Below are 142,163 nucleotides of genomic sequence, written 5' to 3'. Positions count from 1 at the left end.
GGTGCTGCGGGACGAGCGGTTCCGGAGCCTGCTGAAGGAAGCCGAGAGGCAGGTAAGAGGCCCCGGGCCCCGCCTGGCGAGGCCCGCTACGGAGTCCCACCGGCATCCGGGGCCTGCCTGGTCATGATGATGAAGCTGTACTTTGAACACTCCCTGGGCTCCTCTGAAGGGACTGGGTTTCTCCCTCCGTGGGCCAGGCAGCTGGTGCTCCCTCAGGTGGGGGCTGCTGGAGGGCAGGATCCCCAGACCCTCCTGCTGGCATCGCCACCCTCTGCTTTGTAGTGGAGTGTTCTGGGTCCGGTGTCTGCCAGGCACGACCCCAAGGCCCCCCGGGAGCGCCTGTGAAGATCCGCCGTTGCCGGGGTGTGTGTGGATGGGGCACCCTTTCTCCCTTCTGGGAGCCCAGCGCCCCAGTGGCTTTATTCCTTCTTCCTCAAAACTAGAAGTAATAATATCTCGTTCATCCAATGTTGCCGTTCCAGACAAGACAGACCAAACTTGACTTCCATCAAGAACAGGCAGCTGAGAAGATGCTGAAGAAGGCCTCCAGGGGGGTGTGCCAGCTGCGCGGCCAGAACCACCAGGAGCCCGTCCAGGTGCAGACCTTCAGGTAGGGAGGGCCGCGACCCACCTCCTGGCTTGCTTCTTACTGCCTTGCCGTTGTCATTATACAAAGTGAAAAACATGAACAAATAAACCCCACAGGCACTTAAGAATAAAAGCGAAGTCCCCACTGCTATTAGCTTTTTGCCTTTTGATCCTTTTGTCTAGATACTAGTTTTGTACATGCTGCCCACCATCATCATGGGTTCAAGTGTGCATTTAGCTTTTTTTTTCCCTAAATGAAAATATCCTGCATTGCCACATAATCTGTCCTCTTTTTTGGCTGTAATGTTTCACCTAAGATGTAATTTGCCTAACTACTCTATTTTCGTTTTTGGTTTTTTTTTTAAGATTTTATTTATTTATTTGACAGAGAGAGATCGCAAGTAGGCAGAGAGGCAGGCAGAGAGAGAGGAGGGAGCAGGCTCCCTGCTGAGCAGAGAGCCCGATGCGGGGCTCGATCCCAGGACCCCAAGATCATGATCTGAGCCGAAGGCAGAGGCTTTAACCCACTGAGCCACCCAGGCGCCCCATAACTACTTTATTTTGTAACCTTCTTTCCCAGTATTTGTTATTGTGAACAGCACAGTGGTTTTACACACATATATTTATACACACACGTATCAGCTTTGCCTTTTTACTTTAACAGAAGCATAACAGACATTTAGGAAAGCGTGCATTTTGTGTGTATAAAACTGGTAAGGTGTCACAACCCCACGTGGCAAGAATCGAACATTATTCTCCACCCCAGCCCCCCGATTTCCACACCAGAATAATCACTGTCTTAAATTTGAATAGTGTATGGTAGTTTTCCCTGTTTTTGTTTCTCGTATGAGGAGAGTTACGGTGACATCTATATTCTTTTGTGTCTGACTTTTTAAAAAATCGAGGCAAAAGTCACATAGCGTACAAGTCAGCATTTTAAAGTGAGCGGCTCCATGCCATTTAGTGCAGTCACAGCGATGCGCACCTGTCCCCTCTGTCCAGTTCCAGAACATTTCCTTCGCCCCAGAAGGAAACACTGTCCCCATGAAGCAGCCCCTCCCCGTCTCCTCCCCCGCCCCACAACCCCTGCCCTCCCCCAGGCTTTGCTGGTTCTGGACACTCAGTATAAGTGGGGTCCTACGCTGTGTGATCCTTTGTGCTTGGCCGCTCTGACTTAGGATAATGTGGGGCTTCATAACTCGTATTAAAATTTAGAGAATTGGGTGCCTGGGTGGCTCAGCGGGTTAAAGCCTCTGCCTTCAGCTCAGGTCATGATCTCAGGGTCCTGGGATCGAGCCCTGCATCGGGCTCCTCTGCTCGGCGGGGAGCCTGCTTCCTCCTCTCTCTCTGCCTGCCTCTGCCTGCTTGTGATCTCTGTCTGTCAAATAAATAAAATCTTTAAAAAAATAAAATAAAATTTAGAGAATCTGTATAGAGACAGATGTGTTGTGAGGAACAGAAGTTCAGTTTTCTTGTATGAGTGAGAAAAGCTGTCATCGATCTGAGAGCTTTCGTTGCATTTGCATCCACTCCTAACCTGTAATCCTTTCCAATCCCAGGGAGAAGATAGCATTTTTTACAAGACCAAGGATTAATGTGCCTCCTCTGCCTGCCGACGACGTTTGACATAGTGCTTTGTACACATGAAGTATTTATCCGCCTGTTTTATTTTCATGAAGTTCTTAGACTAGCTAAATTTGTCCTTAAAATATTTGTGCAAAGCTATTAATATACACACTTTGTAAAAAAAACACACACATATATCTATACGTATATATTTTATAATAGTGACGGCAACAGGGCTTGGTTTTTCCTTGTTGTGAAACTGACATCTCTGAAAACAGGTTATTTTGTAAAAGAACAGCTGTCATGTTAAGAATGTACAGTTTTTACGCTGTTTTATTTGACTTAAAGGCTGGAAGACAGAAACAAAGTGAGTTCAGGCAAATTCACTGTATTGTAATTTATTTATAATACTTTTTTTCCTTGAAGGAAAATACGGACTTTAAGATGTATTTTAAAGACTAAACTTTTGTGCTTCAGTATTTGTCATGCGGTTACAATGGAGCTTTGGGGCCGGTTCTGTTTCTGCCACCCAGACCGCAAACACTCTGTGCTGAGCGCGTCACTTGTATCCGTTTCCCGCGCGTACCTACCGTGTATCTCGCACGCTCCGCACTCTGCCTTCGCTCATGGTCGCATGCGCTGTGCGAGCCGAGCTGTCCCCCATGTGGACGGCGCACCGGCCGCCTCTCCTGTCGCCTGCGTCTTTGTGCGCTCGCCGTGAGTCTGGGGCAGCCTCCCGGCCCCCGCAGCCCGGCCTCAGGCCTGCCCGTCCAGGGTGGCCGTCTGCACAGCCCGCCCTCAGCAGACCGCCGGCAGCCCCCCTGGGAGCCTGCCCCATCCGATGATCATGACCGACGAGGCCGCGTGGAGCCCCCGCACTACGGCTCTGTCACGAAGGGAAGCCACGAGAGCTAGGAGCGCGCGTTTTCGGAGAATCCTTGAGTCCGCGGGTGGACAGAGTGCTGTGACACAGACGTGATGGCCTCTGAAGGCGCTTGTCTGGGGAAGGAAGCGAGCACATGTGGGGAGCGACACTTGCCCAGGGAGTCACTTACAGGAGAGGATTTGATTTAAATCAAAATCCGCCCCCCACCCCCCCAATACTGGAGTCTGCCCAGTATTTCTTAAGAAATCTTAGAAAGCAGTTCATGAGCAAAAAAATTTTATGTAATAAAAATATACTGATATTCTTTTAAAATGTCAAATGATCTGAATGTTTTGCCGAATGCCTATTTATTATATAAGAACTGTACTCTCCTTTCCGAGGCCTCGGACACGTAAGCAAGGCAGGTCACATGAACCGCAAAGAAGACAGAACTCTCTTTCTCGATCTTTCTCCCCGTCCCTGGGAAACTTGCACCTTGAATTGGTGTCTCTCTCTCTCTCTCCTCGTTAGTCTGTAACTGGCCCCTTGCATAACCTGCCCGCCTCTTTCCATTGCTAAAATGCGTTTTGTAGAAGCATTTCATGGACGTGAGACCGCGGACAGACGGTGGGGCCTGTCACTGGCGCGGGGACTGGAGACACTGTGCTTTCACAGCACGGCCCTTGCTCCCCTTGCCGCCGCCAGTACCGCCGCGTCTGTCGGCTGGTTGCCCTGCGGCCGGAGCCCACGGCCGGGGGGAGAGACACCCAGGCCTGACCCCCCGCAGACCGCATGGCCAGGCAGTGATGACCACGGCAGGCCTTCCCCGTGCCCCAGCTCATGACACTTTGAACTCCAACGAAGAACTGTCTGCCACCAACTTGGGTGTCTCGGGGGCCCTGCTCCCAGGCTGCAGAGGAGTCCCCGGGCTGCGTTGCCTGGCGGCTGTTTCTCAGCACCTGCCACGCGGAGCGCTCGGGATGGGAGCTCGAGGCAACTTTTCCGCCTGCCCCTACCGGTAGCGGTCACTCCAGAAGGCCCTCAGCGTGGGGGTTTCAGTTAACCTCACCGCCCAGTGGGTCCAGCCTTCTGTTTGGGGCGCTTCCCCCCACACCCCAGAGTTTAGTTGGGTGTGCGTGTGTGTGCGCGCGCGCGTGTGCGTGTGTGTTTAAGAAGCTCTTCACCCCCCTAGAGACGAATACAGTCGCTACTCCAGTGTCAGTCCAAGGAGCACTTGGATTTGCCACCCAACTTCTCCCGCCTCCCTGCCAGGGTCTCCCTTTGCACCTGAATGGGACCAGAGTGAGCGGGAGGGAAAGGCCAGACAGATGGGGGAGGTGCAGGGTAGGGGGCTCTGTGCTGCTCCAGCCGGGCTCTGGGAGCGACAGGCCAGCCGAGCTGGCAGGCGGACAGGAGGCCCCATGATGGGCTTCTCTCTCCTGACCTGGTTTTGCAGCTTCTTCCTAGTGAAGACTGTCCCCCCCCGCCCCCGCACACACATCGGCAAAGTGAAGTCCTGTTGTCGGAAGGGCTGTTTCCGTCTTCTGCTTGAACTTGCCCGTAACTGTGCCTTGGGATAAGAAAGCTGCCGTGTCTGACCAGCGCTTCTGGCCCGCAGACAATCCCAAGTCCGCCACCAGGATTCTTTAGAAATCGTGCAGCGAGTAGGAGGGAATTTGGTCTTCACGTCATGCCATCCCTAAATTGTCACTGCTGAAATAACGTGTCCTGGGAATACGTTAGGATCAGTATTCATCTCTATTTTTGTCACTCTTCCCTCATTGTGTCATTTGTATCGTTTGAAAGTATTTCTTCTATAAAATTAAACTAACCTGCCTTAAGAACAGAATGGAAATGTGTGATTTTTTAAAAGAAAAATGTAATGACATGGGCTTAAATATATAAAAATATACTCATTTTTTTCGGGGCTCAGTCAGTTAAGCGTCCGACTCAGTTTTAGCTCGGGTCATGGTCTCGGGGCCCTGAGTTTGAGCCCCGTGTCGGGCTCTGTGCTCAGAATGAAGTCTGCTTGGGATTCTCTCTCTCCCTCTGCCTCCACCGTCCCCAACCCCTCCATCCCCCACGCATTCGATTTCTCTCTCTAAATAAATCTTTTTCAGAAAGTATTTTTTCCAACATAAAAACAAAGGTATATAAGTAGAATAAGAAAATGAACACACACGCGGCCCTCCCCCGCCCCAGCGCGCCCGGCTGTTTGGTCTACACCTCTACTCGTCTCCCCGCCGTGTGTCAGAGCAAATCCCACACGCCTTCTCAGTTGAGCTGTAAATACTTTCAGTATGCACCGCTAAAAGAGAAAGGCATGCACAGTATCCTTATCACATTTTAACATCTAATAACGTCTAACGTCATTAAATATGCAGGATTCACTTTTCCAAATGTCTCATACGTCATTTTTTAACCGAATAGAATCCAAATACATATTTATTAGGATTTTTTTGTGCCTGTGGGGGTTTATCTGGTAACAGTTCTCTTCAGGTACAATTCGCATCCCATATAGTTCACCTGTTTAAAGTGTGTAATCTGTCAGTTTGGGGCTACTCATAATTATGCAGGTGTCCCTACAATCAATTGTGGAACTTTTTCATCACCCCAGAAATAACCCCTGGACCCATTAATAGTCACCCCCAATTCTCCCTCCAAAGTCCTTGGCAACCTCTAACCTGTTCTCTGGCTGCGGATTTGTCTGTTTTGGATATTACAGATGAACGGAATCGCACTCTAGGTAGTCTTTTGGGTCTGGCTTCCTCCACCCTTCACCCAGCATTAGGTTTTCCCGATTCGTCCATGTCGTCGCGGGTGTCAAGACTTCATTCCTTGTCGTTGCTGAAGAATATCCCATTGCGTGGGTAGAGCACATCTTGTGTCTGCCTTCTATCAGTCGAAGGACATTTGGGCTGTCGCCACTACTTGGCTGATGTGAAGAATGCTGCCACCATCATTCACGTTCAAGTGTTTGTGTGGATGTGTGTTTTCATCTCTCTTCGACCTAAAGCTAAGGGTGGAAATGTCGGGTCAGGCGGTCACTCCGTGTTTCACCTTCTCCAGTCCCCACCAACAGTGCACGAGGGCTCTAATTCCTCCACATCCTGGCCAACAATTATGTCATTTTGATCGTGGCCGTCCTACTAGGTGCGAAGTGGTGGCTCGTAGTTGTGTCTGTCTTTAATCTACAGGATCTATTCCCCGCCCCAGTAACAGAGCAGGGTAATTTGTTGAAGAAACGACATTTCATGTTCTCGGAGCTTCCCCTGTTCTGGGTTTTGCTGATTGTATCCCTGTGGTGTAGCTTAAGGCGTTCCTGTTAATTCTATTGTCAAGGAATAAATACTGGTGAAAAAGCTGTTGTTGAATCTAGAAGCTTGACCAGGTTCCAGTTCATTTCCTTCTCCTTTTGGCGGGAGGTGGGGCAGGGAACAGACGGTGAGAATCATACGTTTATCTGTCAGGTGGCTTACAATGTCTTTTTTTTTTTTTTTAATGTTTGAAACTGTTGGTAAGCAATGCCTAGATCCATTTAACTCACTAAGGTGGCACAGGGTTGTTATTCTAATTTTATTAATTTTTTAAAACTTACTTTGAAATACCTTTATAAAAAGCCCATCCTTTTGGTTACCTAGTGGTACAGTTCCCATGAGTAAAGCAAGATAGATGCTTCATTTTTTTCTTTACTAACCAGTTTTAAAAATAATTATAGGGACGCCTGGGTGGCTCAGTTGTTAAGCGTCTGCCTTCGGCTCAGGTCATGATCCCAGGGTCCTGGAATAGAGCCCCATATCAGGCTCCCTGCTCAGCGGGAAGCCTGCTTCTCCCCCCGCCCCCGCCTGCCACTCCCCCTACTTGTGCGTGCACTCTCTCTCTCTCTCTCAAATAAATAAAATCTTTTTTAAAAAAATATTTTAAAAAAGAAAAAATAATGAATTACTTTCCTAGCACTGCACAGTGGTAAAAAATTTGGTTTGGGTTTTTGAAAAAAATAATTTTTTGCTATCGTCATTATGAACACACAATTTAAATACGTTTGGTGTGCTTTGACCCATTGGCCTTGTCCTTATTGATGCTTGAATTCTCCCGCCTTTGGCTGTGGGGAACCTCTTCTAGTTGGCTCCTGGGTCCTTATTTGTGTGTCCCCGGCATCTTAGCTGGCTTCCTTGCTAGCCCGTGTGACCTCATGTATCTGACCTAAAAGTGGGCGTTTCTCCAGGGAGGGTTGGTACTCATTGCGACTGGGCTTGTCATTGTTTTTAGGCCTTTTAGATAGATAGTATTTCCTTTTTTTTCTTCCCCCAGGATAAAGGGATGACAGACTGTCATATAATTACTCATTCGCTTTATCCCATATCACACACACACACCACAGTTCCAGAATAACAGAACCAACGTGAGCGCCAATAATCGAAGGACTGGAGACCGCCATTTTTTTCTCCGTTCTTTTAGTTTCTGAGGTGTGTCTCGCTAGGAATACATACTCAAATGTAGGGTTTTTTAAAAAAAGATTGTATTTATTTGAGAGAGAATGAGAGCGAGCATGAGAGAGGGATGGTCAGAGGGAGAAGCAGACCCCCTGCTGAGCAGGGAGCCTGATGTGGGACTCGATCCTGGGACTCCAGGATCATGACCTGAGCGGAAGGCAGTTGCTCAACCAACTGAGCCACTCAGGGGCCCAAATGCAGGGTGTTTTAAAGTAACTTGGAATCTTTCCATTCTCTGTGGCTATCATATTGCAATACATGCAAATACTGTTTAATACGTGTTTGTATTCGCTCCCCTCTCGGAAGAACAGCACACCAAACGCACTTCTCCACCTGGCTTTTGGCACTTAAAGATCTATCTTTAATTACCTTTGCAAAGACTCATTTTTTCCAAATAAGATCATGTTCACGAGTTAAAGAGGGACCTCTCTTTTAGAGGGTGACCATTCAACCCACTACCATCTGCCCTCTGGCTCCCCCAAATTCACATCCATTCCACATGCGAGATCCATCCACCGACCCTAACACCCCCCAGAGCGGCGGGGATAGGCCTCTCCATTCCCATTGACCTAATTTATCCAATACCCCCTTGTGTTTCTGGTCTTCTGTTATTAAAAATAATTCAGCCATGAAAACCTTCTGCAGACTTTTTTTCCCCGAGTTTTTCCAAGGGTTGCTGTGGGCTAGATCCCTAGAAGTGGGAGCTCTGGGTCAGAGGGTCAAGGCGTATGGGATTTTGCTGGGTATGCCCACATTTCTCTCGCTTGGGCTGCGCCATATTGTGTTCCCACTAGCGCTGTGGGCACAGTTCCACCGCAAGGTCAGCAGCGAAACCTTGTCCCCTTGTGAACGTTTGCCACTTCCAGAGATGAGAAATGATACCTCCGCAGAGTCTAAATGTGTGCGAGGTGCTTTTCATCATAGAAGTTTTTGATATGCTCTAGTATCTATTAGGGCTGACCCTCTTCCTTTTTTCCAGCATTTTCTTGGCTATTCTTGATTATTTTTCTTCCAAATGGACTTTATCCTCAACTTGTCTAGCCCAGGAGTGGAGGGAAATGATGGCATTGTTACCAGAATGCATTAAATTTACAAAGTAGAGAGAGCTGACATCTTTATGATGTTGAAGCCTCTCATCTGAGAATGTATCATATAGTTACATTTGTTCAAGACTAATTTCGTGTCTTTCAGGAATGCTTTGCAGTTTTACTCATTTATATTTTAGACATTTCTTGAGAGGTTTTGGCCTATTTTGTTTTCTGTCTTTATCCACATAAAGACTGAAAGCAAAGATAAGTTCTATGCAGACAAGGCTAGATACCTTTTTTACAGACTTCAGTGAAAAAGCTAGTGTTTCCCAATAAATAAAGTGTTGGCTTCAGGAGGTGAGTTTCACACACATATTTATGATGTTAAGGACGAACCTGGCAATCAATATTTTCTTGAGTGTTTTTTTTTTTAAGATTTTATTTATTTGTTAGAGTGCTCGAGAGAGAGACAGAGAGAGACAGAGAAGAAGAGAGCAGGGGCAGAGGGAAAAGGAGAATCAGACTCCACCCTGAGCAGGGAGTCCAACGTTGGACTTGATCCCAGGACCCTGGGAACACGACCTGAGCTGAAGGCAGATGCTTAACCGACTGAGCCACCCATGCACCCTCCTTGAGTGTTTTCAACATGAATGGGTATTGGGCTTTTCAAATCCCTTTTCTCCATCTGCTAAAATGATCGTATGATTTTCCTTAACTTTAAAAATATGATTGATTGTATTAATGGATTTCCTAATAGAGAACTTTTGTAAAAAAAAAAAAAAAACTCCATTTGGTCACGATACATACACATTCGTGGGCTTTGGAGTTGGTCTGCTGGTGTTGCATTTATAAGTTTTGCATTGCTTCACCAGATTTTTTTTTTTTTTTTTTTTTTGGTAGTGCAGGCTTTGCCAGGTTGAGGGTCAATGCCATCCTCTATAAAGTAAATACGAAAATTCTTATTCTTTTTCTTGGCTCCAAGAGGGGAGGTTTGGAAGCATTTGGCTGAGGAGGCTTTTGGGTGGGCTCCGGGCTTTTTATCACAGGCGCACTCTTGAAATCACTTACTCTATTTCTTCCGTGGAAATTGAGCTTGTTAGACCTGTCCCTTCAGGTCAATTGCAGTTGAGTTGTATTTTTCTTAAAAATGACCAATTTCACCTGTTTTCCCGTCTGTCAAGAGTGCACAAGAATGTTTGGGAGGGCACTGCCTTCCCTTCCAGAAGGTTCTTCCCCCTGGCATTTACTACATTCTTTCTTTTTTTTTTTTAAGATTTTATTTATTTATTTGACAGAGAGAGATCACAAGTAGGCAGAGAGGCAGGCAGAGAGAGAGAGGGAAGCAGGCTCCCCGCTGAGCAGAAAGCCCCATGCGGGACTCGATCCCAGGACCCTGGGATCATGACCTGAGCCGAAGGCATCAGCTTAACCCACTGAGCCACCCAGGTGCCCCCATTTCCTACTTTCTATATGTGTTTTCACCCTTGTTTTTCTTTGATCAGGTCATTGAATTATTTTTGAACTTTTTTTTTTTTTTAAGAGAACCAGCTTGGATTCTGGCTGACTCAGTCGGTGGAGTATGCAACCCTTGATCTCCTGGGTCATGTGTTCAAGTCCCACGTTGGACGCAGAGCTGATTTAAAAATAAACAAACAAATAGAACCAGCTTTTGATTTTATTTGTTCCATTGTTTTTCTGTCTTATGAAATACTGGTTTTGTTTTTATGAATCCTTACTTAGTTGCCTTATTTGGATAGTTGTTTGAGCTGGGTGTGTTTATATGGAGTTTTGTCACGCTAAACCAATTTAGTGCTATATATTTTCTCTGTCAACTAATCTGTTGAGTTTTCATTATCATTTTTCCTAAGAAATTCTATAATTTCACTTTGACCCTTTGACCCAAAAGGTGTTATTAACACGTCTTTTGCATTTTTTCCAGATACAAGGGTCTTGATGGATTTTTATTCATGTCTACTTTCATACCAAAATAGTCAGAAAATCCTCTTTGTGTTATTTTTATTCTTTGGAATTTATTGAGGTTTTCTTTGTGGCTTATGATCATCGAGTTTTTAAATTAAAAAAAAAAGATTTTATTTATGTATTTAACAGAGACCACAAGTAAGCAGAGTGGTAGGCAGAGGGAGAGGGAGAAGCAGGCTCCCCCTTGAGCAGAGACCACCCCCCCTTCCCCTGCCCCAACGCAGGACTCCATCCCAGAACACCGGGATCATGACCTAAGCCAAAGGCAGACGCTCAACTGACTGAGCCACCCAGGTGTTCCTGGTCCTTCCACTTTATGTATTGGTCTCCTCAGGCTGCCGTAACAGAATGCCATGGACCAAGGGCCTTAAATAACAGAAATTAATTTCCTCACGGTTCTGGAGACTAGAAGTCCAAGATCAAGGTGCCAACAGGGTTGGGTTCTTCGGAAGCCTCTCTCCTTGGCTTACAGATGGCCTCCTGTTCTTTTTCTGCCTCCTCCCATGGCCATCCCTTGGTGCCCTAAGCCCTGGTATTTCTGCCTCATCTTGTAAGGACACCAGCCATGGGGTTAGGGCTCAACCTAATGAGCTCATTTTAATGTACATCACCTCTTTAAAGACCCTATCTCCAAATGCACTCACATTCTAAGACACTAAGGGTGGGCGTCAGCATATCAGTTTGGGAGGGGACACAGTTCGGCCCCTAACACACTGTTTCCCCATCACCTGGGCCTTCTCTCGTTAGAGTGCTGCCTACTGTCGATTGGAAAGGCTCGTTTCATGGCTTTCTCCCCAGAGACCGGAAACTCTGAGCTCAGAGGCACCTGGTCAGTCCAAAGCATTGCTTCCGGGGTGCTGCGCACCCTGGGTGTGTTCGATCAGGATGAACTGGGTGACTCAGCAAGTCAAGGCTCTATTAGGTACCTATCGCCGCTGTAACAAATGTCCATAAACTTAGTGGCTAAAACAACACAGATTTACTCTCATACATTTCTAGCTGGAGGTCAGAAGTCTAAAGGCTGCGATCCTTCTCGAGGCTCGAGGGTAGAATCTGTTTCCTTGTCTCTCCCAGCGTCTCCGGGTCCCTTGTATTTCTTGGCTCCCGGCCTCTCCCTCCATGTTCAAGGCCTACAGCTCTGCGTCTCTGACTTCGACCCTTCAGGCCTCCCTCTTGGGTTGACCTTGGGCCCCTCCCCCCATCAACCACAGCCACCTCCCATCTCAGGAGCCTAATCACAGCTGCCAAGTCCCTTGTGCCGCGCGAGGTGACCCGTGGAATCAGGGAGTGAACATCTTCGGGAGGGTCAGTATTCAACTGACTACAGAAGCGCTCATCTCTGAAGGCCCTGTTCCTCTGTTCTCAGGTGCATGCCCATGTCAGGCACCGAAATTTCTGCTTCGAAACAAGTGACCAGGCACTGTCCTCTCACTTTGGAACAAGATTTGCAGGCCCCGAGTGAAGTCCGACGGCAGAGGCTGCACATCCTCGCATTTGGGACCCACTTGCCCGGGGCCTGCGGCTGGAGGCACCGAGCCTTCTGGAATCCATGCTTTTCTGTCCTTCCCACAAACAGACACTCTGGCCAGGTTGCTTTTCCTATCCTGAAATTACAGGCTGAATGCCCTGGGTAATAAATGTAAATTGCCTTGTTCAAAAAGAATTAGTTTAAAAGAAACGCTTTACAGCACTATCTAATAGAACGATCCGCGATGGTGAAATTGTTCTCTATCTGCGCTAAAATGGTGTGTCCATTAGCACTTGTGGCTATTGGGCAGTTGACAAGGGGCTAGTGTGACTGAGGAACTGACCCTGACATTTTGGGGGGAAGGCTTTATTTACATATTTATTTTTAAGATTTTATTTATTTATTTGACAGAGAGAGAGTGCACACGCGAGCAGGGGAGAGGCAGAGGGAGAAGCAGGCACCCCGCCGAGCAGGGAGCCCGATGCGGGACTCGATCCAGGACCCTGAGATCATGACCCGAGCCGAAGGCAGACGCTTAACCCACTGAGCCACCCAGACGCCCCGACTTTTAAATTTTATGACTTTAATATAAAAGTAAACAGCACCTCGTGGATCTGGGCTCCCATACTGAAGCGGTCCAACTGACGAAAATCACCTATCCGATCTAAAGCCCTCGGAAGAGGAACAGCTTTTCTCAAAGACCAGGTCCTGGGTAAGAAAAGCTGTCCCTTGCCCAGGCGCAATAAAACAGCTTGCTCGTTTCACCCACGTAGGAACAGTGTAGACGCTGACTCACACTCCGGGCGCACCCTCGGTGGCCGCAAGCTGGCTGTGGCGGGAGGACTTTGGCCGTGGAATTTGCAGGCGCCGCAAATCAGGGCGCCGCACCCCCCATCTCCACCCGCATGGGGCTGCCTTCCTGAACCCTGGCCAGCACGACGCTGTGTATACGCCAATTTGAGGGGACAGTCCTACCAAATTGTCCGAGCACCATCTAAGGTTCCTGGCACCCAAAAAGAAAAAAGCGCACCCTGCCAGCTACACGGTCTCCACTGGAGTGACTTCTCAGGGACCGAAGCAAGGATTCTCTTAGCTGCACGGGATCTACTCTCAGGCTTCCCGGAATGACAACTGCCTGGACAACTGCCTTGACAGCAGCTCTACGGCAAAAGCGCAGAGAGCTTCACAGCCGTGGTGTGTCACATCTGCGAGGTTATCCCTTTCGACAGATGTCAGGGGAGTAGGGTCCACGTTTGCAGCTTTCGGATGCCCACCGGGAGCTATGACCGCAGCTCGGAATGCCAGGGAGAGGCTGCAGGGCATCTACTTAGAGTCTACACGGGTCACTTTTCCCTCTCATCTGTTTTTTTTTTTTAATTTTTAAAAAGATTTTATTTATTTATTTGACAAAAAGGGATCACAAACAGGCGGGGGGTGGGGTGGGGAAGCAGGCTCCCCGCTGAGCACAGAGCCTGATGCGGGGCTCGATCCCAGGACCCTGAGATCATGACCTGAGCCAAAGGCAGACGTTTTAACCCACTGAGCCACCCAGGCACTCCTCATCTGTGTTTTTTTTTAAAGACTTTATTTACTGGGGCGCCTGGGTGGCTCAGTGGGTTAAAGCCTCTGCCTTCGGCTCAGGTCATGATCTCAGGGTCCTGGGATCGAGCCCCGCATATGGCTCTCTGCTCAGCGGGGAGACTGCTTCCCTTCCTCTCTCTCTGCCTGTCTCTCTGCCTACTGATCTCCGTCAAATAAATAAATAAAATCATAAAATCTTAAAAAAAAAAGATTTTATTTACTTGTGTGTGTGAGAGAGAGAGGCAGACAGAGGGAGAAGTAGGCTCCCCACTAAGCAGAGAGCCCGATGCGGAGCTAGATCCCAGGACCCCGAGGTCAAGACCTGAGTGGAGGGGCGCCTGGATGGCTCAGTGGGTTGGAGCCTCCGCCTTCGGCTCGGGTCATGGTCCCGAGGTCCTGGGATCTAAGCCCCGGGTCAGGCTTTCGGCTCCGTGGAGAGCCTGCTTACTCCTCTCTCTCTGCCGGCCTCTCTGCCAACTTGTGATCTCTGTGTGTCAAATGAACAAATAAAATCTTTAAAAAAAAAAAAAAAGACCTGAGTGGAAGGCAGATGCTTAACCGACTGAGCCACCCAGGCGCCCCAGATGCTCCAGGTTTTATCAGACCCACCATTTACAGAATAATTTGCCAGTCACTCAGGGCTGGAATTCGGAGGAGAGGAAGGGACTTGACTCGGGTACACAATTTAAGTGGGCACCAAGAAAAAAAATCGATGATCAAGATAATATGTATAAAAATCAAAAGTAATGCAAAAAACACAAGGAGCAAAATCTCATAATTAAAAAGTGAAAACAGGCTGTCGTTCAATGCCCCCACATTACCGTGGCAGGGGAAGCGAGAGGTCATGTGCCCTGCTTGGCCCCACCGGGTGGGTTTATCCGGATTAACAAAGGTGTGAGAAGAAATTGGGCCATGTGGGCTTTAGAGATAGCTGTGGGTGTGTGTGTTTGTACACTTTCTGTGCAGCCTTTCCCCTGGGCTCAAAATACTGAAGGCTCGTTCGATGAGCATTTATAGGCAAATAGTTTTCTCTGTGTCTCGGGTTCCAACGAGGCTTTGCAAGGCACCGCTTACACATTCCAGATCCCTGACTAAAGTGTCACAACGCCCTCAGACGGTGGATGCTATTATTACTGTCTGCTCCTGCCGCCCACTTTACAGAATGGAAAATCAAGGCTTGCAGACACTTGGCAAAATAGCACAGGTGATTGTAATACGGTCATGTAATCCCTCCAGATGGTGCTTGACAAAAGGTGCTAGTCTTTGGCTGAGGATATTCAGAGACATTTTTGGTTCTGGGATAACACTGTATCCCAGAGACAGTCCTCAACACCGGCCCTGCAAAGCCCGGTAGATAAATCCAGCTCTCTTCTCTTCCTTCAGGAACTCGGGGCGAATGGGGGCCCATGATTTGGGTATAACCTGCTCTGTAGAAAGACTCAGGGAGCCAGCCTTATTGCCCTGCCAGCAGGCTGCTGCGGCCATCAGGTGACATCCTCAGAACAGCGTGCCAGCCACTGAACACTCATGTCATTAATATAAGGAGGCTTGAAAACTGCTTTTTTAAAAAATTTTTTATTTTTATTTTTTTGCCTTTTTTTTTTTTTTTTTTAAAAACCATGTAACTAATTTATTTCCGTGTCTATGAAAACTTCCCTTCACCGTGCCTGGGTGGCTCAGTCTGTTGGGCATCTGCCTTCGGCTGGGGTCGTGATGGCGGGGTCCTGGGCTCCTAGGATCAAGCCCCATGTCAGGCTCCCTGCTCAACAGGGAGCCTGCTTCTCCCTCTCCCTCTGCCCCTCCCCCCGCATGTGTTCTCTCACAAGCTCTAGCTCTATGTCAAATGAATGGATAAAATCTTTAAAAAAAAAGAAAAAAAACACTTCCCTTCTATCTGTGTGTCCCAGCCTCCAGGGTCTCCTCCTCAGACAGAACTACCTCCTGCAGTTTCCTTCACATCTGTTCCAAAATAATACGTGAGTATATGCAGGCAATAATACTTCCCACCTGCCAGAATGACCACGTTGAAGGGACTCAAAATGAAGCAGAGTTTCCAGCACGTTACACAATGGTGGACTTTTTTTTTTTTAAAGGTTTCATTCATTCATTTGACAGAGATCACAAGCAGGCAGAGAGGCAGGCAGAGAGAGAGAGAGAGAGGGAAGCAATCTCCCCGCTGAGCAGAGAGCCCGATGCGGGGCTCGATCCCAGGACCCTGAGATCACGACCCGAGCCAAAGGCAGAGGCTCAACCCACTGAGCCACCCAGGCGCCCCACAATGGTGAACTCTTAAAAGTGGCTGGGAAACGGAACATTTTTGCTATCAGATTATAAATAATTTCAAGCCAGGGTTTCCCGTGGTGCTGTTGAGCCGCACCTCCAGCCTTTCGCCACCAGATGGCAGCAGCGCTCCTCTCCCAGAGCCCAGGCAGCCAAAACTGTCCCTGTCGCAGATAGGAAGGAAAATGTCAGGGATTCAAAGGAATACAAAGTAGAAATCTGTGAAGACAGAAACTCAGAGTTTGCTACACAAGTATGTGGAGGATGTTCTCCAGAAGGCTGGTAACGGCTAGCTTTCTATCTCTACAGGAAGCCGGATAAGAAGGGAATTTATATGGAAGAGAAATTGGGACTGACCTGCAGGAGATTAACAGTAGCGCTGGCTTTGGGTTAGCATCTTCTTTCCTTAAGATTTTTATGAGCAGAATCATCTAGGGTGACTAGGAACTGTTCTCTCGGGGCTTTGCAGTTAAGATGTGAGAACCTGGGGCTCCTGGGTGGCTCAGTGGGTTGGGGCCTCTGCCTTCAGCTCGGTTCTCGGGCCCAGGATCCTGGGATCGAGTCCTGCCTTGGGCTCTCTGCTTGGCGGGGGGCCTGCTTCCCCGCCCCCACCTGCCTCTCTGCCTACTTGTGATCTCTGTCTGTCAAATAAATAAATAAAATCTTTAAAAAAAAAAAGATGTGAGAACCTTCGAGTAATGAAGTCTGCATTCGAAAGCAGCCAAAAATGTTTACTCCCGGACCATCCTGTCTACTACCGTGCTTTTAAGAGAACAAGCAGTAGCTGTTTCTTGTTATAAAAGTAATATGTGGTAATCGCAGAAAACTTGGGAAATGTAACTAAGCTAAAAGGAAGACAAATGTAAAATGCCCCTAATCCCACTAGCCAGGGAAATCCCACGGTTGGTTGAGAATTTAGTGGTTTTGCCTAATTGTTTTCCACGTTCATTTATGAAGGAATTCATGTAGATACAAATATAGTACATTGTAGGGGCCGAAAACTCTGCCCGTCTTCCCTCCCCGGTTCTTCGGCTGGTCTAATCATGACACCGACAGGAGACAGATTAACAGGAGAAAAACAGATTTAGTTCTGTACCTATGGGAGCCCATAGAAATATGAGACTCTGAGAAGTGACCAAGGCAAGCAACTTTTATACCTTTTAGACAAAGAAACCATAAATCCATGAAGAATTGACAAAAGTTGGGGCTTGGAGTAACAAATTAGTGAAGTAGCCGGTTTGCTTACACGACCTTCTAGGCCTTGACTTCCCCATCTCTGGCAAGAAGGACGTCTCCCTTCCTCCCGGGACAGGGCGGGGACCTTCACGGGGGACACTTATGTCCCGCTTCCAGGGCACAAGGGAGGTCAGAGCGTCCTCACGCTCGCTCTCCCTCACGTAACTTAAATTCCAAACAATCGATCTGTCAAAGTGGCGAGGGCGTGAGTGATGATGTGGGTCAGCGGTGCCCGCCGGACACAAGCACGGACGCGTGCGGAGAGGGAGGGCCGTCCTGGGCCAGCACAGGGGACACGCGGGCTCTCGTCTCTCCCTGGGATGCCCGGGGGACACCGTCCCGCTCAGCCACCATTTCCCGCGGGCACCGACCCGTCCTTAAGCCCGAAAGAGGGACGGACTGGCCCCCTCTTGCCTCCGCATCACCCCGTCTGGTCTCGGAGGGCCCCTGCCCTACGCCGAGCTGCGCCCCGGCTCATTCCAGCATCTCACGCAGACTGGGCTAACTGGGCCCCCTTTCCAGCCTTGATAGATGCAACGTGTAGTTTCACGTGGACCTTGAAGTGCAGGAGAAGTGGGAGAGAGGACACTCCGGCGGATGCAACGTCCTTAGCTGTTGGGATCGTAGAGGCTGGCCGGGGAGGGGACCCCGGGATTCCGGGGCTGAAAGGCTCATGTCACGAGCTGGGAGACCCGCCCGAGGGAGAGGAGGGCAAGCCTCTAAAAGACAAAGTGACCTCAAAAAACAGTTCTGAGGGCCGCCTGGGTGGCTCAGTGGGTTAAAGCCTCTGCCTTCGGCTCGGGTCATGATCCCAGAGTCCTGGGATCGAGCCCCGCATCGGGTTCTTCGCTCAGCGGGGAGCCTGCTTCCTCCTCTCTCTCTGCCTGCCTCTCTGCCTACTTGTGATCTCTGTCTGTCAAATAAATAAATAAAATCTTAAAAAAAAAAACAGTTCTGAAAGGATCTTGACAACATGCAGATAAAAATCTTTAGTAAAAACTTCGGTCATCTGGGGCACCTGGGTGGCTCAGTCATTAAGCGTCTGCCTTCGGCGCAGTTCATGATCCCAGCGTCCTGGGATCGATCAGGCTCCTGCTCAGCGGGAAGCCTGCTTCTCCCTCTCCCACTCCCCCTGCCGTGTTCCCTCTCTTTGCTGTGTCCCTCTCGGTCAAATAAATAAATAAATAAATAATCTTAAAAACACACGCACACACACACACAAAACTGGTCATCTGAGCATGTAACCTTAACTTAGTGTATCTGCCAGAAACACAGTTTGGATCTAACAATGTTTTTGAGTTTTTATAACTGAGACATGGCTAAACTTTTTAAAACAAAAGCTGTAAGAGCTCTGTGTTTTTTTTGTATGTCTGTGTCGTCTGTAGATCTCTGTGTGTACGTTATAGACGTGTGATGTTTTTCTACCTCTGGATGGTATTAACGAATTTTTAAAGAGCTCTATTTTAATTGGCTTAAGGAAATTTGTTTATATAGATCTCAGAAAGGAACCCAAATACTTTTTTCAAGTTCACATGATCTGCGATAATCTTTGATAAATAAAAATTAATTTAAATTCGTTGGTTTAATAAAAGCAAGCATGTCTTCAAATTCGTCAACAAAAAATAACTAAGAAAATAGTTAACTATTTGATGTCGAATCCAACATCAGTGTTATTAGAAAGAAGTAATTTAGGGGGCCCTGGCTGGCTCAGGTGGTTGAAGGTACAACTCTATCTCGCGGTTGTGAGTTTGAGCCCTGTATTGGGTGAGGATTATTCAAAAATAAAATCTTGGGGCGCCTGGGTGGCTCAGTTGGTTAAGCGTCTGTCTTTAGCTCAGGTCATGCTCCTGGGGTCCTGGGATAGGGCTCCCTGCCCAGCAGGAGTCTGCTTCTCCCTCCCCTCCCCCTCCTGCTCTCTGTCTCTAGCTATGTCTCTCTCTCTCAAATAAATAAAATTTTAAAATAAGTACAAATAAAATCTTTTTAAAAAGAGCGATTTAAACAAGCATAAATAAGGCCAAAGTTCATACTAAGTTCAATGAAATGATGGCTATTCAGTGAACCTCTGACTCATTTCCAAGTAAGGTGAACATTAAATGTGAAACCTAAGTTTATCTACTTTTGTTCTTTTACTTCTTACAGAGAGAAACAAATACGCGGGCCTATTGATAACCATGTCTTAGGCCACACTGAGAAGAAATTATTACGGGAAAGAATACACTTCCGATCATTTTGAAATGCATTTATTGGTTTGCTCACGTACCACAGGACTCTGACATATGCTGGACAGCTCACGGCGGCCTGCTTCTCAGTTTTCCGTGGAAAGCCAAGATTATAAACAGTTTAAAAAGTTAGGAGAAGGGCTGCGACTGCAAAATGAACCAAAAAGAGAGTAAGAGCACTGGGAACAGGAAGGAACTGCGCCCAAGCCCCGGCTTGGAAGCCGGGCGCGTTCCTTCCTGCTGTGCGAGGATTTGCTGTAACTTCCTGGTTCCCAAACAGGGCTCCCAGACCTGGTGGGGAGTGAGCATTAGCATTCATTTAAATAGAAAAGACACCTGTAATTTGCATCTCTCTAGATACATGGATAATATATCTCTTCAATTTTATCTACAATTTATTGAGATTTATTGTAGATGCATTTATTAGCTGCATATAGATAAAAGTATCATTTCACAAAGTACAAAAGAGAGAGCTTGCGTGGCATATAATCAAAATGGGAGATACGTGTCTGCTCCCGAAACTTTTCTTCCGGTTACTCACATGGTGCAACTTTGTGCTGTGCCCTAAGGCACCCTCTTTCTGGCTGTGGAATGATCCAGAGTGTTTGAAGGCCGCCGTTCTTCTACCACAGAAAACTGAGCAACAGACGGGTCTGTGTGGCCCTGCTGAAAAGGCCAGTACAAGAATCCCCACCCTTGGAAGAAAAAAAAAGAAAGGAAAAGAAAAGTAAAAGAAGAACAAAAGGTGGGGCGGGGTGGGGAAGAAGGGAAAAATTTATTTAAAAGCATTTCCCCCATTTCCTGTTAACTACTTGCAACGCTGGGAATTCTGATGGCGGCTTCCCAGCAATTTACAGCCCCGCCCTCAGTTTGGACCTTGCTGTTCTACCTTTCGAATTTTTTTTTCTTAAAGATTTTATTTATTTATTTGACAGAGATCACAAGTAGGCAGAGAGGCAGGCAGAGAGAGAGGAAGGGAAGCAGGCTCCCTGCTGAGCAGAGAGCCCCATGCGGGGCTCGATCCCAGGACCCTGGGATCATGACCCGAGCTGAAGGCAGAGGCTTTAACCCACTGAGCCACCCAGGCGCCCCTACCTTTCGAATTTTTATTCTGTCTGCTCAGCTTAGAGCAAACGCCTTCAGCAACAATGGGGGTTCCCGTCGCCCCTGCCCGCCGTATCACCCGCAGCCTCCCAGAGCAATGTCAGGATGAGCCTGGACACACGAGTAAATCTCGTGCTGCAAGTTTTAAAAAGCATATGGTTTGTTTTAAGTGCATTATCCAGAAGGGAGGTATAATCATTTAACTTAGTGCAGAGGTGACTTTGGTGCCCTCTCTGAGTATGTCTGTGATGATTCCCTAGCGCCGGCCTTGGGCCATTTATTTCCAAGATAAGCTTGTAATTTTTTTTGAAATTGAGAAAACAACATTTGAACCGATAAAGTGGAAGTTGTCAGAAAAAAAGAGGGTTTCGTTTGCTTGGTTTTGGGGTTTTTCTTTTGGTGTTTGGTTTTACAAAACTACTAGAAATAAGAAGGATGAAAGAAAGTGACTGTATACAGAAAGGAGGAGATGTATTTTGGGTAAAAGAAGGTTTGAGGGACGGAGATACATTTTTGGTAAGGGGGAAGAAGGCAAGTAATTTCATCCTAAAGGAAAATCATTATTCCAGAATAGGAAGGGAAAAAGATAGGACAAAACCCAAATGGATACAGAAAGCTGTAGAAGGCTTACAGAAAAGGGATCTTGAGAAAGGAATCTTATGTGTGGCCACGCAGACCAAGATTAAAATGGATTTATTTAAATTAAAAAGAAAAAAGGGAAGAGTTTTAATATCAAAAGTGCAGTGGCGCACAGTTAGAATTTGCTTCTCTCTTAGTTAAAAGGACGAAGTGTTCTTAGATTATTGCTCTGCTCTTAATAAGAAATCACAAACGAAGGTTTTTCTTTACCTTTTATGTAATCTGCCTCAAAAACAAAGATTCTGTGTTTTGGCTTTATCAGATTATTAAAGGAAACTGTTTTCTTTATGTAAAAAGCTAATAGACAAACCATGAGAGACTGTGGACTCTGAGAAACAAACTGAGGGTTTTGGTGTGGCGGGGGTTGGGGGGTTGGTGAGCCTGGTGGTGGGTATTAAGGAGGGCACGGATTGCATGGAGCACTGGGTGTGGTGCATAAACAATGAATTTTGGAACATGAAAAAAAATAATTTTTTTTTTAAAAAGCTAAGATTTTTTTTTTTTAAGATTTTATTTATTTTATTTGACAGAGATCACAAGCAGGCAGAGAGGCAGGCAGAGAGAGAGAGAGGAGGAAGCAGGCTCCCTGCCGAGCAGAGAGCCCGATGTGGGGCTCGATCCCAGGACCCTGGGATCATGACCTGAGCCGAAGGCAGAGGCTTTAACCCACTGAGCCACCCAGGTGCCCCGCTAAGATTTTTTTCTTAACAAACTTTTTTTTTTTTTAAAGGGAGGTTTCTTTCTTTTTTCTTTTTTTTTTTTTTTAAGATTTTATTTGACAGAGGGAGAGAGACAGCGAGGGAAAGAACACAAGCAGGGGAATGGGAGAGGGAGAAGCAGGCTTCCTGCCAATCAGGGACCCCGATGTGGGGCTCCATTCCCAGGACCATGGGATCATGACCTGAGCCAAAGGTAGCAGAGGCTGAACGACTGAGCCACCCAGGCGCTCTCAACTAACTTTTTAATGTTATGTTAAATTTCATGGGAAGCATTGTCAAATAAGTGATGCTAAACTTTAAGTTATTAATATAAATATTCCAGAAATTATAGGAAGTTCATGGGGATCTGATGTACTGACACAGCGTTATCTGTCATGATCCCAGCTATGGTCTTAAAATATGGTATATCGGAGAAAGAATCGAATTTTCTTGTCAATTGCATTATAACGACTTCTCATCCGAGCTTTGACAATTGCCAATTTTTAGGCCTTTAGTCATTTACAGAAGTTACTGTTTTATTCTGATGCTTTTGCAAAAAATGTTCCCGCAAAAATGCTTTATTTTTGAGAAGATTCATGAAAAAGACCCCTTCTCCCCACAAGTACTCTGTAGAATACAGGTTTCTGATGACTTCAAGATCATAACACAGAACTGTGTAAGAATTTCTAAAACTTTCATGGAAAAGTGATGAATTCCTCAAACTAACAAAAGATCGAGATCAACAAGGATTACAGGAGACCAAATAAATTAATGAAGATGGTTAGAATTTTTCTGACTTCATTTCAAATGTTGCTGGTTCTTTAATGTTTTGTTTGCAGATTTATTTATTTATTTATTTTTAAAGATCTTATTTATTTATTTGACAGAGATCACAAGTAGGTAGAAAGGCAGGCAGAGAGAGGAAGGGAAGCAGGCTCCCTGCTGAGCAGAGAGCCCCATGCGGGGCTCGATCCCAGGACCCTGGGACCACGACCCAAGCAGAAGGCAGAGGCTTTAACCCACTGAGCCACCCAGGCGTCCCTGTTTGCAGATTTATTTTTTATTTTATTTTTTAAGATTTTATTTATTTATTTGAGAGAGAGACAGTGAGAAAGAACATGAGTGAGGAGAAGGTCAGAGAGAGAAGCAGACTCCACGCGGAGCCGGGAGCCCGATGCGGGACTCGATCCTGGAACTCCAGGATCATGGCCTGAGCTGAAGGCAGCCGTCCAACCAACTGAGCCACCCAGGCGTCCCCCTGTTTGCAGATTTAAAAGGAACCGAAAGAACATGCTCAATCACTTTTCCTGCTTACTTACATAAATAATCAGGCCAAGTTTATTAAAAGTCAACTTAATTTGCAAAACAAATTAGTCTTGCCATGGTTGTCTTTGATGGAAATGGAAATGATTATGGAGAGAAATTTATGTTTCAGTAACACACCCCTGTGGATATTAGATTCTAAGGCTGTTGATCATCTCTGAGTTTATTTTCTACTTGTAAACTGGCCTGGATCTTGAGCTCTACCTTCCTCCAATATCTGGCTAAAACTCTCCAGCCCAGCATTATCAATTTTCTCCCACTATTTTCACTTGGAATCACTACAAAACTAAACCTGCTCCCCCCGCCCACAAGCCATGCAAGCTGAAACTGGACAGCTTGAAATAAACATCAAAGAAATCACAGCAGCGCACTGCGGAGGATGTTTGTGCCTGCTTGTACGCGGCCACTTGGAAAGATACCGGGGACCTTCACGCTGCAAACAGGAAAAATCTGTCTGATTGTCCGACTGTCCTGCTTGCACTCTATGTAAAGATACTTCGAAACCGACTTTTTGAAATCTTCTCAACTGACGGCTCTCCAAACTCAGAAAACGGAATTTCTAATGTGCTTGAGCTATTAGTCTTTGGTTTTCTTTTGTTTCCGTAGGTACACTGCTCATTAAATTACTTGATGGCTCACACCATATAGATGTTCTAATTCAGAGGGAAGCCCACGTGCATTGGCATCTCCTGAAATACATTTTTTCAATTCATCCCGCCCCGGGTCATCATGAGGATATGTGCTTGCTGATAAATCATGTTATGCTTATGAACATAACTTAAAAATATTTCTTTTGTAGATTGACTTAGTAAAGGAAAACCTGAATCTCATTACAACGCATTGGATTTAGTGGGTTGGTTAAACGATGGCTCCTGGGTGTCTCTGCTCCAGGAAGTCTTCAATGTTTGGCTGTTGTCTTTCCTACAATCATCCTATTGACCTTTCTAGGGCATTGTATATTCTGGAAGCTTTAAATGCTTGTTGGCTGCTAATCACACGCAGACAACTGGATGAAATCAACAATAACCACATGAATGATGAAGTGGATGCGTACTTGGCTCTCTAGCCTGATGACTCAGCTAATGGAAACCGCAAACCTGGGATCTTCCTGCCTGACCCCACCAATGGTGGTAACCGGGAATCAGGCTCCAATGGCTGGTCCTACTCTGAGTACGACCCAAAGGGGGGGGGGGGGTCATTGTTAAATTTAGAAACAAAGGAAGACCAATCTTGAAGGGTTCCTGAGCACACAGAACCAGTTTGGTCATGCAGGTGAAGCTTAATTTGGCTTATCCTGCAAGCCTAATTGAACCTGGTCGTTTCTTCCTTGTGTCTCTGAAAATGATAAAACTTGAGCTGCTTCCGAAAGTTGATATGACTGGTAACTACTGAAAATTACAATATTGTAACGAATCACTGGGAAGAATAAATAGTCACAGCTTTGTTGCGGGAGAAGCTGCGTTGTTACAAGGCACCCGCGAGCTTTTCCTGAACCACTGGGCCTTTCCTGAACCACTTGTTTGCTGTAATGTTCTTTACACTTGAGCAATCAATCCCCTGCAAAAGAGAAGGCGAAAGTAACCTACTGGCAACAAAATCGCCCCACGGTGAGGAAGGTGCCTGTACTTGAATCATTTCTGCCCAGCCGGAACCCCGAGCAAGTCATTTTGGGCCGCAGGAGGCCACCTTACAGCCCACTCCCCCCTACCCTCTCACCCTCCCCCTCCCCCTCTCCCCCGTCTGGTGAGTCCAGATTCTGCCGCAGCCGCCGGTGCAGCCCCGCCTCTCCGGGCAGGGCGTCCCGAGTCGCGGCCGCTGGGTTCCCTCTGGCCGGGAACGCACCGCGTGTAGGAGGCGAACGTGATCGGAAGGGCAGGCCTCCAGAGCCGAGAGGTGACCCAGCTGGCTGTGCGGGACTGAGTGGCTGGGCCCAGCACGTGACCGCGTAGCCTGGCTCCGCGGGGGGTGGGGGTGCCCGGGCGCCGGAGGCTGAAATCGACATTTGCCTGGGGCAGGAAAGTGAGCGGGTCAGATTCCGTCCCCCTCAGACCCTCCACCCACGGGAGCGGGGGATTGCCGTAGCGTTTTAACTTTGCATGTCAGGAACCAGAAAGTAAAAGGTAAGTTACTTATCACCTAGAAAAACAAGCTGGAGAGGAGTGACCTAGAAAACCACACGGCCGGCCACATTGTTGGGTTTTAAAACCCGGTGCAGAAAATAATAGATCGATGTGAAGGGCAAGGGCCCTTATTTATGTCCCAAATTAGAGGCTGACCTTCTGCACGGAGATTTGGTTAATCTGGAAGGAGTGGTGGCAAAAGGGCCCAGGTTAAATATAGAAGGACACCAAAGCGGCTGGAATAAATAGCAAGGAGGTAACTCCTGCCTGCTTTTAAAACAATCTATTTGACATCTCTTTTGGGGCCAGGAGGCGAGGCAATGTTAAAATTGTGACTTAAACTCTATGAAACTGGAATACAAGTAAGACCAGTTTCTGCTTTTGTCCTTTCACGTTTCAAAACGGTTTATATGGTTTGGCAGAAGAAACCTTGATGGGTTCATCGCTTAGGTTTGAAATATGCCATTTCAGGTTTCCCTGACCACTGCTGGAATTTTCCTAAGGCTTTCTAGGCAAGGCTGTTTCAGTTGTGAATGAGAAATGTTGACGTCGTGTATATTTTCTGTAACAGTAAGATGACTCACTTCTGCAGAATGTGATAAAAATTAAAAAAGCATGAAATAATGAGTTATTGTGAATTAACTCTTTCATGTCTGAGATATCAAATTCCTTGCCAGAAGATTTAAGAAAACACAGAAATAAGTACAACCATGCTCGTGCAATAGTGCTTTATTTTCCATAAGCAAATATTCCAGTATGTGGTATGAGTATGTGGTAACCCTTTTTTCCCCCCTTTGGCAAATGCAAGTTAATACTACAATGTAGCTATTGAGAGTAAATAAAAACATTATTCATCAGTGCAATTAGCATAATATTCCATAATGAATATGCTTCAAATCAAAGTATTTCAGATCATAGTTGATAAATATGAAACACTGAAACTCTGGGCAAAGTTGTTTCCATGCACTTTTTTCCCACGCACTTTATATTTTAGTTGTCATTCTGATTTACACAAAATATATTTCTCCGTTGCATTTGATAAAGATTTAAAAACAAAAACACTAAATTGTTCCCTTTCATGACTAATCCCTTTATTGCTAACTCTTTTGAAATCCTATTACATGCTTGGAGCCCGTAATCGTTGGGATTTCTCCTTCTGTGTCCTGCCTGTTTCCCCACAGTCGGTGAGAAAGGCCGGGAAAGCTGCGCCCATCAAGCAGGCGGCCCAGCAGGGAGGCAGGAGCCGGGGACTTCCAGGGTCTTCCAGGGTCTTCCTCGGCTTCCCACCCCCCGCTCCCCGCCTAGGCCCGAGGCGTCACGTGGCGGCGTGGGGGCCCGCCTCCGGTGACGTCACCGCGCTCGCAGCCGTCGCGCTGAAGAAAGGATGCTCTAGGATGCTGTGCAGGTGGGCGGCGGGGATGCGCCATGCGGCACTGCAGGTAAGGGACGCGCGGCGCCCACCCTGCAGGTCTGCAGCCCCTCGGCGCCCCAGAAAGCGAAAATGGGGGGTCTTTGGCCGCTGCGGCTGCTGCGCGCACCGGGCGGGGATGCCGGGGTGGGGGGTGTTGCAGGCCCACGCGCGAGCTTGGCATGCCTGTCCGGGAAAGTGGGCAGGGGCCAGACGGGAAGACCGGGGCCTTTTGCTCAGGAGAGGAGAAAAATCTGGAGTGATCACCATACACGCATATAAAGACAGAAAGGGGCTTGTCATGGATAACTGTCAACTGTTTGCCAGCTGTCATTGTGCTTCTTAAATAATGACACATTTACTAATTCTCCTTCCGGGGGTTTGTCCTCAGTATTTAGCCTGATTTCTTTTAAAGCAAAAGCTGCTTTGCTCTGAATGGAATGGAAACTTACTGGTTAGCAATTTAAAGAGCTGAATGTGCCATATAAATCGTTTTGCTTTATTTTTGCAAGGTTCCAGCGTTTGAAGGGGATATGTCGGAAATGCATTTTTCCCTCTCCAGGTGTTTTAGGTAGATTGGAAAATAACAGTATCCAATAAAATAAAATGCAACCTCTGAGGATTGACTGTGAGTGTAAGAGAGCGAATCAGCTACGGCTCTGGAGAACAAAATGGTTTTTTGAAGGGGGTGGGGTGAAGACGAACAACCAAACCGAATTCCCAGTGTTCTTTTTAATTTCCGTGTTGAATAGTTAGCCGGCTGGAAGAAGGGGCTTGATGACTCAGCGGCAGATGGAGGGGGTCAGGTGACTTTTCAGTTCGGGCTGGTTGAGGGGGCGTTTAATGGACGCTGTTAATCGGTGGGACCTGTTTACATTCCTTTCTTTGGTTCAAATAGGGCCTGAGGCATGGGTGGGCACCCCTAGGAGGAGAACGTGGTATTCTTTTCTGTAAAATGTGACCCGTCTGGAAGTTGGGGCGTTAGTAAATTGTACTGGAACTCACACTGTGCATAATTTGATTCCCCAACAACTGTTGGAGGACAGTGTCAAAAAGCAGTGCTATTTTAGTTGATAATATAAAGGTTTCCCCTTGTGGTGGGCTTACTGTCTGGCGGCCCAGATAGCTTTGGCTCTAAGAAGGGGATTACAGACTTCCTCTCTCTGCTTTATATTCTAACCAAATTTCAGTTGATTTGCTCTGATTATTTATTTCAGAGTAAGGCAGTGCCATAAAAACAATGGGGAATCCTCTTCCAACTTAGAACTTTGTATGTCTGATTGCCATCCAGAAGACATGGAGGAGAAAAGAGGATGTGAGCCCTGTTTAAAGAAAAATGGGGATGGAGATGGGGTGAAGCCTGCAAAGAAGGATGGGGATGGGGTGAAGTCAGTGAGACTTACCTTTGATTGTGCCAAAATCAGAACAATGTTTCTGTGAAATTAAGACTATGTCATAAAATGAGGCGGCAAGACACTGGCCCGTAGCCTTTCATGTAGTTCAGCCTAGAGATCCAAATGTCAAAGTCATATCTTTGTCCATATCCATGCCTGTATATTTATATACCCATACATTCATGTCTCTATCTCTACAGCTATGTTTTTGCTACTGTAATCCTTTTAAAAAAATTATGCTTATATAAGAAAATGCCAAGCTATTTTCCAAGGTGGGCGTACCATTTTGCATTTCTGCCAACAATGTATGAGAATTTCAGTTGCTCAGGATCCTTGCCAGCACCTTGGTTTCGTTTTGTTTTAATTTTAGTCATGCTCATAAGTATGTAGGGGTTATCTCTTTGTGTGTGTGTGTTTTTCTTTAAACGAATGAGTCTTATTTTATGTAAATTATTCCCCGCCAGCCCCTTGGTTATTGTCAGTTTTTTAAAAAAAATTTAACCATTCTGGGAGGTAGTTATGGTATCTCATTGTGTGTTTTTTTCTTCTTTTTAAATTTTTTTAGTAATTTACTTACTTATTTTAGTGTATTGAGTCTGTTTCTTCCTGCTGGAATAGGAGGTCCAGGAAGGCTGGGATTTGTGTGTGTAAGGTTCCCTCCTCTATCTCGAGCACTGGGCGTGGTACGGGGAATATTTAGTTGCTGTTTAAGAAATCAATGTTTAGTAATTGCACAAGTTCTGAAGGCCTGGGGGAGTCACTAGACTCACCGCAGGGGGTGTGAAACCATCGGAGGTCCATCCGTCCATCTCTGCGGTTTCCTTTCCGCAGGTGGAGGAGTCAGGCGTGGACAGGCTTTGGCAGCACGTTTCAGGCTGAACTCACTCTCAAGGAGCGAGCTGGCAATTCTCATTACCTAGCTGGTAACTGAGCTCCATTTTTCATTAATCATTTTCTAGTCCCTGGATCCGACCATGCTTGAAGCTTCAATTAAAAAGAAATTTTTTTTTCTCCCACCCCCTGCCTTTGGCAACTATCCGTCTGTTCTCTGCGAGCTTCGCCCCCCTTCCATTTACAAGAGGGATCCTACCCTATTTGACTTTCTCTCTCTGATTCACTTCCCTTTAGCATAATGCCCTTGAGGTCCATCCCTGTTGCAAATGGCAAGCTTTCATTCTCTCTTATGGCTGAGTAACATTCTGTTGTCAGTATGCACCACGGCTGCCTTGTCCATTCATCCATCAGCACTTACATGGTTTCCATGCTTGGCTGTTGTAAATAACGCTGCGATGAACATAGTGATGCGAGTATCTTTTTGAGTTGGTGTTTTTGTTTTCTTCAGATACCCAGAAGTGGAATTGCTGAGTCGTCGTATGATAGTTCTGTTTTTAGTTTTTTTTGAGGCGCCTCCGTACTGTTTTCTACAGTGGGGGCACTAATTTCATTCCTACCAACGGTGCACGAGGGTTCCCTTTCCTCCACATCCTTGCCAACATTTGTTATTTCTGGTCCTTCTGTTAACAGCCATTCCAGCAGCGCGCGGGCTTCCTTAGTGTGGTTCGGACTTGCGTCTCCCTGACGAGGAGTGATGTCGAGCATCTCTTCGTGTGCCCGTCGGCCGTCCGTCTGTCTTCTCTGGAACAATGTATATTTAGATCTTCAGCCCATTTTTTGATCATTAAATTTTTTTTTTTTTTTTTTTTTTTTTGTTGATTTTATTCTTTATATTTTGGATATTAGCTTTTTTTAAAAGATTTTATTTATTTATTCGACAGACAGAGATCACAAGTAGGCAGAGAGGCAGGCAGAGAGAGAGAGGAGGAAGCAGGCTCCCTGCTGAGCAGAGAGCCCAATTCGATGTGGGGCTCCCCAGCTCCCCAGGACGCTGGGATCATGCCCTGAGCCCAAGGCAGAGGCTTTAACCCACTGAGCCACGCAGGCGCCCCGGCAACCAAGAGATTTTGATCAGGGTTTCTCCACCTCAGCACTGCTGACCTTTGGGGCTGAATCAGTCTTTTGTGCGGGGGCCGCCCTGTGCACCAGGGGAGGCTGGGCAGCATCCCTGGGGACACTCACTAGATTCCAGGAATGACCCTCCCCCAGCTGTGACAACCCAAAGGTCTCTAGACGCTGCCACCTGTCCCCTTGGTGTGGGGGAGCATTGCCCCTGGTTGAGGACCACTGCTTTAGATCATCTCTAAATGTCCTTCTGGCTTCAGTGTTCTAGAATTCATTTTCCTATGATGTGTTTGGTGCTAAACCCTTGACCAGAGATCAGTTTCCCTTTCATCGCGTCTGTATTTTGGGAAATACAATGTGAAGGCTTTTTTTACACTCCGAGGTTCCAGAAGTCGCTTCTGTTCGAAAGGGAAGGCCTGTTTGTGTGCCCCTTGTTGCTGGGAAGCTAGCTGGGCTGAGAGGGGAGTGCTGGGGAGAGGGGACGCCTGGCCCGTGAGCCCCGTGTGCTGGAGCCCGGTGCGCCTGGACGAGGCTGTCCCCGCTGTCCGCTCACCTGAGACCCCGGCCCAGGCCTCACAGCCCGAGGGGCGGAGGTGGTGTGGGCAGCGGCTTCTTGGGGGGGGGGGGTGGGGGGGGGATAGGGTGGGGGTGGCTGCTGGGTAGTGGTGATGGTGGTGGCCCTGGGGCGCCACCTGCCTGCACAGCCCAGCACCCCCGCCCCCGCCGCGGGGGGGCAGGGCGCTCACCCACCTGCAGCCTCCCGGGGAAGGCGAAGCTGCTGGCTCTGACCCTGGAGGGCAGGGCGGCTTCTTCCGCATCACTTCCCTCTTGGAGAGCAGCCATGGCTTGGGGCCCCGCTGGTTCCTTGGCTTTTGGGGGGCACCAGAGGGATGTCAGCGGGTTCTGCGAGCTGGAGGACTCCCAAGAGACGGGAAGCGGCGATGGCAGTGGCATTGCAAGGTGTGGGCCCCGTGCAGCGCGGGTGGCAGTGGGAGGCTTAGAAGGGCCAGGGGACTTCCGTTCCCCGGGTTTGGGACTGCTCTGTGCCCGCCACCCCATCCCCTGGCCATCAGCCTCCTCTCCCGACTCTTCCAAGCCCTATAAAAATTGGGCTCGGGTGGGCGGTTTGGCCTGCAGCGCGGGAGTGCGACGGTGCGGGAGGCGGGCGTCCTCACGCAGAGCGGTCGCAGCTCATCCTGTCCCCGAGCTGTTCCCCGCTCCCCCGCGTGCCTCACCAGGGCTTGACACCCTTGCTGGGCCTTCTGGCCCCATCGCGGCAACAAGTCCACGTGGTGAAAGAAGATTGAAAAAGGAGGGTGTTCATCCTCAAATGAGACTTAAGAGACTGAGTAAGTGTCCCAGTCCCCGTGACGGCTGTGACGGAGACCAGAGACTGGGGGGCTCATCGACAGCAGCCGTGGATTTGTCATAGCTCTGGAGGCCGACGCGGTTGGCTTCCGGCGAGGGCCCTCGTCTGGGGTGCAGGCGGCCACCTTCTCACCTCCTTACGTCGGGAAAGAGGCTGGGAGCTAGCTCTCGGGGTCTCTTTTCTAGGGCCCTCATCCCATCCCGAGGTCTCCTCCTCCGGGACCTGCTCACCTCCCAGAGGCCCCGTCTCCGAATTCCATCCCTCGCGGGGTTAGGTTGCATCATCTGAATTTTGGGAGGACACATTCGGCCCATGACAATAACCAGATAAAAACCTGGAGCCCCTGATCGGGCCCTGGCCTGAACAAAGAGCTGTACTAGGCACCTGGGGCCAGCCGGGTTATTTGTATGCGACTGCTGCTAGCCCGTGTCAGGAAACTGCTTTAAGCTTTGATAGATGTGATAGTCCTGTGCGGTGGCAGGCACCCAGTTAAGCCACTCCGGGATTCCGGACACAGAATCAGTGAGATAATGCATGTTCCTTTCCTGCTGCTGTGTTTTGGGGGAATTTGTTCTATAGCAATAGTTACCTATTAGTGGTTACCTAGTTATCTATTATTATACCTAGTTACCTATTATAACTACCTACTAGTTAACTATTTTACAGCAATGGTTATCTATTATTAGTTATCTAATATTTTCCTATCTAACCCGCGAGTATGTACAAGACTCGTATTTTTTGGTAATGCATGGTTGAAGTATTTAGGGATGGACTGTCACGATGGCAAGTTACTTCAATTTTTTTTTTTTTTTAAACATTTCTGGAGATCGCTTTAATGTATGGCTGGACACAACACAGGTGAATTCTCATACCTGCTTCTACATTCAATCTGTAGCCTCTGGAAAATTCTACTGTATGCTCACAAGAGAATGAGAATGAGAAAAAGGCAAATAATTTAAGATTATTATAAAAATATTTTAAAAAATACTTTAAGTATTTTATTTATTTATTTGGGGGGGTGAAGGATAGAAGGAGAAGCAGAGACCCCGTTGAGCAGGGAGCCTATGTGGGACCTGTTCCTGGGATTTCAGGATCATGACCTGAGCTAAAGGCAGATGCTTAACTAACTAAGCCAACCAGGCACCCCCATAAAAATATTTTTGACAGCATGGATCCCCTAAAGGGTCCTGGAGACTCCAAGGTGTCCCCAGGTCACACTGTGAGAACCACTGCTCTAGTGAAATCATTTACTTGTAAGTGGTTCCGTTGAATGGGGAGAGCACAAGGCAAATATGGCTAAATGGGAGCACTTAACTGAATTTGATTGGTGTTATTCGTTAGATATTTCTGGATAATGTTCTGTGTATTTGAAAATGGTGATAATAAAAGGATTTTTGTTAACAAGATAGAAAAGGGGGCACCTGGGTGGCTCAGTTGGCATCCAGCTCTTGGTTTCAACTCAGGATCGAGCCCTGTGGTGGGCTCCGTGCTCAGCGTGGGGCCTGCTTGAGACTCTCGCTCTCCCTCTGCCCCTCCCCCTGATTGCACAGTCGCTCTCAAAAACAAACAAACAAATAAATAAATAAGTAAAATCTTAAAAAAGAAAAGGACTGAGGGGTGCCTGGGGGGCTCAGTGGGTTAAAGCCTCTGCCTTCGGCTCAGGTCATGATCTCAGGGTCCTGGGATCGAGCCCCACATTGGGCTTTCTGCTCGGAGGGGAGCCTTCTCCCTGCCCCCCACCTCTCTGCCTACTTGTGATCTCTGTCTGTCTAATAAATAAAAAGAAAAGGACCGAAAAGAAATGTAGACTGTTGGACATGTGGGGATTCCAACCAAGTAGGTCTGGGGGTGAGGCCCAGCGGGAGCGTCTTTAACCTGAGCTCCAGGTGCCCCCGACAGACCCGAAGCCCCACGTGGAGGCCGGCGGGCGCAGAGGTTCCCAGCACAGGTCCCCCCCGGCCAGATCAAGGGGTGATAGCAAGCGGTGAGGCCTACCCCCCCATGGGGGCAGGTGTCAGGGGACAGTCTGTCCCCCACACACAGTCTCCCTCAGCAGGCGCTGCCGTGCGGGCTGCGGGGAGGCCTCGTCCTCACACAGTGCTTCACTGCCCTTTCCGTGGGCGGCAGAGAGAAGCTTTCCTACCTGCGCGCGGGAGTGGGTTTCCTTCACAGATCCCGAGAGGTATTTTTGAATAACTTGTTCTGTGTCATGTACACCTAGTGAGAGTTTCTGGAAGCATCAGGGTTGTGGAAAGGAAGGGAAGTCTTCTCATTTCCAGTCCCCGGGGCCTTCTCCCAAAGGCATCCCCTGCTACCTTGGGTCGATGAGGTTTCTGAAAGTGTCTGTGCACATACACCCACCTGTAGAACGCAGAGACGGCTTTGTTTGCTGGCTTTATTGGGATGTAATTTGCACGGAGCAACATGTGTGGTTCTGTAATTCAGTTTTGACCAAGAATATTCCTAGCACCCCCAGAGGGCCCCATCTCACCCTCCTTCAGCCAAACCCTCTGGCAGAGGCAACCCCTAATCTGATTTGTATCAGCACAGTTTACTTTTGCCTGTTGAACTTTATGCGCATGGAATCCTGGAATATGTCCGCTTTCCTATCTGGTTGCAAAAATGTTTCTGTAAGACACGAGCCTCAATATTCAGTCATGCGTTCACTCCCTCACTTACTTCTTGTTCAGCGAGTCCTTGTTGGGTCCCTGCTGTGTGTCTGGGCCCAGATTTTTCCAGGCCCTGAGTGTTCGGGGCTGAGGGAACAGCCAGTGCAAAGGGCCTGAGGCAAGGTGTGTCTGAAGAACAGCAAGGAGGTGGGCGTGTCCAGAGAGGAGCCGCCCAGAGAGCACAGGGTGGGAAAGGTGCCCTGCGGGGTGGCCCGGGCGGACCATGCAGGAGTGTGGCAGGAGTGGCGCCCATCCTGGATTCTTCTGTGTGCCAGAAAGCTGCCTGATGCTTTCGGGTGTGGGAGTGACACGCGGGAGTGACACGCGGGGCCTTGCCTTTGAAGGGTGACTCTGGCTGCCTGAAGAGGGGTCAGGAGGGGACTCGCGCACACCTGCCGCGTTCCATTCGTCGCGTGGGCGCCCGCTTCTTGCCCGCTGGCCAGGCCCCTGCGGCTCCTCGCTCGGGGCTGCCACCACCACCCCTGCGCTCGCCGGCACTTCCGACCATGTCTTCCAGGGCGCTGGCAGTGTGTACCCGCCTTCTCGGTTCTTCGTTTCCCTCCAGCTCACGTGAAGCCCTTTTCCTCCCTCCGGTGCACCCCTTGGAGGTGCAGCTCGCTTGGGAGGGCTTGGCACCCAGTAGCGAGGGGGACCGACTGCAAAGATGACAGACACGCTCTCATCCCTCTTAGCTCAGCCAGGCCTTCCCCCAGCACCCCCTGTGCCCCAAACCTTCGAACGGACCACGTGTCAGCCGTCACCCGGGCGACCGAGTTAGAATACGGGTCGGCCACCTGGTAACCTTGTTCTAGGGCTCCGGGAAGAACTCCCCAAAGCCATGTTCGATGACCGCCTGAGTTTAGCCTTTACAAATTCTGTTTATCCCTCACGCAAGCAGGAAACGGCTTGTTGCAGAGGGAAGGGTCCGCGGAGGCCCCGTCTGAAGAGGTCCCCGGAGCCGGAGGGACCCGGCCTGCGCTTTGCCACCAGCGCTGTGTTCAGCGGTGGCTTGGGCCGAGTCGCGGCTCTCAGAACGCCTGTGTTCGGTACCGCCGGAGCCCCGGAAGGTGACCTTCTCTGGGAATATCAGGTACCTGTATCGAGGCCATCAGATGCTGTCCTGATGAGAAGAGGCAGGCCTGGAGAGAAGACAGCCGAAGGGACACGGGGAGGGGATGGCCCTCTGTAAGGAACAGAGTGTCCCTCGGCACCCTCGGAAGGAGGCAGCCCCGCTGTCCCTTTGATCTCTGACTTGTGGTCCCCAGAACCGTGGCCCAGTACTTTTCTGTTACTGGAGCCGAGCAGCCTGTGGTCCTTTGTCCGGGCCGCCCTAGCGGACTCGCGCGGTGGCACCCGGCGGCGGCAGCGGGCGCTCCGCGGCCTGGAGAGGACCAGGGCGAGGCTGTCGGCGTGGACGGGCCCTTGGGGCCCGGGCTCCAATCTGACTCCCCACTTGCCTTCTGTGAGGCCCGAACCCCTGACGGAAGGGCTCCTCTGCCTCGCTTTGCTGATCTGCGGTGTGGGCCCGAGGGTGACGGGATTCCATGCGCAGAATGCCCAGAGCCCTAGCGACCAAGTATACGCGAAGAGCTTAAAATGCCGCGTGGCACAGCGAGTCCTTGAAAAAGTTGTTCTTACCGTGAGGCGGTGTCTCTGGGGAGGTTCTCATTCCTTGGCCCTTGACGCCAGGAACACAGGGACCCATGCTGCCCCTCCAGCCCCTGCGGTGGGGATGGCAGAACACTGCGCCTGTTGTGTCCCTTGAGGCCACATGCGGTTGGCCTTGTCCCTCTTCCAACACGCAGGCTGTGTTCCCGATCCTGCCGAAGAGCTGTGCGGCCCGGGGCCGTTGGAGGCGAGCTGCGGAGGGAAGGTCATGGTCCCACACCGGTGCCCCAGGGCCGTGGAAGCCAAGCGGGAGCAGACAGCGCGTGAGAGCTGGGAGCTGGGAGTTGTGCCAAGGAGGAAGGAGGAAGGAGGAAGATAGGAGAGAAGGAGGAAGAGGGAAGGAGGAGGAGGCCCTCCCCTGTCTCCAAAGGTTAATTCTCAGTCTTTCTGCCTGTCCTTGGGCCCTGAGCTTCCTCTCTTTGGGACTCTTACTCGTCTGGTGGCGCTTGGCCCCTCGCCACAGGCCCCCGGGGAGCCCCGTCTGGAGGATCGGCCGGGAGCGACTGAGTAAGGGCCCCCTCGCCGTCTAAAGGTGTCTGCATGTTAAGAAGCCAGAGTCCATGATCTCAATGAACTTGAAATGGCTGTGGTTTTGGGCAAGGTGGAGAGGGGAGATGAAATGCTTTGACCAGTGTGGGAGCCAATCTCCAGGGCGGGCCCCAGGGACCCCGTCTGATGCGCAGGCTCGCGTGCGGTCGCCTTCCTCCCTCGTCACTTGGGGCTGACCTGTGCGTCCAGCAGGGTACCGTGCGAGTGACGCTGGAGGCCCTCCCAGGCTAGGTCACAGGACACTCTGCTGCTTCTGCCTTGTTCCCTCGGCCCAGCTGCTTTGGAGGAAGCCACTGCCCTGTCCTAAGGACACTTGGGCAGTCCTGCAGAGAGGCCGGATGGAGCACACCCGGGGCTTCCCGGCAGCCGCAAGCACCAACTTGCTAGCCCTGTCTGGGAGCCAACTTGTCAGTGGGTCCTCCTGTCCCCATCAAGCCTTTCAGATGGCCGCAGCCATAGCTGACAGCTTGACCACAACCTCCTGAGAGAGCTTGAGCAGGAAGGACCCAGCCAGGGGCGCCTGGGTGGCTCAGTGGGTTAAGTGTCCACCTCCGGCTCTGGTCGTAATCTGAGGGTCCTGGGATCGAGTCCTGTGCTGGGCTCCCTGCTCAGTGGGGAGTCTGCTTCTCCCTTCCCTCTGCCTGTTCCCCCTTCCTGTTTCCCCTGCTTATTCTCTTTCTGTCTCTCTCTCAAATGAGTAAAATACTAAAAAGAAAAAAAAGGACCCAATCAAGCTGCTTCTGAATTTCTGACCCACAGAAACGGGAAAACACCCTAAGTGTTTCCTGTTTGAAGCTGCTGAGTTGTGCAGTGATTTGTTGCACAGCATTGGAACCCAGACTTTTGTGGGGGGGGGGCTAGTGCTGGCCGCACCTTGGGCCGCTCCCCAGGTGGTGGCAGCCTTCCTCTTGTCCCTCTGAAGCTCTGCCCTTCTCTCATTGCTCCTTATTTGTTAATACTGTGGTCTCTCCCCCTGTCTCCCTCCCTTCTTTCTCCCCCTCCCACCCTTTTTCCAGCTGAGGAGTAGAAGAGTGTCCTGGAAGGATTGGGTATATTCATTGCAAGTTGGGTGTTTTTTGTTTTTTTTTTTTAAGATTTACTTGTTTATTTATTTGACACAGAGAGAGAGACAGCGAGAGAGGGAACACAAAGGGGGTAGTGGGAGAGGGAGAAGCGGGCTCCTTGCAGAACGGGGAGCCTGATGTGGGACTCGATCTCAGGACCCTGGAGTCATCACCTGAGCTGAAGGCAGACGCTTCACCGACGGAGCCACCCGGGCGCCCCAGTTGGGAGGTACTGATGATGAGTTTGAGTGTGTTGATTTTTTTCATTTTGTACAACGTACATCCCCGTATTCATCCGTATCGCTCGGAGACTTCAGCCCATGTCCCTGTCGTCTCTTCCACTTGGAGAAGAATGGCGAGGAAGGCTTTCATTGAAGGAACTGTCAGTGGCTCCTGGTGCTTTTAGCCCCTATGCTGGGTTCAGAGCCCTCTGCCTGGGGCCCCAGGGATTCGGCTCAAATGCCTGTGGCAGGTACCAGCTAGGATGTGCCTGGGGCAGCTGCCCTGGGGGAGGGTGTCTGTCTGTGTATTTGTCAGCTCAACTTCCTTCACGGTGAAAAGTAATAAAGGAGAATCAAGATGTGTTAAGCAGTTAGGAGAAAAACCTACAGACCTAGTAGGGGAGCACTGCTCTTCTGAACCTGCGCTGTTACAAATTATAAAGCTGTGGGATGGCGCGTGTGCAAGGTGATAGGCAAAGAAACGTTTCAAAGCCACTCACATTTTACACATGTAGTGATTTCAGCTTGGTTTTTATATTCTCTTTGTCCTAAGTATATGCACAGATAAAATCTCTCTTGTGTGTATTTTTGAGCATGTCCGTGCAGTGACGTCAAAAGCATTTAGCGGGGGGAGTGTGGTGGGCTCAGTCGGTGAAGCCTCTGCCTTCGGCTCAGGTTGTGATCCCAGAGTCCTGGAATCGAGCCCCACGTCGGGCTCGTTGCTTGGTGGGGAGCCTACTTCTCCCTTTCCCTCTGCCTACTGCTCCCCCTGCTTGTGCTCTCTTTCTCTGTCAAATAATTAAATAAAATCTTTAAAGAAAAAAGCATTTAGCTGACTATTCCATGGGGTTCTGTATCTGTAGATGGATTATAGTAACAGTAATGCTTTTTATAGAATAGACACAGTATATGGTGGTTGGCTAAGCTTTTTAGGTTTAGTGGATTACTGTAGAGTGGGGCTCAGCAAACACTTGTCAAATGTCCAGATAATAAATAAGGGTGAGCGACAGGCCCCTGACCTCAAGGAACTCACGATTCAATATGGGAGGAAGCAAGCTTGTAAGTAATTATTCCAACAAATGCAAGTGATAAATAAGATCAATACCAAAAATATTAGTGATTAAAACACAACGGGAAGGATGCAGGGCGTGCAGGACAGTGGGGCATAGGAAGGGGCAAAGGGTTAAGGGGCCGGTGGTTCTCCAAGTACAGTCCATGGGCCAGCAGCATCAATCAGCCTCCTTGGGAGCTTGTTAGAAATGCAGATCCCGGGGCGCCTGGGTGGCTCAGCGGGTTAAGCCGCTGCCTTCGGCTCAGGTCATGATCTCAGGGTTCTGGGATCGAGTCCCGCATGGGGCTCTCTGCTCAGCAGGGAGCCTGCTTCCCTCTCTCTCTCTCTCTCTGCCTGCCTCTGTCTACCGTGATCTCTCTCTGTCAAATAAATAAATAAAATCTTTTAAAAAAAATGCAGATCCCTGGGCCCCACAACAGAGCTGCTGAGGCTGAAACTTGGGGAAAAAGGGGAGGACCCTGGCCAGCCCCGGTGGTCATGCTGACACACACCAGAATTTGTGTATCTCCAGTCCTGGCAGTGGTCAGCCACTGGTGTTCTGTGGAGGAGCATACAACAGGCCTTGTTCCAGAATCGCTGGTGGCTGCTGCACAGCCTGGACCCCTTTGCTGGTGGTCTGTCCATCATTGCCATCGATTGAGTGTATCTGGGAGTTTTCCAGAATTCTTACATGGATGGGAAGTTTGGCTTTGCTCATTGGTATAATTTATCCATTTTTTTCTTCTATGGATCGTACTTTTGGTGTCATTTCTGAGAACTCTTTGCTGAGCCCCAGGTCATGAAGGTTTTCCCCGTTTGTTACAGAGCTGTCAAAACCTCACTCTGGGTTTCACAGAGGCAAAGGCATTGCTAGGTGATGGAGCAGAAGAAGTCATGCTGCCTTCATTTGGATTCTCTCCTAAGTGGCTCTGGAGATAAGGCTCCCAGTGCAGGGAGCTTCCTGGAAGGGTCTCCTGGGAGGGTCTCCTGGGAGGGGCCTGGGGAAGTGTGACCGGGAGAAGAAGACAGCCAGCAGAGGCTGGGCTGCTAATGCAGCTCACTCAGCAGGCGACTGGAGGCTAATGCTATGCTTTGGAAACTCTAGGAAACAGAGATTGCTGTGTTATAGTAGGGAGTATAGGGCACAGTCAGCAAAGGGAAAAGGCAAGCTTGGTAGAGTCTCAGTACGCATCAGTTTTATTGGAGGTTGGTCCTGTAGGCACCGTCTGTCTAGCTCACTGTCAAAATTGCAATCTCTTAGAAAGAAAGCAGGAGTTCAGCATAAATTATGTTGTTTGGACAACCAGCGTGGGCATAGAAACCATTCTCATCAGTTCTGGGACTGGTGGGAATCCTCCTGAAATCCAAGTTCCCAGATGCTAGCCAAAGGCCAGCCATGCCAGCAGGCCTTCCTAACGAGAGCAGTCTTGGGCCTGCCGTAGTTCATCTTTTCTGCTTTAGAAAACGCATGCCTTGAAAGGACTCCATTCAAGGGGTGAGGAAGTGGGGGTATTTACACGCCAGTCCCCGAGAGTCATCAGTTACCATCTGCTCTCAATAATGTGCTTCAGGTATAGAGAGACAGTTGGAAATAAGCAGCTTACCGGGAGGTTTTGAGGGATGTGCGTGGGGCCCTGGCTGCCACAGACACAGTCGTTTATTCCAGAAGTTGGGTGAGGACAGCAAAGCCACATGTATAGGGCAGTTCACGTGCGTGTGGTCATGTGATGGTTTTACAACTGTGGGCAAAGAGATCAAAGTCAAGTCTTCCCTAACCCTTCCTTCGGCTGTGGCCAGAACTCTGTGCAGGCCATCGCTGGCCCTGGAGGCACAGGGAGAGCCACGGGTGGACTCTGCCTTTCTGGGTCTGCCCGTCGGCTGGATGGGAAAGAATGTGTGTACGTATGTGTGTGCATGTGCGCGCGCATGCTTGTGTGTATTGTGGGGACAGAAAGTCCCAATACGTTTGTTTTTTTATTTTTATTTTTAAAAAATATTTATTTATTCTAGAGAGAGGGAGAGAATGCACATGTGCATGTGCTTGCGGGTGGTGGAGGAGGCAGAGGGAGAGAATTTCAAGCAGACTCCCCACTGAGGCAGAGCCTGGTGCCAACCCTGGGGCTGGCTGCGGGGCTTGATCCCACGACGCAAGAGATCAGGACTCTGAGCTTATGACCTAAGCCGATACCACGGGTCAGACGCTGAATGGACTGAGCCACCCAGGTGCCCCCATTTGTTACGTTTTAAACTTTCTCTTTCAGTCTTTGGATTGGGAGCAGCAGAAATGGCAGATAAACAGGTGTGTGCTACGGCTTCTGATTTCACGGCAAAAACCCTTTCCTTGCTCTGTCCACTTGCGCAAATCTGGAGAACCAGGCTCTGTTGTGTAATTTGAAGCTAGGAATGCATTTGGATTGGATTACGTTCCTTAAGTGTGTTGTGATGTTGTGTGCACAGAGATCCTGGGTCAGAATAAAGGCAGCCTGGGCGTGGGGGGGGTATCTTCATTCGGCTTAAGCCCCTTGTTCCCTCTCCCTGTCAGAGAACTCTGCAGGGAAGGAGCTGGAAAGAGACGGGGGAAGGAGGAGGCATTCCTCGCATGTGTGTCCTGGACCCACAGGACCTTCCCCAGGGACTCCAGGGTCCTGAGCAGAAGGACCGCCGGCAGAGCGTCCTCTGCGACCAGAGGTCCCCAGCCTGGTGATCTTTACAGGAGCAGCTGGCACGTAGGGCTGGAGGAAAAGGGACTTTGGAGTGGCTGCTTGTGATGTCTTTTGGAACTTCTGGAAAAGCTGTAGGAAATGAAGCTTTTCTGAGTTACTAGTACTACTATTACTACTACTACTACTACTATTATTTTTAGGTCCTGTCCAACCAAGGTCTGGCTCTGAATTCCATATTCTCAGATCCTTTCTTCCGTGGGTCCTAAGCTTTTTGCGTTATCTTGTGACTACAGGTGACCTCGAGCTCAAACACTTGGTTAGAGCTATGGTATGATCATATCTTTATTCGTCAGCCAAGGGCATCTGGAGTCTTGAAGCATTGGGGTAGCTAATTAGTTGGAGAAACTTCTGATTGTAGGGTATCGTAGAAACCTCTAAGTGTGTGTGTCTGTGTTAGTGTTAGAAACTACCTTTTTGCTTTTCCCAAAGCTTCCAGGTTGAAATGTCGCTAGTGAGGTCCTTAAGTTGCTTTTTTGGGATCTAGCCTGTTCATCAGTTGGCAGCATTTGGGTTGTTTTCACATTTGGCCTCTTGGGAATAATGCTCTGATCATTTGTGTCTAAGTCTTCGTGTGGGACATGTTTTCAGTGCCCTGGGGTCTAAGCCTGGGAGTGGAATTGCTGTGTCATGTGGAAACCTTCTTTGGAGGTGTTGCCAGACTGAGATCCCTCTTCTTAGCTGAGCTTTTTATGTAAGTAAATTACCTACATATAAAAATGCATGAATTACAAGTGTGCACGTCCACGGACTTTTGCCAAGGGAGCTCACGTACATAACCCACACCCAGATCAAGGAGCAGAATGCAGCTGGCCTCCAGAAGCCCTCTGTGGCCCCTCCGGGCCCTACCCCACCCCTAAAGGGAACCATTGTGCATACACACCTCCCACCACAGATGAATGTGGCCTGTTTGTGAACTTCACATGAATGGGATCTTTTATTTGTCTGACACCCGTAGCTCATGCACCCTACAGAAGCAGGCAGTGCGCTGCATTTGGCCCACGGGTGATGCATTTGACCATCTCTGCTTCTGCGGCATTCCCCTGTGGGTCTGCCCCTGCTGTGTTTGTCCGCTCTCCTACGGATAGGCATCCGGTGCTTTCCCACGACCCTCCCCCTGTCGCCTCCTCTCTCAGCCCGCCAGTGGCCAGGTGCCCTCAGAGCCCGACGATTTTTCTGCCAGTGTTCCTCCCCCAGATCAGACCACGCTGCCTTGTTTGCCGCCTTCTCTATCAGCTAATTCCCAGATGACTTGGGGAGTTGGAATTGAAAATCCAAACTCAGATGGAGACGCCGAGCCTCCAGTTCGCGGTGAAGGCTGGTCGTAGCAGGGGCGAGTGCCGGGAGATGGGCCGGCAGCGTGGGCATGGTACAGATTGCTCCTGCCCTGGCCCCTTCTCCCCTGCCCGTCCGCTTGTGGTGACTTAGCTGCCACTCAGGGCTTAGCTTGTGTTTCCTGTGAGGGGTCAGACGGGCAATATTTTCTGCACCGTGAGCCTTCCAGGCCGTGTCACAGTTACTGTGCTGGGCCCTGGGAGCGCCAAGCAGCCCTAGCCATGGCGTGAACGAAGGCGTGTGGCTGTGGGCTGTATTCGGCCCGTGGGCTGGGGGTCGCCGGGCTTGCTTTATACTTTATACTTTTTTATACTGCCTCCCAGCCCTCTGTCCGAGGTACCAGAGCTCTCTGCAGGCCTGTGCCCCTTACCCGGTGGTGGAAGCGTCATGATCCACTGGGAGAAGGACAGAGACAAGTAGGCCACCTAAAGGGCCCGCCAGCCGATGGGTGGACGAGGAAGATGTGACATGTACGTACACTGGCCTCTGAAATGCAGTCCTGCAGCCACACGGATGGACCTGGAGGACGTTCTGCTGAGTGAAATTAGCCGGTCACAGAGAGACAAATCTGCGTCATTTCACTTACACGGGGCATCTCGAGGGGCCGAACTCTTCCTCCCGTTGGTTGCCAGGGGCCGGGGGGAGCAGAGATGGGGAGTCGTGGTTCGGAGTATATAAAGTCTCAGTGACGGAAGACGAAAAATACCTTGACAGAGCGCTGTCCCCTGAAAATTTGTCAACAAGGTGGATCTTGTGTAATTATTTTGTTAACTACCAATTATTTAAATTATTTAAAAACACGAGAAAGAAAGAGAATGCTTTTGATTGCCACGGAGGAAGCCCCCAGCTCTCTCTGGGGAAATTAATGCACGTGGCGCAGAGAGCGCGTAACAGAACAGAATTATGGAGGGGGAGAGGACACAGCACACTCAGAAGAATGGGTTTCTGCCTGACGTGCTGACAGTCCTGGTGTGGGGAGCTCTGTGTTCGGTGTGGCCTTGATCATGCTTAGAACCTGTCCTTCTTTATCTTGATTTGGGTGATTCCCCACTTCCATTCATTTTCTAGAAACCATTTTGTTATATGACTATGTGAAGTCCAGTTTTCCTTTAAATGGTACAGATCCCTATTTTGAGGGTGAGCCAACCCACCCAGAGTTGTCTTCAGTATCAAAATCATAAATCGCATCACTGATACTGTCCCAGCTAGCACAGGCCGTGTTCATTGGGCCCTGGGTGAGATGAGTTTTACTGGACAGGGTCTGTTGTCATCTGCTGTGGAGCACTGGACTGCAGCCCGTTGCAGTCATCATACTGCAAGGCCGAACCTATAGATACTTTCTCGCCTGAAAGGATTGGATAAAAGATCTAGATGCCCTGTGTGTCTTGCAGAGTCCCTTTGTAGGTAAATATGGTTGAGTAGGAGAGATGTTACTTTGTCAGGCCAGATACCTCCGGCTTGAAATTTGATTCCATCCCATCTCTGTTGGCAGTTTTATCCTCCATCGTTGTTCCTGTCCTCCCCGGAAGTCCATCCGCGATACCGCAATAGCTTATCTGTCTTCGTTACTCCTCTCCCTCGGGAGCCCGAGGAACACTGTTAAACACTGCTACGTGACAACCCCTTCAACGAACCCAATGGCTTGAAACAATGACCAGTTATTTTTCTTGCGGTCTGCGGGTGGGCTGGGTGATTCGATGGGGCCAAACTCCACTGATCTTGGCTGGCTCATTCAGAAATCTGTGCTTGTCTGGGCCTAGGTGATCTGGGCTGCCCTCAGCTGAGCTGACCCAGCTCCATTCCATGTGGTCTCTCACCTTCCAGCATTCTAGCCTAGGCTTCTTGTCATGGCAGAGGCAGAGGTCCAGAAAACAAACAAACACCACCCCCCCGCCAACCAGCAGAGTGTACGCCACCTCTTGGGGTCTAGACTCGAAGCTGCATGCTAGTCCCTTCTGCGGTGTGTCACAGGCCAGTCCAGATTCACTGCGTGGAGAAATGGACTCTGCCTCTTAATGAGGGAGACCCGGGAAGTCCCATTGAACGTGCGCTAGACCCAGGGAGGCGTAGAGAATACGGCCATTTTTGCAGTCAGCCCGTTGCATAGATCAGGGATCAGCAAACGTTTTCTGTCAGTGGTCAAAACAGTAAACGTTTCAGGCTTTGTGGGCCACATAGTCTTTGTTATGACTCCTCAGCCCTGATCTTGTTACGGGGAAGCTGCCATAGACAGTATGTAAATGCCTGGGCATGGCTCGCCTTCCATTGAAACTTTATTTACAAAGCCAGCAGGTGCTGATCCGGCCCACGGAGGGCTCTCAGATCCAGGTTCTCGGATGTTGGCCTTCCTGAAACCAAGGCCTTGAGGCCATAAGCATGGGTGGCATCTGTCAGAAGTGCTCGTATTGGCGAGAAAAAATAAAAACAGATAAGAGGAGATAAGTGACTCCCTGCTAAGTATCCATTTGGGGTTGTTCCTTGTACAGTAACGGACGTACATAGGTTGAGTTTATTTCTCAGTTAGCGAGTCCTCGGAGTTCACTTTGTCGCTCCCCTGTTTGGCTGGATTCTCATTCCTTAGCCATCCGCCTCTCCCAGATGGAGTGCAGATAGAATTCTAACCTGTATGTCTCCTTCTGACACTTCTCCTGGACCCTTCTGTCTCACTTAATCCCAGAGTCAGAAGTGACCTCAGCACCTCCTTCTGGGCTCCCAGTGAGCCCCCGATTAGGTCTACAAGTTAGATCTTGTTTATTTTCCTACCAGTTACGTGTCTGAGTATCACAACCGTGGCGCGCTCCATCAAAATTTAAAGATGTTAACTGTCCTCGAGAGTGGCTTTTTGGTTCAACCATCATTGCCTGGAGTTGTTGCCTGACTAGAGATTCTGGTTAAATTTCAGGTAACGTGAACTCCCTTTTCATAGAATGTCCAAGTCTCTGCTGTTCTTCTAGGCTGGTTTTTCCTCACGAGGGCTCTCCATTGTGGGTCAACAGTCGGCTGCCTTATTTTTCCCATCAGAGATTTTCTGTGCCACATATAACACAAAGCTATTACCACCTTGTTTTTTGTGGAAATGAGAACGAAGTCTTTGCTTTCTAATTTTACTCCTTCCCTTTTATTAGTGGTTGCTACTGACTTATGCAACATGACTCTTCCCTGGGTACTCATCAACGGGTATACTTTTCAGCTTGGCATGGCTCAGGCCTCAGACTTTTAAAGTTTTAAAGCAGCCGAGTTGCACAGACCGTCAATAAATCACTCACTATCGCCACTTTATTGCTTGTAAGGTGATTACCCCGCTTTGCCCATAGCGACTTTTCAATTTGATTAAAATGCAGTTTCATCAGGTCGTGGTTGAGTCCTCCGTATGTAAAAATACATAAAGCAACGAGAGTACCCATGCTCCAATATTTTTATAACTGCCCTTCACCTCTTTAACCATTGACTCCAGCATTTCTGTGGTCCTCGGCCTATAATTCACATTTCCATGCTCTTTGCCAAAGTAATTTTTATTTAGTGCTTATTCCAACCTCTTGTCTTTGTGAGACTGTAGTACTTTTTTCCCCTGCTAACTGGTGGGGGAGCGTTGGTCCCGCTGCAGAGCATTTTCTGCATCTCAGATTAGCTCCTGTGTGATGTGTAAATCAGGCTCTGATGGTGGTATAACGTGGAAGGTGTCTTGGTTTATTCGGGGTTGTTTTCCAGACCCAGGGAGCCAGGAGAGTGGGAGTAGAATTGTTATCTTAGGCAGGAAAAGGAGAAACCCTCAGCTTGGCTACTGTCCTGGCAGCAGGAGCCCTTTTGACTGTATTTTAAGAAAAATGAAAAGTGAGCGCCTGTAACCCCGGTTTCCTTGCCCAGGGCGGTGTGCTGCCAGCCGGGCGTGGCTCTTGGCTTGTCTTGGTCTGTTTGCGCTGCTGTGATCAAATCCCACAGACTGGGGGGCTTCTACACACGAGACATTCATTCCTCACGCTTCTGGAGGCTGGAAGTCTGACATCGGAGTGGGGGGGCGGTGCTGGCAAGGTTGGGTAAGGGCCCTCTTCTCCGCCAGAGACTTCTCGTTGTGTCCTCACATGATGGAAGGGGTGAGGGAGTACTCTGGGGTCTCTTTTATAAGGTTTTGTCTTTCCGACCTAGTCACCTCCCAAAGGCCCCACCTCCTAACACCGTCACACTGCGGGATGGGGTTTCGGCATACGAATTTCTGGGGCGCACACACCAGACCAGAACATGCGGCACATGGCAGGTTGTCCATCTCCAGGGGGTCCCCCGCCTCTGCCCCGCACCCCCTAAACAGGGCCGCTGCCCTCGCGGATTGCCTTGGCTTCCACAGCGAGATAATGTCGGGTCAGCATTTCACTCCGCTCTTGCTGTGTGGTTTGAATACCCGCGTGCTTCGTACTTCATCTCACAGGAGAACGGATTATGGGTTTAGGTGCAGGGACTGGATTGGGACTGGTATGCTCTGACCCCCTTTGCCCCTCCAGCCCTCTCGTTTTGACGCCTTGCTCTTCGCAGAACTTGAGGTTTTTCAGAGATGCGTGTGGTTGAACCTCATACTTCACGGTTGTGCATTGGCCTCCCCACTAAAATGTACTCTTAAGCCCCAAATTGGGGCTTTGGGGGACTCTCCTGGTTACTCACAGACGTGTGCGCGCAGAGTCGCATGAAGTTCGAGTCACCCGAACAGCACACTCCTGGCCCCGCCATCTTGCTTCATTCAGCTCTGACTATGAACAAGTGTCCTTTGTACAGACTGTTTAATGCCATGTTTTTCACATTTTTGTGCCTTCTTTTTTTTTTGGTAATTCGCTGTTTGTCATGGGCCTGAAATGCAGGGCTGGAGGGTCTCTGGTGTCTCCAGGTGCGAGAAGGCAGCGGTGCGCCTAGTAGAGAGAAGCCGTTGGGCAGATAAGCTTCGTTCAGGTATGAATTGTAGTGAGGCAGTTGGGATTTCAGTGTGTTTTTTTTTTTTTTTTTAATTTTTTTTTTAAAGATTTTATTTATTTATTTGACAGACAGAGATCACAAGTAGACAGAGAGGCAGGCAGAGAGAGAGAGAGAGGGAAGCAGGCTCCCTGCTGAGCAGAGAGCCCGATGCGGGACTCGATCCCAGGACCCTGAGATCATGACCTGAGCCGAAGGCAGCGGCTTAACCCACTGAGCCACCCAGGCGCCCCAGGGATTTCAGTGTGTTAACGAATCAGTGGTATATGTTCAAGAAGATGTCTTTTTTTTAAAAAAAAGATTTCATTTATTTGACAGAGAGAGAGAGAGATCACAAGTAGGCAGAGAGGCAGGCAGAGAGAGGGGGGAGCAGGCTCCCCGCTGAGCAGAGAGCCCGATGTGGGGCTTGATCCCAGGACCCTGAGACTATGACCTGAGCCGAAGGCAGAGGCTTCACCTACTGATCCACCGGGGTGCCCCTCAAGAAGATGTCTTAAAACAGAAACACAGAAAGCGGGGTTGTGTATTGACTGGTTTACAAAAACATGACCAGAGGCTTGTAGGAACCCAGTCCTACATAGCTCTTAGGGACATCGCTTTGGTGGTCGCTAACTTGTTCGTGGTGATTTATAGAATGTAACGGGTGCAGATAACAAAACTCAACTGAGCTACAGACCGAAGGTTGGTGTCTCCCCCAAATTCATGTGTTGGAACCCAACCCTCAATGGGATGGTGTTAGGAGGTGCGGCCCTTGGGCCGTGGTCAGGCCGGGAGAGCTGAGCCCCCACCGGTGGGATCGGTGTCCTTATAAAAGAGAGCCCGGAGAGCTCCACGGTTGTTTCCGACACATGAAGACACAGCAAGAAGATGGCTGCCTGTGGGGGTGCCTGGGTGGCTCAGTGGGTTAAACCTCTGCCTTCGGCTCGGGTCATGATCCCGGGGTCCTGGGATAGAGCCCCACATCGGGCTCTCTGCTCAGCAGGGAGCCTGCTTCCTCCTCTCTCTCTGTCTGCCTCTCTGCCTACTTGTGATCTCTGCCTGTCAAATAAATAAATAAAAATCTTAAAATAAAAAGATGGCTGCCTATGAACCAGGATGAGGGTCTTCACCGGACACCGACCCTGCAGTGCCTTGATCTTGGACTACTAGCCTCCAAGACTGCGAGGGAGACATTTCTGTTCCTAAGCCGCCCCGTCGGCGCTCTTACAGCAGCCTGCAGGGGCTAAGACGGAGCGTATCTGTATTTCGTGGCAGCAGAGATGCCCGTGCGGAAGCGATTCCGGTGTAAGAAATTGCTATGTGCGGCTTGCTCTGCCGTGTCTCTGCGGTTGTCCTGAGTGACGGTTTTCATCCCAGGCTTTCTCTCCCAGGTGTAACTAGCATGGTCAATGCCGGAGCGATGAGCGGCTCTGGAAACCTGATGGATTTCCTCGACGAGCCTTTCCCTGATGTGGGGACGTACGAGGACTTCCACACCATCGACTGGCTGCGGGAGAAGTCCCGGGACACCGACAGACACAGAAAGGTGGGTGGCATTCACGAAGACGTGTCGGAGGTGCTCCCTCCGGGGGCGGTCGCCGAGGCAGGGTTAGCTCACCTGTCACATGCTGGGCGAGAGTCCGAGGAATAGAAGAGAAGGGCTAGCGAGGCAGGCGGAGACGTGGACACGCGATCACGAGGCGGCCCGCTTGGGGCGGGAGGCCGTGTCCTACAGAGGTGCGGTGTGGAGGGCGATGAGGGGACTCCGGAAGCTGACAAATCAAGTACATCCCGCCCTCAACGCCTTGAGGCTGGGTGAGCTCTGGGGTGCTGTTTCTAGACCCTGGTTTCCGCTCTGCAAGGCTGGAGGTCGTTCTGTCTGCGGATCGAGGGAGCTGCGTTGCATGAAAGCACAGACCGCAGGGCCTGGCAGCTCGTGGGCCATCAGTCTCTATTTTCGTGGCCACCATAAGGCTGGGTGTAAGTGCTGTGGGATCATTCAGGCGGGACGGTTAGCGAAGGGTTTTTTAGAGATGGTGACATTTCTGTCGGGCCTTGGAGGTGGACTAGGAGTTTACTACGCGGAGAAAGGAGAAAAGATTCTAAAATCAGGAGGGGCCCTTTTTTAAGTCACAGAGGCCTGAGAGAACATGGCCCAGTAGACGGTTCAGAAGCTCTGTGGCTTGGGGGAGGGCCCCCCAGGAGGGGAGGACGTGGGCAGGGGACCGCGCCAGGAACGAGCAAGGAGGCATGAAGACGTGTTTGGGTTTCATCTTCACCGTCACAGAGTAGAAGAAAGGCATATGGCAGAGGGACAGACAGGAAGCTTGGAAGTAAGTTCAGGAGAAAGAGGAAGAAGGTCTGACCAAAGGCAGCGAAGCGCACGTGAGAGAGGCTCAGGATCAAGAGTTACTCAGGGAAGCCCCTGACCGGATTTGGGGGGTCGTTTATTGGGGATGGCCAGGGAGCAGAGTCCCGGATGAGGCTCCGGCCAGCGTTAGAAAGGGGGTGATGCTCTCGTTGGCAAGAAGGGAGGAGAGGGGAGCAACAGATGTGAGGGGGAGGCCGGTGAGTTTTGTGTCAGCCACCATGAGTTTGAGCTGTTTTCCCAGCCTGCAGCTGGGGGGTGGGGGTTGGCAGGCAGCAAGAACTCTGAAGTTCAAGGGTGAGGTCAGGGCTGCGGTGCGGGGGGGGGGGGGGGGGGGGGCGGTGATGGGGGGCCGGGGCCGGGCGGGGGGGGGGGGGGGGGCGGGGGGGGGGGGGGGGGGGGCGGGGGGGGGGGGGGACCCGGCCTGTGAGTGGGGCTGAAGCTGTAGAAGTGGCCGAGGTGGCCTGGGTGGGTGGAGGGAGAGGTAAGGAGGTGGTCAGCGTTCTGGGCCCTGCCGAGATTGAGCGGGTGCTGAGGGAGGTGGGGGGCGCCTGGGACAGACACCTGGGAGAGGCAGGGAGAGGTGAGGGAGGGGCCCCAGAGAAGTGGTGGCGAGCAAGTGAGGTGGAGTCCAGAAAACTCTCCAGCCTCTGGGCTCTGGTGTGCAGACCGTGGGCGAGGGGACTGCCCGGAGCAGCGGTTGCTGGACTCTGGCCCTTGGGCCCGGGCCAGCCGGGCACCTGCTCCGGTCAGGACAGTTTCCTTGGAACACGGCCGTGCCCACTTGCTGGCCCACTCCTCCCGGCTCCGTCTGGGCCGCCACAGCAGAGCTGAGTGCTCGTGACAGAGGCCGGCTGACCCGCAGAGCCCAACATCTTTCCAGAAAAATGTTCTAAGGAGTTGTGAGAGGAACGGCGCCTCAGAGCAAGGGTGGGAGGGAGAGGGGTGTCCCCACAGTGTGCTCGGACACGTCCGCCCGCCTGGCGAAGGTGACCCATGCCAGCCGATGCACGGTTCCAGCTGTTAACATCTGACCTTGAAGACAAAAGAAGGCTTCATGAGCAGACCATCTGGGAGGGTGAAAGTGGTCATTCTGATTTAAAACTGTGACAAGGAATCGCTGTCTCCCTTCAGAGTGGCCTCTGAATCATCGGGGTTCAAATCACACTTAGGAAGTTTTGTAATCAAGTGAATTTGGCGGGGGGGCGCTTCCAAGTCTTCGGCGGCTGTGATCGCATCTCTCCAACTTGGCCTGAACCCGAAAGCCCATTTTGTCACTGCGCCAGGTAGCGGGGAAGGGGGACCAAAGTGGCAATTTAGTTGCTTAATTACATTCATTTTCTCACTTGCCTTGTTTCCTGGAGGAAACCGTTTCAGGGAAGGAAGCGTGAATGGGAAAACGTATCCGGAGTCCGCTACCGTGTCTCTCTGTTTCTAGATAACCAGCAAAAGCAAGGAGTCCATATGGGAGTTCATCAAGAGTCTGCTGGACGCCTGGTCCGGCTGGGTGGTGATGCTGCTCATTGGCCTGCTGGCAGGTACGTGGCGGGGGGTGGGGCGTGGGGACCCCCCCGCCCCCCGCCCCGGGCCGGGGCTCCAGGGGCGGGGCCCCAGAGGCCCAACTGTCCCGGTTCGAGCTGGTGTTCTAGAAAGGGACCGATTCTCTTTTACCGTGTGCAAGGGATCTATTACTTGAAATACTTGGGAGCAGAACCCATGACCACACCTTTAACATTAAACGTATCCTCAATAAGGCAAGACTCCAGGGCATGGAGCCCAAATGCAGTCACTTTTGTACTTGGTGAGCCGGTTGGCCATGTCCACACAGGCCCTGGAGTGAGCTGTGCACACCCTGGGGAACTCAGAGCACGTTCGAGACATGCCCAGGGTCGGAGGGAGGCCCACGGCAAATACTTCCGGCCCGTGCATTGATCTGACCCTTGGGGATGCTGTACCCTTAGTTTTTATAACCCCAGCACCAGGCTTGCGAGCAGTTGATGCTTCCAGAGCGAATGGAGGCGTATCTGGAGGGGAAACCTGCCCTTTTACTATCAAACGCACCAGCTCTCCATGGAAACTCTTTCCGGAGATGTACTTCATTTTAGGAGGCTCTGAAGGTTAATGTCTAAGAATAAAAAAAACCGAGCATGCTAAAGGCGAGTCCCTTAATAAAAATCACTTACCTGTGATAACATAATAGTGACAGTTACGGGATTGATCAGCGAGTGACTGTCATAAAGGCAGAATATAGTAGATGCTCTAAGAAAGACTGAATGCTAACAGGGCACAGACACAAACTGTGATGACCGAGGAGTCCGATCTCTGGGCATTCTTTCATTTCGTCCGTACCCCGCTATGGGAGGGGCTCACTTGCCGGGAGGGTTCCCGCATTTCCCCAGTTTTAGTGTTCCCTTCCCGGGGCAGTGTTGCCTGGGATTCGATTTCATGGCTATCTGGTGTCTTCGCCACCAATTTGTTTGCTTCCACGAACACCTTTGAAGGCGGGCAGGGTAGGCATTTGCTGTGAATTTTGATGTCTTTATTTAGAAGAGATTTATGAAACTGTGTACCGTATCATGATTCTTGGCTTCTAGGCAAGAAAAATAAATAGAGGAAATGAAGAAATCCGGAATAGATGTTCTAGCATCTGCCAGAGCAGAGAGCAGAGCGTGGATTTACTGACTCCTGTAAGAGCCCGATTAGGCTCTGTTGAATAAATCTGATATTGCCCTCTTGGTTTCCCCATCTGCCCAATTTCTGCCAGTCCTTTCTGGAAGACTCCTCTGGGGAATGAAAGCAAAAAATTTTGCTGCCTGGGCTTCAAGAGTCTCCCTGGAGATGGTGCCCTAGCATTGGGGAGAGCCCCCCTCCCTCATCCCAGCCCCCACCCATGATCCTAATGTGGGGCCAGGGTCGGGGGCCCCCCACCCCGCGAGGGGCGCTCTGGGCACACCCTCCAGAAGAATACAGGAGGACAGTGAGAAGGCAGGGGGACGCTGACAGTGCAGGTGGCTACAGAGTGCCGTGAAGGGAGAGCCAGCAAATCGTGTCCCCTTCGCTGTGCTCCTCTCCAGCTGTCCTGACAGTGAGGAGGACTCAGGGGTCCCCGGCTTGGCTAGGCCTCCCTCTGCAGCGGCATCCTGGACGGGGTGTTTTGACTCTCACAATGGCGAGGCCGGCGGCTCCTCTGCAGGGCGCTTATCGGGAGTCCCCACTGGGTGTCGCTGTTGTTCCACCGAACGAAGCCGGCCGCGCAGCACTGCCTCCTGGCGAAGATTAAGACTGAGGCCTAGAGAGGGAGCGGGACTTGGAGCCGGCGCTCAGGGAGTGCCTCCAGCGCCAGGAGACGTTTGAACAAAGACCTAAAGAAGGCGAGGGGGTTAGACCCAGTGATCCTCTGATCTTCTCTCCCTCTCTCGGCCCCGTGCCCCTCGCCCCAGTGCATGTGCGTGCGTGTGTGTGCGTGCGTGTGTGTGTGTGTGTGTACAAGCTTTATTAAGATAGTGTTCACATTCCACACCATTCACCTCGTCGGAGTGTACAGTGTGGTGGTTTCTGATGCGTTCAGAGTTGCAAAACCCTCACTGTAGCCCCTTTTAGAGAGCATTCTCTCCGCCCCCCAAAGGACCTCCACAGCCCTGGCTACCAAGGCCCGCAGCCCCCAGCCGCCTCCCAGCCCCAGGATGCCGCTGACCCTAACTTGTGGCCCCCCACATTGGCCCGGCCTGGCCATCTCGGGGCGGCGGGAGCCTCCCGCACGGGGTCCCGCGATCAGCCTCCGCACTCGGCGTCCCGTGCCGGGCCCCATCAGCTCCGCTCGTTTTTGCTGCCAAGTTCGAGTGCGCTGCGTGGCTGGAGCCCACCCGACCCGGCCGTTCCGCAGGATGGGGCTCGGGGCTGTTTCCGGTCTTTGGCTCCTGTGAGTAGCGCCGCCGTGAGCATTCCGCGTGCGCGTGTCGCATAGACGCGTGTGTTCACGTCTCCTGGGCGCTCGCCCCGGAGTGGACTTGCTGAGTCAGATGGCAGCTGTGTGTTACCTGAGGGACTGCCGCGCTGTTTCCCAGAGGGGCCGCAGCGTTGTCACGGGCTGCAGTTTGCTCCCTAGCACTTAGCTGCCTTCTCACAGAGCCCCTGATTTCCTTCCGCTGCCCAGTGGCCCGCCTCTCTGTGACGTGCAGGGCCGCGGAGGCAGGGATCTGAGCCTGCCGTGTTCACTGCCATTTCCAGGGGCGTGGGACGGGGACTAGCTCATAGGCACTCGGTGCTCAGTAACTACCCCTCGAGTAAATGGATCGATCTGGGTTTTCTGATTTTCGTTCATTCATTTACTGCCCCATGGAAATGAAGTTCTTGCCACGTACCTGATACATAAAACAGTGGACAAGGCAGGTGGCCCTTGCCTGCTTAGAGTGGACACACAGTCTGAACATCTGGCCTGACCCCTACCTTGGTGTGTAAACCACACTACACAACTCCCCCACACACACACTTACGGCCTAGACACTGTACACACACACACACTCGTGTGATGAGGATATGAGTTGTGATGATGGGGGAATGGCCGGGAACTATGCCTAGCCCAGACTTGGACTTCCTGGGAAAGGCTTCCTGGAAGAAGTGATGTAAATATTGAATCTGGAAGATAAGTAGGAGCTTGCCGGGCCCGGGGCGGGGCAGTGCTGATTGAGGTGGTGTAGCGAGGCGAACCAGGGGCACTCCAGGAACATGGTGTGGGCAGGATGGGGGTGTTAGTGACGGAGAGAGGTGAGGCGGGGAGGGCTTGAGGGGCCAGCTGTTCGAGTCTGGCACCTGCAAAGGATTCGGGTGATCTCCCAAGAACAGTGGACGCTTTCGATGTAATGGGGGAGCAGGGAAGGGCCAACCCTGATGCAGGTGTATGGGTGCAGGTGGGGAACTGATATTGTTAGAAGGATCCAGTAAAAGTTTGAAAAATTTAGTAGCCTGAAAGTATTCCCTGCCTCTGTAAAAGACTCTGGAACTATGGGTTATTCAGAAGGAGATCCAAGGTAGCCTCCCATGGCCCACTGCACACTTTAAGATATCTCCCTTTATATGCCTTTAAAGTAGTTACCTACTTACCTAGATCTACAGTCCCTTATCCATGATTTTAAAATCCAGAAAGTTCTAACAAGTGGGGTTTTCCAAATTTGGTTCCCATTGGGTGGAAAAACCTTACTTAAATGATGAGGCTGTTATGGTCCTCATGCCTCCCTTGTGTCTGCATTGTCAGGTTTGCCTGAGAAATATTTAACGTGTGTGATCCCAGCACCAGGGCCCAGAAGCCACTGAGGGGGTAGCCTCATTTATAGGGCCTGTGTACCCTGTTTCTAGGATTTGGAAGGAATGAATTTTGAAAACTGCTTGGCCCTAGTGGCCTTGTGAGAACTTAAGCCCTGAATGTCTGTCGTTCCTGCCGGATTTCAGCCACCCAAGCACCACCCGTCCTCAGCCTCTGTTTCTTGTTGGGGCTGGGCATGGCCTTGGTCACACTGGGAGTGCTCAGGAGACCTCTCTCATGCCCCATCCGCAGCATGGTCCCCCCCTCCCCCGGCACGGCCTGCCCTGCTGCCGGGCTCCCGCGTCGGCCCCCGGGCCCTGTGTTCTCCCGCCTCGTCACAGGACGCTTCCTCTGAGTGGCTCTTGCTGCTTCTTCCAGGCACTTTGGCTGGAGTCATCGATCTCGCCGTGGACTGGATGACCGACTTGAAGGAGGGGGTCTGCCTGTCCGCCTTCTGGTACAGCCATGAGCAGTGCTGCTGGACTTCCAACGAGACCACTTTTGAGGACAGGGACAAGTGTCCCCTCTGGCAGAAATGGTCGGAGCTGTTGGTGAATCAGTCGGAGGTGGGTTTCTGGGCAGCGTCCTGGCTGGGAGCCCCTGCCGCTCCGCAGGCTCATTGGAACAGCCCTGGGCCTTCTGTGGCTGCTCGTGCTTCCTTCCAGTGTCTGTTCTGATGACCGTCCTTGGCTCAGTCCCAGTGCGCCTTGGCTTCCTCTGGCTCTGATGCGCAAACTTGAGTCGGAAAAGCTTTCCCTACTGATTCACGTGCACCACATATGTATGTATTTGTAAAAGTCTTGTTTTTTCTTCCCGAGAGGGATGTGCTGACTATGCTGAAGAAACAGGGCTGCTTTTTATACCTTCCGATATGAAAAGAAGTTACTTTTTTTTTTTTTTTTTTTAACAAAAAACAGTACCAGCTTTAGTGAGATACGATTCACATTCTACACGGTTTGCCCGTTTAAAATGTTAAGGGCCCTGGTTTTTAGAAGATTCAGAGTTGTGCTGCCATCACCACAATACAATTCTGGAACACCTTTATCATCCCAAAAGAACCGTTGTACCCATTGCAGCCACTCCCCATTCCTCCCAACCCACCAGCCCTAAGCAACCCCTGATCTCTTTGTCTCCAAGTGGAGTCCTACACTGTGCGGCGTAGAGTGCTAAAAATAACTCTAACTCAGTGTGCCCACTTCTTTCACTCAGCGTCACGTTTTTCAGGTTCATGCTGTAGGATAAATTGCCATTCCCTTCCTTTTTGTGGCTGAATCCTATTTCACTGTATGGCTCGACCATACTTAGCCACTCCGTAGTTGACGAACGTGGACTGCTTCCCCTCTTGTGCCCTTAGGAATGATTTTGTTTTGAGCGTTTGTATACAGGTTTTTATATATGTTTTTCGTGACCTTGTTTTTCATCTCTCTTGGGGCTCGACTTAGTTGGCGAATTGCTGTGTCCTGTGGTAACTTGGTGTTAAACCTTTGGAGGAGTATTTTCAAGAGTGAGTTCCCCATTTTCCAATGCCACCAGCCGTGTGCGTGGGGCTTTCCGGCACTTGTGATTGTCTGGGTTCGATTCTAGCTGTCCTAGCAGGTGTGACGTGCCACCCCACTGTGCTTTAAGTACTCGTCTTCCAAGGCATTTTAAGAGCGCATTGCTGAGGATGTTTCTGGGCCTTCTCTGATAGGAGGGTCCAGGTAGCTACAGACTGGGCACTTGCCTTCAAGGCCCTTAGAGCTTCCCATCTATACAAAAGTCTTCATTCAGGAAAAGGGTTAACTTGTAACTGAATTCAGGGGCCATTACAGTGACTGTGGGTCATGGACAGATCGGAAGCCCAGGTGGGGTGGGGCAGCTAGGTTGGTGAGATTCACATGAGGGGTAGTGCGAGGGTGTATTTTTAGACGATGGGTGTGGTTTATCCCTTTTCTCCCCTCTACCCCATCCCCAACCACATGCATCCCCACCATGGACTTAGCCACAGCTGAAGATGGGCCATTTTACTAAACCTCTTCCTCAGTAGAATTGAAAATTGATTCTTTCCAATCTCAGAAGGAGACAGGGATCTTGAAATCTCCCATGTTCTCAGTGCTCTCCATTTCTTCCCAAAATAAATTCTCTACTTGGGTTGATGGGAGTGGACAGGCAGAATTGGCTGGATACCATATTTTATTTCTTGTTCCTACTTACAATACGTTTTTTTGTTGGGGGGAATATAGCTCTTCATCTTTTCAGCCGTTTCTAAGATTTATACTTTGATTCAAAGAAGAGCTGTTAGTAAGAATGAGAAGTTATTTTTACTCTCAAAAAAGTATGGTTTTAAGTGGCTGAAACGTATTCCTCAGTCTGATCGCTCTTGCACAGGGTGTGAATAAAAGTGATTGTCAAGGCCAGAGCAGTCTCCTGGAATGTGGTTCGGCATTTCCTAGGCGCACGTGTGCCCTTCTCCATGGCCTGACTTGTCGGTGACCTCGCTTTCCCTCGCCCCTCACTGGGCTAACCCAGATGGTGGCGTGAAGCTGAGGCCACTGGAAATGTCCCCGTCCCGCAGACCAGGTCCTCAGGGTCGAAGACCCCAGACTGCATGTTCTTCATTCATCAGATAATTTGGAATAAGTGGTTCAGTGCATGAGCCTGCAGGAGAAGCTCATGTTTTGCCCTCGAAGTGCTGGCCAGCTTGCCCAAACACATTTTGCGCCCCCCCCCCCCCCCCCGTGTCTGACGCGGCAGCCCTGGGATAGGGCCTTGAGTGTCTGCATTTCGCCCACGGGGCCTGGACCACAGCGGGATACGGGGCTGCCACTGGCCTACGGGAGGGCCGAGAGAGGCCAGTGCACCGCGGATGGGACCAGACGAACCTTCCAGGGGCTCTGCGGCAGAATTTCCGGCGTCGCACTGTTCATGACCTTCAGCGTGACGGATGAGGCCAGCTGCAGGCCCTCTGCCGCTCGCCCGCAGGCGGGGCCTCCCCCGGGGCCAGGCAGGCGCAGGCAGCTCCCAGAGGCCCCCGGGGCTGGGTCGGTGTATACCTGCCGGCGCGGTGGCAGCCTCTCTGAAAACCGACCCTGGCCTCTCTGGGGACATGGGGCCAGCTGAGCAGCTGTCCCCGGCCAAGGCCCTGCTGTCCCTGAGGAGAGGGTGGGCGGGGGTGGTGCTGGGCTCTGCCTTTGCTCACGTGTCCTTTCTCGTTTTGTGCTTGTTGTCCAGGGCGCCAGTGCTTACATTCTGAATTACCTCATGTACATCCTGTGGGCATTGCTGTTTGCCTTTTTGGCCGTCTCCCTGGTGCGCGTGTTTGCGCCATACGCCTGTGGCTCCGGTATACCAGAGGTGAGTGGTGGCCCAGTTTCTTCTGTGCCGGTAATAAGAAAAGCAAATGCTTAGGTGCCCAGCATGGTCCGGAGCATTTGCTATGTGTTAACTCGTTGAGTCCTTACAAGGAGCCTGTGAGGTGGGTTCTGCTATTTTTCACTTGATAGTTGAGGAAACTGAAGCACAGAGAGGTTAAGCAGCTTGCCTGGGGCTGCACAGCTGGTTTGCTACAAGTTGAACCCAGCCGTCTGGCACCAGAATTTATGCTCTGTGTCAGGACTTAATGCTCTTTCTCTTTTCAGATGATTAAATTCTTATCTTTGCAAGCCAGGCATAACTCTCAAAGCCTGTGCAATCAGTTCATTGACCCCATACCTAAATGTGGCCCTTCAGGAACTTGTCAGTGCACCTGTGACATAATGGGGAGAAGGCAGTAACGGGGGTTTGTCGCTCAGAATGTTGACTGATGAGTCAACCCTCTTACGAGTGAACTCCCTTGCCTCTTTTCTTCTTCTGGTGACAGGGTAGTAGCAATCTTTAAAAAATTTACTTCCAGGGACGCCTGGGTGGCTCAGTGGGTTAAGCCGCTGCCTTCGGCTCAGGTCATGATCCCAGGTCCTGGGTTCAAGCCCCACATCGGGCTTTCTGCTCAACAGGGAGCCTGCTTCCTCCTCTCTCTCTGCCTGCCTCTCTGTCTACTTGTGATTTCTCTCTGTCAAATAAATAAATAAAATCTTTCAAAAAACAAAAAAAACAAAAAAAACTTACTTCCACAATCAGGACATGCTCTGTGAATGCACCCCCGAGTTCAGAGTTCTTACATTGTATAGCACTTCCATGTAACGTGAGTGTGAGGGAAGTGACCTCATCGACCAAGAGGAACGCTTGTGATCAAACTTCAGACCCAGGAGGATCTACCAGCTAGAATGATGGTAATTGAGTGAGTTCCCCCAAGAGCCCAGACAGTGAACATTTTAGCCAGAAATAAGTTTAAAAGTTCTTTTTTAAAAATTTTTATTTATTTATTTATCTAAGAGAGAGAGAGATCACAAGCAGGCAGAGAGGCAGGCAGAGAGAGAGGGGGAAGCTGGCTCCCCGCTGAGCAGAGAGCCCGATGTGGGGCTCGATCCCAGGACCCTGAGATCACGACCCGAGCTGAAGGCAGTGGCTTTAACCCACTGAGCCACCCAGGCGCCCCAGTTTAAAAGTTCTTATACTGGGGTGTCTGGGTGGCTCAGTCGGTTAAGCGACCGACTCTTGGTTTCAGCTCAGGTCGTGATCTCGGCGTCCTGAGATGAGCCCTGTGTGGGGCTCCATACTTAGCACGTAGTCTGCTTGGGACTCACTCTCTCTCCCTCTGCCCCTGCTCCCTTGCGTGTATGCGCGCGCACTCTGTCTCCGTAAAACAAATCAATAAATATATTTTTTAAAAAGTTCTTATATTATCACTATAATCAAGCTGGTGCTTCAGCAGGGCCCCTAGAGGTGGAGAAGGTGAGTTTACAGATGCGACCGGTGGTGGCAACAGACGCACGTTGGTCCCCGCTCCCCCACACGCACCCTCTTTGGTGGTCCTTGCCAACACGGCCGCTGTTCTGGGCAGTTCCTGGAAAGGGCAGGAGTCTTTGAACGATTGTCAAAAGAAAAGCCCAACGTTGTCCTGTTCCAGGAAAGAGGGAGAGAAAAAAGAATATGTCAGGCCGACTTTGCGTTGGCTTGCGTTAACCTGTTGCTGCACGAACCGGAAGAGCAGAGCCGCGGCAGCATCCTGTAGCCTTGGTGAGTCCCTTCTGCTCCCGTGCAGCCCAGGAGTTCCCGCGGGTCCCTGGGGCGTGCAGCATCGCACGGGCAAAACCACCGCGCTGCTGGGCCAGACAGCAGCAGGAGCACAACCCTCAGAAATGTCCATCAGTGACGCCTATGAAAGATAGAAACCTAGAAAACCAGTAGCCCAGGGACCTGGCTGTCTTTAAGCCTCTGCCTTCAGCTCAGGTCCCGATCCTGGAGTCCTGGGATCGAGTCCCACTCCTCGCTTAGTGGGGAGTCCGCTTCTCCCTCTGCCTGTCCCTCCCACTGCTTGTGCTCTCTCTCTCTCTCTCTCTCCCTGACAAATACGTTAATAAAATCTTAAAAGAAAACCCCAATAGCCTGGCTTACACATGTGAAACGGTTAAGAAACATACACTCGCTAGTGCACGTGTGAACTGGTGGCCGTTGGAGGCCCATGCTGTGTGCATTTTGTGCCTTCCTGTCCCGCTCTGTTTGGCTGGGGCCATTTTCCACGCGCATCTCATGTTTCTCCCAGATGAAATTGGGCAAAAACAGACGCGAAATTTGCATTATACTCTAGTTCTTCCCCAATGCACAAGTCAGACTGAAACAAATTTGTGTTTGCAAAACCAGCGTTACGGCAGAACGGACTGTGTCATGTTTGGTGTCTTGGAGCTGAGGCCCCCGGACACTAAAAAGTGCAGACGGGCATTGCGCTCTCCGTCCGATGGTCCCACCGCCTGACCGTAGGCTCTCTGGGACCCAAACTGCCTTTCCAAAATGAGCAGGTGGCCGATGGGGAATTGGAGAGTTTAAAGCAGTAATAAAAGGGGTGATGCGCCGTGCCATCTCCCCGTTCCAACAACCAGAGACACCTGGCTCACCTTGGGATCTTGTAGACAGACTGGGGGCTTGGACGTGAACTCTGTCTGTGAGGGGCTCCCTGGACTTGGTCTTTGTCCAAAGAGGGCGTGTATTTGTGACAGCTGAACTCAAAAAGAGTTAAATCCAAAGCTGAGTGTGACGATCTCGATGTGGCGGATGTGCAAGGCACACGCTGGTGTGCATGAAACTCAGGAAAGCAACGGCCAGAATTATGTAGAGTATGATTCTGTTTATACGAAGTCCACACACAGCCACAGTGAAAGCACACACTGTTTACTGACACGCACATGTGCTAAACGTGTAAAGGCGGGCAAGGAAATGATTGGGCGGGGGGAAGAGGAAGGATCCACCCAGGAAGCCAATACAGGGCTTTCCTAGGTACCCAGTCTTCTCTCTGGTGTGCTGGTGGGTACACGGGTGCTTGTTTTATTAATACACTTCTAACTACACATCACACATAACAGATTAGTTTCTCAATTTGTGAAAGAGTTCGCAATAATCTTTTTTTAAAGACTTTATTTGAGAGGGAGAGCGTGCGTGCATGAGTTGGGGTGAGGGGGTAGGGGCAGAGGGAGAAGCAGGCTCCCTGCTGAGCAGGGAGCCCAATGCTGGGACTCGAACTCAGGACCCTGGGATCATAACCTGAGACAAAGGCAGACGCTTCACCGACGGAGCCACCCAGGCGCCCCCACAATAATCTCTTAGGATTATTCCTCCAGGAACCCAGTTGAGGTCTTATAATTTAGTTTTGGTTACTATGACTCAGCAGTAGCAGAATTCTATTATTATAGGAGAGCTTGCAATCCCTAATCTTAGGGTCCAACTCTCAGAGGAAAGGGGCAGGGTAAAAAGGAAATATAAATAAATGTTTCATGCGTAAAAAGAGCCTCTTAGTTGAAACCCAGCTAGCTGTGTAAACGGACTTCACTCAGATTGAGCTACAGCCCCATTATCTCTCCTGTCACATAGCGCGCAGCGTCAGAGCGCACTTAGGCCCGGGTGCCCTTCGGCAACATCTACCCATTGCTCGTCCTCCCCAGCCTTTGCTTCGGAAACATTTTGATCGCCTAGAATGGACATTCCTTTGGAAACACTGGTAAAAATGCAGATTGAGAGAACACTGATTTTTGTGTAACAAATGTTCTAGTTTAAGCTCTATGAAGCACCTGAAAAGTGTCCTCGGACTGGGGAGTTAGAAGTAGGCAAGGGTGTCCTTCCTGCCGTCGCTATCAGCTTTGTTGGTAGAACCACTGTGGACTCTAAGAAATCACGTCCTCTTAAAACTGACTTTGAACCGATGTTGCAGTTCATTACAAAAAGCATTCGCTCTCGCAGATACTTACTTGCCAGGAAGGTTTTTACCTTGAACATCTGCGGGTTGGAAAACCACCCTAGTACATGCCACGAAAGCTCTGCCTGATTCAGTCTCTGTTGATTCATACGAATCAGGTGATTAGGCTTTGGCATTTACTGGCAATGAATTTGCTTTCTTTAGTCCCTAATGTGATCATGACAATTTCATAAAATCATTATAGCGAATTACCAAATACCTGTTACATTGTTCATTTCACCGCGTGTCACGGCTGGCAGAGGCTCAGGTAATTTAGATGCTTGTGATCTTCTAAATGGTATTACACTCTCAACTGTACCCTAGGGTCCAAATCTACATTAACTAACGGACAAAAAATTATAGATAATTTTATCCGAGGCAACACAAAAGGGCAGGACTGTGGCAGGCATAATAAAACATCCCTTAAATAAAGAGATCTGAGATCCCCCGAGCACTGGCTCAAATAAGCCCGCTACCCCTAGTTAAAGACCCGCCAGTCTGCCATTAGTTAGGGGCTAGTTCAGGAAACACCGTCCGACTGTGTAGCTAGAAGACCTCACTGGGGCTTTATAGGAAGGAGCTCGTTGCGTTCTTTGGAAACGTGTGCTTGCACACTCCCTCGCTTGGTATTTCTCCGTGAATTAAGAAACAGATCTCTATCAATAATGCCGGAGATGAAGGTACTCCACTCAGGAGCCTGACGCGAGGCTCGATCCTGTGACCCCGAGATCAGGACCTGAGCTGAAACCAAGAATCAGACACTTAGCTGACTGAGCTGGCCAGGCGCCCCCCGCCTTTAGAAATTCTTAAGGCTCGCTATGCATCAAATGGTTTCCAGTTACTGTTCATATGGTATGTTATCATAAATTCTGTTAATATAAAATTACAGTCAAGTCCAGAACTAAAGTAGCTTCTCCTCTGTATGATCAAGCAAGTCTAGCGCTGGTGAATCAGTTCCTTTCCTCGCTGCGGCATCCAAGCGGCTCACTCGCTCCCGTTCTCCATCCTCTTGCAGATAAAGACCATTTTGAGCGGCTTCATCATCAGGGGCTACCTGGGGAAGTGGACCCTGCTCATCAAGACCGTCACCCTGGTGCTGGTGGTGTCCTCCGGCCTGAGCCTGGGGAAGGAAGGGCCGCTGGTGCACGTGGCTTGCTGCTGTGGCAACTTCTTCAGCAGCCTTTTCTCCAAGTACAGCAAGAACGAGGGCAAGAGGCGCGAGGTGAGCAGGCTGCACTCCCGTCCGCGGTGATGGCCTCTTCTGGAAGCCCCGTCCCGGCTCACCTGCTCACGCGGGTCTGCACGGCAGGGCTGTGGGCTCACACAGAGCTCTTTGTCCCGCAGGTGCTCTCGGCCGCTGCCGCCGCCGGAGTCTCCGTGGCCTTCGGGGCTCCGATCGGGGGTGTGCTCTTCAGTCTTGAGGAGGTGAGAAGGGGCAGTGGGTGGGGGGGCGGATCTGCCAGTTCGGGGGGCTGAGGATGGCTACCACAGAGGTAGTGACAAGATTCCTGCCGCTCATTAAGAAGCCGCGATTTTCACTGTTAAATATGTTTTCAAGTATTATTTTAAAAATTGCCAATGTAATTATTATTATTATTATTATTTTTTGGAAGTTTGCAGTCTCTTTCTCCTAACCAACTTAATGAGGCATTTCTGTTTTTGGCAACCCAAACGGATCTATTCCAGGGATCAGCAAATGTTCTCTGCAAAGGGCCAGAGAGTAAATATTCTGGGCTCTGTGGGTTTTCTGGTCTCGGGTGGACTACTCGGCTTTGTGGTTGCAGTGGAAAAGCCTCCACACACAACACTCACACGAGCGGGCATGGCTGCATTTCTTTTTTTTTAATTTTTTTTTTAAAGATTTTTATTTATTTATCTGACAGAGAAAGAGCAAGCATGGGCGGGGGGAGGGGGCAGAGCGAAAGGGAGAAGCAGACTCCCCACTGAGCAAGGAGCCTGACTCGGGACTCAGTCCCAGGACCCCGGGACCATGACCTGAGCCGAAGGCAGGCACTTAACGACTGAGCCACGCAGGCACCCCTCTGGTTGCATTTCAATAAAACTTTCTTTGTGGCTGCTGGAGTGTGCATCTTATATAATTTTCACATGTCACAAAATATTGCTTTTGACCATTTCAAAGCTCACAAAATATTTCTTTTTGACCCCCAGCATTTAATAACGTAAAAAAAAAAAATTCTTAAGTCATGTGACATACAAATACATTCAGCAGGCTAGGGTTTTCCTACCCTGACTGATTCCATTTTATTCTGTAGAATCAAATCCAGAGGTTTATTCGCTTTTGGGAGGGTCTTTGTGACATAAACAGAATTAGAACGAACTATTCCCATTTCTTTTACAAGAGCTCAAACACATCTGGAGTAGTATCTGCTTCACTTTAAGACACAGAGTCCTTTAAATGTCTTCGTTGGTGCGTCTTGGTGGTAATGAACCCTAGCCCGAGGAAGTCGGTACCGCCCGTCTTTGGTCTGAGTGCAACCGTCCCACTAAGCGCCACTGCGGGGGCTGCCGATCACGGGCTGGGGGCTCAGGGCAGCTCTTCCTTCAGCCAGCCTCATGTCCTCCTTGTTCGCCCCAGGTCAGTTACTACTTCCCCCTGAAGACCTTGTGGAGGTCCTTTTTCGCGGCCCTGGTGGCAGCCTTCACGCTGCGATCCATCAATCCTTTTGGGAACAGCCGCCTTGTCCTCTTCTACGTGGAATATCACACGCCCTGGTACATGGCTGAGCTCTTCCCCTTCATCCTGCTCGGGGTCTTCGGCGGCCTGTGGGGGACCCTCTTCATCCGCTGCAACATCGCCTGGTGCCGGAGGCGCAAAACCACCAGGCTGGGGAAGTACCCGGTGCTGGAGGTCATTGTGGTGACCGCCATCACCGCCATCATCGCCTACCCCAACCCCTACACGCGCCGGAGCACAAGCGAGCTCATTTCCGAGCTGTTCAATGACTGTGGGGCCCTCGAGTCTTCCCAGCTCTGTGACTACATCAACGACCCCAACATGACCCGGCCTGTGGATGACATCCCGGACCGGCCGGCCGGCGTCGGGGTCTACACGGCCATGTGGCAGCTGGCCCTGGCGCTGGTCTTCAAGATCGTCATCACCATCTTTACCTTTGGCATGAAGGTCAGTGAAGGGGACGGAGGGGCAGGGCAGGGGTGAGGGGACAGGCACCCTCCTCTTCGGGAGAAAAGGGAGAGGGGGAGGGAACTGACCTTTACCAACTCTTTTCTCAACGCTGGACACTTGACATTCTTTTTAATCACGAAGATGCAATGCTTTTGATAAACAGCGCGCCTGGGAACCAGACTGTAATCACTGTACAAGTGAGCAAGTGAGGGCTCAGAGTCTGTCATTCATCTGGGGCGGTGCATAGCTTCAGGAATTCCCGTAAAATGCACGCTTGTGTCATGAGCACCCAGGAGCCGAAGCAGAACATTTCGAACCCCGAGGAACCCCTGTAGTGTTCTGCTACTCTTGCTTTCTGTGCGGGACTTTCATGATTTGTTTCATTTTAAAAAGGCTAAGCAGCTGTGTACTCGAGTGGGTAATGGTCAAACAGAAATCTGAATTTTTGCCTTAGGGGCGAAGACGGGTGGACTTTATTAAACAGCCAGCTGTCTCCCCTTCGCTGTCTTCCAGCAAAGGGATTGTTTGTGTGTCCAAGAGAGATGCCAGCAACCTCTTGTGCCCACCGAGAGGGGTCTGCTTTGCAGTTATAGGGAGTTAACTGACTAGGAATTGGGGGGCCACTCAGAGCACCATCCCAAAGTCTAGAAATCACCCTCGAGGATCCAGACTTGCCTGGAATTTGGTTACAAATCCACTTGCAGCCTCAGATCGATGACTGTCCTGGGCCACTGCCAGGCGGGATCGGCGATCCCGTGCAGTCTCCATGAACACGGAGGGTCAGACACGCGCTCTGGCCCACGTCCGATCCCCAGAGAAGTGAAAATGCGTTTCCACGCAGCAAAATGTAAAGCGCGCCGCCCCCAAGATCTTGCAGTTTACACAGTCCGGTTCTTTGCTGCCTTTCACCGGCTTGAACATACTCAGAATACTTCTGGGAAAGTACTTCATTAGGAAGGGGGGATGGCCCCCGTCTCTCTGACAGGTGTGGCACTACTGTGTCCTCACGGGGACTGTGAGCCTGTGGAAAGCTTCCGAAGGTGCTGGGCAGCCGCACTGGGCTGCTTGGTGTGACCCGTGAACAGTCGCACGCCTTCCTTTTCCATTCCCCTGCTGCGGCTTCACGTTTAATGGTAAAAGCTCGTGTGAATGACGCACAGGGGAGAGAGGAGGGTGAGTATTTGCAGGGGGTCATCATCCTTGAATCCCCAGCAGGAGAAGCAGGCCGGGTTTTGAAGGAGAGGTAGCAGAAGTGTAAAGTCGCGTTCTGTCCGAGTCACAGTAGCTAGGACTGACCAGATGGGTTAAGCCACTTGTCCTGTTTGGTCCATACCGCTGACCCTCTGTTTGGAAGCGTTGTGCCCCCTCTGAAGACCAGTGGGGCGCAAGCCCGTGGAGGGGGGGATTGATCACCGGGAGTGGGGAAGCGGGGCTGCGGCCTCCTTCCCTCATACTTCCCTTCCCTGTGTGCCCCCCGGAGATCCCCTCAGGCCTCTTCATCCCCAGCATGGCGGTGGGAGCCATGGCCGGCAGGATGGTGGGAATCGGCGTGGAGCAGCTGGCTTACCATCACCACGACTGGATCGTCTTCAGGAACTGGTGCAGGCCCGGAGCGGACTGTGTCACCCCCGGACTTTATGCCATGGTGGGAGCAGCGGCCTGCCTAGGTACAGCCCCGGCTGGGGCGCAAGGGAAGGGGGGCCAGGCCAAGCGCCGCCACCAGCTGCTCTGGGTTAGGGCACCGGGGAGAGGGAGGACATGGCCTTGAGTGTTGGCTTTCCCAGGACAGGCTGTGTTGTGTTGCTGTCGCATGGAAGGCCCTAAATCTCAGTGGCTTATCATACCGGGGCTTGTAGCTTGCTCGCGATACGCAGTGGGTTCTCATTATTTGCGGAGCCCACATTTGGGAATTGGCCTCCTTGCTAAAACCTGTGACCTGTAAGTCAACACTTGGGGTGCGTTTGCTGTGTCATCCTCAGACACGCGCAGGAGCAGTGGAAAGTGCGAGGTGTCTAGTGTGTGTGCTCCCAGCTCCGGGTGAACGAGGTGGGGAGGCCTGCCCTCTTGTCACAGCTCGGATACTCTACACATGTGGCCTTTTCGTGGTCTATCTACTGCCATGTGTTTTGCATTTTGCGAATGATTTTGTTGTTTTAAATGGCCCCCAGCCATAGTGCTAAATACAGTCTGTCTGGGCATCGTACGCACAAGAAGGCTGTGATGTGTCTTATGGAGAAAATAGGAGGGTCACAGAAGTCTTCTCACACAGGAGTTTCAGTCTGCGGGCCGTGCGTTCAGTGTTCGTGAATCATCTATGAGTGTTAAATAAGGTGTCTTTCAATAGAAATACACAGGAAATAAGGTTCTGTATTGGTCGGTCGACCAAAATGGTGTGAGCAGAAGCTTATAGAAACCCAACCTTGTGTTTTCCCCAGAGCAGTGATTCAGCATTTGCTCCTTCCGTATTTGTGGCAACTTTGTAGATCATAGCTACCATGAATAATGAGACTCGACCCTGTGTGTGCGTGTGCACACGTGCGTGTGTTCGTGTAGTGGGAGTGGTTGGAAGCTTCTCTCCACTCAGTCATTCAGGGCCTGGGTGAGGACGTGGTCTCCACCATGTTGCGGCCACGCCTTCTAGAATACTGGTTTTCAACCGGGGGCAGTTGTGCCTCTCGGGAACACTGGGTGACGGAGGGGACATTTTTGGTGGTCACACCTACGGGCTGGTGGCCGGGGATACCACCGTAGAACACAGAACACCCACCTGAGTTGTCCTAGTGCCGAGGTCGAGAAACCCCAGTTCAAGGTCACTGGAAGACTCGTAGGAGTTGGAATGGATACCAGGGGACCCACAGTTGGGTCCCTCTCCTGTCCATAGCCACTAAGAATCTCTGCGGTTTCCCAGCTTACGGGTTTCTGGAACAGAACCACATTCGCTGTGTCAGAGCCCTGCCTAGCCCACTCACCCGAAAGCCAGGCTCGTGGTCTTGGGTGAAGAGACAGCCCAGTTGTCTTCTCACCGAAGAGCCCCCCAGGCAGCTGTGACTGCGGCCCCCTGAGGTCGCGCTGCGTTCACCAGAGCTTGGCCGGCGTTCCAGAGGTCTGTGCTGGGCGACATGCCGGACCGTGTCTTCGGAACAGGTGTCTGGAGGCTTTAGAGGCAGCTTGTCCGTTTCCACAGTTCATGCCCTCCTGAGGGTCTGGAGTTGAGTTTCAGAATTGTATCTTGTCTTTGGTTGCAGGTGGAGTTACCCGGATGACGGTGTCATTGGTGGTCATCATGTTCGAATTAACGGGTGGTCTAGAGTACATTGTGCCCTTGATGGCAGCAGCCGTGACCAGCAAATGGGTGGCCGACGCCTTTGGGAAAGAAGGCATCTATGAGGCTCATATCCACTTGAACGGGTACCCATTTCTGGACGTGAAGGACGAGTTCACCCACCGCACGCTGGCTACCGACGTCATGCGGCCGCGGCGGGGCGAGCCGCCTCTGTCCGTGCTCACCCAGGACAGCATGACCGTGGAGGATGTGGAGACGCTCATCAAGGAGACCGACTACAACGGCTTCCCCGTGGTGGTCTCCAGGGACTCCGAGCGCCTCATTGGATTTGCGCAGAGGCGGGAGCTGATCCTTGCAATAAGTGAGTAGAGGGAGGGAAGCTCAGGCTGTACTAAGAGGCCAGGGCCGCCTTCGTCCCCCCTGAATTCCCGAAGAGGTTAGAGAGTGCCAAGGTCAGAGGGCTTTAAGCTGGGGCTCTCACACTTTCTCGAGCCTATTCAAGGAGACTCTGCATTGTGCTGAGCTCCTGGTTCATGCTGCTGCTGCTGCCGGTCCCCAGGTCCCACCATGAGGAACGATGTCTAGGGAGAGACCTGCTTGGCTGGAAAGTAACAGCCACATTTGCACGTGGCCTCTGGGGCCTGTCCCTTCTAGGTGGCCCATGGCCGCCACTGCCTTTTTAGGGAATTGTCAGGTGAAGCTGGGAAGGGTGGAGGCGGGGGAGCCCGGACTGGCCCTGGCCAGCTGCTCTCGGCGACAGGCTTTCCGGTGGGCTTCCCGACATCGAGGGTGAGTTCTTTGCCCCAGCCGCCTCCAGGGCCACCGCACAAGCCCTTCACTTGGCTGGTGGCGTTAGGTCCCACCCCACTACTCAGAGGCCCACCTGAGGCAGTTCCATGTGATGCGTTTCCTCCCAGTGTGCTGGCTGCAAGCCGCGGGGCTGAGGGGCAGGCTGTCGAGTCGGGAGAGGAGCGAGCGGGTGATGCCCGAGTGCGAGGTGCCCAGGATGGTGGCCCAGAGAAGCAAGTCTGCCGGCCCCGCAGCCTAGGGATGCGTGCACTGAAAGGGAGGTGGGAGGTAGGATTCCCGAGAGGCCTGGGTGTGAGCCACACGGAGACCTAGGAAGAAGGACAGTGAGCCTTGGAGATCCCCTTCAGGCTGGAGTCCTGCTGGTGCACGTGAGGTGGCAGGGGAGGGACCAGCAGAGCCCCCCACCCTGTGTGCGGGCCGGGGCCGGGGCCATCCTGTGCAGCCCGCCTGCTGCCGTGATCTCCCCAGCCCAGCGTCTCATGGCGGAATGGGGCCCACGACATGGCTTGTGTGGTTGCTTGATGACTTTCCCGCGTATCCCATCTCCCAGGGCATTCAGCAAGTTCACCGGTGGGACTAGCCGGGGTAGGACTGCCTGTGCCCTCACCAGACGACCCTTTGCTTATCCCTGCCCTCGGTTAAGGATTTCTGAGGCTCCCTTTCAATTTCTAAAATCTTTTTGTGATGTTGAATAGCCTTTCCAGTATCTTTGAAATACCTTCATCAAAGGCTCTATAAAAATCAGTTTGGGTAAGCCATATCCTCTCGCCTTAGCTTGTTGCTCGAACGGATTCCCCTCCCCCAAGGCAATAACTGGGTTTATATTTTGGACCCGACGGCACACTGGTGCGTCTGGGCTCAGCCTATGCTCACGTCCTGTGGCTCAACAGTTAGGTGCCTTTGGGCATAAATATTGCCTTCTAAATAACGAGGTTGGTTTTAAGCTGTATGAGCAGGGTTGGGTTTGTTTTTAAAATAATGTAATCAGCAGCCTTGAAAAATTTATTCAGTCCCTAAGATCTTTTAAGCAAAAGCTGAAATTTAAAGACTAAAGTGATGTCGCCGGGCGCATTCCCTGTTGTGCAACCCCGGGCGCACCTGCTACAAGACAGCTCACTAATTTCGCTGAAACCCGTTCCTGTAATCAAGTGGGGAGCGGTAATTGTCATCAGCCGGTTAGTGCAGAAATCTAAGCTTGCAGACGGAGCGGGCTCTCAGAAGCGGTGTTTGGAATGTCTAAAGAGGCAACACGCCGTGTAAATAGTACCTGTGCTTTCAGCCAGACGGATAATAGTGTAGAAGCTGCTGTTTATGTGGTTTGTGGAAAGGCAAGGAGTGTTTCACTCTAAGCAATCAGAAAAGCTGTTTTCTCGATCTATGGAAATAGAAGAGTCCCTGTATCCTGCTGGAGAAATGTGTGACCTGTATTTGCGGAATTATGTGGCCTTTTGTGAATATAAAATATGACTTTAGCATTTAGCTAGTGACTGTCTCATGCTGGTTTCGTTTTCAGGGGAATTAGGAGCAAAGATTATAGTTCAGTAGAGCCAAGATGGTTTGAATAAGAATGGTAGATGGGGCAAATAAGGACTTTGCTTACACATCACGTTAAAATTGTAGCAACTGGGGCCCCTGGGTGACTCAATTGGTTAAGCATCTGCTTTTGGCTCTGGTCGTGATCTCAGGGTCCTGGGATCGAGTCCCACATCAGGACTTCCGCTCAGCGGGGAGTCTCCTTCTCCTTCTGCCCCTTCCCCCTGCTTGTGTCCTCTCACTCTCTTTCTCAAATAATAAAATCTTAAAAAAAATTGCAGCAGCCGCTCCCGTGAAGCTGAAAATGTTATTTTCCAGCCATCTCTGGAATGCCACACTGCAGCCAGTGTCCTCGCCAGGGAGCAGTTAGCCCCACGTAGGACATGTGGCGCTCTTCCCCATCACGTTCGGACACATGGGGCCGTGTGTGACCCATGTGCAAATTCCCCGTAAATGAGACTCTGCCTCTCAGTGCTGTTTGCAAATACAAGGCTCTTTCTGTGCTTAGCAGGGCTCAGACTCTTCCAGTCTTGAATTCTGCAATTAGGTGAGGATGGGTTCCGAGAGGGCTCAGCGGGAAGCCGCAAAGATGATTAAAGGGATGGAAAGTTAGAGTCACAGGCAAGAGTTAAGGGGAACCCTCATTTTTTTCGTCTGGTGGGTGATTTAGTGATGATTCTGCAGCATGTGGAAGATGCTTGCTTGCAGAAAGGGGTCTGTGACCAGAACTGAACCTCTTGTCAGAGCTGTTGGAAGGGCTGTTGAGGGATAAAGCGGCTTCTTCCTGGGAGGGCTGTTCCTGACCCGCACAAGCCACGGAGAACAGCGCTGTCATCTGCCGCCTTCTGCTGGGGCTTGAACACATGTACAGAGGGACTCCTCCGGGCCGCTGTCCGCCGTGGCATATCATAGAATCATCTAGTTGTTCTTCGAAACAGTTTTTATTTTATTTTTATCACATTTGTTTTGGTGCCAACTACCGCTGTATAGTTTCAGTTTTTCTCTGCAGCCTTTTTAGTTAATGGCGTCTGTTACATGGAAGCATTTTTGATGGACAGGATGAGAGTGTTTTCCCAAGTCGGGCTTCTCAGCCTTCACGCTATTGACACTTGGGGCCGGATCGTTCTTTCCTGTTGGATGCTGAGCAGTATTCTTGGTCTCTGGCTGCTAGCTGCTGGTAGCACCCCCGTCTCCTAGTGATGACAACCAAATATAGCTCCAGAAAGTTCCAAATGTCCCCTGAGGGTCAGGGCAACCTTGCTCCCAGTTGAGAACCATTGCTCTAAAAGCCACAGGACTAGCTACTGCATATGTGATTATTTCCAGCCTTCAAATTCCTCGGTGTATCAGAGTTTGTGAAATTTACTTTATCGGCACTGTGCCTGGTGTTGTCATCGTACTGTCCACTAGAAAGTGCAAAATGTACCTCGTTCTTCAGGAGCTGTGGCCCCTGATACTAGCTCGGGTAGAATAGATAACAAAGCTCTTGTATTAAGAACAGCTTAATTGATCTTTAAAACAATTAAAAATGAAGTTTATGACATTCTTATGTGTTCGCTTGTTTTAAAGATTTTATTTTTTCATTTGAGAGAGAGAGAGCGAGCACAAGCAGGGGGAGAACCAGAGGGAGAGGGAGAAGCAGACACCTCGCTGAGCTCTGAGCTTGACGTGGGGCTCGATCCCAGGACCTGGAGATCACGACCTGAGCTGACAGCAGACGCTTAACTGACTGAGCCACTCAGCCGTCCCTATTTTTAAAGAATTAATACATATTCACAGAATATTGGGGAAATCAGAAGCAAAAGGGAAAATAAAAAAAAGCACCCACTTTCTCAACAGCATAGAAGGCCATGGTTAACGTCTGGTGCATTTCCTTCTTAGCTCATGGGCCTTCTACATATGTAAACATTGGGCCTTTTGGTGGGGGGTTCTTTTTTGACTCTGGCTTCCGTGAGGCCCTAGGGCCTGGGAGTCTACGCTCTTGTAGCCCCGGCTCATTCCCAGGGTGGGGAGTTGTTTTAAGCTTTCCAGCATGATCTATGTATGTCTTGTGCAGCCTCCGTGTGCGGGCATTGTTCTGGTCGCTGGGAGGGCGGGGAGCAGGAGCCAGTGACCGCCCTCTGTGAGCATGCGTGCTGGCCTCTGTTGCGGGCCTCGTGGTGACAGATGGAGGTTTCTTGCCCCAGTTGGGGCTAGACGGTTGGACCTAGCAGAGGGCTGCAAAAAGCTTTCTCGCTGGTCCTTCCATTCATCCGTTTTTGGCCTGTATGTCGCCCGTTGGAAGCGTTCAGCTAAGTCTTGGTAGGACAGTTCCAGAGCGGCCTAGCAGAGCCCTTCCAGAGTAGCAAGGAACACGGCTTGCATCTCTGGCTCCGAGTCCAGCTGGTGCCATTGATTCTTTTCGGCAGCGAACAGCTCGTGGGCTTTCCTTCCCAGGGTCTCCCCTGTGAAACGGGCTGTCCCACACGGCCGGAGGGACTGAGCACGCGGACATTTAGTAGAACCACTCGCTCATTCGTTCCCCTGTTGACTGATTCATGCACGCGTTTGGCAAGCATCTATTGTGTGCCTCCTGTATACCAGGCCTTGTCCAGGCCCTGGGAACGCACTGGCGAGCCGGGAACCGGGCATCGCCGAGCTAGCTGCTGATAGAATCGGGACTTCTAACCCGATCAGGACACTTGGAGGACACGGAAGGTGGTTCTCTATTTCGACAGGTGGACTGATGGTCACTCATTTGTGTTTGGTCTTATGAGGGGCTGAGCAAGTCCTCGTTTCAGTTCTTGACTGAGGTCTGTGGCTTGATCCAATCCCAGTGAAGACCGATCCTTGATCCATTCGCCCCGATGGTTGAAATGGCTGGGTTCCTGTCACGTGGGACTGTGAGAGCATTCTCGGGCTGCGACAATGAGCCGTGTGTTGCTAGTCACCAATGCACCTCAGGGCTCTGGGCCAGAACTGTCTTGATTGAGGAGAGAGATGGGCAGCGCGTACCATGCAGTGTCCACGCTTGAAAAACACGTCGTGCCTCTGCGTCCTCTGGTATTTGTGGTCGAATCCCAGCCCATTTGCTGTAACCGCATTTCCCCTGACCCACATAATGCGCCGGCATTTGCCCAGCGGGCCCACGGTTTCTCTTTTAAACAGAGACCCTTTTTCAAACTCAGCCTGACCCCGAATGCTGCCAGTTTTCCATTAGAATACTCAGGCAGTTCGAATTTTGTTTTTCAAAGAACAATGTAGGTGAATAGTAGTCTGTGAGAAGGCCAGAGATGTATTCTAGAAACCAGGATCCATTTGAAGACAAGCCTTACTTGTACATTTTTCCTAACCTTTTCCCATGAACCAAAAGAAAGATTAAAATTCCAACAGAAGGAAAATTGCCTTGGAGAAATATCTTGAGACCGATGGATTTATTTCACGTGTGACTTAAAATAGCCTGGGTTTCTAGTACTGCATAAAGCTGTATTTCTAATGAGTTCCTGTTACCCTACTTTTCTTCGGCTTGCGTTTGCATGTCCTTGCCTACAGATAGAAAGAGCCTCATTGTTACCATAACAGTTTTACTATCTTTCTTTGAGGAATCCCCAAAATGATCCATTTTTAAGAGAGGCCATCTAGGAGGTGGGGGCATGGTGGCTTTTCTGGAGTTATTTCTTTGGTCCCAAGGGCCATATTTGGAATTAAGCTGCATTTCTGGGCTGTGAGCCTGGGATGGCCCTATTGGTTTTTGTTCCTTTCAGGATTCATAATGCCATTTGGGCCAGTTAAAAGTTAGTTTGTAAAAAAAAAAAAAAAAAAAAAAAGAAAAGAAAAAAAGAAAAAAAACTTACTAAGGTCGTTGGGCAGCGAAGTGCAGTTTCTTGTCATGTCCGACTTGAGCCCACGATGAAGGAGTGTTAGGAAAGCAAGGGTGGAGGGCCCTGGGCCTTCTGGGTGTCCCCGAGCCCAGGAGGAGGTAGTACATCCTCCCAAAGAAGTGGCCTTGCTTCAGGCCCACGCGTCAAGACTTTGGCGACGATCAGGTCACAGCAGAGGGACCCTCACATGGCATTAGCTTCAGAGAGATGCCGATTTTCCAGATGTTTGGCTGAAGCCCTTCATTAAGAATGTGGCATTTGCCCCCCGAACCCCTCTCTGTGGGATTGTGGGACGCGGACAGAGGGAAGGCCGCTGTTCCTGTGGCGGGGGCTGGAGGCGGTTGCGAAACAGGGGCCTCTGCGCAGCTTATTGTTCCCGCTCACCCATTCCAGAGAACGCCAGACAGAGGCAGGAGGGCATCGTGAGCAACTCCATCATGTACTTCACGGAGGAGCCCCCCGAGCTGCCGGCCAACAGCCCGCACCCCCTGAAGCTGCGGCGCGTCCTCAACCTCAGCCCGTTCACGGTCACGGACCACACCCCCATGGAGACGGTGGTGGACATCTTCCGGAAGCTGGGGCTCCGGCAGTGCCTGGTGACGCGGAGCGGGTGAGTGTTCTGGCCGGACTCCGAGGAGACCAAGATGAACGAGTCATGGTCTCTGTCCCCGGGGGCCTCGAGGGGCAGCCGGTGCGAGGGGAAGGTGGGAGAAACCTGCCGGCGGGGCTGCTGGCCGGCCCCAGGCTGAGGGTTGAGTCAAAAAGGGGAGGAGCCGAAGGAGAAGGATTTGGGCAGCTTTTCTGCTCCCCCCTGCCCTGGGTGGCACTTGGCTCGGGGAGAAGGGACAGCTTGTTGTGCTGTCACGGGGTCTGGCATGCCTCCACGTGCTGGTGCCACGCAGAAGCGGGCAGTGAAAGGCACAGGCTCGTGAGAAAACGGGGGCGTGCGGGCACGCGGGGCGGACGTCACGGGGCCCGGAGCACGGCCTCTGCACGGTGCCTGGTTAGGAGCTACAGAACCGCTACGAGACGCGGATCACTGTATCTTAAGACGCGCCAAGGGTTTTTGCAGAAGCGGGTGTCGTAAGGGCGGTGGCTTGCGGGCTGTGTCCGGTGGAGCCCACATCGGCCCTGGGCTGGGGGCGCCGGCGGCCAGTGCCGTCTAAGGTCACGCAGAACTTGACTCCCCCAAAACCTGACTGCGGGTAGCCTACTGTTGACCAGAGCCTTACCGATAACGTGAGCGGCGCATTAACACGTATTTCTTCTGAACATGTATTTACACGCTGTAGTCTGGAAGCCAGAGGAAATGGGACTAAGAAAATCATGAGGAAGAGACAGTTCATTTGCAGTACCGTCCTGCATGTTTCGAAAAAGATTTGCATGTAGGTGGACCCATGCGGTTCAAACCCTTATTGGTCAAGGGTGGCCTGTATTCCCGTGCCCCTGGGTTCAGCCGGGGCAGCTCTCGGCAATCACCTGGAATTTCTCGTGGATGACGTGACCCATAAGCAGATGTGAAGTTCACATCATGCTCGGATTGTTCCCTGATACAGCAATCGGTTCAAGACAACCTCTTGTTTTCAGAACAGCTGTCCCCGAGTTGCTGGGAGATCTGGTGGCCCCATGGCATTGTCTCTGCGGTGACAGTACTACATTTGCTTTGTGTTACCACGAGTCAGGAAATTAGCATTGCACAGACTGAAGGCTCATGGTGGTGTAAGAGGTGCCGTGCCCCAGGGCCATTCTTTGGGCTCAGAGGTACAGCCCAAATCCCACGGCTTCAGAGGCCTGGGTAGAGGAGTAGACTGGCCCAGTCAGGGTAGCCTGGAACCTTGGGTTGTCCGCCCAGCGTATTCTCTGTAAGCTGAGGGGGCTGCAGGGACGCTGATACCCTGTGTCGAGGCCTTAACTCTCTAACGTCAGTTATACCGCGGAGCCCACCGTCCGGCTTCACCGAGCACTTCTCACCCAGGGTGATGTTGCCCCCCAAGATGGTGGGTATCCTTGCTAGAGAGAGGGGATGCTCCTCGCACTTCGAGGGTAGAGATCGGGGATGTTATTCGGAAGCCGCTGTGCACGGGGTGGCCCGCATTGCATCAGAGACTCACTGGCCCGGAAGGTCACTTGCTCTGAAGCTCGGTGACTGTGGACTAGGTGCCCATGAACACCCAAGTGAGCCCTCCTTACTCCCTTGCTTCCTTCCTGCCGTCCTGGCTGTGCAGGGGCCGAATGTGTGCGCTGACCCAGAGAACCCCGAGCCTGCGCGCCAGGTGTCTTCAGCTCCAGCTGTAGCGGGGGGCGGGGCTGTTGCCCGTGGGAGGGACTGTCCATAAGCGACGAATACAAGTTTGGGACTGGAGATCGCTTCTGCTGGTGATTTTTATTTTTATTAACTAATTAAGTTAATTTGTAAAAAAGATTTTATTTATTTATTTGAGAGAGAATGAGAGAGAGCACGAGAGGGGAGAAGGTCAGAGGAAGAAGCTGACTCCCCGAGAAGCTGGGAGCCCGATGCGGGACTCCAGGAGCATGACTTCAGTCGAAGGCAGTCACTTCACCAACTGGGCCAGCCAGGCGCCCTATTTATTAATTTTTTCACTGGTGATATTTAAAGGTACTCAGTGGGTCACGGGATCCTCCAGAGTATTAAAGCTCCAGGCTAAACGTGGAGTGCCGGGGCCAGTGCAGCCACTGATCCCTCGGCTGGGGGTTGGGCCTGTGAATGTGTGAATGTGTGTCCTGGACTCCACTTTGCAGAATGCCGAAGCCTATTTACATACTTGAATTTCCAGCGCCCGGCGCAACTACCACTGTGATCACCCGCGGCGTCTCAAGTGCGTCGCCATTTCTTTTTTCCTTTAAAAAAATAATCATCCAATGTCAGTTATCATTGGAATTTCCAGTTCTGGCAGGAAATTCTGCCCTTACCGCCCGCTCACACCTCACGCAGCCCCCATGAGGTTTTCCTGTGAAGATCTGGGTGCCGAAATTGGCTCCGAATGTTCTGCGAGAAAACAAAATCGCACTCTCGCTCTGCATATTTTAAACAAACACAGATGCTGATGCGTTACTGCTGGCAAGGGAGCCCAGTCTGCGGGGCTTTCATCTCCTCGGGCTCACGGCCAGGGCCGCCACGGCCTGAGCCAGCGTGCGTGTTTGATGTACTCCGTCACCATGTGCCTTCCCTGCTCGCGGCGAGAGCCCCGGCTTGTCCTGTGGACCTGCCTCGGCGGCAGGATTTCTTGGGGCCTGGGCCCCAAGGTCATGGCGAAACCACGCCAGGAACCACAGAAGGCTTTGTCCCCAGGAGGCTTGAGTCTCCGGAGCCTCCAGTGGCTAAGGCCGTATTGCATTTCGGTGGGATTCTCCCCACAGAGGCTCTCGAAGGCCAAAGCGGGCGCAGGGGAGGGGGAGGTCGAATCAGCTTTCCCCAGCCTGCTAGTTGGGCCCCCAGGACTTGGATGGGGTGGCCTTCTCAGAAGAGCCCAGCTGTTCTAACTGGATATGTTCATGGCCACGGACTGGCCATTTGTCATTCCCTCGATTCACTTGAACTGCAATCCAAAGGGGCCAGAAGGTCAGGCACTCGATTTACAGTAAGTCCCGTCCCACCACTACGATCTCTGCCGGCTTGGACGTTGTCCCCTCCCGGGTGGGTGTTCAGCCTTCACCTTTTGCAGTAATTGTTGTAGGCCAAGGCACAATTTATGCCCAAACCCGAGACCGCTCTGAGTTCCTGTTTCCCCAGAAGCATTGTGAGCAGCTCGACGTTCCGTGTTTCCAGTTACAGAGTTTGAAGAGGAGGTCGTCCACGCTGCCCCGGGGGGATGAAGGGCAACCAGACCAGGCTTCATAGATCCAGGAGGGGTGGTGTGTGTCTGTGTGAGTGTGTCTGTGTGAGTGTGTGTGTGTGAGAGAGAGATAGCAGAGTCCTCGTCCCTTTGCCAACACTAACAAGCCCTACTTTTTCAAAGTCACATTCGCTTCAGCACCATCTTATAGGGCGTCTCTCTGAGACCTGGTGAAGGCTCAAAAGTGTCCAAAAAATAATAAAGCCGAGAGCTCGTCATCTGCTAGGAGACATGGACATAACCCAGTTTGGGTGGCTTGACGCCAGTATTCTAGAGGACAGGGTCCTGAGCCAGGCTTTCAAGGAGAAAATGGCAAAGGACAAAAGAGCGGTGTCAATCGGGAGGCTGTTGGCTAGTTGGCGATCGCCAGCCGGAGATCCCCCCACCTTCCCCCCCACCTACCCCTTTCCCTCCCACTGCCCCCCCAAGCACCGCAGAGACCCGCCCCTTAGCTGCCCCGCCCCCCCACGCACCCTGCTGCTCACCCCACCTCCCATTTCTCCTCTGACCCCAGCTCCTAGTGGCGTATTACAGGCCCATGTTGGTCGCCTTTGTACTGTCCCTTTTTTTTTTTTTTTAATTTTAAATGCGATGGAAGAACTGTCGTGGACTGAATTGTATCCCCCCAGATTCATATGTTGAAGCCCCCCAGTCCACCGTGACTGGATTTGGAGATGGGGTCTTCAATGCGGTAATTAGAGTTAAATGAGGTCCTCAGGTTGGGGCCCTAATCTGATAAGACTGGTGTCCTTACAGGGACAGGAAGAGGCAGCAGGATGTGTGGGCCCGGGGAGAAGCCAAGTGAGGGCTGTGAGCCAAGGAGAGAGGCCTCTGGAGAAACCGAACCCCCCCAGCACCTTGATCTGGGCTTTCTGGTGTCCAGGATCGTGAGCGCAGTCACCACCCAGCCTGTGGGGCTTCGTTGCGGCCGCCTGAGCTGAGTCAGGACCCTGACTCCGTGTGGCCACTTTAGTAGAACAGCGTCTTGTTTGATGGGACATTGACAACCTTACTGCATTCTGATACCCTCTAGAAAAGTCCTTAAAGTAACATGTGAACACAGTTGAAGCCAAGTAGCTCTGAGCAGCTAGAACAGAGAGTGATGCCCGGTTCTACCCTTCCGCGCTGGCACCCCTCTCCTTTCAGGGGACTACTTTTCTCCCACAAGGGTTTGTTTTCTTTAATTAATAGACTATTTTTAGAGCAGTTTTGAGTTTATAGAAGAATTGAGCATGAAGTACAAGGTTCCCATATACCTTCTCCTGTCCCCTCAATTTCCCTTACTAGTATGTTGCATATGTTACATTTGTTGCCTTTGAGGAACTGATACTGGTACATTAACTCCCGTCGGTAGCTTACCTTAGGGTTCGCCCTTGGTGTGGTACATTCTGTGGGTTTTGATAAATGGAGAATGACCTGTATCCACAGAGTGGTTTCTCTGCCCTAAAAATCCTCTGGGCTCCACCTCTTCGTCCCTCCTTCCCTCCGCCAAAACCAGGCAACTACCGATCTCTTTACTGTCTTCATAGTTTTGCCTTTTCCAGAGTGTCCTAGAGTTGGATGTGGCCTTTTCAGACTGGCTTCTTTGGCTTAGTGACATGCATGTCAATTTCCTGCATGGCTTTTCATGACTTGACCGCACATTTCTTTATTAGCGCTGAATAATGTTCCATCACCCAGAGGGGCCACAGTTTAGGAATCCAGTCACTCACTGAAGGACATCTTGCGTGCCGCCAAGGTTTGGCAGCTCTGAGTGGAGCATACATCTTCTAAGAGTTAAGGAAGTTACTTTATGTCACCACTAAACTGTAATTATAGAGAATTAATAGTGACTCAGTATATCATTCAATATCCGATTCATATCAAATTTCAACCCAGAATTCTTTGAAGGTCCACACATTGCATTTGGTTGTTTTGCCCCTTTAGCCTTTCATCTAGAACACTTTCCTGTCTTTTTTGGTGTGTTATTTATGACACAGTTTTTGTTTTTGTTTTTGTTTGCGAAGAGTCCGGAATCAGTAGTCTCACATTGGGAATCTGTTTGATAGCTTCCCGGTGGTTTGATTTGGCTAAGTCGTTTCTGGTGATGTGCCAACATAAATGATGTCACAACATCAGCTTTTCCAGCTTTGTTGGTGATAAGCTCTGCCACTTAGATGAGGTGGTGGGGACCAGAGCCCTCTGCTGAGAAGGGACATTTTTCTCTCTATATGTAATCTGTGGAGGGATCCTGTGAGACCAGGCAAGTTTTTTGCTTTCCAGTAACCATTCGCCCAGCAGTTTTGGAACCCATGGATGATTACTGACTAAACTAATTATTACAAAAGGCGTTGCAAAATGTCCATTTGCTGATTCTGTCTCGCTTTGTACGTTTCCTTCCATTTCTTAGACCCTCACAGCAGAGTCATGATGCTTGCAGGATTTTGACATCCATGCTTTTCAAGTCCCCCTTTGCTATCTTCCCCTCTCCTGCAGACATTCCTGTGAGGGAGAGGGGAACAGGCAGTACCCGCTGTCTCCCCCGGGTCAGAGGTATGCAACTAACACCGGAAAACAATCGCCTTTTCAGGGTTGGTTAAGGGCTGTGTGGTCAGGGACAGTTCTGGCCTGACAGTTTCACTACCCAGCATGCATTTCACCAGCGGCAGCTGAGCCCAGTGCAGCCCCGGATGCTAGTGTTCCCTCTTCGTAGTCCCTTCTGTTGCATGGGAGATGAATTTGACCAATTTGGCCTTAATTAAATAAATCACAGAGTGTATTGCATTTGTGTTTTCTGATTTGGGGGTATCTCATTATTTTACACCGATACAGAGTAGAAATCTTTCATTTTATTAACTACACATTATTCCAGGGTCAGCCTGACCCTGTTTAGTTCTCCTTCTGTTTTTTTTGGGTGTGCGGGCTACCTGGCAGACCGATTTGGCCAGTGGAACTTTCTTTCTCTAAAGAAACTGTGCACATCCCCTTCCTTCAAACCTTTTACTTTACCGAGGGTGCATGGTTTGTCCCAGCAGGTGGTCATTTAAGTAGTTAATAAAATCAAGATTGAGGGGGCGCCTGGGTGGCTCAGTGGGTTAAGCCGCTGCCTTTGGCTCGGGTCATGATCTCAGGGTCCTGGGATCGAGTCCTGCATCGGGCTCTCTGCTCAGCAGGGAGCCTGCTTCCCTCTCTCTCTGCCTGCCTCTCTGTCTACTTGTGATCTCTCTCTGTCAAATAAATAAATAAATAAATCTAAAAAAAAAATCAAGATTGAGTAAGGGCTGTGGGGTGTGGTTGCGCAGGTGTGTCCTGTGCAGTCTGGGGCATGTGTTACATTGTCGTGTTTGCAAACGGCACTCCTTGGGGTTGTGCAGTGTGTAGTCTAGGGCCCTTACGCAAGGAGCCCTGTTAAGAGGCCTTGTTTTCGTAAGTTGAAAACAATGGAATTTTGGAAGAGGGGTCATTTCCATTTATGGCGAGAAATATGAATGTTAAACTTTACGCGTCCACTATGTTAGACTTAAAATAGGATCACTTGGATCCTTCTACTTGGAATTTCTGTGGCCCAGTTTTGACAAAGGCTTTCACAATTGATTTTTTCAATTGATTATAGTCCTGAAATTTAGGCGAGCGTATTAGTCACTGTAGGTTTCTTGCTGTAATTAACAAGCTTGCCATCTCAGTGGCCTAACACGGTAGTGATTCATTCCCCCCCACGTCACGTCCAATGTGGGTTTCAGCAGGTATGGGCTCTCTACCATAGAGTCATCCAAGGACCCAGGTCTTTGAATCTGGTGGCTGCTAAGTCAGTCCTCTGTGACCTCAGAGTCCTCCATTGGCTCCCCTGCCTGTGGCCACCAGTTGAGGAGAGGTGACCTGGGAAGGGCATCTCTCCTCTCCACCTACATGCCATTGGCCAGCGCTCAGTAACTTGTCCCCACCCGACTGCAGGGAAAGCTGGGAAATGTCTCTCTGTGCATCCAGGTGGAGAAGGCCCTGGGGTTTAGGGCAGGCAGGAGTCAATCTTGCAAAGCTGACCTCTTTTCTCTATTTTGTTTCTTCTCCAGGAGACTTCTTGGCATCATCACGAAAAAGGATGTCTTGAGACATATGGCCCAGATGGCAAACCAGGACCCTGAATCCATCATGTTTAATTAGAAACAAGGTGGCATTTATTTTGAGAAAAACACAACCGTGTCATTTTAAAAGAAATAAACAAATGATATGTTATTATCCTAACGAACGATTGTGCGCTGGGGGCAATGGAAACAAAAGCTTTGTTGGAAAGGAAGAAGGATGAAATCTTTCTTAAAAAACAAAAGAGAGAGACATCAACGAGTAGGCATTTCATAGCTTTAACCCCTTATGAGTTTCCAGCTGTGTTTCTTTTTTTTTTTTTTAATATTTTATTTTTTATTTATTTGACAGAGATCACAAGTAGGCAGAGAGGCAGGCAGAGAGAGAGAGAGGAGGAAGCAGGCTCCCTGCTGAGCAGAGAGCCCGATGCAGGGCTCCATCCCAGGACCCTGGGATCATGACCTGAGCCGAAGGCAGAGGCTTTAACCCACTGAGCCACCCAGGCGCCCCTACAGCTGTGTTTCTTAATGAGTTTATTAACCGCCGTCGGGGCATGGGGGTGGGTGTAAACAATATGGCTCGTACAAGGACACGGAACACAAATGCTGAGTCCAGAAATGTTTGCCCCTCGTTTTAAGGCTGATGTTTGTGAAGCTTTGAGTCCAAAAGGCAAAGGAGTAGTGGCCTGCCAGCCTCTGTTATTTCTTGGTTCCTGAAGTGTTGCTGCTATTTCGTTGAATCGGACTAGAGATATCTGCAGTCGCTTTGTTGGAAAAGACAAAAGAAATTAAATCGGCACACAGTGAAAGCTGAAAGTTTGCCAGTGGGTTCACTCCCGACCATCCCATTTCTTGCTCCCGTTCTCGGCCCACTGTTTCGCTTCTCCCATCACTTTCCGAACCAACATCCAGGGTCTCCTGCGATGATGAGTATGAAGAAATCCTTTCTCTGTGCAAGGCCAACACCTTGGGACTGCATGGTGAACTCCTGGCGTGTTTAGTGCTGCCTGTATTTCCTCCCACACAAAGGGGTTCATCCTGATTTTGAGGGTGTACACACCTGCTCGTCGTGTTGCAAATGTGTTGCATGTGCATTCCTAAATATTGAGCCATCCAGCACTTTCCATGGGCCATATCCTATGTGCTGCCAGCTTGTCGTAAGTGTGCTTTAATTTCTGAACAGCGTACGTGAGGGTCAAAACAGGCTGCCCCGTGTTACCACTTATTTTTCCTTTCAGATCCTATTAAATACGGCTGCAGAGAGGGTGAGGCATATAAAGTCTCAGTAGGAACTCCTCCAAATGGATTGCAAAAGAGATACTAAATTGATTCTAAATCTGTTCCATTATCTTCTCTGTAGGATGCAAAACGTCTGGCGTTAGTGTCTGAGTGTGCACTTTCATGCTTGTACGCGGAACACGGAAGGGCAGAGTTAAACCATCGACAGCCAGTTTGAGCACTGGGCTTCTATGTATTGAACTTAATGGTGCACTTGTGTCTTTAGTCAGGACTTCAGTCTTTTCTGGGAGAAGGCCTGGAGCTGTAATTTAAGTCCACGGTGTTCTCTGTGTGAGCCTGGCCGCTCCCACTTGCCCTCTCCCGTCCATCTTGGCTCTTCCCAGCCCCCTGAGCCGCCCTCACCCTGTGTGCCGCTGCTGGATACTGACGGGGCAGGTGTGCATTTGGCAGCTAGTAAGAGAAAATCCAACGGACAGTGGAGAGTTGAATGAGAAACCTGGGGGTCATGCACTGTCGACTCTCTCTGTATTATCATCAAGGATTCATGTCCTCTGGTATTGTTTCCTGCTGTCCTTTGTCCCCTGGCGTCCTTTGTCCCCTGGGGTCCTTTGTCCCCTGGCTTGCCGCCTCTGAGCCACAAGGTGGTTACTGAGCTGCCGGGTAAGATGTCTGCTTCCTAGACAGGAAAAGGGAGGAGGAGGCCTGAAACAAGGGGCAGCGCCCGTATCAGGAAAGCAAAATTCCCGGAGAGGCTCAGCTTACATCCATTGGCTAGAATTCTGTCACATGACTCCCCCCAGCTGCATGTGAGTGTGGGAAGGAAAGTTTGTAGCTAGACATATTATTCCCTGAATGAAATTTTGATTCTCTTAATAAGGAAGGGGATGGGTCCTGTGGAGGGAATGCTGTCCACTGGATCGGGCGCCATCATCGTGTCCAGGTTGCCGTCCTTCCTGTCCTCCTTACCCTTTTCCTTTTCTTTCTTTCTTTCTTTTTTTTTTTTAAAAGATTTTATTTATTTATTTGACAGACGGAGATCCCAAGTAGACAGAGAGGCAGGCAGAGAGAGGAGGAAGCAGGCTCCCCGCTGAGCAGAGAGCCCGATGCGGGGCTCGATCCCAGGACCCTGAGATCATGACCTGAACCGAAGGCAGAGGCTTTAACCCATTGAGCCACCCAGGCGCCCCTCCTTACCCTTTTCCTTGCCGAACACTCTAGACACTCTTTTCTCACCTTATAGTTTCCCACCCCTTCTGTCAGATTTGACATAGAACTACCAGTTAGAAGCCATCATTTCTTAGTCCTAATAAAAACCTAGAAACTTCTAGTTGGTGTAAGTAAATGTACTGTTGGGTTCTCTGGGTTATTAAAAAAGTTAAGTCCAACCATGCTGGCAAACTGGAAGATTTGTTTCTGTGATTGGCTGGTCTCCTCCAAACTAATACCAAATAGCCCCTTCAGTGTGGAAACACCAGTCAGTAGTAAAGTCAATCTTCGTGTCTCTTTCGCAGCCCGTGAGTATCGAGTAACAGATCCTAGTATTAGTGTTGTTGCTGGGGTTTCCATGGAACATACGCAAGTGAAGCTGGGTTCTTCTGGACTTTAAATCCTAAAAGGTCTTAAAGATGGCTTCGTGTTGTTCCCTCTTACTCCCACGTATTCTCCCAAAGAGTATCCATTAGTCATAGCCCGGATTTAGATAATCCAGTACGCCCTTTTAGCTGAAATAAAGCACTTCAGAAGGGAACACGAAACAGCGAACAGATAGCCAAAGGTCAGTGAAACCACAGAATTTCCTCCTCCTTCAGCCGAGGCCATGGAGGGATGAAGGGATAGTTTATTCCTGACCAAGGTCACCGAGGGATGTTATGCTGTGTCCTTCTCCCCCGTGCTTATTGGAGCGAGGTCCACAGTTCATGGGAAACCATTGGGAGTGCTACTTGACTCAGATAACCTTGTTTTCCTTCATAAGCCAAACCTCTCATTTGTGGTGGGGTTCGGGCTCTTGGCTCCAGAAGGCCAGGGTCAGACAGGTCGGTAAAGGTCAAGAATGGGGGAGTTGGCAGGGCGGCTCCCTGAGGGATTGCTTTCTTCCTCTGGAGCCCTAACTCCCCTTTGGGGTCCACTTGTGCGCCCCCCCCCCACCGCCTGGCCTGAGGTCTCAGACAAACTCGATGGGGGACTAGCTCCCGAGCTGTCACTCTTTCTTATAAAAGTTCACGGGTAGGGATTTTGAAGCTATTTGCTGTATCCAGATGTAGAACTTCCCCACTTTACCTAGTGACCTGACAAGCAAGAGGAGTACAACTGGGATGTGGAGGGAAAATAAACATTACTTAGAATAATGTGGTTTTATCTTTTTCCAGAACCAACACCTTTAGACTTTTGGAGAACTTTCTGAATTCTTTCTGAATCAGTGTTTTTATGTAAATAAGCATGAACGCAGAGTGGAAAAAGTTCTCCGATGAGACACATCAACTTATTTCTTGTTTCTTGCCCTCCCTCTCTGCTATGAAGGAAATGTGTTGTAGAAGGACAGACATCGAATAAAGGGTAGCCCGAAAGGGACTTGCGAATTTCTTGCATTTTTCAGCGCATCCCCTGGGACCGCAGATGTGCGCAGGGCATTAGTGGAAAGGGAAATGTGTTAGAAGCAAATCACTACCCAGTGTTTGCTGTTACAACCAGGCGATTCCCAGTTTCTCTATTTAGTCCTTCCCAAAAGACCTTAGAAAGGAGAAGACCTCTCAGGAGATCTGTTTTTGGCCCGAAGACGTCACAGAAACAGAAAAATTTGTTTCGCTTAGGTGAGAAATGGTTACTTGACACCATCAACACGTGCAAACCTGCTCAGTACTCTGCATCAGGTGCCGAGCTGGCAACGAGGACCGGAGGAGGGGCGCTATCGAGTTACATACCTGTAATAGTCTGCTTCATTCTGATTTCACGTGGGCAGCATTTTCTCACCACCGCTCCCCCCCCCCGCCGCCCAGCTCTGAGCCTTTGAAATGAGTTACATGGCGGGAGAGCACGTGTACCTAACTTTGCAACATTAACCAGACTCCATCTTCATGGGTGCAGTAATAACTATTTATTTGCCATCCTAGGTGTGCTGGGAATGAGCCTACGTGCGACTTTTATGACATCTGTTCGCATTCAGTGTGGGAACGACCACATAGCAACGTGGTGGTTTTTTTCTTTTTTTAATTGTAACCCTCTGTGTAAACGTTGGCACCTTATTAAAAAATTAAATGTTTGAACTTTACCTTTAAAAATAAAACAGGCCCCGTCCTCGAGAAGCATGTTGTAAATGGAAGAGATACTGATTTCACAGCACGTTTCTGCCCAGTGGAACCTCTGGAAACCTGATTCCGGGGACGGCTGAAGTTAAAGCCTGATTCATTAAGATTTTCCTGTAGGACGGTGATGTCCGTGTGATCAGCTTTAAAATCCCTTGGTCTTCGCCTGGAGGCTAACGGCCAAGTAACAATACAGACTGGAGCTATCACATGTCCAAGGATGGGACGAGACCGCTGTCCCCAGGCCATCTGTGTCTCCACCCTGTGCACAGAGGCTGGCAGGACAGCTTGGACCGTGGTCTAACACAAATTCTGTTGCCCTTTCAAACTTTTTATTACTTTGGGAATCACAAGAACTTAAACTATGTCTTCACCCACCAGTTGCCTTTTTTTTCAATTTTCAACTTGACAAAAATAGGAAGGAAAAAACAGAATGCCCACATCCCTTTGACGTAGAAGAGGCAGTGAGAGGGATCCTTTCTAATTCCGGAGGGGGCTGGGGAGCCAGGCTGGGGACAGCTTAGGGAAGATCATCCTCCGCAGGGGGGCCCAGCAGATGCAAATGTCCTGAGGTGGGAACAGGCCTAACTTCCTGGGGCCCCACAGGGTGGGGGTGGTGGTGAGTGGCCGCAGGCTGGGTGGTGCTTATGGAGAGAGTGTGGGGCATGTGAACTTGGTTTTGTTTTTCCCTCGGTGGGAGGCTAACACAAGCAGATACTTCCAAGTCTCACAGGGCCAGGTACAGACAAGGAGTTTCGAGGAAGGATGTGCTTTGACTTGCACTGTTCATGAACCTTCCTGGCTGTGGTACAGTGGGACCGGAAGCTGGCAATCCGGCTAGGAGGCTATTTCAAATACTCGAGTTATGATGGAGGCTTGTCCCAGAGAAGCCTTGAATTCTGGAAACATTTCTGAGGTAGAGCCAACAGATTTGCCGGTGGAGTGGGTATAAAATGGTACAACCAAGTTGCCATTTACTGCCATGGGCGAGACTAGGCGAAGAGCTCCATTGTCGAAGTGCTACACTGGAGATCTCGGTGGGACATTGGAGTCCAGGGTTCAGGGGAATCGTTGAGGTTAGAGACGTAAGTCAAGCCTCTGGTGCTTATCAGGGGTAATAGAGCCAGGCCTGGAAACTTCCATGGCCTAAAGATACGCTAAGAGCCAAGAACCAACATTCTGACAGAATTTCAACATTGCATTTTCAGGAGTCATGCTGATTTAGTGCACGGCTGAGCTTGAGTTCCAGCTCCGCTGCCTTTTCACTGTGTGACATCGTCAAAAGGTTGAATCTCTCTGAGCCTAGATTATCCCATCTTTGTCAAGTCAGCTGTCGCTCCTGACTGGCAGCGCGGCTGTGAGAATTCCACAAGAGACACCGTACAGAAGGCTCTCGGCACCGACCACTTCACGTTATGAAGCCCCCCCGGGGAGCTTTAGTTGGAAATTAATTTTCTGTTGTTTTCAGTTGAATTATAAGACCCCTAACATGAGAAACACAGATCGGGCTAACCACCTGCCTTCTTTCCGGCTCTACCTGCAGGCATTTCCAAAAACGTGAAACAAACAAAAACTCAGATCTCTTAAGGAATGTCACAAAAAATTTGACTCCAAATGAATGGTAAATTTTTATTTATTTATTTTTAAAGATTTTATTTATTTATTTGACAGAGAGAGAGAGAGAGAGAGAGAGAGAGATCACAAGCAGGCAGAGAGGCAGGCAGAGGGAGAGGAGGAAGCAGGTTCCCTGCCGAGCAGAGAGCCCCATGCGGGACTCAATCCCAGGACCCTGAGATCATGACCTGAGCCGAAGGCAGGTACTTAACCCACTGAGCCACCCAGGTGCCCCTGAATGGTAAGTTTTTAGAAAAGAAATCACTTGGTAAAAAATTCCATTTCTCTGTAGCTTTGGGCTCAGAGAGCGGGAAGGCAGAAATACGCATGGGCACCAACCTGTTGATTAGCTTAAAATTTGGAGTAAGAGTTCATGAAAAACGAGACTACGCGCAACTTGCTTATTTTCAGACGACATAAAACCCAGTACCACTGTGCCTCCAGACGGAAAAATCTCTCCAGTGTGGTGTTAATGTAGAAATAAGTCTCATTAGTAAAACTCATGAAAGACCAGCCTTCTGTGGGCCTTAGCTATTTCCCCTCAACACGCGTAGTTAAAAAACCAGAGGGGGAGAACGAACAAACAGGATTTGTCCAAAAGGTGTCAACCCATCAGTTTTAATTCTGGGAGCTTAGCTAGAGCTGACCAGAACAGCCTTGCCAATAAACATCTGGGTCAGGCAGTCTTCTTCATGGGCTTTCATGAATTGAGACGGGACCAGAAACTTCCACGGCCTCCTGGGGCCACGCACTCTGCCCGAGCGCAGGGGAGCCCAGCACACCCGTCGTTAAAGCCCGTCCCCAGTTCATTGGCAGTTAACTGGCTAGAAGGAAGTTACCATATGTGAAAGCAGATAGGGAACATCTATTTTTGGCAGTTCCTCCACATTGCATTTCATTAAAGAAACGGTCTTTTCTTTCCGAATGAGCAATGAGCAAAGAGCACCTTGTGGGGATTTCCAAACCCCTTCAGTCAGGGTTTGGCTCACAGAGCGGAGGGAGCAATTTCCATGTGATTCCAGCATTTGTTATGGAACACGTATCCCGAAGATTAAACAGCCGCCCTCAATCCAAACAGATTCTGTCAGAGAAATTGGAAACACGTACATAAATTCTCGTCCCGCAGGCTGTGTGTGACAGGTTGGGTCCAGAGGATGCTTGCTGGTGGAACATTCCTTCCTTCTGCGGGACTCCGTGTTCATTTCACACTCACTCGGGGCCTCCACCTGTTTCCAGCTGAGACTAACCCAAGCGGAAATTGGAGCTAGCTTCCTTTGGATGGGCTGGTTTCCTTTTCTGACATTTCTCAAGCTTCAGTCCGTCCGCAGAAGGATGAGCCTTTCCGGCGATGGCTGTGGACGACTCGCATTCTCCGGGGAGTTTTCAAGCCGTCAGCTGCTCGGCTCAGGAGTTCCCCGGCTCAGGAGTTCCCCGGAGAACTGGGGAGGATGAGGAGGTCTGCACACACTGGGGAGGCACTTCCCAAAGCGCTTCCAGGATCCTGGGCTTGCGCACCATGCTGCTAGGTGCCCGGGGGGGGGGGGGGCGAGAGTGGATTCTGTGGCTAACTGGAAAGTTCCATCTCCTGGGACTGGGGTCCTGAAGACCAGTCCTTGGGGAGCACTGCTCTGGGGGCGGGAGCCTGAGGGTCCAGGAAGTCTCCTTTTTAGTTTCTTTGCAGAGCTGAGCGACCTGGGAGATGTCAGTCACCTTTTATGGACGCCCGGCACATTTGTGCAGCTGGGACCTTTCCTTCTGCTTGATAACCAGAATGATAGAGGCTAGCCTCTTCTGTGCCACCAGAACTGGTTAGAAATGCAGCGTTTCAAGCCCTGCTCAGGGTCTGCTAAGCCAGAGTCTGCATTTTCCCGGGGGTTTTGGGTGCAGAGTAAAGTTTGAGCCCTACCTTAGGTGCCAGGTCCCAACGAGAGCTCCTGAGTTGACTTCCAGCTCTAAGACCCAGACTCCTCTATGGGGACTTCCAGGGAGCTTCGGCTGTGGTGACGGGGACACCAAAGGAGCCTGTCCAGAGAAACGAGGAGGAGGGCAACTTGGCATGAGGTCCCCATGTCCACCTTCTCAGCCCCCAAACCGTCCCCCTTGCCGCCTGGCTGCCTCGTGATGCTCTGTCTCCAGCGGCCGTCAAGTGTGTGCAAGGGTGCAAGGGTGGGGGGACAGTCCCCTCCCACTCGAATTGTGTAGAAGGGAACCCTGGGATTTAGAAAACGTGGACAAAGGGACCCTGCTTTGGGGTAGTTTTTGTTGTTGTTGTTAGATTTTATTTATTCGACAGAGAGCGAACACAAGTAGGGGGAGCAGCAGGCAGGGGGAGAGGGAGACGCAGGATCCCAGCCAAGAGGGGAGCCTAGTGCGGGGCTCGATCCCAGGACCCTGGGATCATGACCTGAGCCGAAGGCAGATGCTCAATGACTGGAGCCACCCAGGCGCCCTGGGGTAGTTGCGGTGAGCTTTTCATAAAGCTCAGTGCAAATCTCTACTGGTAGGCAAAGACAGGGTGGGCACGCTTTCATGTCTCTGGGAGCCCGGGAAAGAGTGTCCCCCACCCTGAAGCAGAAAGCAGCAACATAAGGGAGGGGGAACATTTTCCTCTTCCTTTCTGAGAACCTAACAGCACCCGGGGAAGACCGCAGTCATCTTACTTGCGCATACACCTGGCGCCAACTTGGCCCGCATGCACGAGCGCAAATAGAATATGGCTCTTTGCTTCGTTTCATTCAACAGATTCCCCGCTGCTTTCATGAATCGACTTTGAACATTTTGGTGTCTTCCTTGGAAGTTTAGAGCGGCGGTTGGCAAGCTACAGCACAGGGGGCGAAGTCCAGCCCACCACCTGTGTCTATAAAGTTTTATTGGCACACAGCCGCGCCCATTCATTTACCAATCGTCGTTGGCTGCTTTCAAGCAGTTTTTGCCATTCGGCCTTTTACAGGAAAGTTTGCCAACTCCTGGCTTAGAGTAACTTAGAGTCACCAGACCACTGGAGAGCGACCAAGAGTCATTCAACTTACTTACGCTGGCTGGAAAATACGAAGAGGCGGGTATTGTGGAGGGCACGTATCGCATGGAGCACTGGGTGTGGTGCATGAACAATGAATTCTGGAACACTGAAAAGAAATAAAAAAATAGATAAAAATTTTAAAAAAGCAAGGAGAGGTGTGTGTTGGTGGAATGAGATGAGTACCTTCTAATGCTTTTCTAGCCTCCAAGTTTCTCCAACAGTTTACCTTGTGCCGGGAACAACCTGTCCTAATGAGAGTCTAACAGGTGAGCTCTGTTAAAATTTACACCTGTTTTCTGCCAGGGAAAGTACTTTGCTTCGCAATTTGTCATTTACAAAGGGACTTTAATATTTATTTATGCTTTTTCTTCTCAATGGTCCTGCGAGGTAAAAACTATTCTACCCATTGTTCAGACGGCAAAGCTGAGGCTCAGAGAGGGTAAAGCACAGGAGAGACACCTGTGGAGCTTTGACAGCACGCCGTGCCCCAGTCTCGTGCCCTGAGATTCTGAGTCAAGGCATCCTGGGTGGGCTCTGGCATCACCTTTAGAAAAGGTTGCTGGGTGACTCCCAGGTGTAGTCAAGATTGAGAGCCCCTGGGCTCCAGGGACTTGCCCAAGTTCCTATAGCGAGTTGGTGGTCCGACTCAAGCTCAGACTCTTGTTGGCTCTTCTTGCGACTGTAAGACCAGGAACCTTTTCTGAAAACATGACAGGTCACCTTAGCTCAGATTAGTCTCTGAGTCAAACTGGTCTAACCAACCAGTCCCTTGCCCAGTGACGTCAGAGTCAGAGATTGGAATAAATCCTCTGTCCCACCCTGAGCTAGTGATTGAGAAAGCTGGGGGCCGGAGCCCAACCACCTGTGCTTAAATGAACCCTCCAGCTGATTCAGGCGCAGCTCACGTGGGAGGACCACGGGTCTAAGGTAACGGGAAAGTGCTGATGGAGAGAAGCCGCTGAAACCAGAGCACGCCCCGCACCCGCGCGCACCTGGCCCAGGCACCGCCTCCCGGGAGAGAGCCAGAGCAAGCACTAGGAGGGACGGGGGAACAGTAAGACTGCGTGGGGGCTTTGGCAGTATCCAGACACCGGGGCAGCAGAAAGGTAAACGTCTCCCCATCCTCCCGCGGGGAGCCTCTGCTGACCTCCTCTTCCCGTGGGTGCCCCTGGGAGCGAGAGGGGGGTAGGGTTTGTGGTTGCTCTTTTATTTTTTGAGGTTTGGGTTTTTCTGAATCAAGCACTTCGTAGAGATGAGTGTTCTTGTGTGATTAAACGAAGCCCCTTCTGCTCCGAGCTAAAGGCACACCGTTTGTTTCGATTTCAGCCAGGTGCTCCTTTTCCTTCGTGGAGGGGGGGCCCCTGCAGCTGGGACTTCAGTGGCCCCAGAAGCCATACTGTAACGTGAGCTCCCAATTGTCCCCAGAGAAAGGCATTTCAGTGAAAGGGAAGGGACACCTCCCTCCGTGGGGCATGAGTTGGGGGAGTCGGCGAGAAGAATCCAGCCTCATCTTCAGTCGCCCTCGGAGCCTCCCCCTCCGAAGGCTTGCCATGCCTGATGCGAAAACTGCACCGAGACATCCATAATTCCAGGCGGTGCACTGGCTGCCCAGAGCCAGGGGACAGACGCGCCTGCCCCGGGAAAGAGTGTTTGTTTCAACCGATCGTTCACAGCCCCAGCTGCCAACAGGAGAGGAAAAGCAGAGAGGGGGACTCCCGCAGACTGACATGGGAAAGTATAAACAATGCTTACAGGCTCCGGCAGGGCTGTTGGTGGGTGAAATCCCATCATCTGATTTGGGTTTTGGTTTTGCAATTACTGGACCTAGAGGATGTAACTGCCAACCACGTGCTGTTTCCAAGACGGGTGGGACTGTGTGAGCTCACGACGGCTTCACATCTGCACTTTGATCTTGAAGTTGGACTCTGAGCGTTAACGAGGGCAGGCCTTGCTTGCCATGGTAGCTTACTTGTCAATTCCAGAGCACAGTCCCTGGAAGCTGATGGGGTCACTTGTGATTCTGTTTCATTTCTTTGACCCAGAGCTAACATAGACTATTGTACTGTGAAGTGGGAAGTCTGAAGGTGAAAAACTGGGATTTGCTTTCTTGGTCAAATCTGTGAGCTTCTGGGAGCCGCGTTTCCGTTATCATTCTTCAGCGTCCGTCCTAGTAGCTTGCGTATTGGTGATGATCACATATTTTCAAAGAGTGGACAAGGGCCGAAAACCTGCTCTTTGGTCGTGACCTTTTGGAATAAATCAAGAAAATAATCCTGGCAGAGTTTTCTGGAGACATAGAGGGTTTCCCCAAAAGAGACCCATCTACCGTTGTATAAAATGTCACATAAAACACTCAGTGTCAAAAGAAAATGGTAATCGGCTTGGTGTTTCATGGCCTGGCAAGGGCGGCTCAGTTGAGAGATCCTGAACTTCCAAAGACTGAAAAGGAAAGCGGAGCCTGCAGACTCTACGTGTCCTGGTGTATCTTTGATCAAACTGAGCCAGAAAGAAGTGTGGCAGGCTCAAAATGCCACAGAGACTAACGGCTCGGCAAATCCATGCTCATGACTTTACTGAACATGTCACATCAAAAGGAGAAATGCCCCACTGACTGGAAAGTTCTTTTGCTGTTCAATGTTGACAGAGAATAGAAATGAGATTAAATTTCAGTATTTCTGGATTTGGTTAATAGATGCTCTTTTAGATAGAAGAACCTTAAGTGATTCTGTTCACTTAGTAGAAAAATATCCAAAAGGTGCGTCTGATAACCACATCTGAAGGGGAACAAAAATAGAACTACATAGAAAGAACATCGTAATCTTGAGAGAAGTGATTCTAAAAGTTGCTCTCAGCTGTGACATCCAAAACAGCTGAAGTTCACCAGCACAGACGCCCCCACCGGGACACTCGGGTGTGTGCACAAAACCCAGGGCACTGTTTGTTTGCAATTGGATTCCTTTCTTAGGGCTTTGAGGAGGCCGAGACAAAATGCTGGGGAAGGGTATTGGAGGAATAAGCGTGCTAATTTATATTTTCTAGAAAGAAGAGACACTGCATAGTCGAGTACTTTGTGTTTGACAGACTGTTCCGACCCCTCTTGGCAGCTGCCGGCACAGAACGTTACTGGTGGCTGTCTGCCCTTGTGCCCTGGAACGGCCAGAAAGCTTCCTGGGGCCCCCTACTCTGTACCCGGGAGAACCCACTCTTACTTAGGCTCACCAGGAAGACAAAAGACAGTGTCTGAAGGGGCCAGACTGAGAAGGATGTCTGCTCAAAGGAGAAGCGACTGGGCTGGTTTCTGACTTAGGATCACATTACCCCCAGCCCCCATTTTTATTTTTATTTTAATGAAAAGCTCTAACTTCGGCATAGGATGGACATGATTTCGAGTCCAGGCTTTGCTACCTCCTAGGCAACCTTAGGCAAATCACTTCGGCTAAGTTTCGGTTCTCATCGATAAAAAACACTAATTCATCTACCCATACATCTACCCATACAAACACGGGGAGCACAGCAACTGACAACACGCATACTCAAAAATGTGATTGTGCAGAGACAGGCAATGCCCAACAAGTCTGTGCTCTCCTCCCCGCACCCCCACCGGCAAACAGCTAGACTACATTTCCCAGAATCCTTTGCAGTTCGCTGCGGCCATGTACTTGTCCCAGCCAAAGGATTGTGAGCAGAAGCAAAGCCCATTGAAAACTCCCCACGTGCTATCCGCTGCACTCTTCTGCTCTCCTGGGGTGGGAGGGAGATAGCCCAGGTGACCTTGAAAGCTTCTGAATGACTTTGGAGGAGGACCTCCTGGCTCCTGGTCACCTGCCCACTACTGTCATGGGATACTATGAGTTCTGTGGTACTGAGTCATGTTCCATGTTGGGGTCAGTCTGATAAGGTAGATAGTCTACCTTGGCTCGCGTTTATTATCATTATGAATTCCGAGGTGGTGGTGTGATGAACTTGTACGGGCTCACGAGATGGATGGTGAAATTTGCAGTTTTGTGAGCTGGTCGCTTTGACATTCCTAGTTTGAAATCGCTCATGGTGGGTATTTTTATGCTGTGGAGATCGGCAGAGACTATAGACCAGCCCCCCCACCCCTCGCCCACCACCCCCATTGGAGAACATTTACCAGCACACTGCTGACTGGGAATATATCTTTTTCCTCTTGGTCTCATCCCAAAGCCTTATAACCTATGGCATTGTATATTTGTACGGCTTAGAAAGTGTTTGGGGCTATGAATCAAGGTCAGGCTTGAATAAATGAAAAGAGGACACGTTACAAAAGGATGAAAGCTAATATCTAGGGTTAGATAGAGCATAGAGTAAAGGGTCAAGATCAGTCATCCATGCCTTTCTCAAGTAGGGACATTGGACCTAGGGGTACGTCATTGTGTCTTGGGCCATGTTAGAAGCTTCGGGTCTTCAACTTGTTTATCCCTTGCCTTGGCCAGTTGTCACTTGTCCACCTGGCATGTGGGTGTCTTCCAAAGCATGGTGATTCTGCCCTCATTCCCAAGCACTCTGTGATGAGAGCCAGCCGGGGAACGTGTCTTATTCTCTTCGAGCTCCTGTGGCCAGTACGGATGGGGCTGTCTCAGCCTGGATTCCCCTGACATCAGATCCCGAGACAAAGATTCAAGTGCAAGTCATTTATTTGCAAGGTGATGCCAGGAACAATGTAAGGGAATAGGGAGGAAGAGGGACAGAGAGGGGAAGGCAGCCGACAAAGGGAGTTATCCCGCAAGTTGCCGCTGTGGACAGCTGGAGACAGGGCGGGGGATACTAGAGAGTATGAACCCCAGAACTATCACCCCCGTGGGGGACAAGGAGGCTGGGGTGTATAGTAGCTCCCTTCAGTCCCTGGTTGGTGTGTCCCCCTATGTCTAGGAGGTCCCTATCCAGACCGCCAGACCGTCTCTGTTTCTTCACTCCCCAACCCCTGGCGCTATCTTATTCCACCAAGACTTCCCTGATTTATTGGGAGATGAGGTGACTCCTCTATTCTGACCTCTCTCAGCCTGGACTTCACATGGATTGTCTTGGCTACCCTTGACTTTGACTCCAGTCATAGTCACCTTGACCTCCATATGCATTAGATCCCTTGAGTGCATTCATGTGTATGAAGAATGATTTCAATCACAATCTTAAAAATGACAGGACCAGAGAGTTCTTCTCTCATCATCTAACATGATTATGATCCTCTTAGACCCGAGCTAGGCTTCACCAGGAATTCTGCCCTGTGGTGTACACAAACGTTGCTTCCCGAAGACGTGAATTATGTATTTTTGAATGACTTTTTGGGGGATCCAACATAACCATGATGTCTGGCAGTCTATCTTCTTCGATTAGTTTGGGAATCAGCTCTGCGGATTAACTGTAACCAAATCAAAATCGGGGCTGGGGGCTCTCTGAAGTCTGCTCTCACTCATCGGCTGGCGGTTTCTCAGAGCGGAGACCTTGACTTCACACGCAGGTGGGCTAGCCACAGCCGGGAGCCAAGTGCAGCCACTCTCGATGGCGGCTGCCGATTGCGGTCTAGTTATTTCTGGATTAACTGCCCCTTTTGATTACCCACACTATCTGTGGATACCCCCTCAACCAGGTAATTGAAAATTCTCTGCCGGAGCACTCTCAGAACCCCAAGGTTTTGTAGCTCTGTACCTCGGGCGGTACCTTCAATGCACCAATGACTTTTATGTTCCCAGCAAATTGGCTGGCTTATTCGAGAACCTGGTTCATTCTGGATAATAATAACAAATACTTCCTGAACCCTTTACTATGCCAGGCAAACTCCAGGCGAAGCACTTTTCAAGTTCATTATGCTTTTGAACACTTGCTCGGAGCTGAGCCCACCTCATACAGATGATTGTGCGGGGGAGGCCAGGATGGGTGGGGAGGCCTGGGGGCTCGAGGGGCTCACCCCGCCAGTGCACCCCAGAGCTCTCCTTTGAAACCAGACCCCCTGATTCTTGAGCCCACACTTCTCTCCAGTAACGACAGTCACTCTTTTTTGAAAATGGCCCAAGTCTGTTCCCAGAAATGGAGATGAAATCAGCATTTCCCTTTAGCGGGTAGTGGAAGAGCCAAGAATCGGGAGCCCTTCTTCAGCAAAACAGCCCCTCCATGAACTGTGGTACTTTGTCCTGGATGGAGACACTCTGCTGTAAAGGGAGAGTCTCTGCGCGCGGGATGGATGCTGGGCTCATCTCCCACCTCGCAAAGAACTGTGGACGATAGTTCTCTCAGTTTTTAGTGACCTGAACGCATGAGAAAGGGTTCCTGCTTGGGTCCAGTGGCAGTTCGGGGAGAATGTCTAACCAACGAAAAAGAGAGGCAGGGGTGATCTCTGTGTTTCCGCCTCCGTGCTTCGGTTGCCATCCCCACGTGCCATGCTAGCACAGTGGGTCCTGAGCAGCGAGGACTCAGGTCCTCAGGGGACATTTGGCAACAACTGGAGACGTGGCGGGTTGTCCCACGTGGGCGAGGGTGCTACGGGCTTCTGGTGGGTGGCACTGGCTTCCCGAGGCTGCCGTATCACCCACCGCAAACTGGGAAGCTTAACAGGACCGACATTCATTCTCTCAGTTCTGGAGGCCAGAAGTCTGAAAGGTGTTGGCAGGGAGACTCTGGGGGAAAATCCATTCCGTGCCTCTCTTTTAGCTTCTGGTGGCCGCCATCTTGGGCCCTCCCCGGCTTGTGGCTGCATCACTGCAATCTCTGCTTCACATGGCCTCTCCCCGATGTCCCTGTGCCTCACGTCTCCCTCTCCTCCTCTTATAAGGACACCTGTCATTGGACTGAAGGCCTACCCTAAGTCTGGGATGATCGCCTCTACACATTGTTAGCTTAATCCCATCTGCGAAGATGCTATTTCCAAATAAGGTCCCATTTACAGGTACTGGGAGTTAGGACTTGGACATAGCTTTTGAGGGGGACATAATTCAACCCAGTGCATGAGGAGATGTCAGGGACGCCAGGAGACATCCTGTGATGCACGAGATGGTGCCCACCACTAAAGATTGAGAATCTATGCTCTGCCACGAGTGTGAAAATCAACTGTGGTAGAGCATACCCTCCCGTGGGCTTTCTTCAAGTCCTCCTGCCCGCTGTCCTGCACAGCGCAACCCAGCACACCCTCACTGCCCGGTTTTGGAGTGGGGACGATCCTTTCCACTCGATGGAGGCCATTTGTGCCCAGTAGGTGGCATTCAAATACCCACCGTGGCCAAGGCTGGTGTGTGAATGATACAAAAGGTCAGAAATGGGTGCGACGCTCAGAAGTACGTGTGTTTAGTATGTGAAGATACAGTTTGTGCCTCTCTTTTGAAGACATGGGAAGAACTTCTGATTTCCCGACAGAGGCTCTGGAGGCGACCCCCCCTTGTGCGACCCCCTCTTCACCTTCATGATTCAGCTCCTGGACCAAGCGTTTATGAGAATGGACACAGAGGTCCGAAACTTAATTTGTTGTTTTGTTTTGTGATTGTTTTATTTTATTTATTTAAATTCCATTAATGAACATACAATGCTTACATGTGGAATATAATATATATCTTATATATATTACATATAATATATAGTAATATAATCAGAACGAACACCGAAGAAATACAAATGATGATTTGGGGTCTTTTTTGGTTCCATACAAATTTTCGGATTATTTGTTTCAGCTCTGTGAAAAAAGTTGCTGGTAGTTTGAAAGGGATTGCATTGAACCCGTAGATTGTTCTAGGTAGCACACACATTTTAACAATATTTGTTTTTCCAATCCATGAGCATGGAACGTTTTTCCATTTCTTTGTGTGTTCCTCAATTTCTTTCATGAATACTTTATAGTTTTCTGAGGACAGATTCTTTTCCTCTTTGGTGAGATTTATTCCTAGGTATCTTAGGGCTTGGGTACAATTATAAATGCAGCTCTGCTGCTCTCAGGCACGCCCAGTCTTCCTGTGACCCCAAGGATCCTGGGACCACACTGTCCCACCTAGGATTCTGCCCCGTTTTGCCACCTGAGCACCGTTCAGGCAGCGACATCCCCCACCGGAGCAGACTTCTAAAAGTCCCGATTTTGTGCTCCACTGCTCTCTCACTTTCCAGTGCCCACTGACGGAGGCTCCCTCTCCCCACAGTCCATCTTCCCAAATATCGCCTCGGATTCACTTCTCCACACCTCCTACCTCGCATAAAATGGTCGCTTTTCAACTTGTAGGGTTGCCGCTCTTCTTTTCTTAGATCGCCGGTCTTCACGTGTTCATGGTTTGCTATGACGTGACATGGATGATTTGGCGGCTACCTGGCTGAACTCCCGGGACCAGGCAAAACCAAGGTCTCCTACTCCTCTGCCATCTTGGGCTTTTCCCCCTCAAACTTAATTTGTAAAGGGCTAGGGAGCAAATCCTTTAGGCTTTGCAAGCCAGGAGGCAGAATTGAGGCCATTACGTGGGTTTTAGGATAATGAGAGAGACGTCCCACTGCGCCATGCCCCATCTGCCCTGGGGGACTGGCATGCATGGTGGGCAACTCTGTGCCCAGTTGTCATCTGCTGGAGATGCCTTCTCCCCTTACTGTTGGGGCCGGGCACTGGGTGGAACAAGGGTGGGGCGGGGTTGGGCGGGGACAGACATGCTGCCTAGGTCAGCTTCACTCTCTGCCTCAGTGACCCCCAGGTCCCAGCACACTCCTCTGTCCTCTTATTTTTTTTTAAAGATTTTATTTATTATTTATATATTTAAGAAAGAGAAAGAGTGAGTGAGCATGAGTGGGGGCGGGGAGGGGCAGTGGAAGAGGGAGAAGCAGACTCCCCGATGAGCGGGGAGCCTGAAACAGGACTTGATCCCAGGACCCTCGGACCGTGACCTGAGCCTAAGGCAGAGGCTTAACCCACTGAGCCACCCAGGCGCCCCTCCCCTCCCACCCCGAAGAGTGAAGCCATCTCAGCCTGGACAGCTGGAGGGTGCCAGGCCATTCATTGCCCAGCAGATGCCAGGAGCGACAGCCCCAGTGTGTAGGTGGTGACCAGTACCAGCCCTGAACAGCAGCCCTGGCCCTAGAGGCAGGTCTGGGCATAGAGGAGACTATGGGGGTGGAGGGTGAGGCTCCGGCTGGTCTCCCAGCTCCCAGCTCCAGCTTGCTCCAGCGATGTCCGCAGGCCGGCCAAGCACAGGTGGGATTTGGTGTGGGCCACACTCTGCCTGTCCCTGGTTTGACCTTCCAGCCAATACCCAATTAGTCTTTTTCCGCCGGACTAACTGTACCTCATTTACAAAATCATGATGTTGGAAGCAGTAAGAACCATCTGACGCCCCTGTGCTAAGCTAGTCCACAGGTGTTTATGGCTAATACATGGAGGTTTGGGATAGTGGCCGCTGTAAAGCCTCTCTTTGCAAATGAGCGTGTGGGCCAAGGAGAAATGCAGAATTGGAGAGGTGAAAGGAACATTTTTGCCTTTTGTGTGGTGAAGTTCAGCTTCTTCACCATCCTACATCCCTAGCCATCTCCCTGGAGTCCACGATCCTGCAAGAATGCAGGTATTAGGACTCGAATTTTGTTTATTCCTGTGATCGGCAGTTCAGTTTTGCCAAAGTAACATTTTGGGAATGGTGACTGATGGATTTATCTTGTCTTTTACTATATAATTCCCAAAGGCAAAGATTAGAAGCAGTAGGCTCGGAAAGAATAAAAGAGCAGAGAATTCCAACATCTGAAGTTTCAAATGTCATAATGAACCGTGTGCTGTACGCGCCAGCCGTCTGGCATTTGCAATTATGGACACGTTGGTTAAGACAAAATGCCTTCCTAGTCTAAGCTCCGGAAAATTCTCTGCTATCACAGTAGCAACCGCTGTCTGTCAACAAGTATTCTTTTCTCACTTGGAAACTTTATTAAAATGCCTTCTCAAAAATCAGCTGTCACCTCCCATTTTATTCAGCTAACCTCATACCGTACCCTCCTTCCGAGCATGCCTACCAATCTTGTCCGAGCCAAGTCTGATCAGGACTGTGGAAAGTCAACTCTTCCCCATCCCCCTTCCAATCCTTCCGGCTGCACTTCGAGTGTGATCACGGAGCCTGGGGACCTTTCCTGAGTCCAACTGTGCACAAATTGGGAACTAAGTACATTTCAGGCCCACAGCTCTGCCATGGAAGTGATCAATGGCCTCCAGACATGGAGAGGTTTTGTACAGGAAAGCAGGAAATTGGAGATAATCAATTAGAGAGTAGAGGCTAGAGCAGAAGGCAGAATGTGGTTCCCGGCCCCTGCCCAAGCCCTGGCCCTGCCCCAGCCAGTAGTCTTCAGTGGTGCTGACAAAGGAACTATCTTGGAGGGAAGCTTGACGCTCAGACGTGTGGCTGACGGTGCTAGACGGCTTCCTTTTGGCCCCTCTTCCAGATTCTTCCTGATGCCCAGACAGCTGGAGTCTGAGTGGGTGGAGAGACTTTCCCAGCAAGGGTTCTGCTACCTCTCAGGCCCCCCCTTTACCTTGTGCAGCACCTGACATTCTGCTGCTGCGATTTCCTCTGGACCTGGAGAACGTGTTTACAATGCTGGGGAGAGCAGCAACGAGCAACGTTTCCTCCAACGCGTAAACATGGGGCTTGCGGGGCTCGGTCCTTGGCTTTCTCATCCATACAGCCTGCTTCCATGACCTCATCCAGACTTCCGGTTTTGACCAGCTCTGCTCCATCTCTGGCCTTGACCTATCTCTGGAACTCCAGACTGGTTCTCTAACTTCCTGTTCGGATGCCACTGGAGATCCCTCAGGTTCTTTAAACTCAACGTGTTGTCTATGAGAGACACACTATAAATTTGAAACACCGAAATGTCGCAGGATTTGGCATCTGGCTGTATGTTGGAGTAGACAGGTGGGGAGGTGTCCCTGGTGACACTTCCTCTCCTTGGAGCTGACCAGGAAGGTGGAGAGTTATGGGAAGCATGGAGGTGGGGTGATGTGGTGGGGGCGATGAGTGACTTAGAAGAGGGAAATAGGGTTGTAAGGGTTGCAAATCACAAAGACTCAACTCAAACGAGCTTAAACACACACGCATGCACACACACATGCACACGCACACACCAAAGAAAGAAAAACAAAGAAACTTTGTAACTTTATCGGTTCAAGGAATTGGGAAGTCCAAGGGAATAGTTTCACGTATAGTGGGATCTAGGTGTTCAGAGAGTGTTATCTGTCATGGTCTGAGTTTCTCCATAGGAGAACCTGAGACAAAGGCTTGTGTGTCTGTGGTTCATTTAGGACTGGCTTTGGAAAGGCAGCACAGGAGAACTAACCGAAAGATGCATGAATGGGTTGCCTGGTGATGTGGGGGTCTTCAAAAGACAAAGGGGAGAAGCACTGATTCATTGGCTCTGTGCCCCACTCATCAAGCATGGCCCGTGGGTCTTGACTCCTCCCACATTTATGAGTTGCCCACGTGAGTGCTGAGCCAGTTCCATAGGTGTGCCACGAGACAGAAGTCCCTGGGTAGACATGAACTTGATGTAGCCTCTGAGAAGTCCCGGGGTGACAAGGTTGTCCCTGTGTGAGGCTGGTCAAAGCCTGCATGGGATCAGCGTTGGTAGCCATGGATGGAGTGAGGGCAGAGGCCAAGAAGACTTGAAGTGACGCAAAGGTGTCTCGCCCACCATCAGTGTGTATCTTCCCGTCCCTTGTTCCATCTCTTAACTACACTGGCGTTTTCCTGACCCTCAGACAGGCTCACTCACATGGTGACAAGATGCCCTCAAGAAGCGACACATTCATGTGGTCCGTAGAGTTCATGACCTTCATGACCACAGAGGAAGAGGGAGACCCTCACCCACCTTATGACCAATGTTCAAAACTGATTCTGATTGTCCTTCCTTGGGGCAGATGCTGGTCCCTATGACCCAGAAGGCAAAGGGTCTCAACTCCTGGCCTGACTAGAGTTACATGGAGTTGGGAGTGGGGTGGTTTCCCATGGAAAAGTGGTTGGCGATGGCAGGCACGGAGGTGCGGCACCCTGATCCTCCTTCGAGCTTCGAGGAAAAGCTTGCTGCTGACCTGCGAGGAGTGTGTTTGGCTGACTGCCTCGTCTTGAAAGCCAAGGTCATTCTCTTCGTGGAGCAGATGTTTCTCTCCAACACAACGTTTGCATTCCCAACTCCCTCTTGAGGCCTGCTCCCTGGAAAACTTACCCGACCCATGCGCACCTGGAAAAGTGACTGTTGTTCACTCAGGACGTAAGAAAGCCCAAGCTTTGAGTGCATATGACGAAGGGCTTCCAGTTGCCACCTTACCCGTGCTTCTCCTCACAACCACAGGCAGGCCTGGATTTGGAATCTGTGCTTTTATCTTTTGATGTCTTATCAACGGCACTGTCATGAGTGAGTCAGGGGCTTGACATTGGTGTAGGCAGGGGTCATACCAAGCCATGGACCCAGGGCAGCACCTGACACAGAACCACATGAATTCCAAAGACCACCTTCCATAGGAGGTGTCTTCTGCCAACAGCCACATTAAGGAAGGGTATGGAGTCACTCGGTCTGGGGGTTGGCTTGAGCCTGGCTAGCCTGGAAATCCAGGATTCGAGGAACCATGTTATTAACTTGGACTCGGTGTTATCGTTGCTCTGAGCTGCTCTGCCTAATGTGTCTCCAAACACCTGGTTTGCGCATCATTGGCCTTGGCTTTACAAACTGGGAGTGAATTTTATGGGAAGGTGGCACATAAAATTATGAGTCTATAAATGGCCATCGGAAGCCAGCCAAGTAAAAGGCATGAAGTCCAAGTCATATGGTATGAAGAAACCGAGCTGAAGTTGCTGTTATTTTTGCTGGCAGACAAACAAAAATGAACAAAATCCTTATTTTTCTGAGTGAGCAAGAATCAGAGTGCATTCCCATAGTGACTTCTCATGCCCTGCATTCAAGGGAACGAAATAGAAGGTCTGGTTCACCAACCTCGCTTCGAACTGCAGAGATTTGACATGAACACAAATAATAATGGTATTCCGTGGTATTTTGTTCCAGAAATCCAGTACACAGCGCCATTAAACTTCTCCCGTGGTCCCAAGGAACAGATGGAAGGCAAATGATGTCACAATCATGTTTGTAGCTGGATAAATTTCACAAGCAAAGGATGATCTGATTGCTACTTTGTACTTTAAAGAACTGGGCTCTTCTTGTGTCCTTTCCTGTTAGATTATAAACTATGACAATGGAGAATGACTTTATGTAAAAGTTGTACTGAGTCTCTGTGGCCATGAGAGAATGTGGGGACATCCGGGGAGGAGATTTTACTACTGCAGTTAGAGGTGAGCGAGATGAGATGAAATGTTTGGCTGACATTTTAGGCATTGCTGGGGGTCGCCAGGTTCCAGGTTTTCGAAAATAGAAAGCCTATTTTATCAATGTTACCAGACATATTGGGCTCTGGGGACTTGACTCAAGATAACCAATCTGTTAAGAGCCTGAGGGCTAACACAGAACACAGATGTAAGCACTTACTTTGTATAGGGCTGGAATATTTGTGCCTGCCATCCTGAAGCCTTCTGTCCTGGTGTCCAGACATCAGGGGATGTCTTGGAAACAAGAAGACTGAGTGGATAACAAGGAATTAAAATTGAGGCTGGCGGGGGTCACCTGGGGAGCTCAGTCAGTTAAGCATCTGACTTCAGCTTGGGTCCTGATCCCAGGATTTTGGGATTGAGCCCTGTGTGGGGCTCCCTGCCCAGCGGGGAGTCTGCTTGTCCCTCTCCCCCTGTCCTACTCATTCTCTCCCTCTCTCAAATAAATAGATAAACTCTTTTTAAAAAATTGAGACTGGTGGATGGTCCCAAGGGCTATTCCATCCAGGTCCCGGTGACTCCGTGAACCACTCAGTTCTTTCAATAGTATTTATCTCTAAAAAATAAGAGGGTTTGTATTCATCAGATTCAACATCTGCCTCTCTCCTGCGTAAACACCACTGTATTTGGCTTTTATTATACACATTTTTCTAGTCTACAGGTAGACCGGTATCATCCCCCCTTAGAAAAGGAGCCTTTCTTTAGAAAGAGTATAACACGATGGAATCACTTGCAGTCACTTACCGGTCTGCCTGTCTGAGTTGATGCTGGTGTAATTCTGGAACTTCCCAAGATCGGGGACAACGTATTCTTTTTGATAGTCCTGATTCTCTCATCAGTTCTATTTAGATGGACGTTTCAAAACACTAAGAGGCAGGCAAGCACAAGAAGTTTCTTTTCCTATAGTTTCTTTTTTCCATGACAGTATCAAGTAATAATTACGGCCGATCCTTGAATAATGCAGGTTTGAATTGTGTGGGTCCACTTACGCGTGGATTTTTTGCAATACGGTACTGTAAGTGCATTTTTCTTCCTTATGACTTTTTAAAAAAGATTTCATTTATTTATTTGAGAGAGAGAGAGCGCACAAGTGGAGTTGGGGCAGAGAGAGAGGAAGAGGGAGAGGCAGGCTCCTCACTGAGCAGGGAGCCCAATGTGGGGCTCGATCCCGGGACCCTGAGCTGAAGGCAGATACTAACTGACTGAGCCCCACAGGCACCCCTCCTTATGATTTTCTTATTAACATTTTCTTCTCCCTAGCTTCCTTCATTGTGAGAATACAGTGTTTAACACATGTAACCTACAGAGCATGTATTAACTGACCGTTTATGTTAGTGGGTAAGGCTTGTGGCCAGCAGTAGACTCTCAGGAGTTAGGTTTTGGGGAGCCAAAAATTACGTGAATCTTCAACTGTGCAGGGTATGGGTGCCCCTAACCTTTGAGTTGTTCAAGAGTCAACTGTACACGTTAACCACTTTGAGATTTTAGCAATCTGTTGGTGAGATTTTTCTCTGTCTTTCAAATGTTGGGACTGGGGTTGTCCATTCCAAGATGGAGGGCTGGACAAATGGCGGCATGCCAGCAGTCAAGCTTGGCCAGCATGACCCAGTGATCTGATTTCATCGGGGGCAGAAATTATGAGAATGGGTGTTCTCTGTTTATGATTTTCTCACTGGAAGCAACGAAGGGCAGGCTTTTTCCCCCTTTTCTCTCATAACGTCATTAAGAGAACAAGTCACCATTTGGGGAGAAGAAGCTTTATCTCAGGAGTTTTATACTTGTATTTGCAATTCTCTTCCCCTTCGGCGGCACATCTAGATCATATCTGGGGTCAAAATGAGAAAAGTGTCACTTTGGGAAACCTTTCTTTCCCAGGCAAAGGAAAAATTGACCCAGTGCCAGGGACCAAAAGCACCCGTGCCTGTTAATCTTTAGATTAACCAATGATTTTCTAGAGCAGCAAGCTGTTTCCGGAGTTCTGGCCGCCTCCCAGACCCTTCAGTCGCGCATTTACCCACATGCTGCTGACTTCCCAAGTGCATCCTGGATATGTGGATGTTGCCCTGTTTAACTCGCTGGTAGCAATCTTATTTCCCTTGTATGGCAAAGATGGTTGGTCACCAAATTTACATTGCGCTCCCCTGTATTTCCCAGCTTCCTTTGGAGCAAAAATGGCAGCCATCTGACAAATTCTAGTGAATGGACTGTGTGTGGAAACTGCATATATCATTTATGGGCCAGGGAAGTGAAAAGATGGTGTGCCTTTCCCCCCTCTCTTTCCCAAGCATGGCAACCTGGGGATTCACATACTATGATGGTAGCATCGCCAGATGGAGGAAGCTTGGACCCCTGAGTCACCAGATGGAGGTGAGCTCTGGCCAACTTGCATCGATCTTCGCATAAGTGAGAAGTGAGCCTGTGTCGTGCCAAGCTTGTGAGAGTGTTATTACTGTAGCATAGCCCTCTCTGGGCCGACTAAACCTTATTTCCACGTTCTTGCAAAAAGACGCGCTGTCTTCTCTATGACCGATTACAAATATCTTAATAGTATGGTGATCTCAGCTTCTAGTATCTAAAGTATCAGAGTAAGCTAGATGGAGAAACCTGGTGACACTCCCTTAGGACTCAAGCTAAACAAGTAAACGAAAACAAACAAGCACATACAAACCCAAGTTGTCTGTTCAAATGGTCTTCTCTTCTAAACTGCCCAGGACCCCAGAAGTCATGAAGTTTATCAAAGTGAAGGAGCAGAATTCTGCCATCTATGGGATGGGTCAGGGTTGGGCTGAAAGTAATGTTGAGGTATGTCATGGCAGGGGGCGGGCAGGGATGGAGGGCACTATGGAAGATCGTGCATTTGCCGAAGTGTTTTGCTTTTTTCCTTAATTCCCGTCCCTTGTCTTGTTCTCTGGGTACTGGGCTAGATTTGATTATCTGAGAGGCAGATTGGGGGGAGGACGTGGGACCCTAGTAATGCGCACCCCCAACACACTCACACACTCATGACCCCATTCTTGGGGCGAGATTAGATATCTTGAAAAAAGCAACAAACTAAGAGTCAAGGGAAAAATCAGAAACTTGGGGCACCTCGGTAGCTCAGTGGGTTAAAAATCAGAAACTTGTTGGACATCCTTACGGTCATTTTTTCAGCTCGACATTGTTTTTATTTAGGTTGACATCTGGAAGAGGGGTTGGATGTGGATGGAGTTTCTGTCACATTTTTCTAAGTTTTGGGCCTCTACAGCTCTTCATGAACAGTGCCTGGATATCTCTTCACGATTGTCTCTCGTAGCTAATTCTTCTCAAATGGCTGCTGACAGGCTTTTAATACAAATTAAACTTAATTTTTTTCAAAAGCAGAGGTCATTTATGTTTTGGATAGTTAGGGATGTGTTACTTAGAGTTTGTGGCAAAGTCTGACTTGTTGGTCACCAAATGGTTTTTGATTTCTTTCTAGGGCAGGCAGCTTGTTTGCATTTCCCAGAATTCCTGTAGTTAGATGGGGTGTGTGTCGTAGGCCATCTTCATGCCTGGCCCATCGAGTTCCCATACTTTCTCTTTCCTTGAGGGATGACCTCATACAGAACATCCAGTGGAGAACCTCGAGCCCCCACAGATGTCGAGTCATTACATAGAAGGGACCCGTGCCCTTGAATGTCTGTGTGGAGCAGAGCCTACCTGATGGGCTGCCTTGAACTGTGTTATGTCTGAGGAGAAAACCTTCCAAGTGTGAGACCCCTGAGATCTGAGAGCTGTTTACTGCAGTGATTAACTCCACTGTCTAATGCAAACCACTGAGCTGCTCACCATTTATTTTTCCCTAAGAAATGTGCATTTCTGAAGACACTGAGATGCCCTAAACACCTCCACTAAAGTCTGAGGGTTTGAGGATCACCACAAAGGGTTTATACGTTTGTGTGGAATTTCCAGATGCATTCTTACAGAATTAGTGTTATTTCTCCTTTTCTGACAACATGGTGGCAAATTTTTACTTCTTTTATGTAGCCTGTCGCGCAGTATTACAATCTACTGTTAATGGTGTAACTTGACAATCTTGGGCAAAGTGGGGCTCGGGCCACCTCTCCCTGTCCATGAGTGCTGCCCCGCCGCTCAAGGTGTGGAGCCTATTTCCTCCTCCTTGGGTGTCTAGACTGTGGCCTGTGACTTGCTTTGTCCAGTAGATTGTCAAGGATATGACATTCTGGGACTTCCGAGCCCAGGCCTTGAGAAGAATGGCTGCTTTAACGTCTTCCCCCTTGGAAGCCAGTGGCCATCTGAGAGCTGACTGTCCCGAGACTGTCGTGCTGTGAGAAAGCCCCAGGCGACCACGTGGAGAGCCCACTCCGGCACCAGAGGTGAGTGAAGGCTTCTCGGCCCTTCTAGCCACCTCGGATGCTGAATACAGCCAAATGGCTCAGAAGAACCACCAGCGGAGCCCGGTCGACTCACAGAATCATGAGGAAAAAACCACAGCTCACGCCCGTTGCTGCTGGTTTGAGCCACTAAGTTGTGGGGAACTGAAACAAGAGGGAGTTTCGGTGTGGTTGGACCGGCTGAGGAGAGAATCGTAGCCTCCCAGGGACTGCTCACTGTGTTTTATGTCACGAAGGTGGACACGTGGCTTTCAAAGAGGTCTGAGAGTTCTTTATGCTCAGGACCATGCTGGGGACACTTTCCCATGCTTATATGGGAGCCTCGGCAAACATTTCTCTAACAGAAGTTTTTTCAAGTGAAAGTGATTACTCCCTCTCCTCTCCGTTCCCTGTCTTGGGCCGCGAGCTCCTTCCGGGCTGTGATCCTACGTCCCGGGCGTAAAGCGGGGCCTCAGTAAAGTTGCAGGCTTGAAAGGTTCATTGACTGAGTGAATGCTGGGTGTGGGGGGGACCTCGTCCTTTGAGAGGATAAGGAAGTGGTGAGGAGGAGCCCTTGCTTTACCCCAATGTCTCACCCCAAGGTCGAAAGAGGCGGTTCAATGGAGACAGATTCGGTGCCTGCGGACGGACGCAGTAAATCAATAAACACAGCCCCGTGGGTTGCGAAAGGTATTCACTCGCCACTCGATAGAAAGAGAAAGCAGTTCCTCCTCACGAGGCCAGAAACCACTATCCGAGGACAAAGATCAATCGAGTTGCCTTTCAAACCCTCTTATTGCTCTTAATGTCCTTTTCTTTTTCTTGTTTTTTTTTTAAGATTTTATTTATTTATTTGACAGACAGAGATCACAAGTAGGCAGAGAGGCAGGCAGAGAGAGAGAGGGAAGCAGGCTCCCTGCTGAGCAGAGAGCCCGATGCGGGGCTCCATCCCAGGACCCTGGGATCATGACCTGAGCCGAAGGCAGAGGCTTTAACCCACTGAGCCACCCAGGCGCCCCTTAGTGTCCTTCTCTTGAGTAACAACTTCACACTCCCTCCACACAGTGGGATGACCTCCAGGCACAAATCACGAGGAGGGTGGCCTTGAACTTGGACAAGCCGATGTGAAATGGGACAGAAATAAACCTGGTGGAGACAAAATAGGTGAGGATGGCTGCTTCCCTGCCTTGCCCCCTGACCCCCCACCCCCGCTCTGGGCACACTGAGCTTTATTTCAATAGCCAAGTGCTGCATGTCCAAGCCATCTGCTGGTTCATAACAGAGCCAGAGGGGTCCTGAGCCTGGGACTTTGTGAAGATAATGAAAGGATTGGCTGAGAAGAGATGAACCAAGCTATGGAAAGAGAACTAGATCCATTTTAATGTTGTTCAATAAATACTTAACCACAAACGACAAAGAATGCGCTGTAGGGTTGTGTTATAACGTCTGGGTGCTGCTTTTTAGGGAACTGATCAGAACTTCTAGTTAGTTTGACCAAAGGACCCAAGTTGGTATAATCGAAGTTTACTGATTGTTCTCCCTCCCTCCCTCCCTCCTTCCCTTCCCTATTCCTTTCTTCCACCCGCCCCATCTGTTCACCCACCCACCCATCTCTGGAGCTTCTACGGTGTATCAGGCACTGTTCAGGGTGCTGGGGGGACAGCGTCAAGCAAGACACAAGCAGTCTCTGTTATCGTGGTGTTCGCGACCTGCAAGTGTTTTCTAGAATGGAGTCATTCAGACTTAAATTGCTTGGGGGAAATTTACAGTTGAATTTCTTGTTGGGAAAATAAACTCACCCTCTTTGAAATCCACCAGTGGACTCTCTTGTTACCTACAGGATTCTGCTTCAGAATCCTGTAGAAACCCTTCAGAAAAACCCTTCAGAAAAAGAAATTTTCTCCTTGTGCAGCTGGAAGAAGCTACCGGCTTGACATCCTATTTCCAGTCCCAGTTAAAAAGGTGGGTAACTTTAAAAGAGCAAACTATGCCTAATTATCATGTTACGATGGCATGTCCATGAACTTCATCATTCCCTTGAGCTTGTTTTCCTCCTACCAGAATTTAGAACCAAAGTGGCTGTAAACACAGATCGGGGGGAAGCGGCTACATTGTATTTGTAAGAGGAGCCGCCCATGTAGGGTGCAGGGAGTGGGAGGCTCAGGTCTGGCTGCAGAATAGTGAGTCTGACGTCAAATTCATTCAACAATTTTGTGATTTAATTCACAGCTTCCAAAGTGTATATATCCATACCCATATGCACATGGATATTTTTATTTTTTTATTAGCACCACGCTCTAACCAACTGAGCTAACCGGCCAGCTACTTATTTTTTTTTTTTTTTAAATGATAGGAACATTTTCAAAGATTTTGATACTCACCCTTCAAAGCTGTCATGACCCCCCAGCCTTTTTAGCCCTTGGAGACTAGCCGGCATCTCATGCAAGTGCATTTTCATTTCTATGTTCGAGTTTCTTGAAGTGTGTGGCAGTGTCTATTTCGTCGTTGAATCCCCGTCTTCTGGCACGATCACCAGATGCAAACAAATAATTGAATACTGCCCTTCGTGACTTTTCCTATCTTGTGATGACTTCTTTTAATCACAGTTTTATCTCCTGATCTTGACATTTCAGCTCTGGTTTCTCTAGATCTGAGGGAGCTTTGAAGTTTATTTTAACCCGATTTCCCCTGAGGAGATATATCTCTGTACAAGGCGACTCCGTCATCCCATGTGACTTGCTCCAGGCCCCACAGGCCTCCTGCAGAGAGGGTCCTGGTCCACTGGCAACACACACAGGGAATTTTAATGCACGATTAATTGGAAGTTTTTTACCAACCTTTGCCCTCTTACTTGCTCAGATAGCACGGTGTGTACCAAGAAAATAAAAATGTAAAAGCTTGCCAAACTAGAAAATAGGCTGTGACTTATCATGTGTTCTTGTGTTGGGGTCTTCGTTATTGTACAAGATCCAAAGTTAATGAATGAATGCTCGTATTCAGTTGTTCGTTCTTCTGCCTTACGAAAGAGTTGGAGGTGGCCTGAAAGAGGTGGGAGCTCTCCGGGCACCTGGGGGGCTCAGAGGGTGAAGCCTCTGCCTTCGGCTCAGGTCATGATCCTGGGGTCCTGGGATCGAGCCCCGCATTGGGCTCCCTGCTCGGTGGGGAGCCTGCTTCTCCCTCTGCCTGCTGCTCCCCCTGCTTGTGCTCTCTTTCACATAAATAAATAAAAATGGGAGTTTTCTATGAAACCTGACGATGACCAGTGTGAAGAACAGGGACTTAGCAACAAAATGGACAGCCATTCGCCACAAGTTTCGTTCAAGTTGCTTGTTTTCATTGGCGTTGAAAGTAGACCTCCATATTCAGAAAGGCCGTGTGTTCATCATTTTCCTGGACCGACCTCTTGCGTGTAGTGAGGCACCCCTGTACGTGATAACAAGGGAAATGATCTTTGTCAGTCAACAGTGCTCGAAACCATGGTGAACAGAAACCATGAGAAAGGAAAAACTTGCTTTCTTTCTGGGTGAAATACTGAGTCAGCACATTGCTGGGATCAATAGGGTTATTAATTCTTAAATTCTGAGTAATAAGCTTTCAGTTGCTAGGAACGAATGACCCATTATTCTGCTAAGGGGAAATCGTACCTTCTAGTTCCTGGGACAGACAGCTGCCAAATAACACGTGTTGACATCTGCTGGTCTCTGACCACATCTCATGAACGTGTTCTGCTTATTCCAAAGCTGCTCCTAAAATGGGAGGAATACTGGCACCTTCTACCAACAGCCGAGGAGGCTGGGGTCTTCTTCAAGGCAGGAACGAGCTTGGAATACATGATGTGTTCAGCACAATTTATTCACGATAAGCCACAGTCAGCCTGATACGGATGGCCTGACCTTCTCAAAATACGAAAGGTCGTCAGAGCCCGGGTCTCCTGAAGCTGACCTGGGCACAGCCATCTACCGCTGGGAACGTCCTTCTCTCTGTTCTCTCTGTAGGAAGTGGACTGTGTCCCACGTCACTGCTTGTTTGAGGCCTCGGTTTCAGAGATGAAATATTTAATGAGGTTGAGTCCCCTGGTCTCTTGTCTAAAGAGTTTGTTTTGACCCTTCGAGTACTGAAAGTCTGTCCTATGAACTGATTGCCTCTTTTTTTTTTTTTGGCTTTTTTTTCCATAAGAAATGAATCCTCAAACACAGACAAACCTGACAACATAAAATTCATCCTTTTTATTTTTTAAGATTTTAATTTATTTATTTGAGAGAGAGAGAGAGCACGAGCAGGGAGAGGGGCAGAGGGAGAGTGATGAGAAGACTCCCCACTGAGTGGGGAGCCCGGTGCGGGGCTCGATCCCAGGACCCTGAGATCATGACCTGAGTTGAAGGCGGTCGCTTCACCGACAGAGCCACCCAGGCGCCCCAAATTCACTCACTTTTAAAAAAGAAAGAAAATAAATAAATCTCTGTCCACAGATTCTTGGCTAAAACTAAAAGTCGTTTTCTTTGTGCTTTCACAACTAGTCACTGTCTGGGGTTGATAAATGTCTTCAACTCATCAACCACGTGCATTTGTTTCTACCTCCCACTCCTTGTCACAGCTCCATCCAGAGAGTCAACATGCTGGCTCTGGTCTCATCTCCAGTCTGGAAATTCCGTTAGCAGCCTGGTGTGGGAGTTGGTGGGCTAGCTCTGTCTCTTAGACGAATGTAGGCCCTTGGAGTCTTTGTCTAGGACGCTGGGCAGGAGCTTAACGGGTAGAATCTGGAGAGGGCATGGACCAGGGTGAACTGGCAGGAGACCAGAGTTCCAACTCCAGTAATCGCTAACTTAATGACTTGGGATGAGTCCCTTAAAATAGTCTGGCTCTTACCTTTTCCCCTCATTAAGGGAAAAGGTTGGCTGTGTCTTCTAAGGGCCCATCCGTTCTATGATTCTGGTTTCTAGACTCGCACCTATCGGGGGTCACCCAGAGTGGAGGGTCTACTTGTCTGGAACTTTGCTGCATGAATTCAGGGTTCCTGTCCCGGGACAGCACTACCCTTCATCTGGGAAGACATGAGAGATTATAATGTGTTTCCCAAATACCTGTCTTTCCCCTAAAAACTTCCATTTTGTGCCACAGCCCTGTCCTATCTATATTTTTATTTACGAGGTGTTTTTCTTTGAGATGACTGGCTAAGACTTAAATTTATTTATGGAAACATTGTGTCATTTCACTAAAGGGATACACAGGTTGGTACTGATCATAGCAGAACCAACTCCAAGCTCTGGAGGGAGGACTCTGGTGCCTTGCACTTCTCTGGCTCTCACAGGCTGGGAGCACAGTTGGTGTCCTGCTTACTGTGGGGTGTGCACCCCCGATCTGGGGGAACTAAACACAGGGTGAACTTGGGGTCCCACTTGGCTCACCATGAAGTTGGCTCAACTCAGATTCTGTTTCACTTCTCCTCCCCATTGAGCCCAACCCCGACTAAAGGGTAACAGAAACACTCTGGTTCTCTAGAAATTATTAGAGGACAGTGACTGCTCTGTTGTCTTTCAAGGGCATTTATGAAACCCCCACCCACTGCTGCTCACAGCAAAATGTTATCTGAAGTGAGCAGAGGCACAGGCCATGTTCTCCGGAGGGTTATGACTGAAAATAGACGTGCTCTGCGCTTACACCATAGACTGTTCTAGATGCTGCCTCCAAAAACTTCCCTGCTGGTCCACGACTTTTGGTGGTAATGACATTCACATATGGAAAGGACCCAGCCCCTCTCCTTCAGCCAAGCCCCAGACTTCTGTGGTCTTAGCCCCAGAAAGAAGATCTCTGGAGGAGGGGGCTGGTGGACCCGGCACCCCCAAATCTTCACCTGACTTGCTTCTTTCCCCTGGGGTTCTCTCACCCGATGTCCACACTCACCACCATCCTCCTGTCCTTGGAAAATAAGCTGGCGCCCTGAGGACATCTGCCCATTTTATTCACTCCGAACATATTTAAGAGAAAAAAGGAAACAAAATAAAGGAAAAAGCCAAAACTGTAACTCAGGAAAGCCTTGACTAAATCCCAAGAGAGCTAAAATGATGTGGTTGCAAACACACACGGGGGATGACCACACAGCGTAGGCCTCCAGCTGAGTCCCGTATGACCGCTGTCTTCCCTGTCTGAGAACACTTCTTTCCTCGGCCCAGAGTCTGCAGTCTCTCTCTGTTGGCCGCGCCTGAAACCCTTGCTCCCTAGACCTGCCCTCCAGCAGGGTTCCATCCCCGAGGCTCTGTTGACATTTGGTGCTGGATAATTCTTGGCGGCCTGGGCACTGCAGGATGTTAAGCAGCCTCCCTGGGCTCTGGGGTAGTTAGTGTCCGAACCGAATTAAATTGCAGGCTACCCAGTGGATGTGGAGAATGGAGAATTGGGTGTTGCTGGAGAAATGACTAGCAGTTGGTGGGATCACGGGGACGTCCAAAATGACGGCTTTCCTGCTTCTGGTGGAAGTCCATTTACGGTCATATATCAAAAGTTAGAGCGAAATTTTAACAAAGTCTCTCCAGCCTGATGGAACGCTTAGACAGTAATCGGAGACTGATGGAGCATCATTATGGTGTCATCGAACGTAATCGTGCTCACACAGATGGCAACGTTAACTCTCCTGGTCCTTCAGAAGAACTAGCTCTTGCAACAGCTGATTAAAATTGCTGGTTTCCCTGGAGGTGTGGATTATGTATCTTTATCACAGAGGACTTCCTGGCAAAATAATACAGTATTTTTCTTAAAATATTTAAAATATTTTAAATGGTTAGACAAGCTGGGAAGGCTAACCTCTTTTTTTTTTTTAAAGATTTTATTTATTTATTTGACAGACAGAGATCACAAGTAGGCAGAGAGGCAGGCAAAGGGGGGGGGAGCAGGCTCCCCGAAGAGCAGAGAACCCAATGTGGGGCTCGATCCCAGGACCCTGGGATCATGACCTGAGCCGAAGGCAGAGGCTTTAACCCACTGAGCCACCCAGGTGCCCCAGGCTAACCTCTTTTGACAGTGTTAGTTGCTAGTTACAGAAATAGGGGACATGGTTGGGGGGGCGGGGAGAAAGTGTCTTTCTCTTGGGTGAGGATGCTCTCTCCAGGCCCCGTGGGCCATGGTCTTTGTGTCACCTACATCACACCCCAACGAGTGACACATTCCAACATGAGACTCTGCCTGGGTGGCTGGGAACCCGGTTTTGCCCCCCTATTTTCTGACTGTGACAGTAAGGCCACAAACTTAGTGGCCTGAAGCACAAATTCATTCACTTATAGTTCTGGAGGTTGCAAGTCTGAAAAATGGGTCTAAAATCCAGGTGTTGGCAAGGGTGGAAGCTTCTGGATGCTCTGGAGGAGAATCCCTTCCTTGTCTTTTCTGCTTTCTTCCTCATTGGCTCCCTTCCAGCCAACAATGGCCTCACTCCAAAATCGGCTCCCATCGTCACACCCCTTCTCTGACTCTCCTCTTTTCCTGTTGTAAGGACCCTTGTGATGACCTTGGGTCCATTCGGATAATCCTGGATAATTCCCCATCTCAAGACCCCTAACTCTATCCCATCTGCAAAGTCCCCTTTGCCATCCAAGGCAATACCTTCTCAGCTTTCAGGGATTACGATATGGACATCTTTGGGAGCCGTTACTCTGCCTACCACACTGCAGCCTGCACGGAACTCTCCGTGGTGGAGTTCTTTAGCCCCGGACCTCAGGATCATGAAAGAAGGAAGCGTGGTGCATCCTGCATGCAGCTAGGAAAACTACTCCATGAGGTCCTGTTGTCCATCTCTGTCTCCTAGTCATCAACGACCTTCACCAGACAGCTGCCAGAATGGCCTCCATTTTGGTGTGGTTTGGACTTGGCGCTCTCTGTCCCCACTTCTGCTGACCTTCTCTCCCGAGAGCTCAAGAAGGAGTGTGTGTAGAGAAATAGGCAAGGGTATGGGATTATCCCACCTCCTTGCATTCTGTAGCACTCAGGCCCCAGTAGGCATTGTTACAGGTGGTGGTTCTGGTTATCGTGCCTTGGCAGTACTGGTTGGCTGTCTGTAAACCAAAATTCTAGATGTCCAAGGTCAATGCCAGATCCCCGGGGCTCAGTGGTTGACGACAGCCGCCATTGTCATCTCCCTGTGTCCGGTTGTGCCAGAGAGTGGCCAGAGGAGAAGGGACCAAGTTCTGTTATTACTGCTGGGGGTTGGAAAAAGCATGTGTGGTAGAGTAACAAGCACACAAGAGAATGAGCTACAGGCTGCCTGGGAGGGGGAAGACCATTTAGGACTTGGTGCTCAACGAGGATTGCGTATTGCAGTCACCTGGGAAGATTTGTTAACATATTTATTTAATTTTTGGCTTACCTGGGAAGATTCAAACGGTGCCCTTGCTAGGCCTGCACTGCCAGGGATTCAAAGCTAACTGGTCTGAGCATCAGTTTTCAAGGCTCCCCAGGAGAGGCCAATGTTCAGCGACAGCAAAGAACCACCGAGGGAGGACTCTGAGCCAGGCGGTGCAGTGAGTATACTTGTACTCACAGAAGCCGTCTATACCAAGGCCTGTGCATTCAAATATTGGGGGTCTTGTTAAAAATCTGGGCACTGATTCAGCAGTTCTGGGCTGGAGCCTGAGACTCTGCATTTCTAGCTTCTAGATGATGCTCACGGTGCTGGTCCAAAGACCAGTCTTTAAGGAGTGAGGATCTCCCACCCCATTTTACAGAGGAGACCATGGAGGCCCGGGAACATGGGTGATTTACCAAAGGTTTGGAGCAGAGTTGGAACCAGGATGGAATCGCTTCCTCCCAGTCCAGTGACCATCCCATGACACATGCCTGTCTCAAGTGAGAGGAAGATTCACCAGTGCTAGCCATCAGCGAAAATAGGGCATCGACTGATTATGTAAAAATTATCAAGATTTAGCAACACGAAAAGAAGAAATTCATGATAGTGTGAATCAGCCATAGTAATTGTTTACGAGCAAAATGGGTATAAGTTATTTATTTGCTCAAGAGACCAAAGTCTATGTGTATTAAGGTTTTTTTATATATGTGATTTTTATATAGATACTTTTTACCTTTATGAAACACTATTTTATCTATTTTTAAAATTTTTAAATGTATTCATTTTAGAGAGAGAGAGAGCAGGGGGAAGGGGCAGAGGGCAAGAATCTCGAGCAGACTCTGAGCTGAGTGCAGAGCCTAACACGGGGCTCAATGTTATGGCCCTGAGATCACGACCTGAGCCAAAACTAAGAGTCAGATGCTCAACCAACTACGCCACCCAGGTGCCCCGTGAAACACTATTTTAACGCAAAGAAACCCTGATGACTGTCAGAGGGCTGAGAGTGAGATGGAGCTCTGAACTTCGTACATCAGCTTGGACTTCCTTCCCCTTGGAGCTGGCCCTTTAAGGCCAGGAGCCCTCAGATGGACACGCAGGGGGCTCTGCTGCTGGGGGGCTCTCTGGTGGGTCTGTCACCGTCCATAACACATTCTTTCCTTTCCTTCTCTTTTCCTCCTCCTCTTCTTTTCTCTCTCTTTCCCTCCTCCCTTCCTCCCTCTCTCCCTTGCTCCCTTGCGTTCTCTCATAAACATGGAAGGTGTACCCTTCAAAGTCTTTCTTCTCCAACAATCACCCCGCCCAATTTGGTAAAATATTTAGAATGGCTAACTCTGTGTTTTAATCCTTCGTATTTTTTTGGTAAAACGTTTCTTTTATTCCAGTATAATTAACATACAGTGTTATATTAGTTTCAGGCGTATGGAATATTGATTCCACAATTCTGCACATTACAAAATGCTCACCATGTGGAAGGGGGCGATAAGATTAATTTTTAGGGTTGTTGTAAGATAATTCAGAGAAAAATGGAAAATTCTTCCTAAAAGGTGCTGTTGCTATCGTTTGACTAAGGTGAGCTCTGATCAGGACCCCCGCACCCCCCACACCAAACCGCAAGAAGACAGAGTAAAGAGCAAAAGGGACTCCATCAGGGAGTACATGAAGTAAAAGGAGGACTGTGGCTTGATTTTGTCACCATCCGTGCCCCTGAGAGGACCAAGTGGCCTGGTGTGAGAGGTTCGTGCTCGGCCAGGCCAGGCCAGGAGCTGGCGGGGGGCTCGCATGGGTCCTGGGCGGTCGGCCGCCTGCCTCTGTGGCTCACTGCGCACACAGGCTTTTAGCGGCAGCCCCGTCTGAGCTCTGCTGGGAATAGGATTTCCACTGCTGGTCTGTGTGCTGGGGACAATACTTCATGAAAAGCAAAATGAAAACTCACATTGTTTGAGAAATCACCGCTTGGAGATGGCATTTATCCTGCAGGAATGACTCGAAAAAGGGCGATGAAGAGAACGAATCGAATGTGAGCAGAACCTTGAATCCTGTAATGCCCGGGGCTGCTCTCCTCCATTTCAGTGACGTTTGGGAGGCTTTGCTGCTTGATCTTTTATTTTCTGGCTTATGTTGACTTAAAGTCCTCCCTACATCTGAAAATAGCGATGGCAATAAAACGTGGCATTGGCCTGAAGATCCTAACACTGGAAGCAGTTCATGACCAAAACGTTTTCTGCTGAGTTTTTTCATTTTTCTTGCATGTCTTGGGTTTGTCTTCTGAAATTGTCCAGAGGTGTGAGAAGCACCCAAGGATCGTGAGTGAGAAATGGATCGTGACATTGATCACGAACCCTGCCGTATGTGTGGCAACACAGTGAGCTTTGTGGATGACCCTGAAGCACTTGTTACAAACATACATTCCAGGACCCTGTCCTTGACGCTTACAACTCAGTGGGACTGGGGCTGGGTCTGGGAAATTGTATTTTGAGAGTTCCCCTGTTGGCTCATTTTTTTTTTTTTTAAGATTTTATTTATTTCAGAGAGAGAGCAAGAGAGATCACAGAGAGGGAGAAGCAGACTCCCCACCAAACAGGATGCCTGGTGAGGGACTGGATCCCAGGACCCCGGGATCATGACCTGAGCTGAAGGCAGACGCTTAACCCAGTGAGCCACCCAGGCGCCCCTCCCCTGTTCATTCTATAGCTTAACTAGATTAAACACATACAAGACCGCATAAGGACGCAGGATCCCCTAAGACTAAGTCCAGGATCTTTGGCCAAATATGATTGATTGGTAATCAAACTAGATCAAGAGGGGCAGTGAGGTTTTGGGAAAAAGTTAGTGGTTCTAGAGAAAGGAAAACAGCTGATGATTCCTGACTACTTATCAGGGGCCGGCCACTGCGCTGAGAGCTTCGTAGAGATGAACCCTGGGCATTTACTTGTTTATTTATTTTTAGCAAATGAGGCAGTCAACACTCAAAAAGCTGGGGCAACTCGGTCCAAGTCCTGCAGTTACAAGTGTTGGGAGTAACGGCACGATCACAGATCTGTATCACTCCACAGTTCAAAAGGGAGGGGGGAGAGAGAGAGAAAGCGGTGCCCCTCCCCTCAAAGACATTTGTTTGAAAGGAGGTAGATGAATTTACATGCAACTACCGCAAGGAACTGACGAAAGGACATAAGATGATTTTTAGTGGCTGTTAAAATTCTCATTATGTTTGGGAGGATGAATCTTGTTAACGGGTCCAGAGAAACTCACTCTTAGGGAAAAAGTATAATCAGATATTAAACATTTGTGTGACTAATTTTATTTGGCTGACACCGAAGGCCAGTGTATTTTCTCGGTATAGCCTTAAATATAATAAATTGGTGTTTTAAATATAATATTAGCTGCATAATTTTATTCTGCTTTGTTAGCTTATGCTAGCCCAATAAAATCTGACAACGGAACAAAAGACCCTCCTTGGGGTGATATTTTAATTGTCATAAAAATGTCATATAGATTAGGGGGCCAGCTGAGCCCTTATAGTTTCTCAGGGACTAGAGAAACCATTAAAAAATGCATATGCTATTTCCAACATAAAATACTGGCCATGATTCCAGCCATAATGTTCTTTTTATGTGAATTTTGCCAAATACGAAGCCATGAATTATATTAATTCCCAGAAATCATCTTCCAAAAAGCTTACATGAAATATTAGAGACTTTGTTCCCCCCTCCTCCTCTTTCCTCTTTCCTCCCTGCCTGCCCACCTCTGTCCGCCTGTTATTATGGGGAATTTGAATTAATACAAAAGTGCACATAATTGTATAAAAAAATCCGGACACCAAAACATTTATTTCTATAGCAATTTCTGCCCCTCGGCTGCTGCTACATCTCGAGTCAAACTTTGGTTTCTGGCCAGCTTCTCCCACAGCAGCTGAGACACACGCAATGAAAGGGTTTCTCCGCGCAGCTGTGATTCCCTCCATCCTTGCAGGATCCATGAGCCCTTCCCTGGCCGGCAGGAAATCCACAGAGAATATTAGACTGAGGTCCGTGAGAGTCGTCTAGAGTCGTTAGCAAACTATAGCCTGCAGGTCTGCCCCGGCTGCTACCTGCTTTGTAAAGAGAGCTTTCCCAGGGGCGCCTGGGTGGCTCAGTGGGTTAAGTGTCTCCCTTCGGCTCAGGTCATGATCTCAGGGTCCTGGGATCGAGTCCCGCGTCGGGCTCTCTGCTTAGCGGGGAGCCTGCTTCCCCCCTCTCTGCCCGCCTCTCTGCCTACTTGTGACCTCTGTCTGTCAAATACCTAAATAAAATCTTAAAAAAAGAGAGAAAGAGAGCTTTCCCAGAACCCTGCCATCCCTGTTCGGTGACTGTCCCCGAGGCTGCCTCCCTGAGACACGGGCAGACACAGATGGTTGTGACCGACACCCTTTGGCCGGCAAAGTGGAAAATACTTGCAGAAAAGTAGTCTATCCCCTGCTTCTGCCCCCCCGTCGTTGTTCAGACAAAGGTATTAAATTAGGTCAGCATCTTTGTTGATGGGGTCTAGTCGGAACAACGGAGCGCCTGCCGGATGAGAACTGAATGCTGGAAAGAGGACCCAGGCTGAGAGAACATTTACCGTCTGGAATTCGCGGGTCATCGTGGCCAAGGGAAGGAGAGCCATCTACGGCTCTTAAAGCTTCTGCCTGCAAGCTTCTGCCTTCTCTCACATCTGTCCACATTTTATTGGCCAAGGCAAATCGGATGGCCGAGCCTTCAGAGGGGGCACGAAGTGCGATTCCACCATTGCTAGGAATAAGTCAGCCCAACACTCCCGAGATCCACCGTCCGCCTGGGACAAGTACTCAAAACCCAGATGAGTCAGTGCCATAAGCAGACGCGCTCACACACGTCAAATGCTGACTTTTTTCTCCCAAAAGGGATGACAGCATTTCTCGTATTTTAATTGAGTTGCACTCTTGCGTTGTGTTCAATACACTGAAGACTTGGCTGAGGAGTTTCCCTCTTAAGACTTCAAATGCCTTTCCTCTTTGTCAACGTCACGTCTATAAATCACTGTGTTCGCGAAAAGAACGAAAACACACATGTCTGTACCTAATTAGAATTCCTTTTGTTTCGCCCAGACTGTTAAAAGGGACTTAGAACACACGAGCAGGGGAAAGAAGCAAAACAACGGCACTTGCGTATACTTGGAGCTTGGAGGACAACTTCTCTGTGTTTTTATTTGCAGGTGCGGCCCCAGTGGCGCCAAGAGGCAGAAGAGCTTTCTCTCCGCCACAAGCAAACGCCTCCCGATGCCCACGGATGTTTACCCGAGTCTGTGTCGGTTCGAGCGGCGACGGCCCTTCTCCATCATCAGTCTGTCCTTCCCGTGAAAGCTCTGCTCTTCTGAACGTGGTTCATTCACGTCCCTCCTTTGGGCAACCGGTGGTGAAGAGAGGGAAGGTCTGGAAAGAGGTAGATGAGGGCGTCATGAGGCTCCATCTAGCTCACTGCCTGTTTTTGTAAATAAAGTTTTATTAGAACACAGCTGTGCTCACCACGTACATGGTGTTCGCGGCCGTTCTTGAGATGCCAAGGCGCAGTTGAGTAGTTGTGACAGAGACTGGCTTGCAAAGCTGAGAACATTTACTGTCTGGCCCTTTGCAGAACAGGTTTGCTGACCCTGTGCTTGTGGTCTTTCTCATCTTCAGAGAGAAACTCAGGAGTCCACACTGACGTTCCCTCCACCAGTTGGCCACCAAGACCCACTGACTCTATCTTCTAAACACCCCCCGGATATGTGGCCTCCCGTCCGTGTCTGCTTTCCCTTCAAACCCTCGTCGTGTCTCGTTGGAGCGGCCTCTAAGTGGCCTCCTGGTGCCTCCATCCCGACTCCGTGTTACCTGATACCCCGCACTCACGCCAAGGTGCCTTCCTCGAGCCACATTTGATATACGAATGTACTTCAAGTTCTTCAGCGTGTCCTCACCTCCTTGAAGGTCCCATTCAGACATCGTGGCAAGGAGTTTAGGTGCCTTCGGGAAATGGCTCTTGCTTACCTCTCCAGCCCGATCTCTAAACCTCCGGGCTCCGGACTCAAGCCAGCGCGTACCTTTGCCCATGGTGTTACCTCCGACCTCAGTGCTTTGTCTGTCTGGATGCCGCTTCCTTCTTTCCTTCATCCTTCAAACGGGAGCTCAGGAATCTCCTCTTCCTCTTATCTGCACGAGATGATAAATGTTAAGTAAACCCATTGTGATAATCATTTCACAAAATATATCAATCAAACCATCATTCTGAACACCTCATACAGTCAATTATTTCTCAGTAGAACTGGAAAAAATACATAAATTTCTGTTGGAAATAGTACTGGTGGCGGGGCGCCTGGGTGGCCCAGTCAGTGAAGCGTCTGCCTCTGGTCACGTCATGATCCCAGGGTCCTGGGATCGAGTCCTGCATCCGGGTCCCTGCTCGGCGGGAAGCCTGCTTCTCCCTCTCCCTCTGCCCCTTACCCCTGCTTGTGCTCGTTCTCTTTCTCTCTGTCTCATAAATAAAAAAATAAATAAAATCTTAAAAAATAATACTGGTGGCTAGCTTTCATATCTGTATACCAACCTGGGCTATCACTATGTACGTCTATCTAATATACACAATACATTATTATATATCTCTATATAAATATACATATTTATATACACATATTTATATATGTATATATGCACATATATTTATACATATATATTTGTATATGTATATAATATATACATATTTTTATATATTAAATATACATATTTATATATAGATATATGTGTGCATAGCCCAAGAGGTGGCCATGGAAGGTACACAGTTGAGAATTTTTCAAGTTAAAATTTGACTCTAACCCTTAAGGTTTCTTTAACATTGCGGACAAATAGTCGAAAAATATTGGTCAACATTGCCCGCCAATGATCTGCTTAATTGCTCGTGTGAAAAGATTTGGACTCCGCAGGCTCTGCCCGCTGGTCCCGCTTTCCTTCCACCAACGCGCTTTTGTCTCCAGCATCTGCTCCGGTGACTGGCCCCCATCGCGTGCGGCTAGCCCTTTCCTCACCACCTGGCCCCGACTCCGCGTCCATCATACATACGGCTTTTAGTCAAAGAGCTGCTTCTGCCCTGGCGCTCTCAGACACGCACATGTGCACCTACATGGCAGCCCCACAGCCTTCCGCGTGGAAGCGGGGCATACGGCAGGCAGATCTTCCTTTCATCGGGATCAGGTTCAAGGCACCCGTTGCGTGAAGTTCGCCGGATGATGCCCCGATCAAAGACGGGGTTCCTGGTCGCTGATAGCAGCCCCTCCATTTCCCAGGTTCAATTTTTTTTTTTTAAGATCTATTTTATTTACTGGACAGCGAGAGGGACAGCAGGAGAGGGAACACAAGCAGGGGGAGAGGGAGAGGGAGAAGCAGGCTTCCCGCTGATGCGGGGCTCCATGCCAGGACTCTGGGATCACGACCTGAGCTGGAGGCAGACGCTTAACGACTGAGCCGCCCGGGCGCCCCTCCCAGGGTCAGTCTGAATCAAGTTGGGCCAAGTTGAAATTCTCTTTAGCAGTCGGGGCCAGGGGAAAGCAGGCTGAAGAAACAGTTTGGACAATTCTTTTTATTTTTTATTTTTTTTTATTTTTTTAAGATTTTATTTATTTATCAGAGAGAGAGAGACAGAGAGGGCATATATGCAGAGGGAGAGGGAGAAGCAGACTCCCTGCCAAGCAGGGAGCCCGATATGGGGCTCGATCCCAGGACACTGGGATCATGACCTGGGCCGAAGGCAGATGCTTAACAACTGAGCCACCCAGGTGCCCCAGTTCGGACAATTCTTAAGCAGTAGGATGACGCCTTCACTAAGATCGTAGCCTGGGGCGCCTGGGTGGCTCAGTCGCTGAAGCGGCTGCCTTGGGCTCAGGTCATGATCACATGCTCCTGGGGTCAAGCCCCGCATCAGGCTCCCTGCTTGGCGGGAAGCCTGCTTCTCCCTCTCCCACTCCCCCTGCTTGTGTTCCCTCTCTCGCTGTGTTGCTCTCCGTCAAATAAATAAATAAAATCCTTAAAAAAGAATAAAATAATATAAAATGGTAGCCTATTTGCTGGTGAGGTGGCTGTAGTAATAATTTGCATTTTCTTGGCAATGATAACCACAGTCGTTATAAGAACTGATCATGTTTATTCCGGACATACTGGGGCAGGCCTTGGACACCAATGATCTCATTAGTTCATCCTTGGCTGCTAGTAAAATGGCCAAAACAGTCATTTGAGGGAGAAAAAAGGGACAACAGGCTGTAGCTCTCTCTTTCTCTCTCTCTGACCTTTAAAGTTATTTTTCAATTTTATAACTTATTTTGAAATAGTCTAAAACTTACAAGAAATTGGAAAAATAGGACAGAATTCTTGTATATCCTTTACCCAGCTTCCCCAACGATAATATCTTATATAGATACCAATTCGTTGTCAAGACCTTGTGCTTGCCTGTGTGTGTGCATGTGTGTGTGTGTGTGTTTCTATGAAATCTGGTTGCATGCGTCGATTCCAGAAGCCATCGAAGTCAGGGAAGGGAATTGTTCCATCACCACAAAGAAACTCCTTCTTGTTATACCTGGACCACTGCCAATCTGTTCTCCCTCACTATGACTTTGTCACTTCCCAGTGGTTTTATACACATGGAATCACACAGTATGTAACCCTTTGACATTGGTTTTGTCACTCAGTATACCCTTGAGATCCATCCGAGCCGCGTATATCAGTGTTACTTTTTGCATCGTTTATTAAAAAGAGACTTTTTCGCAGAGTCCTACCTGGAGCGTTCAGACTTCAGCCAACCGCCACTCGGTTCTTCGCCGCATAACCAGCAGGGTCCCCTTTAGGCAAGGTCAGCCGTCGGGCAACCTGGGGTCTAGGGGGTTTGCCTTCGCAAAGAGTTTTCTGGCTTCAATCCCCTCTCGCCTCTCGCCTCTCACCCGAAGTATGTGATCTTCCTTCAGCACCTCGTCTTTTCTTTCCGTCCTTTCCAGAGGTCTCTTGCTCGCTCTTAGCCCCTGAGATGAGCCCTGGTGATAAGGGCTTAGATAAGCACGTTACTTATTTGAGAAGTGATTGTGGGAAGCAGAAGTGCGGGAGGGAGTAGAACGAGGTGGGGGGTGGAGAAACAAATACAGAGCACGTGAATGAGGGCCTTGTAGCTGTGGCCACCAGGGCTCAGCCCTACCAGGGACTCCTGCAGAATGGTGTAGAATGTGCCCCAGAATTGCCATTCTGAAATGCAGGAGCTGCAGGCATGTGTCCCCCCATCTGTCCTTAGGTGAGGGCTGTTTCAAGCACACGATCCCCCTGCGTTTCTGGACGGTACCTGCTCAAGTGGATGAGTGAGGTCAGGCTCTGCAGAGACAAGCCCCCCCCTCTGCCGCCAGCAAACCAGATGGACAGACACAGCCCCGTGTGGAGGCGAGAGAGCAGAGGTGAGTCAGACGGGGGCGAGACTGAGATGTCTCCAGGACACCCTTGGTGGCAAGAGTTCTCACGCTGATTTCCACATTTTCTGAGACTGGCTCAGGACCCTCCAAGAGGCTGTCTTCTTGCGGTCATGGTTAACGGACTATTGTGCTCTCTCGAGTTGTTCCAGCAGGTAACTTGGAAAGCCTATATAATTACTTGGAAGGATTTTATCTACGTAATTAAATTAATCGAAACCTAAATCTCTATTTCACCCTGAGCAGCTTCAAATAATTTAAATAATAATATTTTTTTCACTCCAGTGCCTTATCCAAGTTCCCGAGCTGCTGTTTTTCTGAACAGTTCTTTGCCGGGGGTGCTGAGGGGCTCAGTCGGTTAAGTATCCGACTCTGGATTTCTGCTCAGGGCCTGATCTCGGGGTTGTGAGATTGAGCCCCACATCAGGCTCCGTGCTCTGCGCCGAGTCTGTTTGAAGATTCTCTCTCTCCATTTCCCTCTCCCCCTCAAAATAAATAAATAAATTTAAATAGTCCTCCGCTTTTTGGTGGCCACCGCCATGCACTACCACTGTGGTTTCTGTGTTTATCTGCCTCCTCCGTGAATTTCCTTGCTGTCAACCTTGGAGCTAACCTCTTTGCATCCTGGACTACTAGCACCCTGTCCCCACACGTGGTTGGCGTCCGTAAATGTTCGCAGTTGAGGCTGGGGAGTGACAGGGAGGAGGGGTGGCGCAGAGAGAAGAGCAGGGCCGTGGAGGTCAAGGTTAAATCTCAGGTCAGTGACTTTAGAGAAATTGTATTAACAATTTACACCAACATTCTTCTTCCAGAAAGTCTAACTGGCTCAAAGGGGTTGGGTGAGGCCAGAAGGCCATAGGAGGAAAGGACAGGTCTGTTGTAGCTGGTGGTGGCTGCTTCCTCCTGGCTTCATTGATGGCCTCGTTGGTGGGTGCCTCCTAGACCAACTGTCTCTCTGGCTCTTCCCCTTTCCCTGTTTCACTTTATGAACAATGTTATTAAGAACAAATTAGCCCAGTTTCAGGAGCAAACTAGCCCGAAACTTAGAACCTTCAAATGACGATTTGTTATTAGTTACAATTGGGGCCAGGCTCTGATGGGCTCTGATGGGTTCTTCTGCTGCGTTCGCATGCGTGCGCGCACGTGCGTGCGTGTGTGTGTGTGTGTGTGAGCTAGGGGCATTCATTTGGCTGTATCACAGGGCAGCTGGGCAGTGCCAGAACATTCCAGAAAGCTTTGCTTCTATGCGTGGGGACCTTGGTGCTTCTCCACTAGGTCAGTTGGTTTCTCTCTCTCTCTCTTCCAGTCTCTCTGTTTCCACATGGCTAGTCTGGTCTTCCTTGCAACAGGGTGTAAGAGTTTGGGCTTTTCCTGATCACGGTGGTCCGACTTCCAACATGGTGGCTGATTGCCAGGAGGAAGGAAACAGATGCTCAGTATTATTAAGATCTGGGCTCAGAAGTCCCAGAATGTCTCTTCCACGACAGTCTTATTGGCCAAAGTAAACCACAGGCAGCCGGGATTCGAGTGGGAGGAAATGGAGTCACTTCTTGTAGCTTGCACATACCGGGGGTGGCAGAGCTGCTGGGCCCCTCTCTCCGGACTCGTTATCACACTCACCCAAGTTCGGCGAGGGGCAGGCGTGCACTTGACTCAGGGGAAGGCAATGCGAGGCTGTCCAGGAAACTGTGCAAGTCACCAGCCACTTTCTGGAGGATCAGGAGTCAAAAGCAGGGAGGGATGGAGAGAAAGAGAGAGAGAGAGAAAGAGAGAGAGAGAGAACGAGCACACCGCAGAGCACAGCTGAAAGGACAGATATGTGAGAAAGAGTCGGAACCACGAGAGGCCACAAGCGAGCTGGAGACAAGGACATGCAGAGAGAAGGGGAGATACTGAGGCACAGACCGTGACAGAGAAAGGCAGACAGGGTTCTAGTCCTTAGTGCTGACCGGAAGCTTTCAGTTCCAGGGCTACTGGCGATCAGCCTTCATGCATTACAAGATGCCCCTTTTTACCCGAGATAAGCAGGTGCGTCTCTCGTCCTCGTTTCCAGCAAAATGATTCAAGAAATGAGATCTGCCACCTATAGGTTCTGCTTCCTTGGCAAGTTACTTCTGTGGTTCAGTTTTCTTGTCTGCAAAGGAGAATAATAATTATGTGTGACACGGCTGTTTTGACTATGACAGCATTTATGCTGTGAGGGTTAATACATTTGCAAGCTCTTGGAGCAATGCCTAGCATGTAACAAGCATAGTGTAAGTATTTATTTATTTTTTTAAAAATAAGGTAATGTATGAGAGTCACGGGTTGAGAATCTCTTTGGAAAACAAATAAGATGTTTCATTCATTTATTATTTTCTTCCATAATCAAGGTAGATTGGTCCTATCAGGCTGTTACTGTGTGCCACCGAGCTGAACACTTATATCCTGAAAAATCTGGAGCCAAGTTGTCTACAAGGTTAGACAAAAACTGGGGGCACAGTAAATCAGAGAAGCTGAGGCATCTTGATGCCTTATCAGGAATTTAGAGCTTCTTTGAGCTTGCCCTGTGCTCTTTTCTCCATCCTTTATCTTCCTGCTCACTTCTCCCCTTCTCAAGATAACCCAATTTCTAGAATTGCCTCAATATGCACCGGTTGACGTGACATTCGGAGGGGAGAGGAATGCCAGAGAGACCCCGTTGTAACCCTGATTTATGGCGGGTCCGCTTCACTGTCACTCTCTGAGTTCACATCAAAAGAACGAAGAATGCAACCACGTTGGGCAAACAAATACACTGTTGCAAATGACTTTGCAAAAAAAAATTTTTTTCCCTTCTGGCCATGTACAGAATGAGCTAAAAGTGGCCCTTGGTGCGCTCTTTCAAATACCTTCGGGGCTCGTACCATATGTTCCCTACGTTTCCTTTTATCACATGTGATTGTATGTTCTAACACACAGCCATCCAAAGGGGAACCAGATGGCTGCGTGTTTCCTGGTACGGGATTCTCCGGCAAAAAGGCGGAAGGGATCGGGGGCTGTATTTGGTTCTGATGAAACTGACGGGCCATCGGAGGTGATAATCAGTGGCATTTAAGGAAGGCTCGCCTTCACTATGAGAAGTGTAAGTGCTCGATCACGTCTGAATGTGTGTTCAGTGGGCGTATCCTTGAAAAACGGATTTAATGTATTCCTTTACATCTGCTCAGTTTGAATATGTCGAGACAGGCGATATTTTAAACGAGTTTCTCTCTCTGAAATATACACGTCTCAGAGAAAGCAAATCACTTCTTGGAAAGACAGTTCAACAGGCGGCCAATTTTCAGCTCTTGCTGAGGCGGCTAGGGAATCATTTGCTCCGTAAAAGAGAGTGGGCTGAACTGGAGAGAAGGAAGCGGGAGGGAGGCGAGGTGATGGTTCTCCCCGCACGCTTGAAGGGTTCTTGGGCACCCCTGGCTCCACGCACGCGAAAACATTCCGCCCTTAGGAGTGTGAGGGGACAACACTGTGCAGCTGATAATGTTTCGCTGTCTCCTTTGCGCTGCAACAGTCTAAAACGGACGAACATTTCAAGACGAAGAACAAAAAGAAACAAACTCTGATCACGTTGGTGGACTGAGTGGGTGCTTATGCCCCCCACAGCCACGTTATTTCTGTGTGTTGGCTCTAGGCCCACGTGCCCATCGTAGCATCTGTTTACGTGGTACTCTGTGCCGTGGCCTTTCAAAAAGTGGTGATGTTGTTAAGTACTCTGGGGTGAAATACAGGTGTGCAAAAAAAGGGGCACAATTAAAAAAAAAATGGCAGGGAAGGAGAAGAGGTCGGATCCGAACACCAGGTTGTGGCAACAGTGACTCGTTTTATTACGAGCTCTGGACTGAAAGCCCCGCTCTCTTCTCGGCGCCCCCAGACTCCAGCACTTGCTGGCATGTCCTCCACCCCCCTTTTATGTCTTGTTCTGTCCCTCTCCCTTTGGTGATCTCCAGTATATTCATGCTTCCCCCGCCACCTGGTGTCATTGACATTCTCTGTCCCAGGGTTCCCTTTGATGTTCCAAACCGAGCGCCCCAACCCCATCCAGAAAGCTCCATCTCCAGTCCTCGTAGGCACTGTCAACTCAAAACGACAGCCTGGACTGGCCGTTGCCCACCCTCTCTCCCGGCTTGCCCCTCCCCCTTGAATTCCTTTCTTTGCCGATGGCCTCGTGACTTTTTCCGGGTTGCAATTACAGTTTGTCTAAAATAGAAATCTGATCACGGCGTTCCCTCAGTCGAATCCTTCAGGAGAGTTCCATGATATTTCAGATGAAGCTCAAACATCATAGCAGGGCCTAGATGCCCCCCTCGCCCCCGTCCTTCCTGCCATGCTCGTCTTTCCTTTCCTGTCCCACGGGGTCTCCATCTGACTTCGCAGCTCCCCAGACAGCTTGCACACGCATCAGTGTTCCCATCTCGCCTTTCCTCACTTGCTAAGAACTGCGCATGTCCCGGCATTTCTTAGCTACCGCCCTCCTGTGAGTTCTGTCTCCAGACTGTGAGTTCGTAGGTCCAGTTGGCGGCACGGTGGGAGGCCACAATGAGGGAAAGACATCCCTGAACAAGGACTGACCCACAGCGGGTGCTCCTGCTTCGCTTTCGCCGGCCAGAGGGGAAGTGGAAGGGAAAGCCGGCAGGGCGGACAGGTGGCACTGACATTAGGGTACAGGCTCCGAGGTCCCACGGACAGACGGGTGGATACACTAAAGGCTGTCGCAGAGAAAGGAACAAAAGGGCAGAGCGTAGGCAATCGTGAATCTACTTTCTGTCTCTACGATTCCAAACATTTCTAAAAACAAAGTCACACACTCTGTGGCCTTCTGGGTCTAGATTTTTTCCACTTAGCATCGTGATCTCAAGGCTCATCTATGTTATAGCATCTGGCGACACTTTCTTCCTTTTTGGCTGAACGATATTGCATTGTATGGGACAGACCACATTTAGTGTAAACATTCATCACTTGATAGACATTGGAGTCATTCCCCCCCTTTTGGGTTTTATGAATAAAGTGGCCGTGAGCCCCATTTTACAGGCAAAGAAACTGAGGCTCAGAGGGGTTAAGTAAAACACAGTAACTTATAACTGTTGCTTTTTGAACCAGAGAGACATAGATTCGAAGCTCAGCTTCATCCCTTACTGGCTCTGTGACTCTGGGCCAACGACTCCTTCCCGGACTGTCCATGTCTGTAGCAGGCCTCTTGGTGATTCATGGGAAGTTTAGCTTTGTATGATTTGGGACTTCCATGAAGAGTACTACTGGACGCCTTCACACCCGGCCCTTCCTAGGGGCTCAGTTGCTGATGCCGAATGGAGAAATGCATGGCACAGGATTTGAATTCTGGTTTGGCCACTTATCCACGATGTGACTTGGAGCCAGTCATTCGTCTGCACAGCTGGGGACAGGAGCTGTCGCCGTGGTAATAAATGAGGTCAAGGGCAAGATCCAGCAGAGGTCCTTGCATGTAGGAGGGTCTCGGCCAGTGTTCGTTCTCTTCCCCTTGATGTCCACTCAGCGTTTCTACTTTTAGTGCAATGCAGCACACAGCTTAGCCCCCCGAGCAAGCTTTCACCTCTGCATTTATGCTCACCCAGAATCGTACACTTCTGACTTACACAGTATTAATATTCTATATTATTAGGAAAAGAAGAGCATTAAAAATGTAATTTCGGAACCGCTGAGTTGGGTCAACACAAACGTGTTCCTGAAACATCTTGCTTGTCACCTGAACCTTTACTTCTTTAATTTTTACTAAAGCAGACCTCCCTAGACTCAATCATCTAAAAATTAAAGGCACTAATCCTTTACACCAAGTGCGAAGTGATGCTCTGGGGGTCTCGAGGGTTCCGCTTGGCGCACAGCAGAGGCCGCGTCTGCAGGCAAAGTCTCCACCGTGGGTTCCATTCATTTTGCAAGGACCGAGTGGAGGTCAGGGGTCGGGGCAGGGTGAAGGAAAATGTCTTTGAAAGAGCTCATCGGATGTCACTCAGGGATTATTCATTTACTGAAAAGTCTACCTTTGGCCTGGGGATTTACCGAAGGTGGAATTCGCTGGATGTTTCCTTTGAACTCTGCATCCTGGCATCCAGAGGAATGCGGGCTCACCCCTGTGCCGCGACCGCGACCCCGACCCCGCAGCCCCCGCTGCCGTGGCGTTTTTCCACACCTGATGCCAGCGACACTGGTCTACTCGGCTCTTCTGGAAGCCCGGGATTTCCAGGATGAGGAGAGAAAAAGAAAAAGAACAAAATGGGCTTCACAGTGCTTTTGTTTTCCATTGCTCTCACCCTTATCATCAGAGTCCTTAACGTGTAAGGAGCCGAAATCCACAAAGACCGCAGCCTTGTCACTTATTAGGAAATTTACAGCCACGCGTGTTCCTGGCTTCCCCAAATCCCGTACTCATCGACACATCTTCGCTGCTCCCTGAGAGCAGATTTGAGGTGCACATCTAGTTGAAAGTCTTGGTTGGTTTGCACTTATCCACTTACGCACTTCCAGAAATGTTTGCAAATTCAGAGAGACACAAAGTAGGACGGTCATTTCCAGGGGCGAGGGGAAACAGGGACAGAGTTTCAGGTTTGGGGGACGGAGAGGGCTCTGGAGGGGGAGGGTGGTGGGCGCTCCGGGACAGCCCGAACGTACTTGATGCCACTGACCTGAGCCTGTAAAAATGATGAAGATGGTGAATTTTGTGTCATTTTATTGGAATTAAACATAATTTAAAATTAAATTTAAAGTAAAATAAATTTTAAAATAAAATTGGAATTAAAAATAATTTAAAATAAAATAAAAAATAAAAATGCATTTTATTGGAATTAAAAATAATCTTAAAATTATACTGCCAATCATCAAGCTGTTAAAGTTCAAAAATGCCAAGTTTGAAGTGAACTATGTCACTTTGGTAGTGTTTATTACCACTCCTGCCACCTACTTTGTATCATATTTATATTTGTGAAATATTTAATTTTTTTAAAGATTTTTTTTTTAGGGGCATCTGGGCGGCTCAGTAGGGTGAGCGTCTGCCTTTGACTCACGTCACGATCCCGGAGTTCTGGGATCGGGCCCCATGTCGGGCTCCCCGCTCAGCGGGAAGCCTGCTTCTCCCTCTCCCACTCCCCCTGCCTGTGTTCCCACTCTCACTGTGTCTCTCTGTGTCAAATAAATAAATAAAATCTTTAAAAAATATTCTTTTTAGAGCACTTTTAGATTTCCAGCAAAACTGAAAGGCAGGTACAGAGCTCTCATTCTTGGTGTGGTACATTCCAGGGGTTTGGACGCATGTATAATGACAGGTATCCCTGATCATAGTATCATAGAGAGTATTTTTACTGCCCTAAAAATCCTCTGTTCTCCATCTCTTCACCGCCCCCCGCACCCTGCTCGTAACCGCTGGTAACTACTAATCTTTTTACTGTCTCCATAGTTTTGCGTTTTCCAGAATGTCCTAGAATTGGAATTAGATAGTATGTTGTCTTTCAGATCAGCTTCTTTCACTTAATCATAGGCATTTATGTTTCCTCCATGTCTTCTCCTGGCTCGATGGCTCATTTCTTTTTAGCAACAAATGATATTCCGTTGTCTGGATGGGCGGTGGTTTATTGATCTGTTCACCTACTGTTCTTGGTCGCTTCCAAGTTTGGGCCTTGGTGAATAAAGCTGCTATCAACATCCATGCACAGGTTTTTGGGAGGACGTAAGTTCTTGACTCCTTTGGATAAATGCCAAGGAGCCCAGCTGCTGGGCCGTATGTTGGGAGTATGCTTTGTTTTAGACCAAAGTGTCTTGCAACGTGGCTGCATCAGTTTGCGTCCCCACCAGCAGTGAACGAGAGTTCCTGCTGCTCCACATCCTCACCAGCCTTTGGTGTCGCCTGTGTACCAGATTTTGGCTGTTCCAATAGTGCTTTGTGGTTTCTCCCTGTTGTTTTAACTGGCATTTCCCTGACAACCTACAAAGTCCGGTATCTTACCATATGCTTATTTGCCATCTGTGTGTCTTCTTCGGTGAGGTATCTTTGAAGGTCTTTGGCCCATTTGTAGAACAGGTTGTTTCTTTTCTTATTGTTGAGTTTTAAGTGTTTTTTTTTGGGGGGGGTGTATTTTGGATAGCGGTCCTTTATCGGACATGCCTTTTGCAGGTATTTTCTCCCAGTCTATGTTTTGTCATCTCGTTCTCTTGACATTGTCTTGTGCAGAGTAGAAAGTTCTAGTTTTAATGAAGTCCAGCCTATGAATGATTACTTTTCTGGATCGTGTTTTTGGTGTTGTACCTAAAAAGTCATTGCCATACTCAAAGTCATCTAGATTATGTTATCTATGTTATCTTCTAGGAGTTTTATAGTTTTGTATTTGACATATGTTCCATTTCGAGTTCATTGTTGTGAGTGGAATAAGGTTCGCGTCTAGATGTGTTTATTTCATATGTGGATGTCCAGTTGTTCTAACACCATTTGTTGGAAAGACTGTCTTTGCTCTGTTGTGTTGCCTTCACTCCTTTGTCAAGGTCCACTGACTGCATATTGTGTGGGTCTATTTCTGGGCCCTCTACATTCTTCACTGATTATTTATTCTTTTGTAAGTACTGTGCTGTCTTGAGGGTTGTCACTGTGCAGTGAGTCTTGAAGTCGGATAGGGTCAGTTCTCCAGCTCTGTTCTTCTCTTTCAACATTGTGCTGGTTATTCTGGGTCTCTTGTCTCTCCATTTAAATTTTAGAATTAGTTTCTCAGCGTCCACAAAGTAACTTGCTGGACCTCGCTTCATTTTAAAACATGAGTTACATAACAATGTATGTACTTTTTTCCCAAACATACTTTTATACTTGTATAAAAAACGAATGTAAGATTTTTGCATCAATACAAGGCTGCTAAAATTTTCTTGAATATTCATACAAGACGTCTGTAGTTAATGAAACTAGCCATATATTTTTAACAGGTTCCGTGAATAGTTATTTCATCTAATCAGCTGAAAGTATGCTTAGCATTTAAGCTATGCCATTGTGATTCCGAAATGTACAGCTGGCCCCCTTCAAGCTCCTTGTAATTCAACAAACCGTTTAAAAAAGATCTAAAGCAAGTGGTTCTCAAAGTGTGGTCCCTGACCACAGCAGCAGCACCATCTGGAAACTTGTTAGAAATATAAATTCTTGAGGTTATCCCAGACTTTCTGAATCAGAAACTCTGGGGGTAGAGCCCAGAAATCCGTGTTTTAACAAGCCCTCCAAGTATCTTTGATGCATGCTAAAGTTTGAGAACCAGTTATATAAGGAGAACATATGAAGCTTATAGTGATCTGAATTTTGTGTGTGTGTATGTGTGTGTGTGTGTGCGCCTTACAGTAAAATTAAAGAACACCTGGACCAACCTTGCAGAATGGGAACACGGTAGATGGAAAATACCTCAAATAACTAAAGAACATCAGTCTTTGAAATGGTGCATCAAAACAGAATGTTAAAATGACAACATAATGTAGGAAAAACCTTACAACAACTCTGATCCTGGAGTAGTTCAGAAGAATCCTTCATTCAGAATGTGCAGAAGGTGTAGACTACAACTTAGATGTTTCTGCTGAAGAAGAAAGTGGTGTTCAAGTCTACGAAGAGTTGAATATTATGGTGGGTTAATGAAAAAGACATTTTAGGAATGTTAGGGTGCTTCAAGGGGTGTTTTTAGGGATGACAGCTTGGGTGCAGGTGGGAGGGATGCTACCCTCTGGAGGAGAGTTGTGACTAGCTGTGTTCCTCAGTGGGGTCCAATCCAAGGTCCCAGTCCAAAGTACCAAGTGGTCGATGTCTTCATGATAATCGTGAGGGATTAAGGAGCGCTGACCACACTGCCAGCCTTGCCACAACAGAAGGTGAGAGGGATGGTGGATGTTAGAGGACATTTCCAAGTAAGGTTAGAATAGGGTACCCCATTAAAATGCAACCCAGGACTCCAGAAATTCCGGCAGTGCTGATGGACATCATGTCTTTGGAGTTTTATGATATACTTTCTATTACTTTTGAAATAAACGTAGAACACCACAAAATCCCTTTTCCAGCCCTTCCTGGTCCAGGGTTGAGTGAACCTCGTTGCCTCTTGGTTCCCCGATATTTCTAACACCTGCGTCTGTCCTTGAACCTTAATAAATGTCTTGTTGAGTTGTGTTCACACTCTGAATCCCTCGTGAGGGGCTTACGTCTTTTAGGACCAGGGCATCCTGGTCTCCTCAGCATTTAAAACACAGAAAGGGCTCAATAAATGTTATTGAAAGAAAGGAGTGAATGCATAAAGGTTAAAGATTAAGATTAGGAGTGAGCATTTTAGGAAAACCCCCGGAGGTAGTGAGTTTTCATGATTTACAACAAATTTTAAAAATTTAGAGATTGTGTGGTAGAAATTGTTTGGGGAGTTTGTGCAGTCCATAAGCTATCCGCTCCCTTTGAAAATTGTCTTCAAGAAAGCAGATGTAGGAGTGCCTGGGTGGCACAGTCAGTTAAGCACCCGAATTGTGATTTCAGCTCAGGTTGTGACCTCAGGGTCCTGGGATCGAGTCCCCAGTCCGGCTCTGTGCTCAGCACGGAGTCTGCTTGAAGACTCTCCCCCTCCTTCTGCCTCTCTGGCTCATTCTCTCTCTCTCTCTCTCTGTAAAATAAAAAAAAAAAATTTTTTTTAAAGATTATTTATTTATTTATTTGACAGACAGAGATCACAAGTAGGCAGAGAGGCAGGCAGAGAGAGAGAGAGGGAAGCAGGCTATCCGCCAAGCAGAGAGCCCGATGTGGGGCTCGATCCCACGACCCTGGGATCATGACCCGAGCCGAAGGCAGAGACTTTAACCCACTGAGCCACCCAGGCACCCCTAAAAAAATAAATCTTAAACTAAGAATGCAAATGTCCTGTGGTGCTTGAGCACTGGGTGATGTATGGAATTGTTGTACTATTGGACACCCGAATCTAATATAACACTGTGCGTTACCTAACTAGAATTAAAATAAAACTTAAAAAAAAAAAAAAAGAATGCAAACGTCCTTGCGATCTCTGCTGTTTTTCTGGCATCTGGTTTAACAGGCACCCAGTATTTTTTTTTAGAAGATTGGATACTCGGATGACCCTCTGGGAAGCCTTGATTATGACATGTGATCATGCTCACGCGGGCTGAAATTGATGGCATCAGGACTGCATGCACGAGCCAGTGGGCTGGTGGGATCCCCTCCTGGGAACTTAAATTGGTACTGAAAGACACTTGAACTCTGAGTGTTCTTGGAACGGTAGCATTTCAGTTGGGGGTCTGTAAGGTTAGCCGTATTCTGCCACTTGGATGGAGAAGCAGAAAAAGTAATCGATGGCTATGCGTGTATGTACATGGGCACTCGTGCGCATTTATTTACACATGTACGCAACCCCCTCCCTCCCAACTCCGCCTCCCCCTCCCCCACTTCAGTCTTTTTTTTGCCTCCTTTCTGGTTCTTATTTACATTCTCTTTTTGAGACCCAGTTTCATTCCTCCCCTTGGTTCTATGAGGTCCCCCCTATTATTATAATAAATCCCCCTTCCGCCTAAACCAGCTCAAGCTGATTTTTACCACATGCAACTAAAAACGATTAGCAAATACACTCTGTCACAATTCATTTCTGTTCTTTGATATTTCAACACTTGCAAGATTTAAAAAACCGCCCTCATAAATATTTGTGTTCATTTGCATCACGTTCCATCTCCCTGGACGTCAACTGTGTAGAAATGCCTGTTTGGCCCCTTCCGTCCTTCAAAGAGCAGCGCAAAGCAACAGGAACCACGAGGCACCAGCCGAGGGACACTGTCAAGCTGTGCGCGTCAAGTATGCCTCTGAAACACTTGGAGTCTTCCTGGGAAGCCCTTTCCCAGCAACGGAAGGAAAACTAACAAATTTCGGAAGTAAACTTGAAATGTTACTCATTGCTGTGGAAAAGGGCAGCTTTGAAGTAACCAGAGAAATGAAAGCAAACGAGTTCTCTTTAGTGGCAGGGTAGGTAGTAGTCGGAGTGGAGAGTTGGGACCAGACGGCTTGTCCGTATGGCACAAGCCCCCAGCATCCTGGGTCTTGGCTTTGCACCCTGGCAGAGGCTCTCATCTCAGAAGATGCTCCGTACGCGTGTGTGTGTCGAGCAAAAAAGGACTGAGAGATGAAATAAAGGATAGTGATTAAGTGATTAAGTCTGGAGATCAGAATCAGAGGGAAACTGTCTGGCTCCAACCTCTCCTGCCTGTGTGACCTTGAATGTGTTACTTGACTTGTTCTTGCCTTGGCTTCTGGAATGAAAAACCAGGGATGAGAATGGACCTTTTTTTAGAGTTTTGAGTATTAAGTGAGTCGATACATGTCCAACATTAGCTCAGTGTCTTCGAAGAAGGAGGCATGCAATAAACGTTTGCTTCCGAATCATTACATTAGAGGGTAGCTTTTCATAATCACATTTTTCCTCCTTAAAATTTTATGAAAATGCTAGAAGGAGGAGTATTAAGGACATTTAATTGAACCTTTATAGTATAGATAGGAAAGAGATATATCCCTGGGTAAGATACACTTATACTTAAGTAAGTTACACTTGCTCCAAAGTGAGTGAAAATTTAGGGGCAAATATCAATGACCTGCCCCACAAAATTTTAGACCCTTAAAAAAAATCTGAACTTAAAAAGCTTTCAGGATGGCCACATCAGAGGAAAGTTCGGGTACAGACACAATGTCCTCTAGGTTATAGCCAGAGGCTCGGTAGGGCCCTTGGGCTCCAGGGGATCAGCCCGGGTCCAGCTGGTCGTGGAGGTCACAGCAGGCGCTATTGTGCTGGGGTCACACTGACCAGGGCCCTTGCCCTGTCGTGCGTGGTGCTAATCCAAGGATTACTTCCTACTCCACGAGTCCCCTGCCTAACCTGCAAGGAAAGAGCGCTTTTCACGATCCTTTCCCCTCCACATTGATCGACTCCATTTGGATTACTTCCAGCCCTTTTTGCTGGAGGTAGTTACGGATCTGTGGCTCTTGGGAAGCTGTTCCCAGCTTGGCACCAACGTTACGGATGGCCCTTGACTCCACACGTCGCCTCTCCAAGGACTGGACCAGGAACTGTCATTCTGCTGGAATGAGCACAGAGTTATGGCAGAGGTTGAAGCTGACTGATCAAATGACTTTAATGACGGTCACTGTCTAATGAGGACAGGCTGGCTCAGGAGTAATCTTACTCCGCTCTGTTCCCATCCCCAAACCTGGGGCTTCCCGAAGCCACGGAGGAATTTCTGGGTAACAGTGAGGTTAGGGGCAAGAGTGTAGATGAATCAAGGACAATCCTTCCCATCTCCTGCATGAAGAAATCGGACGCACAGACCTGTTAGCACCCGGTTCCCGTGACCACCTCAGTACTGGGTCACTGCGGATGGAAAAGGCAGCAAATTGGCATGTACCATCCATCCCGCTCTCCTTCCAGGTTGGAAAAGCAGGAACTACAAATCCCGGTCTGGCTTGGGGCCAGGGTCTGGGTGTGCCTTAGGTCACGAGAACCTGACACACTCCTGAGAGATTTAGAGGGGCAGGAGCACAGTGGGGCCAACTTCTGTTCTTTTGGTTGGCAAAGCCAGTTGCGGATACGTAAAGTGTTTTCTGTTTCCGCATTACCAAAGATCCCAGGGTGCATGTTGACAGGCAAGGACCACGGCATCCTTCTTTCTTTCCTTTTTTTTTTTTTTTTTTTTGGTGCAGACCTAGCCCTTGTGGTGCAGCCGCCGAAGCCGAAAGTTCCAGCAATGGCTCCCTGAATGTTAACTAAGTCAGCATATGTTTCTGGAACTCCTAACGCTACAAGGTTGCTTACCAGGTTCCGGGATCTATTTTATCTTGCATTTGCTGTGTGACTCTGGCCTCAGTTTCTTTATTTGGAAAATGGTAACACTCATTTCACCCAGCTCGTACAATCTGCCTGAAGAATGAATGAAATGATGTGTGTAAAATACCAGTCTGGTGCCTGGCTTGGAGGAAGACGTCAGTAAAGTTGCTACAGAAATGGTATTTATTTTGGACTAGGTGCTGGATCACAAAGATAAACACAACAGACTTGGTCTCAGACCCGATGGAGCTTGAGTGGAAAAGGGGGGAAAAGGAAGGCAGACAGTAATTACAACGATTAAGGATCAGGGAACATGCAGCAGGGACACCAACACTAGTCTAGAGGAGGGAGGGTCTGGGGGCAGAGAGATGGGCTTGGGGATAATTTGCTGAAAACCAGTCAGTCAAGAGCCAACTTGCTGGCAACCGATTTCCCAATGGCCCAATCACCCAGTGCCTAATGGCTGATTCATCTGAATTTAAAAGTTTAGTAAACACTTAATATCAGAATATTTTCCTTGGGTCTAGTCAATAAATGTATTTCCTCTAGACACATTGACTTGTCAAAAGTTCTGGGTTTTTAGGGTGATTTTGACTTCATGAATATATTTTCCCTTAATGTTCACATTGGTGAATGTTAA

The 142,163-nt window shown here is 49.6% G+C and overlaps 2 protein-coding genes across 2 annotated transcripts in view; both read left to right on the top strand.

Moving 5' to 3' along the window:
* The window catches only part of LOC111157107 (WWC family member 3), a 72,272-nt gene extending 69,037 nt beyond the window's left edge, over positions 1 to 3,235 (top strand). The window contains exons 18-20 of the mRNA XM_022518349.1: positions 1 to 52; positions 483 to 610; positions 2,148 to 3,235. The exon at positions 1 to 52 is cut by the window's left edge and continues 176 nt beyond it. Coding sequence (XP_022374057.1) covers positions 1 to 52; positions 483 to 610; positions 2,148 to 2,214 — 247 coding nt within the window. The 3' untranslated portion in view covers positions 2,215 to 3,235. The remainder of the gene's footprint in view (positions 53 to 482; positions 611 to 2,147) is intronic.
* A 23,280-nt stretch (positions 3,236 to 26,515) lies between these two features.
* Positions 26,516 to 83,198, top strand: LOC111157152 (chloride voltage-gated channel 4). Its single transcript, XM_022518413.1, has 12 exons — positions 26,516 to 26,630; positions 48,922 to 49,076; positions 51,337 to 51,436; positions 55,576 to 55,763; positions 58,408 to 58,530; positions 63,513 to 63,719; positions 63,842 to 63,922; positions 65,094 to 65,639; positions 67,123 to 67,309; positions 68,888 to 69,286; positions 75,522 to 75,738; positions 83,029 to 83,198. Exons 2-12 carry the CDS (start codon positions 48,933 to 48,935, stop codon positions 83,117 to 83,119), a joined length of 2,283 nt encoding a protein of 760 aa, XP_022374121.1. The 5' UTR covers positions 26,516 to 26,630; positions 48,922 to 48,932; the 3' UTR covers positions 83,120 to 83,198.
* Positions 83,199 to 142,163: the final 58,965 nt, after the last annotated feature.

Source organism: Enhydra lutris, unplaced genomic scaffold (genome assembly GCF_002288905.1).
Source record: "Enhydra lutris kenyoni isolate GAN:26980312 unplaced genomic scaffold, ASM228890v2 scaffoldscaffold52, whole genome shotgun sequence".
NCBI classification, from domain to species: domain Eukaryota; kingdom Metazoa; phylum Chordata; class Mammalia; order Carnivora; family Mustelidae; genus Enhydra; species Enhydra lutris.
Note: the sequence above shows the minus strand (reverse complement) of the source record. Positions and strands in the feature narration are given on the sequence as shown.

Excerpts from the sequence above, each read along its gene's own strand:
- LOC111157152 (XM_022518413.1), top strand. The coding sequence starts at position 48,933 with ATGGTCAATGCCGGAGCGATGAGCGGCTCTGGAAACCTGATGGATTTC. Across the intron at positions 51,437-55,575 it reads GCTCATTGGCCTGCTGGCAG|GCACTTTGGCTGGAGTCATC; the intron begins GTACGTGGCGGG and ends TGCTTCTTCCAG. Across the intron at positions 65,640-67,122 it reads TCTTTACCTTTGGCATGAAG|ATCCCCTCAGGCCTCTTCAT; the intron begins GTCAGTGAAGGG and ends TGCCCCCCGGAG.